Source organism: Trichoplusia ni, chromosome 20 (genome assembly GCF_003590095.1).
Source record: "Trichoplusia ni isolate ovarian cell line Hi5 chromosome 20, tn1, whole genome shotgun sequence".
Lineage (NCBI taxonomy): Eukaryota > Metazoa > Arthropoda > Insecta > Lepidoptera > Noctuidae > Trichoplusia > Trichoplusia ni.
Window position 1 is genome coordinate 2,585,859 of NC_039497.1, and position 144,179 is coordinate 2,730,037.

The following is a 144,179-nucleotide window of genomic DNA, read 5'->3' on the forward strand; positions in this document are numbered from 1 at the left end:
CTTCAAATGTTTTTTAGGGTTCCGTACCTCAAAAGTAAAAAACGGAACCCTTATAGGATCACTTTGTTGTCCGTCTGTCCGTCCGTCTGTCCGTCCGTCCGTCCGTCCGTCTGTCAAGACCCTTTTTCTCGGGAACGCGTGGAGGTATGAAGCTGAAATTTATATCAATTACTCAGGTCTACTGTCCCTTGAAGCTGTGAAAAAATCAAACTTCTAAGGCAACGCAATCAAAAGATACAGCCGTTTATGCCGCAAATTTTCGACACTTGCAAGGGAATCAAAACCTACAGGGTGCTTCCCGTGAACTCAGAATCTTGAAATTTGGTACGAAGCAACGTCTTATACCATAGATAAAGGAACAATTACAAAAACCATAAATTTTTAGTTACATCACATAATTTTTTTTTTTTTAATAATTTTAAACTTACTACCTATTTCCTCATAAACGCGTAGATGTATTAAATTGAAATTCATACCAAATACTCAGGTCTATAATACCTTTAAGCTGTAACAAAATCAAACTTCTATGTCAACGCAATCAAAAGAAACAGCAATTTAAGCTGCATATTTTGAAACTCGCAAGTACTCGCAAGGGAATCAAAACCTAAAGGGTACTTCCAGTCGACCTAGAATCTTGAAATTTGGCACGAAGCAACGTTTTATAGCACACATAAAGGAAAAATTCCGAAAACCTTAAATTTTTAGTTACATCACATAATATTTTTTTTTTTAATAATTTTAAACTTACTACCTATTTCCTCATAAACGCGTAGAGGTATTAAATTGAAATTCATACCAAATACTCAGGTCTATAATACCTTTAAGCTGTAACAAAATCAAACTTCTATGTCAACGCAATCAAAAGAAACAGCAATTTAAGCTGCATATTTTGAAACGCGCAAGTACTCGCAAGGGAATCAAAACCTAAAGGGTACTTCCAGTCGACCTAGAATCTTGAAATTTGGCATGAAGCAACGTTTTACAATCTTTATATCGAGTCATATAAATATATATGACTCGATTGTCGTAATGAACGAACTTTGTAAACCTTGCAGGTTTGTACGGAACCCTCGGTGCGCGAGTCCGACTCGCACTTGGCCGGTTTTTTTTTTTTACTTTGGCATAGTTCAAGGGATGGAGAATATCAAACAGGCTATTTTTATCTCTTCCTAACCCCCACTTCCCACAAATTTAGAGGTTTGTTTGCAGCCTTCCGAAATCTGTCGAAGAGAGAAAAGAGGGGGTGAAATGTTATAAGGGTTTTGCAGTTTCAAGGTAAGCTAAAAATCGAGATCTACACTCTAATGAAAAATTATTGCTAATTTTTTTGTTAAAAATCTTCCCGCAGCCTCTACATGATAGAAACTTGCGAAACAAATAATACAATAGTGTTAACGAAACCTCCTTTTCAAAGTGAAACCTCCTTCAAGATTCTTAGTGAAACCTCTTTCGAACCTGGGATTTGACAAGCAGTCCGCTATAAAAGACGGAGCGCTCTTAGCAACGCTCTCTCTCCGGTGTCAGCTGGCTTCGCTGGAACATCTCCGTGACCTTCGTTGTATTTATTCAGCATAGCAGCCATATTGTTATTTCGATAATTGCCATTCATACCTATTCCTTTGCAGTAATTAGAGTTTGATGTATTAACTTTAAGTTATCTTTGTAATGATTGGGTTTAATTGTTTGTGACGTAACCGTGCTTGCTTTTTAAAAACCTGTCCTCACTTCTGGTTTCTAAGATCAGAAGTGGGATAGACCACGTGCTTTGTGCTGTTTGTGCCATCTGTTTTCAGTTAAAGTAAAGGATTTGTTGAATTTCATCTAATTACTGCAAATTTTATTTTTGACTGTGCCACGAGTATCGGTGAGCTTTTTATTTTTATTCTGCTTTTCCCGAGACATGCCCGAACGTTTGAAAAAGTGTTAAAAACCAAAACGATTCGCGTAGATCGTGTCGTAATTGTTCTCGCATGTTGAGAAGTAGATCGCTTTATCATCGCATAAACACCGTGAGTCCCGTAGTCCATGAAGTGGTCATAGACGTTGTGATAACTCATATAGCTGCCGTGATTCCACGCGTGGTCGGGCCTTAGGTTGAATATTAGCTCGTTGAGGTTATGTGTAACATTTAAATAAGTTCATGACATATGCCGAAAGTTTCTTTTGCGTTTTAATACCAAAAAGGTTTGTCTGACGATCTGAAAGTTGCAATAATGGTCAGAGGTGTTACTGATACTCGAATAAGGGCTGCTGCGACGAATGCGAAACTTAAAATAACAGACTTAGTTGAATTTTTGTTAGTACCTATGTGTCAAGAAGGACTTTATTTGTTGTCAAGTTTTGAGTACTGTCACGAATGCTGGTTTTTATTCGGTTAATTTAAAAATATTTCTTTCGTAGATACTGAAATAGATTACTTTGGACGTTTTCTTGATAATGGTCAGGAGCGGCCGAGCTCAAGAAAATTGAGGCGCTGGAGACAGCGTGCCTCAGAATTGTTTACAGACAATCAGCGGCGTCAATACGACTTCACCAAAACCAAAACAACCACGAGAATACGCTGCTGGCGACTCTGTAGAAGGCTTCGTGGAGTGCAGCAAAGCTGGACTCTGGCATGCGGGAGCCCTGTAAGTTCCTACGTGTACATCATCGCTGCGAGCTGGAACTGCTGGCTGGTTCGGCTACGGCTGCCGGGCGTATGGTGCTCTGGCGCGGCGAGTCACGCTGGACGCATGCTGTGCTGTCTTCGAGAATTCAGAGCAACAGGAAGACTTCTGTTTGGCCTGGACCTCTGGTTCACAGCTTCTGTTTGGTCTGAGCCTTTGGCTTATGGCTTCTGTATGGCCTGGACCTCTGGTTCATGGCTTCTGTTTGGTCTGAGCCTCTGGTTCATGGCTTCTGTTTGGTCTGAGCCTCTGGCTTATGGCTTCTGTTTGGCCTGGACCTTATGGTTCATGGTTTCTGTATGGCCTGGACCTCTGGTTCATGGCTTCTGTTTGGTCTGAGCCTCTGGTTCATGGCTTCTGTTTGGTCTGAGCCTCTGGCTTATGGCTTCTGTTTGGTCTGAGCCTCTGGTTCATGGCTTCTGTTTGGTCTGAGCCTCTGGCTTATGGCTTCTGTTTGGCCTGGACCTTATGGTTCATGGTTTCTGTTTGGTCTGAACCTCTGGCTTATGGCTTCTGTTTGGCCTGGACCTTATGGTTCACGGCTTCTGTTTGGTCTGAACCTCTGGCTTATGGCTTCTGTTTGGCCTGGACCTACAGTTCATGCCTTCTGATCTGGTTAAGTATATCAGCTTCAATACCATCTGTTTATCTTGGCTAGCATTCTACACAATGAAAGTTGGGAATTTCATTGCTTGGAATGTTACTAAGCTCCATTTACATTTTAATTTTAAGAATCAGATTTTGCTGTGCAGTATTATTAAGTCTTAGCTTTTAAGTTTATTTACTTTTAAGAATCATTGATTTTGCTGTGCAATATTTTTAAGTCATAGCTTTTAAGTTTACCATTTCAATAACATTCCTGAAATCTTTCTGTTCGCTTGTTGGGTACTTGATGGTGGGAGTGCACGCTCACTATCGCGTACTTAACAAAATCACTTCAAATGGTTTCTGTTTTCCAGCTTCGACACAAGTGTCGCAAGAAAACAAATGTTTAGTATGTGTTGTTGTCATTTTGCAGATGATTATTTCTAGTCTGAGAGCGACAGTAGTCTGGTGATGCTTGAGATAGTGAAGACTCCAAGCAAGATGCGGTCGAGGACGCCTCGCTGTCAGGAACGGCCGTGTTAACGAAACCTCCTTTTCAAAGTGAAACCTCCTTCAAGATTCTTAGTGAAACCTCTTTCGAACCTGGGATTTGACAAGCAGTCCGCTATAAAAGACGGAGCGCTCTTAGCAACGCTCTCTCTCCGGTGTCAGCTGGCTTCGCTGGAACATCTCCGTGACCTTCGTTGTATTTATTCAGCATAGCAGCCATATTGTTATTTCGATAATTGCCATTCATACCTATTCCTTTGCAGTAATTAGAGTTTGATGTATTAACTTTAAGTTATCTTTGTAATGATTGGGTTTAATTGTTTGTGACGTAACCGTGCTTGCTTTTTAAAAACCTGTCCTCACTTCTGGTTTCTAAGAATAGTTTAATATTAAATAAACTGTTTCCAGTTCTATTTTGTGTTTTAATTTTAAATCAGAAAAGGGGAATCGTGTTACTCCAAATTCAAAGTCGCACCCAAACGCTATTATTAAATACATAAATGATTCGACTTTCATAAACATAATATTTGTAAAAATTATACTGTATACATTTACTTTTAAAAAGAGTAACTTATGGAGTTTCTTGCCGGTTCTTCTCCATAAGAGTGACACTTTGGAACCGCGCAACTAGAGCCATCACCTTAACGTTTTGAAAGTGCCTGGAAAACGGCCTACTTGAAATAAAAAACTTTTGATTCTTATTTTGACTTATTTTTGGTTTGGACCATATTTATTGTAAGTTTCAGTTTTAGTTTGAAACAAAGTTTTAAAAAGACACTCCAAGAGTTTTACATTTTGAAGCACCCAAGAATAAGAATAAGAAATTAAGAATAAGAAGAATAAGAAATTTTATTTGCTAGAAACATGGTATGTTGTTACAAAGATGGTACAGTAGGTAGTGTTTCACATGTCTCGCCGTTTAACCGGCATGCAAAAATTTTATATGACCATTATAATAAGGTATGTGGGGTTATAATTTTAATTATGTTTACTATGTTAACAAAGACTCAGAGCATATTTGACAAACTAAAAAAAAAAAAAAAACATTATATAATTAATTTCAATTTAACACCAATATGATTACAAATAACTATCTATATTTATTTTATTACATGACATGAATTCAGCTATGGAATAAAAACATTTGTCAATGAGCCATTTTTTTAATTTAATTTTAAATTTTGTTAGTGTCATTTCTCGGAAATGTCTGTGAATTTTATTATAAATCTGAATTGCCATGCAACTGCAATTTTTTTTGAATAGAGTTGTGGATTTACCTGGGACGACCAATCTGGTGGGATCCCTTGAAGAATATTTTTTATTTAGACTCGCTTTCTCAAAAAGATAGCAATGTTTTTTAACAAACACTGCGATTTCATAAATGTATAGACCAACAACAGTCTGGACTTTTAGTCTTTTAAATAATGGCCTGCAAGAGTCTAGTGGCCCCACCCCACATGTCACTGGAGCATAGATCTGTGGATGAGTTTTTGAAAAAGCTTGGAAAAAGAATTACGGTGTTAATTATAATTTTATTCATAACTTAGAAACGCACTTTTCTAAATTGGGCTTAAAATTTTGTCAAAAATTCGAGGGGTCGGCGCTTCACGCTGAGATACAGGACCTGTCTTAGTTCGGCTGCAGATGCTCCTACGTTGCATTGGCGGTAATATTTTAAGATATTTGTAATATAATTTGATTACTTGCTTAAATGAACTTATTACTTATTATTACTAATTCCATTAAACATCTCCTGTGAAGTCATCGTCCTCATATGAACATTCTAAGTGCTATATTTTCCAAGTACGCCCCAAGCACTTTTTAAAATAAAAATAGCTTACTATAAATCATTCACAAACGAGTAACGACTTCGTAAGTGTTTTTCATGTATATTTTATAGATATTAAACTGTGAATATTTGGTTTGCTAATTTCAGGACAGTCAAATACTTTTGAATTTTGTTTGAAGGATGGAATTAAGAAAAAAACGCCTCCCGCAATAGGTAGTTAAATTCTTGTGTTCCGGGGGGGAGGGGGGTTCCCAAACAGTTGAGTCACACAGACAAAGCATTTGTGTGATTCACACAAATGCTTGTCTTACGCGGGGATCAAACCCGCGACACTTTGCTCTCCGCGCAATTCTATTCTATTCGTGAGTTTGGCGTGGTGACCTCAGTCACTCGGCTATCCATGCAGTCAAAATGTTTCGTTGTTTATGAAGCCGTTGTTTACAGAGCTTGGTCTATCTTAAGGTCTGTACGTACGGGTAATACCTAAATAAAATAAACCTTTCGTATCGTATGGGTATTTTCACAATAGATAGGTATTTAGATAAGCGCCATATACTTGGGAGTTTATCGATTCAGTTATCATTGTACAAGTTATTAGAGTTTGATAAGATTATACGTTGCCATAGTAACGTTCTATATAACACTGGCGAGTACTTCTGATTTTTGAGTCGACGCAAAAACAATTAAAAAAGCTTTCAAATACTAGTCGTACCCGCGACCTTGATACTTACCAATAATGAAATCAACAAGAACAAATCACTTGGGAGACTAATTAATTCCCAAGTAACTGCCCCCAAATTATAAATATATATGCGAACAACATCGTTCAACATTGTTCTGAACCCAAAGTAAGTTGCTAGAGCACTTGTGTTATGTAATTCAGATACAACGAAGGTACTACATACACCCAGACCCGAGACAATGTAGAAATGTGAATTTTTACATTGACCCGACCGGAGATCGAACCCGGGACCTCAGAGCTGGCGACACCTTGCAACCGGTGCGAACGCCACTCGACCACAGAGGTCGTCACCAACAAGTTCACGACCGCAACAACCTAACGAGCTCTTTACTAATTTAAAACTTCTTCTGTCTAGCTATTGCTATTACCGAAACTGGTATCATTTGGTATCGTTAATTGATTTTTAATTCATCATTATTTGGTATTATTGTTTGACATAAGCACTTGTCAAATTAGTCTTCAATCAGTGCGTCCTGCTGTCAAGACCCGCGGCGCTGAAATGTGCATTGCGGTAGGTATACCTACTAACAGCAGATACCTCCTAACGTTAAGACATTAAGAATAGACTAAGACATAATCCTACGAACATAAGAGAGGCTTTCAGTTAAAGTGTCTCAGCGAGCTATGCTCAAAGTTTCTTGAAAGGATAAAATCCGAAATGAGATTACCCATTGAAGTACTTGCGTGCATGATATAGGTAACTTGTAGAGTTAGCAAGCTGACGCGGAAATGCGTTGGCAATATCTGTTCGAAGAGTCAATAGCAGCTGGAGCAGAGGATTCGTTGATTGGAGACCACTAATCGACAAACGCATTGTAGGAGGATCGACATCCCGGAGAAGCTGGCTTGGATTGGATGCGGAAGGCAGGCAGGCAGTAATGGACCATGACAAGCTAAGTTTTACTCACTATACACGGTGATTTTTTAATCGTGTTACAGAAGTAGCCCAGTTCATGTATCCGACGTAAAATACCCCTAGGCGCGATTTTTTTTATCATCAAGTCTAAGATAATCAGTACGAAGAAAAATTAAACAAGAGAAATCTGAAATATACTCTCTCTACTCTTAACTCTACTCTTAAAAATGATAAAAACGCCGCCGCCCGCACCCCTCACCATTGTTACAAGGCTCTCACCGCGCTCGCAACAGAGCTGTTTCTCTAAAAAACTACGAATTGCATCATAATATTGAATAAAACTTGCATTCTATATATTCAAATCTCATAGATACCTATTTTTTTATCATGAACGTGTTGGGCTGCTTTTTGAAGACGACTAAAAAATCACGGTGTATAGCCTGTTTTAGATCCCGCTGGCCAAAGTCCTCCCCCTTTCTCTTCCAAACCTCACCATCCTTTGCAATTTCACCTTCATCGCAGACGATCTCGTCGATTTAAAAAACTACATCAAAAATAAAAATAAACTACACCTATTTAGTACAGGTAATTTTTTATCAACATTGGCCTAGCCTTTTCCCAACTATGTTGGGGTCGGCTACCAGTCTAACCGGTTTCAGCTGAGTACCAGTGCTTTACAAGGAGCGACGGCCTATCTGACCTCCTCAACCCAGTTACCTGGACAACACGATACTCCTTGGTTAGACTGGCTGTCAGACTTTTCAAGCTTCTGACTACCTGTAACGACTGTCAAAGATGTAGGAATAACAGCCGGGACCCACAATTTAACGTGCCTTCCGAAACACGGAGGTACTCGTTATGACAAAGATGGTCACCCATCTACGGACCAACCGCGTCAAGCATAGCTTAACCTGTGATCGTTTCACTTATGCGGTTTTTATAAGTTACAAAAATGTATCTTTACAATACTGTTTGTATTGCAATATAATTTATAATATCTGAGTAATAAGTAGCAGTCGGTGTGCATCAACATGAAAAAATTCCACTTTATCGCAAACTCAGTTTCATAACGAGATGCGCTCGAAAAAGCACGAGTTCTTTGCACAATCATTTTCATCCGACGCGTCGCAAAGGGTTCACTCACAATTTCACATCCTAATAAGCAATTCGTTAAGGCCAGCGACACAGAGGAGAGGTAACAGTTGTTCACAAGTTTTGCGTTATTTTCAATGATACATTGAAGGCTCTGTACTAATTACTTAATGAGAAACTTATCTGCGAATGATAGATCTTCTTCTTCGTCTAATATATAAAATTCCCGTGTCACGATGTTAGTTACCGTACTCCTCCGAAACGGCTTGAGCGATTTTTATGAAATTTTGTATACATATTGGGTAGGTCTGAGAATGGAACAACATCTATTTTTATAGCCCTAAGTGATAAGGGTTGCTCACACTAAAAAAATATATTTTATTTTATGGATGAAATTGTTTGTTTTTATTTTTTTATAATGTGGCATTAAAAAATACATACAACTTGAAATAATTTATTAGGTAAAACAACGTTTGCTGGGTCAGCTAGTATTAATATTAGTAAATATCCTTTGGTTTACAAATAAAAATATTCTGATTCTGATTATGAAATGTTGATTTTTATCCATACTCTATACTAAACTAATAATAATAAGCTGAAGAGATTGTTTGATTGTCTCAGCAACTACTGGTCCAAATTGAAAAAATATTTTTGTGTAGAATAGACCATTCATCGAGGAAGGCTTTAATCTATAAACCATCACGCTGCGACTAATAGGAGCAAAGATACAATGGAAAATGTGAAAAAAACAGGGCAGGTATAAATCATAACTTATATCTTCTACCCACGGGGACGAAGTCGCGGGCAACAGCTAGTGTCTTGATATAATTTCAGACCGACTCAACTGACTGCACGGATAGCCGAGTGGTTGAGGTCTTCACGCCAAACACAATGTGTGCATCGTGTCGCGGGTTCGATCCCCGCGTAGGACAATTTGTGTGATCTACGAATGCTTGTTCTGTGTCTTTGTGTCCTTGTACATGATTACGATTAAATTTTGTGAAAGGATACATTGCTTACTGCGGGAGACGTTAAAAAAACTATTAAAAATAAACAGTAGCCAGGTAGCTACACAAGTAGGTATACATTCAGCGATCCCTTAATGAGAAGTTTCTATATATTGAAGTTCTCAAGAAGGCCTCTGCACGTTGGACCTGTGACCCCCTTTCACGCATTTAAAACGGACCGGGTCTCTTCTCATGAAGTTAGCCCGTGAATGAAAAGAGGTCCTATATTATAAACGAGTTTCAAACCATCCGCCATCTTTATCGAACCAAACATATTTGTTGAAACACGATTACACCTCACGCGGACCCCTGTTATGCAATTCGTAAAGATTTTTAATTCACTGAAACATAAAAACTGTATTCATAGTCCAGAGTGCCTGTGACACAAATACGCTACTATAGATACCTGATCGACGGCTCGGCAGTATGGCAAATCGGTCTCTATTTCGACGGGATAAGGTCTGTTTTATTTGAGTGAATGCTGAAGGCTGTCTACGGGATACTACATTAACCACGTAACTGAGCAACAGGATCTATTCAGCTGAACGAATGCAACGTGAACACGACGGCTTGAGAGGCTTGCACACTGTCCGGGCCTTCGGACGGGGGAAACCGTCCGTGGGCATATATCAGTGATTCCGTTATATATATTATTATTTTATTTGAGGATATAAATGATATCGTTTTCATTTTAATTGTTTTCCAGATTGAAATACGGTTTTTTTCGAAATATATCTTAACCGGCAAGATGTAGATAAAACATGTAAACTACTAATTTGGTAGAACTTAAAAAATAAAGTAGATTTATCTTGAAGTAGTTTCAGCTACTTCGCTGGAACTCAGACATACCTTCACGCCGCACGCCAGACTTGGGTTGAAATCATTAGCTTTTCACCACGCATTACAAAAAAACAGTTATACCGATAGCCACATAATAAGCTAAATGTAGTTTTGACAACACTCTTCGACTAATTAGGAACATAAGCTCTCATCCACAAGTACCTACAAATGTCATCATTGATCTGAGACGTACAAACCACAAAGTCAAAAAGTATTTATGCAATTGTTAAAGGGCGTATATGCCGTCCTCATTTCACAACAGGAATAATTTAACTGTAAGAGATCGTGTAGGGCAATATAAATAAATAAATAAATGCGGACAACATCACATACATTGTTCTGAACTCAAAGTAAGTTGCTAAAGCACTTGTGTTATGGAATTCAGATACAACGAAGGTACCACAAACACCCAGACCCGAGACAATGTAGAAATGTGAATACATTGACTCGACCGGGGATCGAACCCGGGACCTCAGAGCTAGCGACACCTTGAAACCGGTGCGTACGCCACTCGACCACGGAGGTCGTCAAATTACAAACTAAATAATAACTCGCATTTAACGCAATATAAATACAGTTGCTCGTTGCAAGCATTATCTCAGTCAGCCCCGATGTGAATGCATAAACGTATCGTACAACACGCGTATTCATTAAGCGTCGTATCGAGAACGCGTGGCGTATCGATTGGGCGTGTCCGAAAAACTTAATATGTATGGTAATGTAGTCGCTGCGTAACGCTCACAGTTTCACAATACGCTCGGCATTAACGCGGGCGTTAATGTTTTCAATGCTTGAATTAACAACAATGGCGTTACGCGCCCAACGAGAGTCCAGGACATGGAATTGCTTTTTTTATACTGAACGAAACTCCAATGTTTTAAATACTATAGAATAAAATCTGAAAGCTTTCCTTTAAACCACATCAAAGAGCGACAATTACGGAACATAGAAACTTGACGAGAAGTGTCACTACACCTACTTCTCTGTCTAATCATCGTCTAATGTGACAAATATTAATCTTGTTTTGGTTCGACAATTGCAAACATGACCCCAATTGACGGTTGGTAATAAAAGACACTCGTTCCAAATCCGTTAACTTTTTGTATAGTATGGTCGAATCATCATCCCCCAAGTTCCTCTTCCCTTTAGCTTTCAATGTTCCATGTTTGCTATACACAAACCGCCGGAAAGCCGTCTCCGCTATCCCCGTGCCGTGTGAAAGCGCGCTAGCTGTCTGTCTTCTGTGAGAGCGGTGCATTTGTGCCTGAAATACTTCGATGTGAGCCAGCGAGCAATGCTTGTGAATTTTAAATAATTCCTTTACGTTCTACTCCCTTTAAGGATACGCTTCAATTATTTTGTTATTGCATATAGTTTAGTGACGGGAAGTGTACTAAAATATTGACCGTGCATTATTCTCAGTTTTAAAACGGAGTATCCTTTTACAAGTCTTTTGTCCTTTTTAAGAGGCACGCTCTCAGGATATTGGATAACTAATTTTATAAATATGAGACTTTGTTAGTTATTACGCTTCCACGGAAGCAGTCTTCAAAGGATTTGATTTTATAAAAGTGTGCATTTTGCTTGAACTACTTGGGCTTCGTTTTACTCTAATGGCAGAAATCGTAGCGGAGTAGGAAGCTCAAGATAATTGTCAATATTTAGTAAAGAAGTCAAGTTTGCCTCACCTTTTCCTCGGCCGGTCAATTTGCATTCCTTTGGTGGGACGTCGAGACCTCTTCTACAAATTATATGTCCTTTGCGGGCAAAGAGAGCTCGGTTAAAAAAAATCAAAAGGCATTTTATTGAGAACTAGCTATCCCAGCCATTTCGTTCACATAGCAAAAAGTGACTTCGGGCAATAGTTTTTGCCATATACTGCAATAGCATAACTTGCGATTAAATCCTCATTCATTAACATGAAACAGACACTAAATATTAAGTAAAGCTTACTCGAAAACATCACATGAGACCTCAATCGAGTACTTTAAACCGTGTCTGAATTTATCGCGCACAAACCAACAACCAAACATTGTAAAACAAAAAATCACTTACAAAGAGTTCTCAAAAAAAATACGCCTTTTTTTTATTCCTCCACGATACATATCGGAGTCCAAATGCAAGTGAATTCCACGCCCTGACGGTTACGTGTGAGACTGACCAGGTGCTCTCTATAGAAGGATAAGGTTGTACCTCGCGCCCAGTATTATCCGGTTCCACAAAGGTGACAAAGACGTGAAATGGTCAACAGTATTACTGTCATGTCTTGCTCTGTATCAATACCGAGATTTCATACCTCGGTTTGGGATTTTCAAATCATATCTAACAGCTAGGAGAGATGTTTGCAGTTGTCTTTAAAATTCAAATGGTAAGTTCTTGTTGGTTAACTGAGTTTATAAGTGGGCAAACTTGAAGTTCTTTAGCGCCGGCTTAGAGTAAGTTTGTAGACGAAATAAATTATGTGTGGGTTTCGTGAAAATTAAACTCTATGGAAAAAGAAAATTGAAACTGATTTTTTTTTTGTAGATAGTCCTATGGATAGATATTATTAAAAAAAAATAGACATTTTACATCAAGTTGAAATCCCGTCAAGTGACATCACTTATCAGTACAGTATTTACTGACAAGTGACGTAACTAATCCGTAGTTCCATAAGTTTCACCACCTTTAATGTGATCCTTGTTTTAAATATTCTTTAGAAATAGATCTTTCTGCCATTTTTGTCAAATACTCTACGGATAAAAAGCCGACAAACCAACTAAGACCATTCCTAAAAGTAATAATTAGTAACAACACTGGCTCACTGCAACAATATGTTCGTTATAAAAGAATAAATATGTTAAAAAAACAGCATCGAATCTTTACCTATTACACTGAAGGACATATTCTCATCCTCGCCGCCAATCAGTCTACAAAATAACTTAATAGTAGGTACCAGCAAACCAGAGGTTCCACTGAACAATTATTGTAAATACACCACAACTTGTATCATTGTAATTTGAACCTTATGTTCATCACCAAAGGTTGATTTTAATTTGATGGTTACCCAACTCGTTTGGCAAATTGGCCGTGACAATACTCTGATGTAACCTCTCGCTTGCGTCGTCATATAATCTCTCGAATTTGCATATCGATTTAATTTTCTGAGGATTTTAAACTTCGTTATTTTATTTCGTAAAATCCTTTAAATTGTTGATTTTTTGTACTTGGTATTAATTACTTAGATTTCGCCACCGAAAACACGAATTGTCCCGGTTACGATTCCCTCAAAGGACAAGCACTCGCGTGATCAACGAATGCTCGTTCTGAGTCTGGGTTTCTTTGTGCATGGGACTTGAATGTTCTTAAAAACTCCGCGACACACTGATTTAATTCGCTATGATCCCTAGAATCCCCAGAAGACGAAAAAAACATGGTTTTACACAGAAAACCGTTACTCAATCTATAGTTTTAGTTGAAGTCAGTTTCAGCCAAACATCAGTTTCTAGAAGGCAATTTAGTAATCTGGGATTCTGTTTTCCCTTTAGCCTCCGGCATGGATCTGACATACGAAAATCGTTCACTACCTACGAATGAATATTTTTAACAAATTTAAAATTCTTTCTAGCTCAAACCATTCGTTTTGAGGTAAGGGTAGGTTAACTGACAGACAGAGATGGTCAGCCATCAAAAAGCTTACTCAGTTGCGGGAGGAAATTTGTAAATAAATATCTGTCAAACAACCTTTAGATCTGAAGTATAAAATTAAAAAAAAAAGTTCTTTTCTATTTATTCGATTTTTATTCTTCCACTCGTTAAAATCTGCTGTAGAAATAACTTCAGTAGCATCTACATGACGTCGTGTTATATTGAAATATAAAAAAAAAATCAGTTCAGAAAATTATTTCTTGAAAATTGAAATACTTATCCACTTCTATTGATGCTCTTTAAAAATTAGTTTAAAAACTTCTCCTAGTTCTCTCAACTAGTTTCGGAGTCATGTCGAGTCGAGTTCGAGTGGCGACCCCAGTGCCGCGTCAGCCCAAGATTAAGCCTCGAAACTTTGCTTAAGACCGAAACTGGTCGGACAATCCCGATAAAGACGCGCGAGTAAATCGTTGCGTCTTAAGTAAATGATATCCTTCAAAGGTTTCCTTTGTAACGTCTACAACAACAAGCAAACACTGCTTGGCTGCGTCTGTATTTTGATGTAAGAGCTAGCCTCAGATGCATCTACATGCATGAATTCAAGCATTGATCCGTGAACGCCTCGGCCGTCCTCCCTCGGACCCTCAAAGGATCCTTTATGAAACACCATACCTCTGTTTAGTCTAAAACCTATATAACTAATAGGTTTGCCACACAGCTGTGCCCGGGAGTCCCGTGGGTAGGCCCCGCAGTCCTCAGAAGCTGTGACACAATGTATGGTAGGCGGGGGACGCTGTATGGGCTGAACACACGGATCGCGTGCTCACTTGAAGTCTTCCAGATACTCTATGCTTGGATAGAATGTTCTGTTTTTTTACTTGTTTAAATCCGAGGTTGTAGCCATGTTTCTACAACAAAGGCTGAGAGCTGTGCGACATGAAAACTGGTCGAAAGCACTAGGATGACAGCTGTCACGTGAGGAAAACTGTGATGCTTGTCTACTAGTAAGATGAGTTAAGTTAAGGCATTTTAATCTTCGAAGCAAAATGGGGGTGTCTGTTTTATATTAAAGGTGAATTATATCCAAGTGTTTTTGAACAAGTTTGAAAAAGAAATTTGTTGAAATTTGAGGTAAAAAAATGTCGGGGTTTCTTAAATTAATAATTTTATCTTTTAACGTGTAGCGCGTGTAAAAGTGTAACAACACTAACACGTGACGGTCGGCAAAATATCCTTACAGTGATCTACAAAGGTCACATAATAGATAAGGCAGTAGTGTTTTATATGTAATATTGATATTTTAATTTGTTTATAATTGTATCAAGTGTTGAAATGTTGCTGTCACATCCAGCACCGTACAACCAGCTCTACGTCAACGAAAATCAAGATCCGCACACAAGGAGGTTATGTTTCAATAATCCAATCAGATTTCCGACACTCGGGAGACGAGGTGTGTTATTTGTTAATTACGCTGAGTCCGTGTTCCATGCAGTGGTGATGGCTCGCTCTTTGTGATATTCTGTAAGTCTGTAAGTCTGTGTTGTACGGCTCGACGTCATTGTGGGGGACGACGCGGACGCGAGGGATGCATAAAGCGATGTCCGATGAGGTTTGTGGATGCGTCACAATATAAGACCGCCCGGTGTGGCACCCTGTAACTCTTTTTCTTTGTCAAAGCGTGTGTGCAATAAAGAATCTTCTATTTTATTCTTTAAAATGTAGAATCATCCTAATGATGGAAAGTTTTTATGTATATTGTCAAGTTGATTTTAAACTTCACGTTCAGGATAATTATGATTGATTGACAAAATGAGGAAAGAAATAAGAGTAATTTTCGGTCATAAATATAGTTTTCAGCAAAGTATCGGTGAAATTAGTAAGATACTTGATTAGTTGATATATGGTAGATAATTTAAGTTATTTTGAAGCCAGTTAAATGTGTCAATTTTTTACCAGCAACCTTCCTTTTCATAAGCTTATCAGGCGTTCCACTTTGACAAGAAAAGTAAATATTCAACTAACAGTTTATTTTAAAACCTCATCCGTTTTACAAGTCAGTTGCAGCCACAGAATACATAAAACCTATCTCTGAATTTCATATCCGTTATTGAAACCTGTCCAAAGTCATTCGTATATCCGAATCTATATCTGAAATTTAACATCTCTCTCAGCCAGTCAACTGCAGTAATGAAACGTCTAAACGTGGATTCAGGAGATTCAGACTGTCGGTTACAAACTGTTACCGAATATGTTGTATGCAATCTAAACAAAAAATTATGATGTCAATTTTTTTTTAATAAAAATATATGATGCGGACACCATCACACACATTGTTCTGAACCCAAAGTAAATTGGTAAAGCACTTGTGTTATGGAATTTAATACAAAGAAGGTACCACAAACACCCAGACCCGAGACAATGTAGAAATGTGAATTTTTACATTGATCATCAGAGATCGCACATTCACATATTACATACTTGCAAATACGTTTAGGCAAGGGCAGATTATCTTAGAAGTCGGCTCAAACTTTTGTTAAAAATATTTTTACCAAAAAGTTTAAATCTAAAAATGTTTCCTAAAAAAACATTTATATGAACCCAATACATTTCCAGACAGTATATACAGAGTTATAGAAAACATTCGTCCTCACTTACCAAGCTCGGTAATAAACGATTTAGATTAACACAGAAACATGCATGGAACATAATATACGTAGGGGGAAGTGGTATACCGCCGAAGTACTGGAACCAATGTCGCAACAGATTTTCGTCGCTTTTTCTCCATGAATATTAAAAGAATTATATATTTTTTTTTTAGTTGTGCATGTATATTCAGCCTTGATTCATTAGTATGTACTTTATAGTATAGACCTCGTTGCTCATAGGGAAGGTTTCAGCATTGATCGCCACGCTAGCTCACTGCGAATTGGCGATTTCAGATTGAAATATTTTTATTGTGTCTTTCCTCACAATATTTTCCTTAAATGTTTGTCATTGGTGTGTTAAAAAATAGAACTAGCCAATTTGCCTAAATATCAATCGTTGGTAACATAAGTAAAATATTTTAAAAAGGTGTGTAACTTTTGGATTGAAGTTTTAAAACAAAACTCGTTTAAAATTAACACTTCCTCCTTTTCCTTTGTTCCACGCCTACACGGTCTTTATCAACATACAAATAACTCTGAAGAGCTATGTTTAGCTCACCGCGTTACCTACGTTCCTCTCCGTGTTTCAGGTGCGCCAGTACGGACGGAGGCACATCTATTTATACAATACTACATATCCGAATACTGAGGGGCTCGCAGCACTGAAAGTAATCTACTTTGACAGATAACAGAGGTTAAGCCGCGCATGCTGCGGTCGCTCTGTAGAACCAGTAAGTAATTATAGTGACATGTATACACAGCTTGGAAAAGATTAGGTATTTTTTGAAAGAACGAAGTCAATTATTACTTTATTAAGGTACAAAATAATTCTTTTAAGAATCGTCAATCCTTCACTGCTCTTAATTCTGACAAATCATTTTCAAGCCATTTTCAATGAATGCCTTTATAAGTGTGACACACTGTATAGTAAGATAAGTGTGACACACTGTATAGTAAGCTAGGTGTGAACAAAAGGGAAGCTCTATAGAAATGTATACACTACGCAGTCAAATTACTTGTAGGATTGAGACGGGCAGTCACTCTGTAAAATAAGGTAGAATCAGATCAATGAGCTGGCACGGATAGCCGAGTCGTAGAGGTCTCCACGCCAAACCCACTGAGCGCGAAGTGTCGCGTGTTCGATCCCCGCGGAGTACTAGCATTTTTGTGATCCATGAATGCTTGTTCTGAGTCTTGATGCTTTGTGAATGTGAGTTGAGTGATTGTGAAAACGCCTTCAATACAATGTACTATATTTCTTAGTAAAGAAGACAAAAAAAGAAGCTAATTAAAAAAAGTTTTTATTTAAAACTAGCTGTTGCCCGCGACTTCGACCCCGTGGGTAGAATATATATAAGTTATGATTTATACCTGCCCTGTTTTTTTCACATTTTCCATTGTATCTTCGCTCCTATTAGTCGCAGCGTGATGGTTTATAGCCTAAAGCCTTCCTCGATGAATGGTCTATTCAACACAAAAATAATGTTTCAATTTGGACCAGTAGGTCCTGAGATTAGCGCGTTCAAACAAACAAACAAACAAACTCTTCAGCTTTATATATTAGTATAGATTAGTATAGATATGTAGTTTATCCAATACGTTGTTACAATAATGTTTGTGCCTACTTACCATAGATAATTAATGCATGTTATTTTCCTCCTCTCTCCTACTCTTGTCTGACAGAGTCCAAAATTGTTACCCGTTCAAATTTAAAATCCTTCATACCTTTTAAGTGCAGATACAGTATCGACAACGTAGTTTGGGATATGGCTAGGTTTTGGAAGACATACTCAAATTAGAATGACACTTGATAACGCTGTGGTCTCCTTGCTAGCTACGAAAGGGGTCGTTGCGAACGCTCCAATCCATTTCCGACTTTATCCCGTTGAGATAGAGTTGACTTCCGTCGTATTCATATAGGAACGGTATAGCAATCTTATGTCTATGTAGAAATACTAGGGATACTAGTATAATGACCGTTGAATTTGGTTTCAGTAGCATCTCTAAACTCACAAAGAAATGAATTGAATGGTCTGTACTCTGTACACACAAGGTTTAGAAAGCATCACTTTAAAAGTAATTAAAAATTGAGCAATTATTTGGAAAATGCGAATTCAAGTTAAGTTTTAGCACTCGTTTTGTCACAAACCAACATTGTAACACCTACCTTTATCAATGCAAATACTGGGAATGAGAAAAAACACACTTATATCTAACTAATAAATCGATCATAAAATTCATACTTAAAAAACATTTCAGCACAAGTCGAATGCAGAAAAATATAGGACGATCCCCTATTCTAACGACATAATAATTCGTAGAGAAGAACGCAGTCGTGGAATAGCGTCTGAACTAGTCGAGGATATTCCATAGTTAAGGTATTGACTTGAATAGTTCAGTAATTACGTCGTGATGGTTTCTTGAGTATTCTCCCGCGCCGCGAGCGAGGCACGTCTGAGGACACCATTTTAATTATCAAATAACTAGCGCCGGCATTGCTCGGTACACGATTTTTTGCTCTTTAGTCGGAGTCGAATTAGGAATGATCATCGTTGCATAGGAGCACTATGTTTGAAAGAAACAAATTTAAAACGACTACTCCCATATTATTGTGTCGCGGGAGGTATCACACGCAATCAAGTCAGATGCATAAAGACGCCCAGACTCAAGACAAGCTTAGCCTACAAGGGGTCGAACCAGCGACACGTCACTCACTGTTGGTTTGGTGTGGTAGTCGCAAACCCATCGATCGTACCTTTAAATTAGGATATAATTAAAAAATATAATTAAACATTTACAATACGATATTTAAAATTCCCTTCTGATTTAACCGGGCATGGTAATAGTTATCTCCCATAAATAGGAAAATTCTTAGAAATCAGAACATCAGACCAAATTCACATCTGCTTTCTGGGGGCAATATTTTTACTTTTGTTGAAAATATATTACTGAAGGTATATCTACTAGTATTAAGGGGCTTTGTGAAGTCTCATAGTGCAATGATGCTTGACAATGTGATAACGCTACAATCAAGCTAAATCTGACCCAGCAAACGTTGTTTTGCCGATTTTTTAAAAAAACAAATAATTTCAAAATAATTTCGTATAAAGAATAAAATATTTTTTTTAGTGTGAGCATGCCTTATCGCTTAGGGGTTTGAAAAATAGATGTTGTTCTATTCTCAGACCTACCCAATATGTACACAAAATTTCATAAAAATTGGTCGAACCGTTTCGGAGAATTACGGTAACTAACATCGTGATACGGGAATTTTATATATTAGATAGTTATTTTAGCTCTTACTAAACACAAAGAATGAACGGTTATCTTAGAAGTTACTATATTGTATTGACGGTATAATCAATTCCATGCAACAAAAAAAATATATGTAAATTAAAATGATTATAATTGATTCATTGAATAAATGAATTTGGGGGTCGAAGTGTTTAGTAAAGATGGAGGTAGGGGTCAATGTCATTTCCTAAATTTAAGATTTATGGAGAAACCTTTGACCTCGGTTTCGCCTTCATCAGCAAACTAGCTGTGCTCGGTTTACCTGCTGATAAAGTGTTCAAATGCTATGCACGGCGTCGCCTACCGGCGCACCAAAATTTGTCTAAGTCGGTCTAATATTTTAGAGTACAGAATCAACAAACAACTTTTCTCTTCACATTAGTGTAATTAAACAATGTAACACCTACTTAATGACAGCAAGCAAAGCCATAGTTCAGCTAATTAGCTATCAGTAGTGTCGCAAAAATAATTCGTGATTTTTCGTGTTTGATGGAACCGTTCGAAGGTCTTTCAAATCACTTGAACGATCGAATATGCTTGAATCATTACATTAAATACCAGCCTATAAATTTCCATTGTAGTGTGTACCCAAATGCATGAAGGATTGCAACGCATTGCCATAAACCGACACAAAAACGCGGAGGACGTAGCACGGCGGTTCAGGTTTAGTTAGTAAAAATCTGACACTGCCCATTCCTCCCCCGAGGGAGTGGGTGTCCATGAGGATTCCCTCGCCTTACTAAAAAACAAAAGAGTGTACCCAAATGATTGTTTGAGCATTGATCAACAAGCTAGCTCACTGCAGGTTGACGATTTTATATTCCAATATTTGGAACCTATATTTTCCTCACTGTCCCTCACCGTCACCTTTTTTCAGTAGTGTCTTAAAGTAAAGAAACTACATATAAGTTTGAAAAAATCGCATTGGTACTTTGCCTGCGCTGGGATGGTAGTTACACCTCACCCAAGCATAGAACCGCAAGCCAATTCATGATATTCCTGCAGTGATTCAAAAACATCAGTCGCCATCTTTATTTCAAAACCCTAACATAATTACCTCGCCTTGATTTGTCGAAAATGCAGTTAGATGTAGTGAGTGCGGTATGGTTGAGGGAGGCAGAGTCGCAGCACATAATTATAATGCATTATGGTATCGTTGAAGTGTGCTCGTCGGGGCGCGCTCGCTACAACCTTTGTGCCACACGTGGCGCCGTGGAAATAGAGGCATGCATAGCTATAGCTACGCGGTAAACAGATCCAGGACATATTTTTAACTTTACAGACTGCATGGCACACTGATAACCAGTCAATTCTCAGATATTAGACCACTTTGTATCTAAGTTACAAGAAGTTAAAAAGACTTTATTGTTATTTCGACTGATAAGCAAGAACAAAACTATTTTGCATTTTGCAAACCAAAAAAGTCGTTACTTTTTTTTGGTAGTTTCAGACCGTTATTAGATAAATACATAATTATGAATCCACCTCACAAAAGTTATAAGAAAAAAATTAAAAACTGATAATCCTACAATATCAGTAATTAAATACCAGCTACTTTTGAAAAGTGACTTACGAAAATATACCCTAACCCTTTGTACTAAAGACTACATTGAAAACTTCGTGAATACAGCTGAACTCACATTCGCCTCACCAGATATGAGATACTTTACCTTTACTTGTTTTCTTTTACTTTTCCTTTACAAAGGGGTCCAAAGAGGATTCGCCGACAGCAAAAAGTTTCAAAAACTCAACCGATCTCACGTGCTCCCTTCAAAGTGACGACGTTTTGTTTCGTCATTACAAAAAAACAGAGTTACTATACTACCGCATGTAAAGGGATGGAATTCAGAAGTGAGTGGCTGTCTTACGATATAGGTTCACTAACGTGAATGATGTAGCTGTGTGGCTTTGGATGTAAGTAGGTACGATGTGTGTCTCAGGATTAGAACGATTGGCAATTACAATTATTGGCTACAGAACGAGGCAAGATGCAATCTATACTAATATATAAAGCTGAAGAGTTTGTTTGTTTGTTTGAACGTGCTAATCTCAGGAACTACTGGTCCAAATTGAAAAATTCTTTTTGTGTTGAATAGACCATTCATCGAGGAAGGCTTTAGGCTATAAACCATCACCCTGCGACTAATAGTAGCGAAGATACAATGGAAAATGTGAAAAAAAATAGGGCAGGTATAAATCATAACTTATATCTTCTACCCACGGGGACGAAGTCACGGGCAACAGCAAGTAATTAATAAGCTAACTAATTAATAACTAACTAGTTTTTTGAAATCTAAAACTTCCCCTCTAATATACTTTTTTTAAGAAAAGCGGAATTAAATCCGTGTGTCGCGAGAGTAATATACATATCACGTGCACAAAGACACCCAGACACAGAACGGGCATTCGTAGATTACACAAATGCTTGTCCTACGCGGGGATCGAACGCGAGACATGAGGCGCACCGTGGAGACCTCATCCACTCGGCTACCCGTGCAGTCACTTTTCCTTCCTATAGTCCCTTAGACTGTACACAAAACTTCCAAGTTAAGTTCGACCCACATTCCCGTTTGATAGAGAGCTGAAATTTTGTATGCTTCCATGAATATGGCGTTAGAAATGTTACAATGCAGTATGAAAGACATGGGGAGGATCTGCTGGATCTGGAAGGCCGGATTACGACAATACCATGAATCAATAATAGATAATAATAATAATATCATGGGACAACTCACACACGGTTATCTGATCCCAAGCTAAGCAGAGCTTGTGTTATGGTAACCAGACAACTGATAAACTTACTTATATATTTCTAAATACATACATATTATAGATAAATTACACCCAGACACCGGAACAAATGATCATGCTCATCACACAACATTTGTCCTGGGCGGGAATCGAACCCACGACCTCCGGTATAGCAGTCAGGGTCACTAACCACTAGACCAACAGGCCCGTCTATCAATCTATTAATGTTTGGTTTGTTACCACGAGAACCTCATTGAAGATTTATACTTAGGAACTTGTTAATTGTTTATTTAGAAATACCCTTTCCATACTTAATAACTTACTTTGTATTCAGGGTAACTGCAGCTGACCTGAAAGTTCATGTCTGAAATGTAGGTATCTTATTTTCTACACAGCGACACAAAAAGGACGTGGTTTTATAAGTTTAAAATGCCTTTCGGTGTGTTTCTTTGTGTTTACCTGTCACACAGCAGCTTTGGAACGCATGAACCGATTTTGAATTGGTTTAGTTTGTCTGAAAGCTATATTCGTTGGGGCTGTTCTTAGGTTTGCTGCCATAACTGCCCTTCCTTATATGAAATGAAAGGGCTCGACAAGTAAAATACAAGAAACAGTAGGACAAAATCAAATCCAAACTTTATTATCTATCTTGACTTGAATTTTACTTTCAGGAAACAAGATTCAGTACGAAATATAGATAGAAGAAAGGATCTGCAAAGATAAGATTTAAGTGTATGTATGCTTTCAGAATAAAAACTTTTCAGTTGTTAATTAATTTATTATTATAATATTCCACAACTTTCAGACAACGCCATCTAGTCTCAAACTTAGCAAAGCTTGTTTTATAAGCACAAGAAAACTGATAAATATACTTATATATTTCTAAATACACACATAATACAGATAAATTACATTCAAGCAAAGAACAAATGATATGAATGAAACTTTTGTCCTGGGTGGGAATCGAACCCGCGACCTCCAGTATAGTATTAACGGACTTACCACTAGACTAACAGGTAGGTCGAATCAACTAGTTAAGCCCTACAGCTCCATTTACGATATTCCAATAAAACATATCTTTTACAAGTGAATTCAATCCCTACTATCCCTACTAATATTCTAAATACGAAAGTAACTCTGTCTGTCTGTCTGTCTGTTACACTTTCACGTCTAAACCAATGAACTGATTTTAATGAAATTTGGTACAGAGATAAAGTTGACCTTGAGAAAGAACATAGGATAGTTTTATCCCGGACTTTTGATGAGTTCTCTTGGAAACGCGATATAACCGACCTCGACGCGGACGAAGCCGCGGGCGAAAAGTTAGAAGATTATAGCGATAAGCGATTTGGAAAAATGTATGTAGTTTTGTCAAATCGGTTTGTTCTATTCGTAAAAGCACCTTACTATATCTACAAGATTATACGTCGAACGGAAATGTGACAGACGAGCGAGCTTCAGTATTGCATGTTAGGTACGGTCAGTTACAGAAGTCGGTAGACTTTATAACAAGTTTTTATTTAGTTGCATCTGTCTCGTTGTATGTCTGTATGTTTGTTGATCCTCTTCCCGATTTGTGATTAAGGTGAAAGTTTTATAGAATATGAATATTGCGTGTTCTCTTTTAAGGACACCATACAGATTCTTTTGAACAGTCTTTTCGAGTAAGAACTTGCAGTCTTAAGCAAAAAAACAATGGAAAAGATTTTTAATTCCATTTTTTTACACATTACCCAGGATAGAGAATCGTGGAGGATATGGGGATGACCTAGCAGTGACATAGTGGGCTAGATTAAAAAAAAAACGACTCCCGCATTAAGGAACTTTATCCTTGAGTCGCGGAGGTTTCACAAACATTCAAGTAACATACACGAAGACACCCAGACTCAGGACAAGCAAACGTGGATTACACAAATGCTTATCCTACGCGGGGATCGAACCCGCGACACGTCGCGCTCAGTGGGTTTGGCGTGGTGACCTCAACCACTTGATTATCAGTGCAGTCAAAAGATAGATTACAAAAAATTGTTTGTTTAAATTAATAATTAAAAAGGTTTTTGCGTCTTAAATTAAAAACAAACGTAGGTACACACAAGTCAAGTCGGGGAGACTCGTCCTCCTGAGGAAGGATGGACGTCCGGCAGATTCGCCATCCGGCTATAGGCCGATTGTCCTGCTGGATGAGGCGGGCAAACTCTTCGAGCGCATCATAGCTGCCCGCATCGTCCGGCACTTGACCGGAACGGGTCCGAATCTGTCGGAGTCGCAATACGGTTTTAGGGCGGGGCGGTCCACAATGGACGCCTTAGACGTGGTCAAACGGTTCGCCACGGATGCGGCGGCACGAAAAGGGGTGGCGTTGGCGGTTTCGCTCGACATCGCCAATGCCTTCAACTCGTTGCCGCATCAGTGCATAGAGTCGGCACTTCGATATCATGGGGTGCCGCTCTACCTGCAGCACGTCGTGGCGGACTACCTCACCGGACGTGACATTTCGTTCGCGTCGCAGACAGGCCTGCAGAAGTACGAAACGGGGTGCGGTGTTCCGCAGGGGTCAGTCCTAGGACCCCTCCTGTGGAACATCGGGTACGATTGGGCCCTCAGAGGGGCCCTCCTCTCTGGTATGCGGGTCGTCTGCTACGCGGACGATACCCTAATTTTAGCCTCGGGTTCTGACCCCCGGGAATGCATCCGGCGTGCGACCTGCGGCGTCCAGGTGGTTGTAGGTCGCATCCGGATGCTCGGCTTGGACGTGGCTCTGGGGAAAACCGAAGCTCTGATGTTGCACGGCCCCCGGAGCCAACCCCAGATGGACACGTGCCTGACAGTGGAGGACGCAAGGATCCCACTGTCGGGCACGATGAAGTATCTCGGCCTGGTCCTCGACGGACGGATGAGCTTCCGGGAGCATTTTAAGCGGCTGGCACCAAGGCTCCAAGTCGCCGCAGCCGCTCTCGGAAGGCTCCTGCCGAACGTCGGGGGCCCAGACGTTGGGTGTCGCCGGCTTTACGCAGGGGTCATTAGGTCGATGGCCCTGTACGGCGCACCCATATGGTGCGGTAGTTTAACGCCTAGGAACAGGGCGGTTCTGCTTGGTGCACAGCGGGTGGTTACCAACAGGATCGTCCGGGCCTACCGCACCGTCGGACGTGAGGCATCGTGCGCCTTGGCGGGAATCCCGCCCTGGGATTTGGATGCGAGTGTGCTAGCGGACCTATACACCCGCTGCACTGCGCTCCGGTCTCGGGGCATCGAACCCTCGCCGGGGCAGCGTGAGACCTGGCGCAGACAAGCCCGCCTCGTCGTATTCCGAAATTGGGAACTAAGGCTCGCCAATCCGACGGCGGGGCGGGCTACGGTGGAGGCAATCCGCCCACATCTCCAACAGTGGGTGGAGAGGCGGTACGGTGTTTTGACGTACCGCCTCACGCAGATGCTGACCGGACACGGTGCCTTCGGGCACTACCTGTTTCGGGTGGCCCGAAGGGAGGTCACCACAGTGTGTCATCAGTGCGGTGACGCGGATGACACCGCACTTCACACACTGGCCGCATGTCCGGTCTTTGCGGAGCCTCGCGCCGAACTTGTGTCTGCGCTGGGTGGAGTGGACGTCGCCGAGTTGTCGGCTGTCATCGCTGCAGCGATCGGCAGCCGGGCGGCGTGGGATGCATTGGCCTCCTTCTGTGAAACAGTGATGTCACAGAAGGAGGCGGCGGAGCGCGTTCGGGAAACTGACCCCAGCGCGCCCGCCATACGCCGACGTCGAGTGGGGCGGCGCAGAGCCGCGCATGAGCGCGCTCTCCCGCCCTAACTAGGGTTCTGGGCGACGGCACGGGGGTGTCTGTCGTCCGAGTATATTACCCACGGCGGGGGGCCACATTCGGTGCTATGGATGCGGTCCCAATATGAGGCGAGGAGGCCGACGCTCTTTACACGTCGGCCTCCACACAACACAAGAAAGTGACCTACCGGCCCACATTACTGGCCGGTGGAAGCCCGCGGTCGGTGTATGAAGGATTGCAACGCATTGCCATACACCGACACAAAAACGCGGATGACGTAGCACGGCGGTTCAGGTTTAGTCAGTAAAAGTCTGACACTACCCATTTCCTCCCCCGAGGGAGTGGGTGTCCATGAGGATTCCCCCGCCTAAACAAAAAAAAAAAAAAAAAAAAAAAAAAGGTACACACACCTACTACTATTATAAAGGCGAAAGTTTGTAAGTATGGATGTATGGATGTGTGTTACTCTTTCACGTAAAAACTACTGAATGGATTTGAATGATGAAATTTTACCACAATATAGCTTATACATCAGAATAACACATAGGCTACAATTTTTGAGGTTTCTAATGTGAGGTCGTAAAAAAACACATTTTTTGCGCTTACATTGCGAACGCTGACTGAATCCTACAAGATAGATAGAAGGCAAGTATAAATTATAACTTATATCATCTAACCACGCGGACGAAGTCGCGGGCAACAGCTAGTTGTTTATATAGTAAACAAGACTTGACAGACAAAACAGTTGAAACACACTATAGAGTAAAGTTTAACCAAATTCCATCTAGTCACTGAAACACGCTGGCTCTTTGTAAACTGTTGGCGAATGTACAATCAGGTTCACCGCGACCGCAGACCTCCATTGGTCATTTCACGGCAGCTACCAGACAATCCCGCAGCGGTAACAGGTATCTCGCAGAGCAATAGCAATTAATAGCTAAAGTTAGATAGTAGTTGCTCGGTTTTCGCTTTGTTGTATTATTCTGAGTTTTTATGTATAAATACAAATTATATTGGGTATAATATAGTAGGTACCCGTCTGAAATCAACTTATAACTACCATGGAATTGGACCAACGTTACGCGCTTTCAGATGAATGATGAGACCCACGTGGAATATGGATAAACTGAGGGAAGTGCCTGACATTGATTTTGTAGGTGCTAGTTTAAGCCTAGTCACAGCCGGATCATAGCTTAACATAGTTATATTCTCTGTCTGAATGTCGTTTGATGCCTTATTTTTCGCCTTTGACGAAAAATAGAAAAAATGTATCTCAGGCCTTAAGCTGTCTAAATATCTACTATTAGGTTTGATCCCCATCTTTTAACAGTGCCATATGCTCAGACCGTAAGTGACGCTTCCTTTTACTTTTATAATCTTTGAGTGTCAAAAACAAAATCGTTTGACTTCACGGACAGAGGAATGGTTGAGGTCTCCATGCCAAGCCCACTGTGCGCGTCGTGTCGCGCGTTCAATCCGCGTAGGACAAGCATTTGTGTGATCAACGAATGCTTGTGAATCTGGGTGTTGTTGTGCACGTGATTTGTAAGTTTTTTTTTAATAAAAAAAACCCTATTTATTTCATACTAGCTTTTCGCCCGCGTCGATGTCGGTTATATCGCGTTTCCAAGAGAACTCATCAAAAGTCCGGGATAAAAACTATCCTGTTCTTTCTCAAGGTCAACTCTATCTCTGTACCAAATTTCATTAAAATCAGTTCAGTGGTTTAGACGTGAAAGCGTAACAGACGAACAGACAGAGTTACTTTCGCATTTATAATATTAGTAGGAATACTTACTAACTGCCGAATGAACTGAGCAGTAAAAGTATCTTCAAAGCTACCAAAAAGATTTTTTTCTCTTAACGAGCCTAGACCACAAGACATCGCGTGCGCGCGGAGTGTGCCAGAAAACAATCATCATTGAATCAACCGTTATATTTTATATTTCGCTGTTATTTTACACGTATGTCTACTGCATTCGGTAACTAAGTATGTATGTCAGGGGGCTTAATATCACTTTAAAAATCTCTGATTACCTCTTTAAACCTAATGACATTTCTACTATCGTTATCGTCAATGGAAAACACACGAACACTCGAATTTATAGAGATGACAGGTCAAAAAGACGAATCGAATCAAATAGATCTATACATTCGAGAATTATTAATTAGGTAACAGAAGATTGTAGAAAATGCGGTTTTCTAAAGGGGCTTTTGTTAAAGAGAGACGGCGCGGAAGATAAATAAATAAATGCGGAAAAAATCACATACATTGTTCTGAACCCAATGTAAGTTGCTAAAGCACTTGTGTTATGGAATTCAGATACAACGACGGTACCACAAACACCCAGACCCGAGACAATATAGAAATGTGAATTTATACATTGACCCGACCGGGGATCGAACCCGGAACCTCGGAGCTCGCGACACATTAAAACCGGAGCGTACGCCACTCGACCACGGAGGTCGTCAGATATAGTGACGTCTCTTTTTACAATTATTGTTTACTTTAAAAACTAGAAGGAACGAAATTAAGAAGTTAGTGCAAGCTAAGAGATTTACGTGACATCGTTCTGGTACTTAGAAGAGTAAAAGAATTTTAATAACACCTGGACCCCTTGCGTTACTCATACTATGACTCATTGCGAAGAAATGGGAAAGCCTGTACCTAAACGTCTCATAATATTTTACGTGTCTACCATTAATATTTTAGTTGCAATATGAGTGTTGGAAGAATGACTTCTTTTCGTACACCAAAGAGTTTAACTAATAGTCGTGTTTTTCTATTGTGTATCCCACACATTTACTGTAAAGGCAATGGACTTAATGAGGAACTTAAGTAGGTACCTACCTGTTGTCTAATGACTTCAAAATAGTATTTGTTCTCATGTATCAAGTTTTTTCGTACAGATGATATACCTACAACTTGGTGACTATAGTTTTAAGCAGTCTTTATGCTTCAGAGGTGTCTACAATCCGTTAAAAATTCTCAGGTTAACTGGTTTCCTCTCTATGGATAGGTATGGATCTAAGAAACACATTGGAGTCGGAAACTGAACCTAGGACATTTGTCTTGGCAAACAAACTTACCGTAAGTTGACCAGCCGATGTGGACACCTTGTATGAAATATCTGTAGAGAATAAGTTCCTTTCTGTAAGTGCCTGCTGCGCTAGCACTACTGACGAAATGCAGCTTCTATCATAACACGGGAAAAGCATTTGCCAGTCACTAAATACTTGATGCTAGTTTCTGTGTTTTTCTTTCACATCAGCTACTTGAACATATACTAGTTAACTTTTGAAGTGTTGAGGCATCGAAGCTTCTTTTTTCTCAAGAATTGATCATCTTTTGTCTTATCGGATGTTGCCTGGTGAGTTTCTTAGTGTAATTTCTAGTTAAGGCAAGAGATGACGAATAGATAAGGATTGTTCATTATTATTACCTAATAAGTAAATAATAAGTGTGTTAGTTAAGTAGGCACTATCAACCCACCTTGACAAATCGTCAGAAACCGTGGAAACAACCAAGTTTTCCCTTTTTAACACGAGTTCTATACAATTTCAAACTTTATGATCACTGTAGCAGATTATATTTTAGATGAACAGCAGTATTTATTTTTAATAATTCGTACTCAAATTTATTTGTCGTATCAGAATCATAATCAGGACTTTTTCGAATATGTTTTACGAGCTAATTTGGAATTTGGCAAATCTTAAACACGAATTTCCATGTGCTTCGCTGCAAGAGATAATTTCTAATTCTGTAATTGAATGGTAAGTAACTATGTAGGTATGTTTCTTAGGGCCGATTTTTCAATCGCCAGATAACTTTTATTCGACGAATATGTTCGACGTTTTGACAGCTTTTGTATAGAAAATATGTCAAACGGCCATATTTATTCTTCGGATAAAATTTATCTGATGATTGAAAAATCGGCCCTTACCGTACAAACTTATTGTATCTGAACGACTCTGAGAAACACACTAATGATGATCATAATCAGTTTTGTCGATAGTACTTAACCAAAGGAGGATATGTGTGTGTTACGTTAATTGTGGCAATTTAGTAAAATGTAATTGAAATACTGACCTTAATTTGAGAGTTAATAAATCAAGCTTTTCTGTCCAATTGTGTGTATATATTGTGACTTGTTGATGTGAACATTACAAACTAGGGGTATCAGGATGAACACTGGGATCAATAAATAACAACACATCGTAAATATCAATAGTTTATTACATAAATTATAGCCAAGCTTATACTTTCATTGTTTCTTTTACCTATACTGATTCTTAGTAAAGATTTAAAACCGCGCTAATTTATACTATCTCTGTAAAGGTTGCGGGCGCGCGGCCGTCAAAATATTCTCGAGCCGGGAGCGAACCACGGCACCCCGCGACCCGCGCGCCCGCACTATCTATATCAAAAAGAATACTTATAAATAAAAACTAACATCACTCTATGTTAACATTATATAGGCTATGATTGGTGTTACTACGGTTCCTATTCCAATTGCTTCAGATAAAAATTATTCCTAATTTGATCTGCGTAAGCATTAAAACTAATTAATTGTATAAGGTTATGGCTTAACAGCGTATCACATATCTGAGAACCATTCTTATGATTTGCGCGTTGATTACGATGTTAACTGCAGTAGTTAGACCGCGAGCGAGCGACCGCCGGTTCAATATTCTGTTCGATTGCGCAACTCAAATGTTCTGATAATGCAATTTACTTGTCGGGTATTTGTTCGAAAACCTCATTAACCTTCCTATTAATCCATTCGGTAGACATGAGAGACTTATTTGTCAATGTCGACAGGTGTAATCGGTTTCATTATAGAGAGCAATTATTGGTTCGTCGATAGCCGATGATGTCAGATCTCTATGTCATGATATGCAGAATTAATTAGCCACGATTTCAATTGCCGTTTTATTTTCGGTATCGGCGCTTTTCATTAGATCTGTCTAGGCCCAAAGATAGCCAAATCGATAACACTTCGATTAGTCTCTTCTGTTATTTGTCACTTCAGTTTCAGGAAAGGCAATGTAAAATCTTTTCGAGATCTAAAATTTCCGGCGAACCGATTTAAAATGGAAGCTCCGGCAGGTAGTGGTAACACACAAACCCACTATCGGTAATTCACGTTCAATTTAAAATCTGTCAGCCTCCGCGGCACCGAAGTGAATTCTGACGCGACAGACCGAGCCACTATTGCATTTGTGAGGATGCAAAATCTAATAATTTAAAATAAGACACGCCAAGAACGGACAATGCAATTTTACCTGAAACGCGCTTTTAAACCGGGTTCGCGACAGTTCGCGCGCGAGATTTAATCCGGAATACGACAGCCGTAACCGTATCTTGGTGATCGAATAAACGTAAATTCTCTTCGAGTACTTTGAAATTTTTATATAAACATACGCGACGGCAGTTTAATGAGGCTTCCGAGTAATCACAATGATTGAATACAAATCAAAGCGCAAACCAATAAGAGAACACATTTTGTGACAGAACACGATCCAAGATGGCGGCTTCAACCTGTCCGACATCACTGTCTAATCGAGGCATACTTATTGCTTTAACGAATACAGTTTATAGGGTACAATATACATCTTATTACGTAAACAATTAGGTTCATTTTGTATAATACATGTGGTGGAGAAAATTGTACCGAGTGTCGTTGGATCGCAGTTTTATCCATCATTTGTATTATTCGTTGTGATTAAAAAATGTTTGTTAGACTACTCAACTCTCAAATATTGGACTTAATTTGTTTTCGATTGGTTGTCCAAAGTATCAAAACACTTATTTTAGAGATCGCTGTGTCGGTGTCTGATGCTACGCAATTGAGGCCGTTAAACTATTGCATACAATTTTGTTAAATTATTTTAATAGTTAATTAAAATTTGCTTTAAGAAAAAAACGATTTACTCGACCTTAAATTTTCATGGTGCATATATTTACAAGATTTTTTAAGTTACAAGAATAAACAAAAATGGAAATTATTTCAAATAAAAAGCCCCTCTTTCGGTGTTTGCGTTTCGTGATGTATCAGGCACCGCAACAACGGCGTCTACTTATAATATTCTCATTTAAACTAGCTAATTCTTTAAGTATAGTAAATAAATGTTTATTTAATAGATTATAACTATTGAAAATGGGTTTGGTGTTATGAAGACGCGGCGAGGTCGTCGCCGCCGCCGGACAGGCCTACAGACAGCTACTTCCCACGTAAATACCTCACTTGCAAGTATAAAAACTAGGTGTCCTATGTGTGCCGGCGGCGGGGACGATCCCGACGCACTAAATTGTAAGTATTCATGAATTTTTGAAATTCTCGCTATTTTATATTAATTATTGCTAATTATTACTACGGTAGGCAAAGAATAACGCCAGCATCACTGTGTATATCAAAAATTGCCATGAAAAATATCGGAATATATGTTATGTATATGATTAAATAATTCCAAAAATTCATGAATGTAAATATATTTAGATATAAAATTTCTATATAATGGTATAATATTAGTATGTATTTATTATGAATTTGTGTGATCCGTGGCATAAAGGCGTCCCTAAGTACGTCTACGATAAATACGAAACATCACAGAAACGCGGGAATACAACGTGGTGGAAACCGAGACACCGGACTTATGTAACCTAGTGGCACTACGTCACTATCGGTACCATATCGTATAGACAATACTAAATCAAATATTACGAGTCGTTCAAACATGTTTTTGGTTTTATTCAAACTTGCGTGTTCGTTTACGCGGCTGTTTTGAAGGGGAGAAAAATTTATGAAACTTAATATTTTGTCTCATTTTGCAGACTCCACACGAAATGTTTGATACAAATAAGTTCGATCGCCTCGGTGGCTATTAACGTTCGGCAAGAGATTAGAGCACGAACACCGGGAGTGGGATGGCCACGTTATCTCCACTGCTGGGGTTAACATTACGTCTAAATGGCGGGTGAAGACCAATTATTTTTAGTAAAAGGTCGCGAGGTTATTATAATATTGCTTATAGTTTTGTTTCATGTCTTATCTAAGACTATCACCGGAATGAACATCTGTTTTTATATTGTAATGGCCGTATATTGAAACGAGAGTGAGTCTCGTCCTGTCCTTGTCTTTTCAAAGTGGGTAAATGAGAAAGATAGACATTAAAACATATCCTAATGCTAAATCACGTTTCAATATTCGGGAGTAAGTACATTGAGTGGACTAATTTATTTTGATCCATCGCAAATTACATCAAAATTATTTTCTCACGTAATTTACGATTGACAAACATTACATTCAGAGAGAACTAGACTATATACTAGACGAAATAAGACATCTATTACTGTATTTAAAAGTATGTCGATAGCTTTAAATAAACACGTGTATAAATTGTCAAAATCTGTCGAACATCGTCAAAATAAACATCTGGAAGACATACTACATACAATGGAAATCAATAATCCGACTTGTTTATCAATAATGTCGATATATATTATAAACGTCTCTACATAAGTACAACACTGAATAATACATTTATGCAATAAAAGAAACTGTATAATTGGGGTCTTCAAAAAGGTTTGGAAAATTGAAAACTTTTTAGATCGACATCGCAAATGACAATTGTTTGTAAAATACTATTGAACGTTTGCGACAATTTACAATATTAGTTTCATTTAGTGTATATATGTACTAAAAACAAAATTGATATTGGCATTAATGTCGTTTAGGTACATACAAGTGACATAGAGATAACGGCTTAATACAAAATTACCGAAACTGTTATTTCGATTTGAAAGATGCACATTATGTTATTAAAGCATTTTGAAATCGGGCAACACAGCTTGAACAATGGCGTCGCATCTCATAATCAATTGGTTGTACATAAATGACAACAGGAATTGCATATAGGCTGAATGCTTATTGTTTAAACAAAATAATTCATAATAATACAACATTTAAGAGCAGGGTTTTATATTGTACAGGTGTTCTAAGTCTAATCTAAGTATATTGTGGCTTAAACGTACCCGATTATATTTCAAAATAGGACGACATTGTAAAATATTGGAATGAAGTGTCCAAAATCCAAAAACCCAGTCAGGGTTCAAAAAAGTTATACAGATCCAAGACCAGAATAGATGTTAAAAAATACGAGCGGGAAATGGCAAGCGATTCAGCCAAGATACCGCGATAGAAAACCCGGCTATCATAAGCACACGTTGACAGCAATTATGTTACACAGGGTGCGGCATCGTTTGATTGGCAGCGTTGTTAACAGCGCGCGCTCGGGCGCCTGCACGTGAGAGCATAATACCGCGGATCTAGATTGGCAATCAACGCATCTACGGTCCATTGTCGCCGGAGACCTCGCATCCATTCAAACGATATTATATTCATATGAAAACTCAAAAAAGAGGATTTTAAAAAACGAGTTTGTGGCCGTGTTTCGTTTGCCGAACTATTTGTTTCGTTCTCTCGTAGTCTATTACGAAGCTGTCAAGTGTATATCACAAAACGGGAGAACCGTTTAAAAAGTACCGACGCGGGTGAAACTGAAAAAGTTTAGAGAATTGAATCGACACCCGTCCGGGGTGAATACAAAAATTTAATTAACACTAGGATTTAGCTGCACAGTGCACAACACTCGTAGCCTAAACTGGTTTGATAAAACATGCATTATCACTTAAAGAGCTGCCTTACTTAAAAATATCTAAAACAAAACGATAGCTGCTCCGAACATGAGCTGTTTGTAAACTGTCCCACTTCGCTCACAACCTAAGCCACATGAGAAATCGTCTATAAATGGCGATCAAACCTAACACCAGACTAGCGAGACAAACAGAAGTCTAAAACGAAATACAAGTAAACCCACGGATGCTGGCCGCGACTTGTGTGACAGCCGACTTAATAGAAAACGAGAAATCCTCTTTTGTCACGGTATCGAAGCTAAAACAAATGAAAATAGGAACAGAGTTTAAAAGGTCCTTGTACGTGACGTAAATTGGACAGGCCTGCAATATTGTCGGCAAAGAGGCTTGCGGGACAACTGTTGTTACAGGGACAAATGAAATTGAACAAGCAATCATATAGGATAAACTTAATGGAACAAGAGCTCACTGCAATATGGGATACACTCGAAACGATTTCAATATTGCAAGTTATTTGATTAAATATTTTCCAATAACTCATCGTCCACTATTAATTGGGAAACAAATTTTAATATACCTACTCGATGTTTTATCGATTTTTAATTTGGGACGTACTCGACGATAATTAAAACGTATCGATATGAAAAATGCAATATCGTTAAGCAAATTAGCCTGTCAGAAATTAAACAATTTTCGCTGGATATTATTTTCGCTTCGCTTTTTTAAATGCATCGAGCGTAGTTGCCGAGGTCGCGGGTTCAATCGGGACCATTCAAATAACCTCCCTTTGTGCTCTAAAAGAATACGCAATACATCTTGAAAGGATGTAATGAGCGATGAAGCGCCAGACAGACGGTGTTTTCGTTTCAAGATTTTTATAGTAAAGCGATCCCGAGTAGCTCTAATTAAATAAAAACCTTTAGACGTGAGTTCCAAGTGTTAGATTTCGAGATACCTGATGTATTTCACCTTGCAGTCGACGAGTGCTGTTCGTCGGGGAATTTAAGAAGGCTATTTATTAAAAATGTTTGTAAGGGGAGCTTGTTTTCCGAGACTAAGTGATTTAATTTGCGATTCCCATCAAGACTTACGGGCGTACAAAGGGGAGAAACTAACGTTATGGAAGTACAAAGAGGTTTTAGTTCATAATATATTACCATGAAATTCTTATCGCGTACGTCAATTCGATTTACGAAACCATATAACAAAAATCATTAGTGTAACAAAACTTGCAGCCGTCAATGGAATGATTAGAGTGTATTAAATGCGCGTAATCATTTAATCAATATAATTTCAAATGCAAAACAATTGATTATCGCAGTATCGCGGCATACGTCATCGAACTGTAAAACGTTGGCGAGTGGAACGAATTCGTTTGCGGTAATAGGTTTATGTTTCTTTTGTAATTATTATATTACAGTTATGTGTATAGGCAGTACGATTGGAACACAGTGCATTAGTGCCTCAATTACACAAACTTTACGTCTTCAAAATGAGCGAATATTATTTTGCCCATCGCCCTAATTATCTGTCAGCTAAAGTGCGATTTCCCGTTGAAAAGATTAAAAGAATACTCCGCCTTTTAAATGACTGTCAACAACTTATACAGTTGTGTGATAAAAAACAATTCGCGAAAACCGATTCGACGTTAAAAGGCAGCGAAAGCGTGACACGACTAACGATTGTAAAGATTAACCCGGTGCCAATTTCAAGTGATACCCAATTATCAGTGTCAATATTTGCATTTAAAACTATTTTGCTTCAACTCACTTACAATTTTATTGAGATCTCATCAAGTCTAGTATTTTGATATTGGATATTTGTTTTAGTTACGTCGTTTTTAGTCCATGAATACTTCTATCGGGTTGTAGTTGTATCAAAACAATAGATATTCAAGTTTTTCTGCCGTGACGTCGATGTTTTGTTGTTTTAAGTCAAAACAAACGAGGCAATAAAATGTACAGGTAAGCGCTGCGTCGGTCGTCAACTTCCAAATAAAGAACGTATTTTAAAAGAGCCCGATCAGATTTAAAATAAACTTTTGCAAGAAAAAATAACAGTCGTTACTTCAAAAACTCAATGCTTCTAAAATAGTGATTAGCTGTTTGTTTTAATGGAGTATATTCCTTGGAGAAAGTTATTTACGGATATACAAAAAAGTCATATTCGAAAATGGCCAAGATCTTTGCCAAAAAAGGTTGTATATTAATGTTACAAAGGTGTATTCGAGTCATTACCTAGACATTTCGGAATTCGCACGCTACGTCACGCATCGATCATCCGCGTCTCGGCGAGATCACGGCGAGTGACGTCACCGGACGCGTAACGGCATATCATTTAAATATTCACAACCATTGGTATTCAGGTTAAAGGGATTACGTCATCAAAACAAAGAAAGCAAGATAACGAAACTAGTATAAATAGATAGAGAGCAAAGTGAGAATACAAGACGAATGGTCCGAGTAAGAAACACACACACGCGACGCAAGAACAGGTCCTACCTGACATCATCCAAGCATTTTTGTTTTAAAAAAATATGTTATTAAAGTTAAGTCCGAAATCATTTGCATACGTAATGCGGCCGGCTCCCGAGCCCGGTGCGTTCTGAACTCATTATTGTAACAACAAAGAATCGCGAAACGAGATGGAATTTAACGACGATTACTTGTCGACGAAATTAATTGATAATTTAATGTTATTTATAGCAAGATGTGTTTCAATAGATGTGTCATATTTTAAATTAATTAACGATTAAGAAAAACAGTTAATATTCAAAATTTTACACTGGGTTTATAAGAACAGTATCTCTTTACTAGACTTTTGCTTGCTTTGAGAATAATCAATATAAATCAATGCACAGAAGCGATACTTAAAACATGAGCGAGCTTCGCTAAAACACGTCGTATCATAAACTTATAAATCGTAATTAACTTTTTTACAACATAAAAACCTGCTCGCAAATCGCTGTAGCAAAAACACAGGCATAAAAATAAAAATGCATTCAGCCAATGCGCAAAAATCACAAGTTATTGAAAGGTGTCTAATGCAAAACTGGTACACACTACTGCCTGTATGAGGACTTGTTGCGGGAGCGACACAGCGTAACACACTGTGTATTGGCATCTCACTTTTAAATCGGCAAGAATAATGCTCTCTACTTAGAAAGCGCGATATTATAATGTTATTATTACATGGAGAGCATACAAAATACCTAAGAAACTTTGTCTATATACCTCCAAATGTGGATGAAATGAATTATTGAGCAAATTTTGATGACCATATGAATGAGAATTGACCACAAATAAACTGCTATCACCATAATAACATTACGTTTGTATAAAAATATGAACTTAACATCTTAAATTACGAATAAACAATCATATAAAACTTAAATACGAAATCACTGTATTGTTCGTGGTAGAGAGTGGAGGGCGCGAACACCGCGTATACCGCGTACATCGCATGAGCGTCCGTCGCGTAGCTAACACGTAAGTATACATTCGCTTTAGGACATCACAAGCTGATAAGCGAAGCACTTAAGACTATATTGGCATTTTGAAAACGTACAATTACGTACAGATCGTTGATCGTTTAATAAACGAAAAATTAATACTAGCATTGTTTACATTTACAGGCAGAATCGGTTCGGGAGCACGACACCGACCTCTCACACAACACTTGACACCAGATGGCATCAAACTTCATGACTTCATCTACAATGACTGAATCTGAAGGCTGATCAAGCAATCACAAGTTGAATTTTAGTTTTTTAGTCAAACAAGTCATGATAAGTTGATAAGAAATTGATCAGCATTTCAAAGAGTGGGACTTAGTTACACAAATACGTTAGTGAATGTAAAGTATGTTATATTACAAATGGTAATGATATAAAGCTGCCTTAGTTTTGATAGCAATGATTTGTATAATCAGTCTTTCAAAAGTGTTAAAATGTTGTTACAAGAAATCGATGCACTACCCTCACCAAACTGAAAATCACAAAAATAATATAAAAATCATAAAATATATATAACAATTTCGAGTTACACATTAAAGCAATTTAACACTAAATTAATTATTCAGCCTTATATACACGCGATGTAAGAATGGGAGTAAATATTATCAACTTAAACGCAAGTTTGTGGCAATCTATAAATTATTTAAGTACTTCAGTTCCATCACAATATCTGAGGTTAAGCATATACAGTGACAAGCTAGGAGTTTTCCACGATAGGATCAACATTGATGAAAAATACCATTCACTCAAGTGAGGGTGCTGACAAAGAGAGATGAAGTTTCTTTTGGATAGTCATGTCAATCAGTGATAACTTTATTACCTGCAGGGATGAGACAACACCAATGGCAACCCTATCGTATTTGAGACAACCTTAAGCACATTTACATACAATTTTGAATTAAAATCTCAAGAACATACATATAAATATACTTCACAATGATTACAGAAAAATTGGCTAACTACAATTTAAATATACCATCTTTACAAAAACCATCATACTCTTTACCATTCATAATTGTGTACTCATTGCTATTATAATGTATTTGTATAAATGAAACTTATGGAATAAGCTTCAAAAGCGTAAAGAGAATGTATCAAAGTTTATAAGTACAAAAATATTAATAAAAATAATATAAACATATGTCAGTCTACATAATCAATGTTCTCATGTATGTTACACTGGCTAGAAATTAACTAAAAATAACATTATCACCATAATAATTTATAATATACCATTTAAATAAATTTCTCATCTCTATTATAATGAACCCAGGTGAGTGGGATAAATTTTGACTATCAAAATAAAATGAAAACTCTCTGTTATTCGTTGTACAGTAATTTGTTACTCGTTCGGTAATCATAAAGCTTTCACAAGAGGGTCTGAACTGTCTCGAAATTAGGCCGGCAAGTCTGTAGCTGTCACTCAAGCTTCACCACTAAACAAATACAACAGTACAATAAAACATACTCAAAATAAGAAAAATATAAACAGCACAATGTTATAGACCAACTTCCTTAATGTCACTATGAAAAAAGAAGTTCTCTTTTACCCCTATGTCTAAACTCTATGGCAGTTTTTTTAGAAAAATATACAAAATGCATTATTTTTGTTAAGATCACTGTCGCATGTCTGCACGAGATCAAGTCCACTGGCGGAGGTCACTTTACACAAGAAAGCCGTAGGGGCCACTGCCGCGGATCTGGGCGCGCATGCTCTGCACGCTGTTCATGATCTTCTTCTGGTGGCCGACGAGCGTGACGCCGAGCGAGGCCAGCTGGTGCACCGTCAGGTCCACCACGGCGTCCATATCGATGATGCCGGCCGCGCGGAACTTCTCGATGTAGCGCGACATCTTGATGCACTCCAGCCACTCCTCGACTGAGGAGAACTGGATCAGGTCGGGAGTGTCGCCGGCCAAGGGGTCGGCCGAGCGGTTCTGTGCTATCTTCCTCAGTGTGTCGGGACAGCGGATGAGTTTGTCTAGCGTTTTCACAATGCTTGCGAATGTGGGACGGTGCGTGCGCTCTTTTTGCCAACAGTCGAGCATCAACTGGTAGACTGCCTCAGGGCAGTCCATCGGGGCCGGTAGCCGGTATCCTTTCTCGATAGACTTGATAACGTCTTGGTTACTCCAGTTCCAGTACGGTCGCTCTCCAAAACTCATGACCTCCCAGCATACAATGCCCATGGACCAGACATCGCTGGCTGACGTGAACTTCCTGAAGGCAATAGCCTCAGGTGCGGTCCACCGCACGGGTATTTTGCCACCGCGCGTCGTATACGCACCATCTGCCGTTGATTCTATCTCTCGCGACAATCCGAAATCGGCAATCTTGCACACAAGTTGTGAATTAACAAGTACGTTGCGTGCGGCAAGGTCGCGGTGAATGTAATTCATTTCAGACAAGTACTGCATTCCGGTTGCGATGCCACGGAGCATCCCCACTAGTTGTACAACACGGAATTTGCCATCGTTGGCTCTTAAGAATGTGTCCAGCGACCCGTTCTCCATGAACTCAGTGATAATCATGATGGGGTTGCATTTAGTGACGACGCCTTGCAAGAAGATGACGTTTGGATGTTCGAATTGGCCCATTATTGAAGCTTCGGCTAGGAAATCGCGTCTAGCTCGCTCGGTTGAGCCAGGTTTGAGGGTTTTGATGGCCACATCGATCTCCTGACCACAACTCGCCGGTAATTTGAGTTTTCCTCGGCAAACATCTCCAAATTCACCGCCGCCTATGATCGCTTCTATTGTGATGCAAGACGCGTCAATTTCACGCGCAAACTCTCGTACGGCCTGATTGGGGTCCTCATAAGTGTGAGGGTCAATATAAGTCCTGGAGCCGGTGCCAGCGAACAGTGGCGTGGTCGCGTTGCTGCTTGTCTTGGCGGGGCGTTCGGGACCCGTGTATACTTCTCCATTTCGGTAGTTGAGCGCGTTGCAGTCGCTTGGCTGCTTCTTGTCACATTCATCGTCGGTTCGAGAACGCAAGAAGAGTACTGTTGCGATAATTGCGACAACAGACAAAACGACAACTGCGACCATTACTCCAGCGACGAGTCGTACCTGCGCACCCTCTTCTTCACCCACGAAAGAAGTCTCAAGCACGGAACCCGTGCGAGCATATACTATACCACTAAACTCTCCCCAACCTCGCTTCATCTTAGCTCTAACTCTTAAACCATATTCGGTATCTCTTCTCAAACCTGTTATGGTAACATGTGGCTCCTTTGAAATCTTTAGTGTGGCGTTAGCATTTTTCTCCAAGTTATCTTTGGGGAAGCATTTCACCTCATAGCTTTCTATGGTATCATCAGGGTCTGTCAAGTCTATGGGTGGCGGGTTCCATGCCAGTGATAGTTTGTCACTCTCGACACTGAGAACGCGTAGTTTCGACACCACACTCACTACAGACGCTTCAGTGACAGCAGTTATCTCTACTTTCTTAGGCTCCTCACCAGTTTGTTCAGTGATACCATTCTCTGCATACACTTGAAACTTGTATTCAGTTACTGGGTCCAAGCCCATAACGGTAACTCTAGTGTTATTTAAACCTGTTGCTGCCGGTCTATACTCAACACTGGGACCACAGTTCGAACAGAACACCCTGTATGTAATATCATTGCGACCCCCAGTCTTATGAGGGGGCTGCCAAGCAAGGGATATAGAAAACTGGTCAGCAAATGTAACAGTGAGGTTGACTGGTGCTGATGGAGGTTGTGTACAGGGTACATTCTTTGGGTCTTTCTTGGCTCTGAAGAAACCAGGCACACATTTACATTCCGCAGCAGCAAATGCAGTTGACTCTGAATAATCAGGACAGTTTATGCATGGATCATCACCAGTGTGGGATTTGAATTTACCTGGCGGGCATTCATTACATACTTGGTTGTTAAGATCTGACTCAAAGCCTGCACGGCACTTGCAGGACCCGCTGGGCAGTGTCCATTTGCCATCACCCTTGCACAGATAAACTGGAGGAGCCTCACCTGCTGCTATCTCTGCATTCTCAACACAGGTGCCATTGGCTTGCTCTATAACAGTTACCTCTCTGCCTGTTGGTGTCGCTGGGAACCTAGCAAAGTTGACTGTGACTTCTGGGCATGTTATGTAGTAAACTTTCACAGCCAAAATAGATATGCAAGCTCCTTGGTCTCTGAAGGCGAAGTAAACACCGCGCTTGGTAACTGCTATGCTCTTGACTTCTGTGTTAATGTCTACTTCAGAGTTAGTATTAAATCGACCCTCACCTGCAGCAATACGGCCCACAAGCTTGTAACTCTCGGGCTCCCAGGGCGGCTGCTCGCGCGTAGCAACGTCGAACTCATAGTACAGCAAACTGAATGTCTCCTTGCAGCTCAGTGCATTTCCAGGGAACAGTGAACAATCTCTGATTGTGAATTTGATCTCAATGTAAATACGATTCGCATTCCTTCGCTCGATGAACGGCGTCCAGAGCCAATTGTTGACGTTATGATGCGCGACGTCGCACACTACGTAAGATCGCCAGTTGATCTGTTTCTCGAAATTCGTGTAGGACTCTTCGAGCCAGCCAGGAGTGCTGGCCTGCGCTCCGTACGGGAAGCGCGTCCAGCCGAGCGTCGCCTCGGAGGTCGTGTCGAGCAGCAGCACCTGCTCGCCGCGCACGCACAGCGCCGTCACCACCGCCACCGCCGCCACCGCAAACGACCACATCATCTCGTCGACATAATAAACACGCGATCCCCCAAACAACTCCGATCACACGCTTTTAACAGCAGTCACAAATGTCTCACTACATAATGCGCCGCACAGTTTTTACTTTACATACAACACTTCACTTCAAAGATAAAGGATGGCTCGGTCATTTTCTCTTAGCTGCTATGTATTCAGAGAGCTCCGGAATTCGACAAGTCGTAACCGTGTTCGCGGACCCGAATGCACGCGACGACTATTTGGTGTGGAATGACGCGATGCACGAACACAAATAACACTATCCTGTGTGAGGATTCCGCATTTTTAACTTATATTGATCCCGTATTACACAGATGAGACTCACTTGACATGGACGCGCAGCAGTTTTGAGTGTTGCCAAACGCAAAATTTACCTCGAGAATGCAGTTTAGAAAGTACCAAAGACCACGGTGTTTACATTTTTCTAAGTTCGGTTTCTCATTTATTTTAGAAATAATATATTATAACAACATAAAAATAAGTAAAATATTAACCGAAATTAAAAGAAAAAATTCGAAATTTTTACTAAATATTAAAATACCATGAAATTTCTTCCCTGAATTATACAAAAAAAGAAACGGAATTTTAAATGGCTTTAATAAACTCTTAAAAGCTGTTAAAATTCATAAAACATTTAATATTTTACTTAAAAAAGGTTAAATTTCGATCATAGATTCAGATAAATAAAACTCTATGGTGGCTTGTCTATGCTAGGTTGGGCCAGGACTGTATTTAGAATCATGTCACTACTGTAAACAAAAACAAACTACACTCGCAAATTGGTAACAATATTTAGGTACTTAAAGGAAAACTTTGACTTTTTGTAGGCAACGTTAAAGGCGCATATCACAATTTAATCAAAACTATTTTCCAATGTATAAAGATTCATTCTTTCGAACGGACTCAGCTGTACCCATTACGCTATGATCAATAGGAGTTTATAGGAGCAACGAGACACGGTTCAAAAACGCAAAATCACTTTTTAAACTAAAATTGTCCGCGCTACGCTAGTTTTTGGTTCCGTAAAAATCAAAAGGTATAAAGGAATGTTTATTCTCAAAGGGTTTTTTTTATAATAATTATTAACTAGTATATTATTATAGTTAAGTCTAATCACAGTTATTACGCTTCAAGTATTCCCTTATGAACAAAGTGGCCCATTCTATACTATTGTCTGTTTCTCTTACCTACGCATAGCCTTCATTCAACAAGGTTTCCGTGCATTATATCATTTCAGCAAAAAATACATCCAACAACATTTTAGGTACATAATAAATGTCTTGGGCACACGACTGTAATGTTGCTGTATTTTTTTATATGACAAAAGCATAACATATCATTCGTTAAGAATAATGCTTAATATAAGATTGTTCAGTAGAGTTAATAATTACTTAGTGAAATAATTCATATTTATATTTTTTTAAATATTTTCAATGAAATGAACAAAAACTGTTCAAGAATCTTTCTGTTTGGCTCGTTACTGTTAGTTTTTAACTATTAACAACTTACAAAACATACTCTTTATGCATATCTGTGATACAAACAGTACTTTGTAATAGTTTATTTGTAGAAATGCAAAGCAAAAGAAAGATTTAATAAACGATTCATTGTTATAAGATAAATAGGCTGGTATTATGTTTGCTTAAATTTTGTACTGTAAAATACACTGGAGCCCGCCATGACAGGACCAAAGAGGAGCATCACTAAATCCGATCCTGACCGTTTACAGCTTGTCATAGAGATCATAGAGTGCATTCAATTTTATTACAGGTTGGAAGCATGTTTTTATTCGGTGTTTCGACAAATTCGACAATTGTCCCAAACCCGTACATATAATTATTTAATATTGAGCTGGCTTGCGGAAAGGAGAAAATAAAAGACTTCTATATACTGTAAGTAATTACATTTTAATCTAGCAGCATGATTATTGTATTATTTGAAACATAAATTGTGCGTGCCGACATTTTAAATGGACTCCTTTTCTCATACTCTCTTTCGCAAACTTATTAACGGATGTCAACGAGCAAGTTTCTTTCTTCTCATTTCGTCTGCCGCAGCGAGATCTATGTTCACTCTTGCAAGTTGCAACCGTCTGCAAGTTCATTTCATAATGGCCGGTCTTTACTGTAGTCTTCAATACTAATGTTCCTGCGTGCTTATTTTTAATGATTGAAAAGCCTCGCGAACTGTTTATTTTTGTTAAGATAATGCTGTAACTATTGGTAGTTAATTTTTCTTTGTGCTACGCCATTTCTGTGGTATGCTATACTCTATATTTTATGCTATATCATTTGCCTATGCCATTCATGTTATTATGCCTGAAGAAGACTTAGGTTTGATTACATTTAGTAGTAGGTATTACGTTTATTGAATCCATACGGATATGTTAAGAGAATGGATGGTCAGAATAAATGGAGATAAATTATGCTGATCTGGCGAACTTCATTCTGCCTGGCTACTTTGTGAATGTTAACCCTCCAGGGCCTCCTATACATAAAAATCATTCACATTGGACCAGCTGTACTGTTGTAATATTCAATAAAATTAATTTGACTGCATTGATTCCTGTGAAGGACAAGTTTTATGTATGGTCTAAAAATGCTTGTCCTGATTCTGGAAGTCTTTGTGCATGGGTCTTAAATTCCAGACAACATGGAACAAATTCCTTATGGCGAGAGACATTAAAAAAAGATCTGCCTGCTATTGCGAATGGTCTCTTAGTTTCCAGTCTATACATATTGTAGTTTCCTGAAAAGCTTAGCCAGTGTTTTTAAAAGACCTTATGATAGATTGATGACATTTCCATTTTTGTGTGCTTTTGGAGGTATTTTATATTAAAGTACTTTTCGCATTATTTTTCAGTATGGGTCCCCGCTGTGTTACTTCATGGGATCATTACGTGCATCATTGACTACAATGTCTGATGTCTATCATATACTAAGGCAAGGTGTCAATCAATTCCCCCACAGTCGGTGCGTTTTCAAATGCTATGCATGCCCGCACCTACTAAATACGGGGACGCTGTACGGCGGTTCAGGTTTAGTCAGTAAGAGTCTGACACTACCCACTACCTCCCCGGAGGAGGTGGGTGTCCATGAGGATTCCCATGCCAAAACAAAAAAAAAAGGTGACAATCAATTAATGATTATATTTTTATATTTTTATGTTTATTATTATTTGTTGCATATGACTCATCCACATGGTATTGAAAATATTTGTGCTTGCAGCCTCTCCCCATTTTTTTTAACATTTCATTACAGATCACTTCTAATAACCATTCTATAGCCTTTCTTAAATTGAAAACTGTCTTATTTCAAATATGTGTGCACAAGCAAACTAACAAACAATCCCTTCAGCTTTATAAAATTACTATAGATTAGGTTATAGCTAGCTAGAGTTGTAACCCAGTTTCCAACCAATTCGGTGGATTCTCTTATTTAATGTGAAATTGGTGTCATCTGCTTCCACCAAAAGTCATCAAGATTGGCTCAGTAGTTTTCAGTACAATGTCATGTGTCTTTTTACACTATGCTAAAAAACCACGAAGTTTGTTAAAGAGAAGTCATTATCTTATGCTAAGGATTCAATTGCTATTTTAATTGTACATAAATTATGGTAATGACTTTTTAATGTAATGTAAATGTATCATGTCATATTCTTTTGCAGCTTGCTGAGCGAGGGAGTCTGTTCAGCAAGTTCTTGACTGCTGATGACTTAGTAGCCTAATTTAAATGAATGATTTTGCTTTGAAGAGTGTCCTGTTGTCTGCTACGTCAAATTATTGGCAGTGTAAGTATCACAAATTTTGAGTTATCCACATGTTAGCATAGTTAATAGACATTTGAATTTAAATTAAAAGAAAAAACAGTTTCCATAACCAAGAGATAAAAATAGAACATTTAACATATAAACAGGTCTGTGTTATCTTTCATAGGGCTCTCACACTCTATCGCAGGAACTATTAGAGACAGACTGTTAAATCTTCAAAGAATGTTTACTTCTTTTGAAAAACATACTTGAAGTTATGCAACAACTGTTTATCTTGATAATGATTTACCAATTGTTTTAACCTTTCTTGTCTCTTTCTCTTAACACCATTTCTCTGTGTGGTTTTAGAAGCGGCACATTCATTCATAGAAGAGGGAGGTCCATATAGGCTGAGCTTGAGTCTTGTTGGACGTCTGGCACAGGGTTGTCGGCAAACAAGACTTGGGCAACAAGGAAACCTCTTTGTTGTACTTCAAAAGAAGACTTTCGGGTCTCTCTAGGAGAAATAAGAGATAAGAAAGAGAAATAGGTGAGAAAATGTTTTTCTTTTAACTTTTTTTTTATATTCTCTTTAGAAGTTCGTTTGTAAAAGGTAATTTGTCTGTTGGTGTTGATAGTCAATAATATTCATTTAGAAAATACTAAAAAAGAAACTTTAGTCATCAGAATTCCAAAAACAATTCCACAGAAATAAATTAATTATAGAATCATTGAAGTGAGCACAGAAGCAAAAACAATAATAACCTTGTTTAAAAATTGTCATTTGCAACATAAAACGTGCCAAAAAGACCAGCCTGCATAAAACAACTAAGAATTAGAAAATAAACTGAAAAAGTTAACGCAAAATTATGAAATAGACCAGCATAAAATGTAGGCCTTTGAATGTGGAATTGAATTTTAGATAAAATGTGTTAGTAAACTATTTCTTATCCTTATGTCCTCTTATCCTGTTATGTCAGTATTTAAATGATTTCTTCGAAAGATGACTGCAATGCACAAACTACACTGATCTGAACTGAAAAGTGGTGCATGTGTTACTTGTATCTTAAAGTACTTTGAAACAAGAAAATCATGCTAGATTTGACAAAAATATTATGACAAAGTTGACAGAAATCTAAAGACATTGCTCAGATGCTGCAGATACTTTGAGTTACTGAATTTTGGTTGAATAAATACTCTTATTATTGTCTACAGAGCACACGAACCTCCGTTAATAATTCTGGAGAATAGCACTGCCCCCTCATAAACTGCCATGTTTGTCACCCTCCACCTCATTTTCACAAATGCCAATGTGGGAGGGAATCTGTTGAAGTTCCACACAAACACCCACTTCCTGAAGTATGGTGATTAATTTAAAACTCCATAGGCTGTCGTAATACCTCGAGCCCCTGAGAGACACCGAAACAGATTTTAATGAGCACTGCTCGAATCTGTTAAAATAGCAATTTTCTGAATATCCAAAGACCTTGCTTATGAAAGCGCTTCAACAATTGCTATAAGTTCAGCTCTCATTACGCATATTGCTGAATTCAGATTAAATTTCTTATTGATGTTAGCTTGTGGATCAAGGAGTGCTGATTCAAACCCCTATTGGACTTTTGGAGCCATCAGTAAACAACTTATAATAGTTAAAAGTTTTGCATCGATTCTCACACATCACCCTCCGTAAGAGCTCTTGGGTATTGGCACATTTAGGCTATCCAGAGAAAAATGTATGACAGATTCTATATCAAGACTTGACATCCAGACCTCTAAAGAGAACATGTCTAATATTGAGCTTTTGTGAATTTGTTTATGTCTCAAAGGAGAGGCATATTTTATTGTTCCGATACCAGTCCAATGCCGTGAGATTATCTATTAATTCTAACTAAAGATATATAGAGCTTGCGAAGATGAGTGGGGCTAAAGAAATGATATTCTTATTCTATATAGTTTGCTTACTTATCTAAATGAATAACTAAAATAATATTTTTTAACATTTAATTAAATAGCATTTCAAGGCTCCCTAGCCATGACTAAGTTTATTAACATTTACCTGATTATGAATAGTGTTTTTTCGGTGCGATAATTAATATTAGATGCATACTAGATACTCGCTAAAAACATTAACATTATTTTGCAGGGGGAAAAAATAAACAAATTTGAGAAAAAGTTAAATTTTAAGCTTAATTTAGTTTAAATCTTCTTATATATAAAAATGAATTGCTGTTCGTTAGTCTCACTAAAACTCGAGAATGGCTGAACCGATTTGGCTTCTTTTAGTCTTGAAATATTCGTTCCAGTTCAGGGAAACGGTGAGAAAGTATGGAAAATTGTGACAAAGAAAATGAATATAACCACGAAATCAATTACTACGCGGGTGAAACCGCGGGAAACAGCTAAAAGAGATATTTAGGACAATTGCGTCAGACAAATACCCAAAATAATGATGTCACACTTTAACCCATTATCTGACTGGTATTTTTTACATGACAATTGAAATGTATGATAATTATTTTATATTTATAGGTATAGGTTCTGGCGTCTGGCTTTTCTTTAGTTGACACGAGTCAAAAAAGTCCTCTAGGGCGGCTATATCTATCTTACAAGGTTGCCTCACTATCACCATTTTTCTTTAATATTTTTTCCTCAACACCCTTATTTCGTAGTTAAATAAGTCTTTATTACGATGAGATGATTCCTTATCATATAAAACACATTAAAGATATCCTGTAGTGTATATTAGCATTGCACCCGTGTCAAGCCGGGGCGAGTCGCTAGTTACCAATAAAACAATGCTCATTAATCATTTTTATAATTACAGGTGCTGGGTGCTGATCATTTGAATGCATGTAGAAGTTCAGAAACTCTAGCATCAGAGTAGAGGTATCTGCTCGTGGAAAGAGGAAACATTATTAAGGTGTGTATTGTCAGATATAACTGCTCAGTCGCGGCTTATGATTTAAAGCAACATGCCACTAAGTTCAGTCAGGTAAAGGCTCACATGAATTTACAAGCTTTTGTTTAATTTTACCTGTCCTATTATCTGTCCATGTTGCTAAAGAAGATGACATGTTGCGCCGACCCCAAATAAAATAATTGGGATAAGGGCAGGGGAATGATGACCTGTCCTATTATCTGTTTGTCTTTCTGTGTGTCGGTACAAGTTGAAATCGATATATTTTTCGGATTGGCAAGCTGATTTTTTTTGGAACGAACTTTTTCGTTAGAAATTGTTTTCCCTACGTAAAACAAGTTTTTACTTATTGATTCACTTTTGCTTAGGACATATTATAGTGCACAAGCGTGTGCGACATTACATGCACACTCTCATAGCCACTCATAGCCCGATAAGACGACTATCCAACACAACCGGAGAGAGATCAATCGATCGCTCTTGAGACTTCAAACTTTGCAGACCTGCGGTCTTACCACTAGTCTTTCTAACTTCTTGATCATAACTTTCTTTTCACGATATACCCTTGTTGAAACTAGGAATAAGATTGTAACAACTTAACTGTTTGCCAGTTAAGTTTTCAGATATAACTAGTGGTCACACCGAGTTGTAGTTATGACTAACACTTTAGATTATTTTGTGATTGAAAACAAGAAATTGTCTTTAATATATTTATTGAAAAAACCTAAGAAACTCAAAACCAAATAATGATTAACACTAAAGAAACATTTAAGTAAATGAGCCCTCGTCAAATACCAAGTTTTTTCGTCTGTGTACCAAGTTCTGTCTAAATCCATTCTTTGGTTTTTGCGTGAAAGGGGAACAAACATCCATACATACAAACTTTCGCGTTTATAATATTAGTAGGGTATCTAAGATAAGTTGGTTTGGTTGTGATTGTGAAAATCTAATCAGTCAAACTTAAAGCTACTTGGATCTACGTGTTGCTTGAAAAAAATTCGTGACATTTTTAATTACAAAGATATTTATCTTGCCGGCACCTTTTTGACATAAGTCCTTTCTGGTATAAATCCTTGGCCTGTTCCTACGGCTGCCTGAATTTATATTCGGTACTTCTTTATTTACTTCATAAAGAAGAATTTGTTACCTCAGAACTGCACTCAGAACTCATAAACCAGTTTTGTTTTTAATTGAATGTATAATTATAATAGCTGTCCATTAATAAAGAAAATTGATCTAGATTGACTCAGTGGTTGGATTTGAAGTCGGTTGTATTGGTTTAAGCGCCCGTGGACGCCAAACCTACGTTATTCTATAAAAGCTGAAACTTTGTCAGCAGATGCTCCCAACATAGGTAAGAACAAGGCTAAGGCAATTTAAAAGTGACAAATTTAACTAGGCTTTGGCAGATAAACGGTACTGTCTAGAGTGTCTAGTCAATAACAATATAAGATACTTGCCATATTTTTTCCATATTTTTTATGATTAGGATGATTCATACGATATCTACTGGAATATTTATTTTATCTGCTGTCAGTGCTTTTGGTCTGATGTTTTTTTAAGTATTGATGTGCGTTCATGTGGTGGAATTAAAAGAGGCTTTGCGATCGAAAATGCTACATCTTCATTGCTATATTCACTTTGCTATTTTTTTTTTTACTGATGCAAAGGTTTAATCATGCGTATTTTTGGGGGATTCCTGTCCTGGAATCATGAGCTGACGCGGCAACGGGGTCGCGAGTCAAACAATAAAACAAATCTATTTGTATTGGATCATTGGAATTTTATATAGTCATCATCATAATTATGCTGTCCACTTCACTCAGATCTTGACTGCACCGATAGCCGAATGGTTGATGCCACAACACAAATATTTCATTTCAAGCCTCAGTAAACGTGACGTGTCGTCGGTTCGATCCCCGCTTTGGACAAGCGTTTGTGTGATTCACGATTGCGTGTCCGGAGCCTGGCTGTCTTTTTACACGTTGTTGATTGTTTTTGAAACTCCCCACGACACTAGGAATAAATTACTTAGTTTTTCGTTTTAATTGGAAGATTCTTCGTTATCTATATTATCCGTCGTATTTATTTTGTTCAGCGCATTTTCAAAGTTTTCTTTATCTCGCAAATCTTCAATAACATCGAAGTCAAAGTCATACCTCATACCTCCCTTGTGGTACTACACTAAACATTGCTTTGTATGGTGACTCTGATTGATTGATGATTATGTTTGATTCCGGAATGAAGTGCCCTGATTTGTCATGAACTCCATAAACCGTAACAGTACTATGTGAGCAATTTGTGGTGTCGTTATTTATTTGAGGCAAACAAACAGTTCCACAAGACATCTGAGTAAATGATATATCTAAAACTAAAGGTATGAAAATGTGTCATCTTGCATCTATAAGGAACATTTTCTCTACGTCTTAGTTCTAATTAATTCTTGGCTTTGGCTGTGTATTGGCTCTCCATGGAGCAGTTTACATTCGGGCGAAAACTAAAAAAAAACAAAAAAAAAACATTTATTCAACATAGGCTACAAAGTAGCAGTTATTGAATGTCAAAGTTACACAGACAGCTCCCCGTATCGCCCACCCTTCACCGCTTCCCAAGTGCTCTAGCTGTGAAGAAGAAACGGCGCAACAAACTCCACAACATAGCACGCTGTCGCTTTTTTTTACAAAAATATATTTACACCTAAATTGTTTATTATTGAACGCTGTAAAATAAGACAGTGTTTACAGAGTGGTGGGGTATGACTTATTTGCTATATGCAACCAAGACAGCAGTATGACCAGCTACCACAAGCAGCACCCGTTCACGAACATGACGCAAGGGTCAGCCATCACCTCCCTCGCCATATTAGAGGGAAGGAGGGGACCCTACCCAAGACGCCACCGCAGGCAGTGACACCTAAGGAAGCATGACGCATCTGCTGCCGGTATTAAAAATTACAAAAGAACTAATACCTCAAACGCTGACTTACTGCACCGTCTCATTAAATACATACATTTGTTATTCAATTTCATTAATAATATAATTATACATGTCAATATGTAGTGCCTTTCAGAGCGACCAACAATTTTTATCATTGAAATAATCATTTAAGGTGTAGTACGCCTTTTTACAGAGCTTAGTTTTTAATACGGACTTAAATAAATTGAAGGGCAAGTCTAGCATGTCTCGGGGTATTTTATTATATATACGAATACCAAGCCCTACAAACGAGTTGTGTATTTCTAGTATTGATATTATGTACATCACATTTTTTAGTATATAAAGTAATGTTTTGTCGAATATATAATATGTTGTATAAAATGAATTGCGAAGCGACAATCAAAATGGTAATTTCCTTAAAGTGTTCTCTAAGAGAAGTCCTAGAGCCCAACTGGTATATTGACCTCATAGCTCGTTTTTGCAGAACAAAGACAGTTTCAATTTCTGCAGCTTTACCCCACAACAGTATACCATACGACATGACGCTATGTAAGCTAAGTAGCTAAAATAAACTAGTCGAGCTGTATCCACGTCGGTCAATTTTCTAACCTTCCTAACCGCATAGGCAGCTGAACTAAGCTTGCATGTAAGACTATAAGTTTACAATCAATTGTAATGCCCAAAAACACTGTAGATTCTACCGTCTCCAATATCTCATTATTTACAACAATATTAGGGCCTAAATTTTTTTAAATTGGCATCGCGATATGTATGCATTTTGTTTTTTTAGCGTTAAGTACTAAATTATTAACGGCAAACCAATTGGTAACTAAAGAAAGTGAGTCATTAATATCATAAAAACTACTTCTATTTCTATTTACTTTTAATATAAGTGAAGTATCGTCAGCAAAAAGTACACTGTCACTGATGCCTTTTAAATAGAATTTCAGGTCATTTATATACACCAGGAATATGAAAGTTCCAAGTATTGATCCCTGGGGAACGCCTAATTTAACTGGAAGGGGTCCAGATTTAACGCCACTGACATCTACATATAGAACGCTTGGTTTCAAATACGATTTCAATAATTTTAATTCCATATCATGTATGCCATAGTTTATTTTATTTATTTATTTTTTTATTAGTTACACCAACAGCAATACATACAGAGAAGATATAAAAGATACATGACAAAATTACATTACTGGTATGTATGCCTATTACAGGTATACACATCATTTATAACAACGACAATATTAGTAATTAGAAGAACGTTATTAGTATTTTTGTGCAAGTGTGACTTAGGAACTAGAATAAACTATTTTGACTATTTTAATATTAATTGCATTCCCATATCTCCGAGATAGTTTTTCTAAATTTTTTAATAGTACGAACATGAATGTCGGTGTTTGTTAATTTCATTGCAAAGACTGTTAAATTCATTGCAAATCCTGATGAGAGGAGCGTTGAGGCCTAGGTTAGTTTTGACTTTAGGGATGAAAAACATTCTGGTATTAGGATGTCTGGGAGGCTTCGAAGAGACCGAGTAGAAGATGCGTTCTGTTAAGTCGCTGCATTTTGTGTGTCCATTCACAATCTTGTAAAGAAATAAGAGATCACGCAGACGACGTCGGTCACGCAGTGTCTTCATTTTGAAGGACTGCAAGCGCTGTATGTACGGACATTGATGGCTTATTTTATTGGAATTAAACGCCAGATGTTTGGTGAACGCTCTTTGTATTCCCTCGACTCTTTGCGAATGTATCACAAGAGTCACCTTTTTTGTGTACCGGTACTATGCGAGCTTTTTTCCATTCATCGGGAAATATTCCTGACTTCAATGAATAATTAAATAATAGACTTAACGGTTCTGCAAGGGCTTAACCGCAATTCCTTACGAAGACAGGTGGGATTGAATCTGGACCAGCACCTTTAGAAGGATCTAGCCTTTTAATTTTGGCAAGCACGTCGTGTGGTGTAAATTGCAAAGAACTAAGCACACCACAAGATTCGTGATTTGAGTCAGCAATTACACAAGGTATTGAGTCACAAAAAATTGAAGAAAAATGAGAAGCAAAAAGGTTGGCAATATCTGTTCCATTATCTGCAATAACTTCGTTTAATTGCATTCTAGCTGGGATCGTCGGTCTACTATTACGTTTATTTTTTATGTACGTCCAAAATGCCTTAGAATCCTTTATTATAGCTATCTCGATTTGGCGTTTGTAATCACTATAATTCTTATTAATCATCATATGACATCGACTCCTAAGTAAGTCATAGCTCAGCTTGTCACGCGGGTTATTATATTTACGAAATTTATTGCGGTACTTTTCTTTTTCTTTAAGCATTTTTATAAGCGCTTTACTGAACCAGGAAGGATATTTGGAGTTTTTGCAATCACTTTTAGGAATGTGAATGTCAATTAAATGTTTTAATTTTGCATAAAAAATAGAGACTAAATCATTAATATTATCATTATCTGCAAATTCTTGATGCCAGTCTATGGTTTCAAGTTCTGGTATAATCTTAGTGTAATCGCATTTAAAAAAGTTTAACCGAATATTATTTTTAGGACGTAGAACTTTTGAGGAAGGCACGTGTAACTGCCAAGTGAAATTCAAGTTCACTACTGTATTATAGCAGACTCCGATCCTCCACTAGACACATGTATGTTTGATGCTCGTAATGGTCTATTTTTCGAAGAGGTTGTCTTTGATGGAGACAATGTAGTTCTAACTGCACCAGACTTTCGTCACGTCACTTTCTTCTCGGAGTGCCTTCGTTCTTCTATTGACTGGCGTGTTGCGCTTGGCTTCTGAGCCACCAGAGGATATACCAGTAGGATAAATTAAGTCGTCCGTTGACCGCGTTCGCCCCAAACAGTGGTAGTACGAAAATAAAAATAAAAAGGCCGACATCAAAATCATCTTTGGAGAATCGTGAAGACTGAGATATAGTCATGGATAATCTTACTTGACAATAAGAGTTTTGTATTTCATTTACTTAGTACTAATTTTCTCATCAAACGTAGCTAACGGTCTGTCTGTGTCCGACTGATGTTATGGTTAAGACTAGAAACGGGCAATTTATTCTGAGTTGTCGATAAAATAGAAGCTTTGTGAATAGAATTCAAACCGAATTCTGTCAATCTATTTTATATAATTATCTATTCGACATGAAGAGTATTCAGAGCCATGCATAACAAGTGCGATATTGTGAGAAACGACTCTGACAGCACTTTAATATTGTAAATACGGAAGAATGTGTGTGTTTTCGTGTGTACATTTGTTACCTATTCACGGCCAAACAGTTGATTGATTTCGATTACATTTCGCATTAAGGTAGCTGATGATTTGTATTAACACATAAGCTACTTCAAGCTTTAATCAGACTTCGTTAAATAAGGGAAATGTTTTAGCAGCTATAACTGTCATTTTTTCGAGCGAAACCTCGTGCTACAGTTAGTCTATACTAATATTATAAAGAGGAAACCTTTGTATTTTTATATTGAATAGGCTCAAAAAGTACTGGACCGATTTCAAAATTTATTTTACCTTTACTTAGAGTGATTCTTCCGGAAAATAAGCTTAAAAAATAAATGTGCGAAGCCGGGGCAGGTCGCTAGTATAATATAATAGTGATTGAACAACACCGGTGTCATACGGTCCATCTCCACAGCTGTCCGCGACTCATCACGATGTGTGTGTCGCAGATTGTAAAAGTCAACTCATTGTATATTCCAATGAATTGATTGATTGTTTTACAATCTGCTGCGCGTGCATACTTGGCTTCTTGCTTCAGCTTCAAAAGGAAGAAGTTCACGATTGGACTGTTTGAAGGAGATATCCAACGAAGCGAAATTAACTCTAATTTTTTTTCTAACTTGCGTTGTTGCTGTGTATTTTCTAAGATTATATGCACGAAATTTTGTACACACATTTTATGTAAAGGTAATGGAGTTCCTTGCTGGTTTCTCTCCATTTTGGAAACGCGCAACTAGAGTAATTATTTTTAATGATTCAAACGTGATTGATAAATTCACACATATGAAACCTTTTGATTATGTAACTGATGTGCAGGGTGTTGTGGTTACACCCCATGTTTTGACCTTAGTCAGTAATCAATCGAAGACGGCCAAAGGCGTTTTATTTGGTAGCTGACAGTAGCACTGCGAGGAATATCGTGTGAGATAGATTCCTACATTAAAATAATATAATTTGTGTTTGTCTACTAAAACAAATTTTTGCATACCAATTCTGTAATGGTAGAATGTAAAAGGGCCATTTTATATTTAAGATCATACTCTGTAGGTATACCTACATTCTGGCAAATAAAGAACTTTGACTTTGACTTTACCCAAAATAAATGCTGTGTGTTGAACACGAGCATTTGTTCTGTGTTTGGGAGTAATTTGTCTATATTTTGTATTTATTTAGAAATGTAGATGTTTATCAGTTGTCTAGGTCTCATAATACAAGCCTTACATACTTTAAGACTAGATGGCGTTGTGTTAATACATTGTCGGCGATGATAATGTTTTAATATTATTGCACTATGTTCCTCGCGTTGTCTAACTTTTCTTTAGGAACTTTCTCTACTCGATGAAACTGCTTTTTAGTACAAACCAATCACAATATTTCTCGTCCCAAAAGCGCCCTTCTGGATCAAATAACTCATTAATATACAAAAATAAATAATTATATTTTCTTTTCCTTTTTAGGTGTCACACGCTGTGGGTGAACATCACAACTTGACCGATCTCTCAAGACATGTAAACGTTTCTTCGCTGCCTCAACCTTTTGGCTATATGAAGGTAAACTTATTGATATTAAATTTCATCCGCTAAAGTAAGAATTTCGCAAAGAATTAGATTTTAATTTAAATTTAAATACCTTTTCAGGAAAGCCACAAAGGAGAGAAATATACGAGCTTGACTACAAGAGTGATTGTAAGGCCATTTAGGTTTTGGAAGCCGACTTATTGGAACCAAGAGAGTGAAGACATGGATAAAACCATGTCGCGAGATAACTAGCGTTCTGCTGGCTACATATGCTCGTATTCCCATTACGCTGATATAGCAAGTGATTGGGGCCGGCTGCCAATGTACTCCAATATTTATGATACAACAAAATGTAAAAACTATTTACCTAACGGTACTGCTGGGGAGTTTGTCTCGCCGTTTCTGTGAGGGGTGGGCGAAACTGGGTGCTGCCCAGTGTAATCTGACCTTCAAAAAGTGCTACTTAGTAGCCTAATTTGAATAAATGAATTTTGATTTTGATTTTGGTAATTAAACATGGAGTGATATTTCGATCTTAAATAGACAGGGTAAATGGGCCTGATGAGTAGGTATTTATCGGATTGATAATAATGACCGACTTAGGCGTTAACCTTTGGGCTTGTAAAACCTAATAAAAGCTAACAGATTACTAAAGTTGTTTTATTTCACCTTAAACCTACACCAATGAGAAGACGTGAAATCTAAGAGATGAATCTAGTACACAATAATTCCAATTTGTTTGCAAAATAGTGTTTACACAAGATGAAACGATTAAGAAATTTAGGCTAAGAACCAATGTGGATTTTTCTATTTTCTTTTCTAACATAACTGGCACAGAAGTGTAATACCGTGTAATACCAGTGTAATACCGCAAACATAAATTGACCAAATTACAGTGAATGAAACTTACGCGTGACGTCACGATTGAGTATAAATTTTACTCTATCGTTACGTCACAAGCCCCCTCTCCTAAACTTTAACGCAGTTAATCTTTGTCAATTCTAGTTTTTCTGAGAAAGGAAAAAATACGTGTCTCATACTTTTCAATTATCTAACTGAGGGACTAATGAGATTTTTTCTTTTTGTACCCAGTCATCATCCCTATTACTTCAAGAAAAAAACCCTTCGTAAGTCTCTTTCGCCTCTGTGGTTATGTGACTCCTATGTAAGCTTGTGGTCGAATTTTACACCGAAATTCATAGTAGCTGTACTGGATATGCTGGTACCCTATTTACAGTGTAGATGAAGTTAATAGGGATGATGACTGGGTATAAAAAAAAATGTCATTAGTCCCTCAGTTAGATAAGAAAAACTAGAATTGACAAAGATTTGCTTTAAAGTTTAGGAGAGGGGGCTTGTGACGTAACGATAGAGTAAAATTTATACTCAATCGTGACGTCACGCGTAAGTTTAATCCACTGTAATTTAGTCAATTTATGTTTGCGGGACAAATTAAAAAATACGTATACATTATTTTACAAAAAAATACAAGAAGGAAACTGCAAAAAAAATATTTCATCATCCTTATTGGCTGTTGCATTCGACCAAAAATCATAAAGGATTTTGATGGGTTAAATTCTATTTTGTTCACGATACACCGCCAGTTCTTCAGAATTTAAATGGAACTTTGGTAAATATGGGAACGAATAGTAGGTAAATTCATCCATCTTAAATATAATCCTCCTTATCGTTTTCGATAACGGTAGCCCTTGGCAATTCAGTTCCTAGCGTAAGCCCTCATGTGACTGGCTAGACCGAGTTTAGGTCTAAATTCTCGGTCGCAAGCGCTGCAGTAAAGTTGACCCGCAGTATTGAGAGTATGGGCACAGGTATAGTTGTATTACGGCTTGGCTTTTCTTTTTGGCACTGGCGCTTTTCGTCTAGCATCATCCCAATATAATATAATAAACGAGGAAGCTTGTGTATGTTCCTCCTTCACGCAAAAACCACTGAACGGATTTAGACGAAACTTGGTACACAGTTCATAACCAGGATAGATAACATAGGATAGTTTTTTATCCCGATTTTATGATCCCGTGAGATCATTATCGATTTTTGCGGGTGGGTTCGAGTGCAATATCTAGTTGATCATAATCAGGAATAACAAAGGAGGGAGGCTCGAGCCTGGACCCAATCACTCATCTAAAATGCTAATGCTTCGTATAAAGCCGTCAAAAATGCCTGACAATTTAAAATTGTGCCCATACTAAACTTAAATTACATTTATTAATATAATAAATTAAATTCTATTACGGTATTACCAGGGAACCCGCTCCGGGTCTGTGACCCGTGATGGTGAAATCAGTGTCGCAGCTCTCTACACCCCTAGCCTATCTCACTGATGTTGCCTCTCGCTGCCTATCGTGGCGGCGTGATGGTGGGCCCATTTTTGAGCCGGCGAGTCACCACTTGCCAATTTAAATCCATTTTTATGTGTTGATAGGCAGGTGCTATAGTTTTCCATAGCTTGTGAAGGAAACTATTCCATTTAAAATTATTAATGCCTAGCCTATTAGTTATAAACATAAGATTTTGCAATATTTTTTTAGCTACCTTGGGCCGTCCATGTTTGTTCTTCAATAGAGCAGGGGTGGATGGCCACTGGTAGATACCCCATCACATTTTAGATTTAAGTTCTCAACAAGGTCTCTACATGTTGGACCTGTGTCCGCGTGCAAGCCTTTAAAAAGGACCGGGTCTCTTCACATTAAGTGATCCCGTGACTGTAAAGAAATAGAAATAATGTCGCAAGATACCAGTCAGCTGCTCGGGATCAGTTATAATGCATAAGGGTATGGCAATGCTTATGCTTAAATTTTATTAGCCGGCAGCAGATACTTCATATTCCCTTAGTTGTCACTGCCTGCGGTGGCGTCTTGGGTCGGATCACCTCCTTCCCTTTAATATGGTGAGGGAGGTGATGGCTGACCCTTGCGTCATACTCGTGACGTGATCGGTGTACTGACCTTGGCCGTTTAGTTGACAGTTTAAGTTCATAGTGGTATAGGTACCACGATCTCAAATATTTGTTTGTCTGGCACGGCACCTACACAATTATATTGTTATATTTTTTTATAATATTTTACCGGAAAGATAGCGTGCTGCTTAGGAGTCCAAAGGACTAGAGCCAGCCAGAGTCGCGCAGAACATGCGCGAGCGCCGTTTCTTCTCTCACAGCAAAAGCACTTAGGAAGCGGTGAAGGGTGGACGAAAGTGGGTGCCGTCCAGAGTAATCTGACTTTCAAAAAGTGCTACTTAGTAGCCTAATTTGAATAAAGACTTGATTTTAATTTTGCTTACTTTCATAGTCCGATGGGACTGCTATCAGACTCGACCGGAGACAGCCTCAGGTAGTATATGTACAAGCTAGACGGTGCGGCCAAAAACGGTTAGGGATAGCATAAACATCAAAATAAATTATAAAAATAATACACCTCGGTAGTGTCGGCGTTAGGGGGGGGGGGGCGTGATGGGGCGATGGCCCAGGGCGACAAATTCTGGGGGGCACCAAGGTCTGAAGTTGGAGTCTCTTGCCTCTCCTGGCGCAAACCCTCAGAACTGTGCTCTACGCTAGAGGTGGAATACTTCCACCGCCAAACGTAACGCTAAAGGAAAGATGAAATTCTTAATATAATTTTACATGGGATCAGCAAAAAACTAACACTTGATATTGCTTTCCTCAAGTGGGCGCCACAATATTTTCGCCCAGGGTGTCAGTGGCCCTTACGCCGGCACTGCACCTCGGGGTGAGTCAATATCTCATCGAGGGAATTACGCAAAGCCAGACGGCACAATAATGCCCGCATCCTTGGTTTTATGTATCCTTTTTAAACCAATAAATAAAATTATGTCTGAAGGTCTGTGTAAGAGCATACATCCGCAGGGCACCTTGTGGTGAGCTGTGTGTAAGAGGCGACATAATGGAACGTGAATGCTCAGTGATCTGAAAGAGAGTCACCCTTCTCTATCAGATCATGTTAGAATTGCGGCCATTACTGAAAATCAGCGTTATGACTCTGTTCCGCTAAGGGTCGCAGCAGTATGCTGAGCGAGGACAATTTTTCCACATTGTGTTTGTTTCCTAAGTACGCAATCAAAGGTATTTTCTTTCTTTCGACTGGGAATCTCCGGGGAGTTTTTCTTGAGTTACCTTCTTCAGTACCTACCTGTATGGACCTGTGTCCCCATGTATCTACACTGTTCAAAATTGATTCACCGAACCCTAAATTTTTGATGTCTTGTAGTTTATTTTTGTAACTAACTGACAAATCAGTCTGCAATTAATTTTAGAACATACCTCAAACTATTATTATTGCCTATCTTGCACAAGTTTTTTTTATTAATATTTATTTAAATATGTCAAAAAAAAATTAAAAGTAGTTCTGACTAACATGGTGTGTCCGTAACCCAGTTTATAGTAACAATAACATTGTTTCCTATGCAAAAATCTATGTGAATTATAATTATACGAAAGAAAAATGGTGCTAATTATTACGATGGTTTTTTATAAATAAAAAAATAGAATGGGTCCGGCACACAACTCTGATTCATATTCACGCGCCTCACTCGATCGTACCCAGCTAAATACGAAATATCAGGCAACTCCTACCCGCGCTGGGGGTAGTCCGGGGCTCGGCTGTCGTGGTCACCACGTGACGAGTGGCTTGTAACTGTCATCGCGGAGATATGAAGGTAAATATCTGATACACCTGGTACACCTGTGTTTCTGATTAGTATGTTCGGTTTTAATTTTTTATAATTAAGGTAAATGATTTTCAAACTTAAATCTGCGGGAAATATAATGCCATTGGGGAACAGAAACGTATGTAAAAATAAGAATGTCACACAGATTATTAATGTAATGTTACATTGGCGGCACGTTACGCCTGTAACAAGTCATTTCGTATGAAAGTAATGTTATTTACATTAGGTCTAAAATCAGTTTTATAACGTTATACAACATTGTGTAACACAATAACATTTATAATAGTGTGCAACAATACTCATCCAAATGTTAAAAAGAGTTATCCTACTACTATTATAAAGGCGAAAGTTTGTAAGTATGGATGTATGGATGTTTGTTACTCTTTCACGTAAAAACTACTGAATGGATTTGAATGAAACTTTACCACAATATAGCTTATACATCAGAATAACATATAGGCTACAATTTTTGAGGTTTCTAATGTCTAGACTAGACGGGACGAACCTGAAGTTCACGCGAACGAAGTCGCGGGCAAAAGCTAGTATGTTATAAACGCTCCCACATTGGTTGAACTTGTTGTATCTGGGTTTGTGTTTAGAGGAAGGGGAAGCTTTGATGTTATAAGAATAAGAATAATTTATTTGCCATAAACATGTGTATACATACATACACACGCAGGTGCATGCATGCAGGATGACATTACAACAAAAGTTATATTTTGTTAAATCATGTTTCAATCAGCTGTAAACAATTTTGTTAAATGAAGTTGTAGAACATCAATAACAATTTGTAACACAATCTATAAACTTTTGTTATAAATTGATTAAAGAAGTCAGTCTCTAACGTTATCTCACTGCTGTGTGAGAGCACCTTAACGTGATAAGTCGTGCGTTCGATTCTCGCTCAAGAACTTTCTTCTTAAAACCTTGTAAAAGGCATTTTTGGTATAATTATTAATTAGTTTGTAATCTTCGTTTTATATTATAGTAGACAAAAATGCTACTAGTCCTATCTAAGGGAGAAAAAAGAGAAGAAGAAAATTGCAGAACCTATTTTGAAGAGCCATATCATGCTTTGATTCACTAGATTTAGGTATTATGATAAGCATCGTGTGCAATTACTTACTGTGATTTTAATAAATAGAGTGATAATTAAAAGATGTAACGGTTTACTCACTAGTTTCGGACCCAACCGGAGTCCTTAATCATGAGCAGACGCGGCGGGATCGCGAGTCGAACTGACGCGAGTCGTAGCGTCGCGCTCGCGCCGTGAGCGGCGGTAAGGTCGGCGACGCCGGTGGCGCGGGAAGGGGGTCTGCTGTCGTCATTGGCATCGTCTGACGTCGCGGTCGCCGGATGGATATCAGTGGCGCAAGTGTAGACGTCTCCTGGGATCTGCGGGCGAAGCTCGCAAGCGTCCGGCGGAGGCTGAGCGGACTCCTGCGTACTTACCGTACGCGCAGGGTGTCACAGACAAGATAGGTCGCTTGTTACGCGAGAGATATAGCATCAAGACGATCTATCGGCCACCCGAACAACTGCGACAGATGATCCGCTGTCCGCGGTCTGATCCGCGTCATGGTGTTTCATGGCCCCCGAAATGCGCCAGCGCCGGGATCCCACATCGTGGTCAGTGGGGCCCGGATAGATGTCGAGTCAACCATGAAGTACCTGGGATTGGTGCTCGACCGCCGATAGGAATTCGGACCCCACTTCCGGTGGCTGGCGCCCAAGCTGATGGGTGCGTCGGGTGCGCCGTCAACGCTGTTCCCCAACATGGGGGGCCCGAGTACCCCCTGTAGTCAGTTGTACGTGGGAATCGTGCGGTCCTGTATGGGGACCCCGTGTGGGCGATGGACCTGACGGCCAGCACACTCGCCATTCTGCGAAAACCGTAGAGGGCGATGGCTATCAGAGCCGACCGCGGGTACCGCACGATTTCCTATGAGGCAGGCGGCTTAAGCACTGGCCGGATCCCCGCCCTGGCACCTAGAGGCGAAAGTACTCACGTCACTGTACCGATGGCGCGTCCCAGAGCGGGCACGGGGCTCGAAGCCGGTGCAGCGGCAGATCGCGTTGCGCCGAGCTTGCGCCGGCGGAATGGTAGCAAAGGCTTCTGAGCCCTACCGCCAGCCTCGCAACCGTCAAAGCGAAACAGCCTGTACTTGAAGACTGGCTCGGGAGGAGGCATGGCTCCCTGTCGTTCAAGGTGACGCAGGTACTGTCGGGGCACGGTTGCTTCGGCAAGTACCTGTGTCGCATAGATAGGCCGCTGGGCGCTCGTGCCACCACTGCGTGCATTGCGGGGAAGTCATGGGGCAACACACCCTCGCGGAGTGTGTAACGAGAAGGGTCCGTGCACGAGACGGGCCTGGACTGACTGGGCCAGCTCTAGTGCGGGGTGTGGTAGAATTTGGACTCCCGCGGCCCCGCGTGCTCACGTGCGAGGATATACACCGGAGTGGTTTTAACCGGTAAGACTTCCAGCAAGCCTCTCCGCTTCTCTCCAGGCTGAGGAACTCCATGAGAGTTCCCCCCGTTAAAAAAGGCCGCTAGGTTGGGCTACGCCAGTTCAAAACGCTATCCTTGATATAGACGAAGAAGCCACCAATTCACCTGTTGTTTGATAACAACATGGTGCATCAAGACGATCTATCGGCCGCCCGGACAACTGCGACAGATGATCCGCTCTCCCAAGGACAAGGATCCTTTAGACTTCCCGGGAGTATACAAAATACCGTGCGATTGCGGCCTGAGCTACATTGGGGAAACCCGGCGTAATGTAGCAACCAGACTGGGCGAACACATACGCAGCATGAAGAACATGGACACCGACAAGTCGGCAGTGGAAGAACATGTGTGTAATGCGGGGACGGCACACTTCATCCGTTTCGACAAAGCCTCCGTACTAGCGAAGGAGAAATACTTCGTGCCGCGAAAAGTACGGGAGGCTATAGAAATCAGCCGTCACCCGAATTTCAACAGAGGACCGTGGATGGACACTGCCGGCAGCGTGGAAACCAGCACTGAATGCTGCGTTATGTCATATGAAGCCAAGCCTGGAGAGCGACGCGGTCAGCATAGTATGCACTGACTCAGCCAGTACGGGAGCACGGACGATGCCAATGACGACAGCAGACCCCCCACCCGCGCCACCGGCGTCGCCGGCCCCACCGCCGCTCACGGCGCGGGCGCGGCGCTACGCAGCGAGATGCGCGGCCGCTGACGTCAGTTCGACTCGCGATCCCGCCGCGTCTGCTCATGATTAAGGACTCCGGTTGGGTCCGAAACTAGTCGGGCTACCCCGATAAATACGCGTGAGTAAACCGTTACATCATTTAATAATGAATCAGTCTCACGATAGTTATTATAAAAACAACATGGTGGTTTGAGGTTGGTTGGTTGGTTGGTGGTTGGAGATAGGGCGCTAGTACGTCACTGCGCATCTCTGGTACTAAAGATTACGTAGGTGACGTCGCTGCTCTGATGACGCACCTGTGCGTAAAACCGAATTGTATGCTTTGTATAGAACCGTGAAACGTTCGGTTTCGGTCTTCGGACCCGCTTCTCTCCTGCACCTCTATCAAATCGCACACTTGATGAAATGGCAGAATCGGCTGATAGTTGAAGACAACAAAGCAGTAGTTACAGATGGAAATTGATAGGCTTAGGGTTGGAAACAGGGCTCCCGGGGGCTGGGCTCTTTTGAGATTTGTTTAGTGCGTCTCCAGAGGGGCCAGTTTCCGAAGATCTGAAAATTGGGAAAGCTGGTAATCTTACGGAAAAAGAGCGCCCGGCTGAGTCACCGTCCGCTTCCCATTGCTTTGCTAGACGAAGTGGCTAAAATTTTCGAGAAGATCATATCAGATTGCCTCATCCACCATCTGATACACGTGGGCCCAGATGTAGCGGACAATCAGTTCGTTTTTGGCGTGGGCCCTCTACTATAGACACAGATTACCGACTGAAGAGCATGGCGCAGTAGGCAGTTGCACACGGTAGGTTGTGTTAGCGGTGTCCCTAGAGGTATCTGACGCGTTCAACTCCAATTCTTGGTGCTGCTTAGAGGAGGCACTCGTTCACCAAGGGGTGTCCTCGGCTGTTGGCGTCGCCAGCTTACTTCCGACTTATCGGAGAGGTCTATTATATTCCAGAGCTAGGAAGGCTGGAGGCAGTACAACATAACGCGCGGCATTCCTCAGGGACCGGTTCTGGGTCCGGTTTTGTGAAATATCGGGTATGACTAGGTTCTGCGCGACGCTCTCTTGCAGGGTGTCACATGTATTTTTACGCAGACGATATCCTCGTGTCGTCGGTGTCGCTTGCCCGGACAGCGCGGGCACTATCCCAACTGCTCCTCAACCTGGGCGGCCCCAACGCTACGTGCAGGTAATTATGTACCGGGATCGTGCGATCCATGACTTTATACGGCGCTCCAATATAGTGACGACCCTCACACAAACCTCAGCTCACATTGGCCGTCAGAGTTATAAGGGGGTATCGCACGACCTCAGGCCCTCAGGGGAAGCGTTGACACATCTCGCAGAGCTCTACGATCAACCCCAATTTATTATTATTTACAAGCAGCAGGTAGAACCAGAAGAGCAGGTAGAACATAAGAGTGTGTTATCGTACTATAATTAAAAAAAAATACTACAGTGGAAAACTCTCTTGTCTGAACCTACAAAATCAACAAAACACTTCGATTTAAAATTGAACGTAGTGTCTCATATTCTACTTCATGCTCTGCGATTACGCCAGTCCTGAAGCTATAACGCATGATGGCGTGCGCCTTCGAGTCTGATCCGACTTCCGGTATCTTGGTACATTCAAATCGATGGCGAAATAGATCGGGTGGTCAAGCACCGAATTAACACAGGACAGATGAAATAGCGGCAGGTAACGGGAATCATTTGTGACTCCCACATTCCCCTTAAATTTAAAGGAAAATCTATAAGACCTTGGTCATACCTGCTGTCCTGTATGGATCAGAGTTTTTGGCGACAGCAGAGATGAGAATGTTAAGAGCAATGTGTGGTGGTCCGATAGCGGATAGGGTGAGAAATGAGCATGTAAAGGGAAGTTTGGTATGGCCATTTGCCATGTCCATTTGGTGTGGTATGGGCATGTTATGCGGAGGAATGAGAATCATGTGGTGAGGAAGGCGTTGAGCATGGATGTGGATAGTTATTGGGGAAGAGGACGAAAAAGGAAACGATGGATGGATTGTGTAAAAGACCATATGGCTGCAAAGAGTGTTGCTTGTGAGATGAACTCGAAAGTATGGAAGAAGAAGACATGTTGCGCCGACGCCCAATAAAAAATTGGGATGAGGGCAGGGGGAATGATGATTTGTAATACCTAGTTGTAGTCGTGTCGGGGCTTAAAAAAACAATAAAACAGCCTGTAAATTGGACACTATTTATTTTTTCCAAAATGACGTTGCAATACATAACGGCTCATACCATCACTAATACCTACACAAGCAGCCTTATAATACCTAACACAACGATAGCATTTACAATCAAACGCATAAGAAACCACACAAAGCCCCTTTCAAAAAATCGTACAATTTTTACTAACAACAAGGATAAAACTTTACTATATTTGATCCTAATATTTCGATTAGTTTAAGACGAAAAGGAGACATTTCTCGAAGGGTCCAGTGCTTTGCCGATCTTGGTGAGTCTACCTGCAGAAGGTAGCCACACAGTCAGCTAGGAATATTAGTACTAGCAAGTATTAAAAACAGATCGGGACTTGAGACTAAAGAGTATTTACGACACTCGTCACAACCATTCAGAAAACGAACTCTTGTACCAAAATCCTGAAAAGTTAGAGACCAGACAACTGAACATTCTTAAAACACACACCGGCAAATAAAGATATTTGTTGAGAGTTCGAAAAAACCGTTTAATTATCGAAAGTGTCACAAATACTGATGCGTCTAAAGATACTTTTATTTTATTCGGAAATCCTTTAGAGTAAAACTATACAATCAAATTGAAAGGTAGCTCACTGGCGAGGCTTGCTTATGCGGTAACCCATCGCTCTTCTCTCGGTTACTTTAACTGGTATTCTCAACTTAAGTAAACCGAATTGATGTACTGGCTAAAATAGGTGAATAGATATTCCAGGGGTGAATATAGACGAAAATGTTAGAGAAGCTATCGGGATGGTCGTATATGATGGGTTTACATGAAAACATTCGTCTTGATCATTCGTAAAACATGTTTAGAAAAGCTGTTGGTATGAACACACCACATATAAATCTATTGACCTCGTTTAGCGGTACACAAATTTCCGTCCACTGGCTGCGTGTGGTCAGGGGTTATCAAAGAATGATTTACAGGCGCATTCTTGTAGGTCGTTGTCACCCTCGCCGTCGCCGGTGCTGGAGACGGTGCGGCGCAGGGTCTGGACCTGCGTCTGCAGCCCCAGGATGCGGAGCTGAGCCTGCTCGAAGTTCTCGTTCAGGCGCCGGATCTGGCACTGCATGCGGACTTGCAGCTGGTGGATACAAACACGTTTTAGTATTGCTTTCGACTAAATATGTACTTATTTCTCTGAAAGTTGGCTAAAATTGCTTTTTCTTATTAGATACTATTTATTTTTGGAAACAAAGAATGGAAATAATAAAATGAAATATCTTACTTCTTCGCGATCTTTTTCGGCTGTTCTAACTTGTGCTCTGGAGGTGGCCAATTGTTTCTCTAGTTCAGCTATAGTTGTCTGCATACATCTGGGGATAGCAGTTAAAAGGATAAATTAAATAATCTGTCAAGTAACTTAACATAGTGAAGTCATCTTAGACAGAGACATCATCATCACCATCATCTAGGTTAGGGTCAGCTTCCAGTCTTACTTAATACAGCTATGTACTAGTGTTGTTACAAGGAGCGACTGCCTATCTGACCTTAACCCAGAAAGACAACAAGACACGGGCAAGTGTAACACGTAACCCCTTAGTCAGACCGGTTGTCGGATTCTGACTACCCATAACGACTGTCAAAGATGTGTAAGTAATAGCGGGGATCCACGATCTAACGTTAAATGGCATTATGACAATTGGCCACCCATCCACGGATCGACCGTATCAAGTGTAGCTTAACCCACGAGCTGATAAGCTATTTAGTAGTGGTTAAGAGACGTGTCTGAAAAACTGTGCTAGGACTGTAAGGAAGACTGTAAGGGGTAGGTTAGGAGGTAGGTTAGCGTAGGAGCTAAAGATCACAACCCCGGTGAGGCCAAAGCGTGTTCATAATATTGCAATTAAACCTAAAACAAGCCTTTAGTGATACTCTTAGGCTCCCTTTTGAAGTCGTCACGACAAGACGGTCACACCTGTTTGAAATGCTAAACGCGTTTGCCATTATCTTTTGAAGCTCAAGCTCCCTAAGTAAAGTTTTAGTCCAGCTCGTTTATTGCTGGCGCATAAATACTTTTGTATCGTGGGGTTACACAAACATAGTCACATGCATGAGGACACCCATCTGTGCAGTCTTCAAAGCACACTAGACATTCGTTCTAGTGTGCAACATCACGCTAGGTATTAGTTGATACTAATACCTAGTGGACCTAGTGGATGATGATAATGATTCATCATCATCATCAGCCTTTAGTAGTCAGTAGTAAAGTGATACATATATGTTGTATTAATTCGTACAATAGTTCTACTTATTCCATAGACTGTTTTATCCTAATAATATAGTGAGGATGAATATTGCCCTAGTACATGGTCTCAACTATCGCATTTTAGTTTAACATGCTCAACGCGAACATGTGGACCTGTGTCACATTAATGATTAAAAAAAAGACCTAATTTCTTTTCTTCTTCGCCCCAACTCATTCGGAGTTGTCCTCGTCGTCGCTTTAGGGATGTATACCACAAAAAATGGATGAAAGAAGCAATAGATCGGACAGTGTGGAAAAATCAAAGAGACTTTTGCCCTGCAGTGGGATAGTAAAAGCTAAAACATCTTTTTTTCAAGCAGATGTTACGATATGATGACTTACTTGCGTATAGTCTCGGAGCGCTCGTTAGCCCGCTGCAGCGCGCGCGCCGCCTCGTCCCGCGCTCGGTCCAGCTCGCCGCCGATCTGCGCGCACTCGTGCATCTTCTCCTGCAGACGCTTCTCGTTGGCTAGCACCGCTTCTTCCATACGTATTACGTTCGACCTACGTGCGGTATGATGTAGGTTAATATCGTTAAAATCTACTATTTGCTTCTGTCTGTCCATCTAGGCTAGATGTCTAGATGTCTAGATGATCTACCTATACATATTTGTTCGTTAGTCTTTCTTTCTCTCTGTCTGAAGATTAAACAGGGGGACAAAAGACAGATGGTTAAAATTGCCTCCTTTCCGAGAATACTCAGTGATATCAGGATTGGAACAAAGAAGCATACATGACACAATTGCCGAGATCTCAAAGCTAATAGAAGAAAACTCCTCCAGTCCCCACATCATCAGTGGCCTCCAACATCGAGGACAGATCAGATGATTGAACCAGCAGCCATGTTAGTTTCTGATATTCGCACTAGCGCTGATGGCTAACAAGGCTTATACGGGAGTGACAACGTCGGTGGCAATGTCTGCAAACAAATTGTGTTCCATCTACTAATGTTCCCAATATAAAAGCAACGTGAAGCATACTTGAGCCGGTCGATCTCGGTCTTGAGCGTCATGTTGGTCTCCGTTAGCTGCGCGATCCTCTGTTGCAGCATCGCCATCTGCTTGTCGTCCGCGGTCTTCTCCTGCGGCTTCTCCGATGGCTTTAGGCTGTTGTGCAACAGTACGTGGACCTGGAACATGCATATGGTTCCTCGTCACGTGATTGTGAGCAAATCTAATAAGACTGACTACGGCGGACAATTTTCAGACAGCTTCCAAAAAAAGATTGCGATGATTCCATGGTAAATTAAGTGTGCAAGTTCTTTTAGAATCCCAAAAAGAAATTACTTTGGTCATGTTTACGGTTTTATTATTCAGAAGGCGTCAAATATAATCCCTACTAATATTATAAATGCGAAAGTAACTCTGTCTGTCTGTCTATTTGTCTGTCTGTCTGTTACGCTTTCACGTCTAAAATGATGAACTGATTTTAATGAAATTGGGTATAGAGGTAGAGTTGACCTTGAGAAAGAACATAGGATAGTTTTTATCCCGGATTTTTGAAGAGTTCTCTTGGAAACGCGATATAACCGACATCGACGCGGGCGAAGCCGCGGGTGAAAAGCTAGTTAAATATATGTCACACGTAGAGCACTACATGGTAACTTAAAAATAACATCGTGAAGAGGAAATTTTAGACGTAAATGAAATCTGCAAGTAGGATGTATTTTACTAAAGCATCATGTCTTTTTGAGACCGTTGAAATCGACATTCCCTATCTGAAAACATTGAGAGGAAAATCTCTTTTAAAGTGCAATCACTAAGGTAGAGGCCTATTGACGATGCAAGATACTTTGATCCCGAGTGGTGCGACACCACAATCCAATACACACCACACTCCCATATTTATCTCATACCAGCTCCTTGCTCTCACCTTTTCCCTCGCGCAGTTGAGCTCCCTCGCCAGCTGCTCAGCGTTGTGCTCGGCGATGGCCTGCGCTTGCTGGGCGTCCTTCAGGCGCATCTGCGTCGCCTTCAGCAGGTCCGGGATCGGAGACAACTCTTGCAACTTCTCTTGGAACTTTAGCTACGGGTAAATGGTAAATCAAGAATGACTTTTATTGTCAAAAATAATTTGTGGAGCACATTAAAATTTCCAACATTATGTTTATTGTGGAAAATGTTACTAATCAAGCAATTATCGAATGCGGTGCACGTAATTGAACTCCTCCGAAACAGCTTGAACGATTCTTATGAAATTTTCTGTGCATATTGGGTAGGTCTGAGAATCACAAACACATCTATTGTTTTCATACCCTTTTTGTTATAACAACACTTCCTGGGTCAGTAGTGGTATAGTGGTAGTAGGTCAGTAGTAGTGGTATTATACTTGCGATTCATTGTCCTGAAAGAGCCATTTACTACTGTAGAAAGAACATAGAGGATCAAATCTTTCTAGGAAATAGACGAAGAAACCAAAACAATAGAACGAAAATTCTAGTAAAGTGAAAATATTGTAAAATTTAATAATTTTTCCGCTTTCTTCCATTACCTTCAGGCCAAAGTAAAACGAAGTAATCTATAAAGATTTACGTAATGGTTTCCTTTTGCAAACATTATGTGGGTGACACATTTTTTCAAGTTCAAGTTCCTAATAATTTATTCGTATAATATAAAGGGGTACCACAAAAAAAACATGATTGAATAGGCAAGAGAATATACAAGGGGTGCGTTCGTAGGGGTTGCGTTTCGGCACTTGGACGCCTAGATGTCGCTACTATCTTCGCGAAGCGTGCAAATTCCATCCCAAAGAAAAGTACGATTTATATCCGAATAAATAACCAAAAGCTGTTTTTTATTCTCTGTAGGGAAACATAGATGTTACAAAAAACTAGTTACATTATTGATTGTATTAAATTGTATGTACAACAAAGGGGAAAAATGCTCAAACTAAGCAAAAAAGATGAAGCTTTTCTTTAATCATATCGTGTGTTGTTTAGTGTCAAACGATGCAAAAAAATCCAATAATTCAAAATATCGCAAATTTATTATCAATTTTCTCGAAACAATTGACTAAATTGGCAAAATACGTTAATTTTTCCGAGCTTCCCTTTTTCTAACTAGATGGCGTTGGGATCGAATTAGATCGCGTTATGGTTTGGTTACACCGCGCTGTATAAGTATCCTCCGGCCGGTCGCTACTTCATTCAATAGACGTTGCGAACTCGTATTGGGAAAGCGAAGTCGCCAAGCGAATCCGCTTGGATATTTTTTGTAATAGCTGTACTCACGCAAGTGATGTCAGCTATAGAATCCATGTACACTACTATGCCTTATGGGCATTAGAGACGAATGGCCATGTTTTAATAAAACATGGCATGTTCGTGTCTTGACGGCTATTTTGTGTAAGTTTTGTCACACGTTGATAACGTTCGACAGAACTTTCGAAACAGCTGAAAAATATTTCACATGTACATATGAGAAACTCCTGCGATGAAATTTATATTATTGGTTGTTATTTTGGATACGAAGCAGACATTATTAAGTCAAATGGTATTTAAAAAGCGAATTCCTTTGTTTAAATTTGTGTATTAATTTTTTTTATATCGTGGCGACTCTTTTCGTTATTTCCTGTAGCTTATGTAAGATTATAGCATCAAATACTTGCATAGTTTTAGGAAAGTTTAGGTTAGGAAAAGAGTTTGGCTTTTCGAGTTAAAGCAATCCATTTTTTTTGGGATCATTAAAATCATCGTTTTAAGTTATTTATGGTAATTTTTGCCGTAATTTAACCACGAAGCACCGTTGTTTGTAATAATTTCAACAAAACTGGATGATTTTTCGTTATTCCGAACATTTTTACATACATTAATAGCGTGCTGTCCTAATTATTTTTTATTTCTTTTTATTAAGTAATACAACTTCTGTGAACTTAATACTAACCGGGAGAGTTTTCAATTAAATTTAGAGCATTGCAACTAGTTTAAAGTACCGATAAAAAAACAAACGAGGATTTAATATTTATTATCTCCTTTCTATATATCCTTATTAAATATATCCGATATATATCCTTGAGTTAAAAAAGCCATGACTCTAGACATCCTCTGGAAATTAGAATACTTATAGCCATAGCCCAAGTGTATCCAAGCAAGATAATGGCAATTATTTAGAATTCCACCTGATGAAACCCTGCTAAATGAACACCCAAAGAGGTTAAAAAGAGCATTTCAGAATTTTAAGGAGGCTAATTCTCATGGACTTCCTCCGCCTGGGGAGAGGTGGTGGGGCGTGCTGGACTCTTACTGGCAAAAATCTTCGTAGTGTGGCTCGTCGCACGTAAGCATACGGGACCGCGGGTATCCAAACTATTCCGCAGCCCCGCACTAGTGCTGGCCCGGTCAGTCCAAGCCTCGTCTCGTACACGGGGTAGTACGGTGTATGCCTTCCCCATGCATCAACTCAGGTGCGCGCGCTGCAATCATGCCTCTGCCTCGGTTCCATGTACTAGCGGGCTGGGTACCCAGGTCCCTCGCCCCTGGACCTATTCATAGGGGCTGGAAAAGGGTGTTGTCCACCCTTCTCTTGCGCCCGGTGCGTGTACTGAGACTGCGGAAGGGACTCGAGATCTCCCTCTCCCGCTCCGCAATTTCCTTCTGAGTCGTTAAGTCCTCGCAGACAAACATCACCGTATCCCTCGACTCTGCGCTACCGACCATCTTCCGCACTACGGCCGGCAGCGACAGATCGCGTCCTGCTTCACTTGTGGACACCATGCTGCTCCTCACAAGCCACACACTCGGAAAGAGTGTGTTGCGCCGTGTCCTCCCCGCAAAGGACGCAGTGGTGGCACCGAGCGTCCGGCTCTCTGTTTATGCGATACAGGTACTTGCCGAAGCATCTGTGCCACGACAGCACCTGCGTCACCCTGAGTGACAGGGAGCCGTGCCTTTTTCCGAGCCAGTCGACGAATACCGGCTGGATCGCCTCGATAGTTGCGAGGCCGGCAGCAGGCCCAGGAGCCGGATACAGTTCACCACCAGTGACACACAGCAGCCGCTTCTCTGTACGAGCTTCTCCGGGCAGTGACCTCCGCATAACGGTCAGCGCCCGACAGGAATTCATCTCTCAACACAGCCGATGTTCCACAGGAGCGGCTCTAAGAACACCGCACGACATGAAGTGCCGACCGGCATCGTCACGTACCGGTACCCGATAGGTTTCGCATTTACCCTCCAGATTAGCCATTACTGTACGGCGGAGGTAGGGCGGCACACGATGGTGTTTCAGGGCATCCCGAATGCAACTCCAGGGCTGTTGGAAGGCTCTCAGGCGTAGCATGGCGTCTATTTTGGGGCGCCCCGATGAAAACCATATTGGTTGTTCCAATTTCGACCGGAAGGACCACTAATTAGTAGATCGGGTAGAACGGATTGGACAAAACCGAAACTCAGCGCAGAGCACGCAGGACATAGTGGAGCATACGGTGGACTACGCCCCCGCCAGGGCGACACATGGCTGTGTCTTCTTTCAGTGACTTATCGCGGTCGGCCCTGGTACAACATGATCTGGGACGAGAAGGAATGGGGAGTGTCTGTCCTATCTGAAGTGCTGTCATGCTGGGAAAGACGCGAGCTTCGGCGCCCAGTTGCTGCGGGAGTCGGAAACACATGACGACTCCCGGCCTCCAGTAGGTGTGGAGGAAAGTAAACAGCTCTCGAAATCATACCTTCCAATCAATTTTAATTTAATACGTTACTCATTCTCTAGCTGATTGAATCAGAGTTTGTTTTTGATTCCCTTAAAAATAATATCAAAAATACAAATTTACTAGCAAAGCCGTACCCACCAAATGAACAGAGTTTCTGACTACGCCCAACAGTGGACAATTCCCCAACATCTAAAACAACTTACTTTGACTTTCTGTATCTCAAGGTTGATCTGTTCACTGATCCTGGTATTGTCCATGTCCATCATGTCCATTTGTCGGCGCTGCTCCTCCACTAGTTGCTGTGCTTGCAGGTACTGCGACAGAACGAGATTGGCGTACTTTAGTATAGTTATTTCATTATGGAAGGCAGGTGAAAACCAAGTATAGCTATAACAATCTAAATCGTTGGTAGTATTTACTTTAATAACGAGTCAAAACCTCTTAAAAAGATTGCACCTTGTAGACACATTAAAATATTAAATATCTCCTATACGTACGCTTCATAAAAATTCTTTACTTCTACTTTAATCGTGCATCAACTCTTACACTAAACCAAATTTTTCAGTTTCACGTTTGATAAACAGTGTTAAATAGTTTCATCAAACTCGGGAGACCCACCTTCACCCTGTAGTCCTGCAGCTGATCGTTCTGCTCCTTCATGAGGACCCGGAGCTCGTCGATCTCCTCGCGCGCCTCCCGGTAGCACTGCTTCAACGACCTCACGTTCACCTCCTGCTCGAAGGCCTGCTCCTTCGAGCCCAGCAGCATGTTCGTGTGAGTCGCCAGCCCTTCAAACTTCATCTCCAGTTCCCTCAGCTTGTTCTGTACTTCTCGATGCTGGCATTTCTCCTTTTCTAGCTCTTCTTTCTTTTTCACGAGTTCAGATCTAAGCATTGCGCACTGTTGGTGGAATTTTGCCATTTAGTTTACGACAAAAAATATTTTTTAAACTGCTATAACGTGCTACTAAAATTGTCTAGCCAATACTTTCGTAATGATATTTCTCTTCATTCTAATGTTGATCTACTTTAGAAAAAAAAATATGTTTCAGAAACTATCACCGGGCCCAATACTTACTCCAAACAACCGTATTAGCGCATACGTACCTGGTTTGGTGTCTAGATCAGTTTAAAATGCAAGAGCTGTGCCCGATAAATGGCGATAGGTGTGGTTGATAGCAAAGTTACTAAAGTCAACTTTCATTGAATCACAATTCTGACTCTCTCGATGATTTTTGCTGAGAGCAGGAATAGTATTCTTTATACGAATGCTGATTACTGACAGCTAGTCTGGTGTTGGGTAGAAGTTGTTACCAGTACGAAACTGTCTCGGAACTTCGTCAGAACCAAAGGTATTGTCAGCCGCTAGCAGTGTCATTGTGTCACTGTGGTTAGTATACTGCTCCTTTCATAATTAGCCAAATCTAATTTCGTTTGTTTTTCAAAAGTTAAAAAAATCTGATCCAAATCCGAAATAAAATGTGGGCAACCCTTTCGTGTTCTTATAATTTGGTACTATCAATTGATATTTGTTTTGTCGGTAATGCTTTTCAAGTGCATGACGGTTGACAAGACTGGACGGTTCGAAATCTTGTATGCCAGCTCTGGTTTAGGAAAAAGCAAACAATCTAGCAACTCTAGGATTTCTAAGCAAGGGAGTAATTAACGAGCTCTTGTCGAACAGGAACGACCAAGGAGTCTGAATACTTTAGTGCGATGCGAATATTAGGGCTAGTTTTGTGTTGCCCTGATGGTGACCACGATCCTCAGATTTGAGGGACTGATATGAAGAGAGAGTACGATGCGAATCGCGTAGCCGGTAAAGACAAACGACGGTAACAGCTGATAGCAACTGACTCTTCCTTTGGTTCATACGCGGCCTTATCAATACTCTGAAGATGTCATCCCAATTCGAGTACCTCTGCAACTTTTGTTTTGAAGCATTCTTCTGTCTGTCGTAGCTGTATAGTTAGTTTCTGCACTTCTCGTTCGGCGGGTGTCTGGAAGTCCAAAGTCACATGAATAAGTATCGTTACGGTCCTGTGCTGCTATTACTGGCATAGTTTCAAAACGGTTTACTTTGTAATATGCTGACAGTGACAAAACCTGAAATCATAGCCACAATTGGGGTTGGCTTTCAGTACAGTTACCAGATTCAGCTAAGTACTAGTTTAAAAGAAGCGACTGCCTACCTGACCTCTTCAACCCAGTTACCTGGGCAGCACCACCACGTCAAGCGTATACAAAATAATAAGGCTTGAATGGCTCCGAGAAAACTATGAATTATATGATGTTGAAACCGTTTTGGCTGGCCATATATTAATAAACCCGATTGTACCTAGTCGATATCATGCAGTATCCTTACCGGTGGTGCACTGGGATTGCATGGTGCGGGGCAAGGTGGGCACACACCGCACTGAAATAGAAGTAAAAAGAGTGAGAAAATATTATTTTTTATTTATTTGTTACAAAATGTCCGTGACACATATTGTCCATGAAGAATAACGAAAATTTTGAGTGAATGATATGTACGGATAGAGTTTTCGTTTATTTATCCAAAACTTCAGAATGTATGCTATGATACTTTTAAAGATCCCTTTAATATAGTAAGAACTTACAGCTCTAGTCATCGGAGGTACGGGTGGTCCCCCCTGCAAATTATAAGCAAACACATCATTATTTAAAACATGTCAAAAATTGGAAGACGTTCTGAAAGAAAAAAAAACATTTGGCGTTCTATTCTTGATTTGGAGTATTAGTTACTGCAAAAACAACAAACGAAAAATAAATTCAATTAGGACATAGATAACAAAAGAAAAAATACAGTAGTTGATGAACGAGAAATCCCCAATCTTAAAATAGACAAAGCTATCGCCATTCATCGCTCACTAACTGGACGTCACGCTATTAAAACCAAGAACTTTGAATCGAACAATGATTATTTGGGGCCTGTAGACAAGTTTCATTACTGTCTATCGCTCAAATGTATTCAACTGACAAGTCGAATTCACTTCACTTATCGAAAAAGAATATCACTTTTACAAATTTGTATTCAAGTCTTCGTTCTCTGTTATAATGGGATCTGACATTGTCCAGGCCCTCAGAACATTGGTTGGAGCATCGTGATTGGTTGTTTCAGTTGCCGCTAGCTACCGGTTGGTCGAAGCAAGTGTTGGGCCCGGAGCTGTTGCCGCCGCGGCAGGCGCTGCCGGCAGCCCCCTTCACCTGCTCCATCTCTTGGCGAATATGGTGGACTTCGGATTCCAAACCACCTAACTGCTTCTCCTGCAAGAAAAATAACTAATATTTTTTATCTCTGAAAGTTATCGGGTGAAAGAAAATTTCAATAGACAAGCTTACATTACAAATTCAGAAAAGACTAATTTTCAGTCATTATATACCAAAGGTCTACATATAATTTGGTTTGTTCTTGTCCATTCTTTCCTATGGTAAGGATGGATGGATCCCCAAACACCCATTTTAGATGAAAGTTCTCAATGAGGCCTGTGCATGTCGGACCTGTGTTCCCATTGTAAAAAGGAGTAGGTCTCTTGTCAGGAAGTTACTCCGTGAATTCAAAGAGTCAAGTAATACCCATGGTATAGTGGAAGTATCGAAAAATTAGAAACTGACATTTCCTAATGAAACTCCTGGTCAGTCACATGACGACCCAAAAAGCAGGCAACTCCCGAAAGTGTTTCGGAATGAAATGAAATATTTGTTTATAGTACTGCTCTGCCGCAATACTGCAAATAGGATGCATTTTATAACTTAACCGTATTGGTTGATAAAATGAATTTGAATGACCGTACCAATTGTACTGTAGAACTCCTGTAAGTCTCTAGTTTGCTAAAAAGCTCATCAGCGTGTGTTGTATCGACAGATTTTTCTTTCTGAAAACAATCAATTACTTTATTCAACTCACATACTATATAACAATACTAGCATTTTCATCACCCACTGCTAAGCATACTCTCCTATCTCCTTCTTCCCATACAGTTCAGTTTTTAGCACAAATCACTTGGCGGTTCTAATATTTTGAATCCAGGTTATCTGTAAGTCTTTTTTTTTGAATATTCTCTTTGTCAGAATAATTAAGGTGGTACACAAAACCTTTGAAAAATAATATCCCAAAAGACCTTGCGTATGTTTGGATCGAACCATCTCCGTGCAAACAGGTCATAAATCGAAGACAGGACATTAGCCTAGATTACAATAAAATCACCTACTCATATAACATTACAATAAAATCTCAAGACTAGACAAAAAATCTCAACGATGAGAGAAATACGCGAGTTGTACCAAACCGCACTGGCATTGAAAGTGCTGCATCAACTCACACGATACCTCTCGCACCGTCTTATTGAAGCTTTAAAGTAAAAAAACAATCTCACCAGATCGGAATCTAGTTGACATGTGGAGTCTTGAATCAAGGTAGTAGCATCACCCTGGGAGATAGGAAATAGATAATCAGTTGCCTTTATAATTTTTATACGTGGTGGTATGCTTACAATAGGGTATTTGATAAAAAGTCCGTCACACAGATCTCCAAAAAATGAAGGAGTAACCATGATTGACTTGTAACGTCACTTACCAGTGCGCTTTTCACTATCAAGTGATGTTTTTAGCCCCCCTAACAAACTTAAGTGCCTTAATTATGTTTTTAGTCATCGTCATCAGCCCATATACGTCAACTGCTGGACATAGGCCTCCCAAATAACACGCCATCGAAATCTATCTTCGGCTGCTCGCATCCAGCTCCTGCCTTGCGCAGATTTTGACTCCACCGTGCCCGTGCCTGAGGACATCCTACACTACGTTTGCCGCGAGGCAGTCTCCTCTCGAGAACTCGTTTACTACAACCTATTAAATACCTTTTAAAAACCTGTCTGACTACAACAGATTTATATTGTTAGATTTGGTCAAATACCCTATCAACACACGGTATTTCTAATTGTCTGAATGCTGTAAAAGATCACTCAAACTCTCAAACCTTGCACGAAGAGATAACAAACATACACACTCACAAACTCTGTCCTTGTGGTAATAAACTTCATTCAGAACATATGACTGATACTGTCCCAGTATTAGCCTTGAACGAAATCTCTCGAATCTCAATCCGTTCAACGATTACTACGGTAAAAAGTTGTCTAGGTTCGCCAACTGAATGACGATCATCAGTGAAAGACTCTGCGGTGTCACCTTGGGATTATTCTTATCCAGCTTCTCGTGAAGCAGACAGTTCTCCCTGTTCATGAGTTTCAGTTCCCCCTGCAGCCTCTTGATCTGAGCCCGGCACGTCTCCAGATTCTGGTCCTTCGTCATCAACTCCTTATATAATATATACCTGTCAAAACGTACCTGTTTGTATCCATGGCTACGTTCAAGTTTTCTTTAATATAACATTGTATTTTTATTGATTTTGTTGTTATGATGTTTTGTTGTTGTTCATGGCGGTGATCGGATGATTTACTGAATGTGACGTTTGACGTCTCGATCAACGGTTCCAAGTTTGAATATTTTTTCTAGTGACAGTTTTCGGCCAGGTTTGTAGTGAAAACTTTTTTCTCAGCGAATCGGAAACATTTTAGGTCACGTCTATTATCATCATTAATATTTTTTGGATAGACAAATGCATCATGTATAATTTTTGCTACAACGTTTTTAGGAACCAAAACGTGAGTTGTAATACAGAAAACGTTAGGCCATGATCAGAAATTGCCATTTACAGACTTAAAACACCTAATCTATCAGGAGATACGAATGTTTCACTTCATCTAGGTAGGCCTTTGTTTCAGCCAATCCTTGGTTTAATGACAACCGTTATCAAAAGTCTTCTACAAATTTCTACCAGGGCTTGTAGACAAGTTACATTTGCCCAAACGCAAACCCTAAATTTAATTGCTTCAATTATACTGAACCAGAATCAGCTGGCAAAATCATGTACTTATGGAAAGAGAATTCGGCTCTAGGTATACATAGATTTGAAGTTTCTTCTTCGTTTTCTACTCTAATGCTCGATGTAACATTGTCTAGGCCCTGAGAACTACTCAAAATCAATATTCTAAATAACCTCTTGACTTCTAAATCAGCGTTATCGGCGGCAAGTTTCTCCTGCATGTCGTAGCTCTCACTTAGCTTGCGAGTCAGGTCAATTTCCTTAAAAGAAACACAAGATCGGTTACAATTGTATATTTTTGCTATTTTTTTATGGCTAACATGGATTTTGTGTTTAATGATATTTGCGTCTGGGACATGTTTGGGCACGTACGGATTTGCTTCTGGCTGGCGGCTCGCAGACCAGGAGGCCGCCGCCGCCGGAGCGCGCGCCCGCCAGCAGCACCGCCGGGTGACTCATCTTCATCTCGTGGTACAGGGCTTGCTCTACGGGAGAAACGAGAAAGTGATGATGGCGATGTGTCAACGTAACAGAAAAACGATATACAGATATATATATATACATAAACGATGAACAGCTTTTTTTACAACACTTGTGATATTAACAAATTACAATTGTTGGTTTTACGTTGTCTATTTCACAAGGAAGTTTTATGGTTTCTCTCTAACTTGATCAAATTATGAAGACTTGGATGTTCGAAAACATCAACTATCTTGGAAGAAAGGAATCAGAAGATGTATATGAGAGAGCAATATATAATGATAATACTTTATTGCTCAAAGGAACAAAAAAAGAAACAATACATATTACATAGATCTGTTTGCATATTTTGTGAATGATGTCCCCCAAGCTAGGAGAATCCTGTATTATAGGGGGCATCCATTCGTCTGTTATTACAGTTTTATCAAACTATGAACCAATCATATGACGTGAATATATCTCTGTATAACTCGTTCCCCTAAATGCCGTGTTACCGTATGTGCTGGCGGGCATGTAGTCGCGCGGGCGGCGCGCCGTCACCTCGCCGCCCACCAGCCGCTGGATACTCTTCGTCATGCGGTCGAAGCGCTCCATCTCACGCAGCAGCAGCTCGTTCCTCTCGCCCAGTTCCTTCACGTCCGCCTCGGTTATTGTCGTTTTCTGTTCAAATGTTTCCACCAATTGGGTAATTGTGAAATTGATGTTCTGTACCTCATAAATTGGGAATTTAGGCTTGGACATACAAATCAAAATGATTTTGCGATATGTTTTAACATAAACCAAATATAGTATATATATAAAGCTGAAGAGTTTGTTTGTTTGAACGCGCTAATCTCAGGAACGACTTATCCAAATTGTTCAACAACAACTATTCAACAAAAAAACTATTCAACACAAAAAAATCTTTTTGTGTTGAATAGACCATTCATCAAGGAAGGCTTTAGGCTATAAACCATCACGCTGCGACTAATAGGAGCGAAGATACAAAGGAAAATGTGAAAAAATAGGGCAGGTATAAATCATAACTTATATCTTCTACCCACGGGCACGAAGTCGCGGGCAACAGCTAGTATAGTATATTCGTAGCGAGGAAACTGCTATTTATGGATAAAGTATGTCTATTACTTTCTAAAATATTTAAACGATTACTACCAGGACGAAAAGCATGCGCCTGCACAAAAAAAGTGGAAATCGCGTACAACTACATTTGATATTCAATAAAATCAGGCAATTCGACACTCAAAAATGAATACAAAAACGGGCATCATTAAATGGCACAAACCTTCTGTATCTCCAGAAGTCTAGCCCTTGAGTCCCTGATGATCCTGGTGCTCTTCCTGGCGTCGTTGTGGATCTCTCGGATCTGACGCGACAGCGGTTCGTCAGGATCCGGCATTAAAGGCGAGCCTGGGAAATTGCTCGTGAATTATTATACCTAAACTATCTCAATTTAAGAAAATAAACGATTGTGCTTATGAACTCCCCAAGTCAAGCGAGGGGTGAATAAGTGACATTGTGGGTTTGACGTGGTGATCTCATCTACACAAATAAGCAACTCCAAATTCCGTTATTCCTCCAGGTCGTACGTTACAGTAACAACTTTAGGTGCACGGATCCAAAATACTCCTATGGAGAAGAACAACTCTCCATAAGTTACATTTTTTTAATATTAATATTAACAAAGACGTGGCCGATGAGTACGGTATTTTATTATGCACATACTAATGTAACACTAGCTGTTACAACTTCTGCAGCGTGGATACGAAGATACGTTTTAGGACTTATGGACTACAGCGCTCGCATCTTCTCTCAGATTTTGTGACATATTTCGTTACTCCTCCCCTCTGGTGATTGAATTTCTATTTGTAATGAATACTTACATGATCTTGATTTCTGAAACAAAGAATGAATTGCTCAGTAGTTAGTTTGAAAAGAAAATAAACTGTTAAAAAATGTAAATAAACAGATAAAAAATGTACGTAAAAATGTGTGTGACAAATTGTAGGTACCCCACCATACCCACCTTGAATGATAAAGTTGTAAGACCCTTTGCACGTAGAAATTGGCACGAGAAAGGGGAGGCCTATGTCCAGCAGTGGGAGGATAAAGGCTGTGGATGATGATGATGATGATGAAGACCCTTTGCTTAGTCTCGATATTTCGGGGGCAACAGACATATAAAATCTTGAAAGTTTTTACAGTAGGAGGTTTTTAAAGTTTATCTTGTTTCAAAGTTGTAATTGTAACCTCCTTTCGATCACTCTTGCTATTTGATAACAGCTTATAAGATCAAATTGAACTAAAATTTCAAGGCTAAACCACAGTATTGATTACTTACTGTCGCACGAAATCTAAAACCACTAGAGCATGTTCTAATTAGCGTGAGAACTAGAATCCTTACATATCAACAAACTGCTTACTTTCGGCAACGCCTGTCTGTTGCAACATTTGGTCCGTTCCTGGCGGTATCCGGCGCGGTGGCACTCCAGCAGGTCCGTCTTGGCGGACCCCTGCCGCGGCGGCAGCTCCCTCACGCGATGCATCCTGGTGCTCTTGCGAGTGGCGTCGACCGCGGCGACGCTTGCCCGGACTATGACGTCACCGCGCTCCGGGCTTGACACCTGGTCGCCCTGAGCCGTGTCCTGGTCTAACCGGCAAATGCCCGGCTCTGGATCATTGTCTCTGATGATCTAGTTGAAAAGATGATACATTTTCAGCTACTGCAAAAATACCTAATTGCATTTTTTGTGGTCTTTCCCCCGCATTTAGGAATTTAATCCTTGTGTCACTACTGGGGGCTCCTCAAATATTCCAGTCACATGCTAAAAGACACCCAGACTCAGGAGAAGCACTCATAGATCACACATATACTCGTAGTTGTCGTGCACGGGGATTGAAACCGCCAAACGTCGCGCTCAATTTTTTTGACATGATGACTTCAATCAGTCTGAAATTGTGGTATCCTTGTTTGTTTGTTACTTTGAAATATCATCCGCCATAGTAAACGAGGCAATGCTCTCTTTGTTGACCTAAGTCTTCAAATACTTTTTACCTGTACAAAACTCTGAGAGAGCTCAAACGTCACCCTCGCAGGCACAATGAAGTCTAACCTAAGGTTTAGAAGTATGTGCTAATCGACTCTCCAAGGAATTTTATGACTGAAAACCTTCGCTGATCCTTACCAGCTGTGACTCAGAAGCGGACTGCGCATCTAAAGTGGGCTTATCAAACTCGTCGGGCTTCTCGGCCCCCCTGAGGGCTCTCCTGTGGATGTCCGGAGACGAGACCGACTGGTCGACGCTGGACCGTGGGGACTGCTCGACGCGAGCCGCACGATGCTTGCTATAAAATTTCGTAGCCTGGAACAAGAACAATAATAATTAAAGATTTTTAACATTTTTAAATATAGGTTGTTTTTTTATATATATTTAAAAATGTAATTTATATGTTGTTTAGTTTGAATAAAGGAATTAAAGTTAATCTTTCGTTGGGTGTTGTGGTGGTCTTGCGATTCTATGAATGGTTTTGCATGCATCATGCCCAGGTTTGATCGGACGCAGGCAAAGTGACTTTTCATAATTATATGTACCTTCTTAATGATCCTAAGACACTGAATGATGGTGGAGGAAAATATGAGGAAACTTGGATTAAAAATAATGGAACGATCGACAAATGTATATCTTACTTGAAACTTATAGCAAACCGCTAGCTGGTCTAAACTGATGTAACAAAATTGTATTTGAAAAAAATAAATAAAATATGAAGTATTGTTGATATTACATGGTAAACATGACAAGTGCTATAGCCCACTAGATCATTTTAATGTTATACTTCAATAATCAAAAGAGGTTGTTGTTGTCCTAGCCGATTATTTTGAAGTGACTAAGCCCAATATACATGTCTTACGAGTAATCATTATTACGGTTGTTGAGGAGTTGCTTTGTTCCTATTAATTAATGCATGATAATATATACGCGATATTTACTTTTTTAATAAAAACGTGATTATACTGTCTGTCTGACCGTCTGTACTTGTACTGTCCAGGACGATTACTATAATGCTGCAAACGGCTGGACAGATTTCGATAAATTGGGTATGGTGTTAACTATACCTTGGATTAAGACATAGGCTACTATTATCCGACTTACCAAACCGAGAATAATGGTTTTGCAGCTATAACCGAGCAACATCCAGATGAAACCGCGAGTAAAAGCTAGCATAAATATAATTTAGGATACCTTTATGTGTATCAGGCTGCCTAAACTTCTTTTAATGCTTTTATATTTTCCCTAAGATACATATATGCGAAAGAACATTGGTTGACTAAAGAGGAAACCAAAGCGAGCAAGAAGTGAGGTCGAGAATGGCTCAATCAACAGAAATCTAGGAAAAGACTGCGGAAATTAAGAGATCTTTAAGAAGCTACTTATAACTCTCGTGGAAACGTAGCCTTTAGACGTAAAGTACTCTACCTAATCTAGGAGGCAAGTTCCATTCCAACCTGGATCAAAGGACGAATGAGTCTTGACTGCGACACAATGTTTATTAACAAAACCTAGTTAATTAGCACTAATACTATTAAAATACGTTTACCTTCATCACAAAACTCTCGCACTATAAAATATACACTTCCATCAAACAAGAAAATAATTTAAAGGGATAATGTCAAAAACACGCCAAAACCAATATGGCTGACTTTGACAGAGGGACTCGTTTTTCTACGCCTCGCCTTGCCAGCCAGCATTTTGGCGAGCAAATTTTTTCATTAAAAAGAGGTTTTATGCCGACTTAATAAATAGTCATTTTTTCATACTGGTAAGTCAGTTAAACCACGGAAATGTCTCGAACTTGCGACTCCTATTTCAACGCTCTACAGGGTGAGTGGTCGAGTATAAGTCGATGTCAAAGGACTATGTGTCGTGGGTTCAACAGCCGCGTTGGACAAGCATTTGTATGATCCACAAATACTTGGTCTTGACCTTGTGTTAGATTATAGATTTATTATTACACATATAATGATAACGGCGAATAACAATAGAATATCTTGATGCCATTTCTATACCACGGTCTTCTCAAGCTCTGCTTCTATTGATATCGTATCGCAGCGTGATGCTCTGCAGCCCATGTTATAGTTATAGAACCTAATCATAAAAAATCTTATCTAAGAATATTGATCGGTTCAATAAATGCCCTACATCGCTCTTCCGTGAGGTGCTGGCCAGATCACAAATAGCCCAAATGATTGATAAGAGTAGAAGAAACATTAAAACAAAAAATAAATCTATAATCTGCATGACAGTTGATCTGCCAAGTCAGATTGAGCTAAGTACCAGTGTTTCACAAGGAGCGACTGCCTATCTGACTTCCCCAACCCAGTTACCTGGGCAACACGATACCCTTAATAAGACTGATTGTCAGAATTCCTCTCTTCTCCGTAACGTTTGTCAAAGATATATCAATAGAAGTCAGGATCTAAAATTTAAGTTGCCTTCTAAATCACGGAGAAAATCATAGATAGTAGGCACATTAGCTCAAGTCACATGCACTAAGACACACAGATTCAGCACAAGTATTGGTAATTTAATTGTTGTAATTTATCTATATTATGTATGTATTTAGAAATATATAAGTATGTTTATCAGTTGTCTAGTACTCATAATACAAGCTCTGCTTAGTTTGAGACTAGATGGCGTTGTTTGAAAGTTGTGGAATCACACAATTCTTGTCCTACGGGGGCTGAACCAAAACGAATGGCTGCAGCTCATTATGTCACAAACAATATTACAATGATATGCTTAATTGATATTGTTAAATGTTGAATATTCTTAAGTCCGGTATTTAAATCTATCGATAGCAACCGGATTTGAAGGTCCATCGAATATTTGTAGCTGTTGAAGAGAGACGACGTTATTAGAAGTATTATGCGCTGTCACACTTTCAAAAGTGCTATGATCTAGATTTGAGACTTGATAGTAGGCACCCTGAATGCGAACCGACCATTCGTCTAGTTGTTGACAATGTTCAACAGCTGTTTATCATAAACTAGTGTTTTCCCGTGGGTATGTTTACGGCAGCCCTTAAAAGGCTTTCAAGAAGATTAAAAGATTCTTCAAAAGATTGAATTGATTTATTTTCTATTTCCATTTAGAGATTATTGAAAAATGTTCAAATCGATTTATAAAAGATCCTAATTGTAAATGTTAAACGGAGGAAAGCCCGTGTTAAGCACAGACTTCCCGAATATGGGAGGTTTGTGCATTGATCACCACGCTTGTTCACTGCTAGTTAGCGATTTCAGATTTCTATATTTTAAACCCGGGTCTTCACACGATGTCTTCCTTTACCGTTTGTCAGTTTTGCTTTAGTAACTCTATTTAGTCCGTCAGACAGATTTCCAAAAAATATTGAATTAGTTTTATTCATTTCATTACATTATTAAAAAGTAAGGACGATTAAAAGTACTTAAGATGATGGAATCAACTGGAATGGCGGCTACTACTTGTAAGTGACGTCACACAAGATTTTAAATCACTGTACCCCTTCATTATTATTTCAAATTTTTTGTGGGAAAATCTGTATAAGCAGACGTTTTTTTGTCAAATACCCTATTTTAGAAATATCGCTTCGTTTACAGGATATTTTTTACAAACTCACATACAAGTGGACATTTTCTATGTAGTTCGTTACAAAGCAAGCAGTTTATCATTCACGTTGTTTTTTATGTAACCACTCACGATGTGATAAATTATTGCAGTCGCTTGTGGTTCTAAGGTCGCGTTGTATATAGGTATTATATCTATTCGAAATGTATACAACATTCTTCGAAAACTTGTGGAGTTTCTTGTCGGTTCTTCTCCATAAGAATTACATTTTGAAAACGTGCGCCTATAGTCGCAATTGTAAAATTTAAACGTGAAAGTGCCTGTGGGGCATTATTCGAAATTGGATGCAGCAAGGATTGAATAAATGTTATTTATTATGAACAATTAACATTCAAATAAAAAAAAATGATCATTTTTTTTATCGGAATAAATGATAATTATTTTTCCTTAAATTGAAAAAGAATTAACGAAATCGGTTCATCCAGGATGAAGTACTGAGGTAACAAAGAAAAAAAAATGCTGAAGAATTGAGAACCTTCTCCGTTTTGAAGTCGATAAATAAGGTCTATCATGCTTATCGTTGACAGGGCATAAAAGTCTCACTTTCTGCCTGCCTCCGACTGCATGTTTCGTGTGATGTTGCATACATTTTGCAGTGTATTTTTATCTTGTTTCATGAGACAATCACTAATTGAAGGTTTACTTGAATATTTGCCAATTTGACTTGAACAGACCTTTGACCTAATACAGGACAGTACATACTGCTATTATTAAAACCAAATAGAATAATTAACTAACGTTTGTGTACCAATTAATATCCATCGATACTCACACACAAACACACACCGAAGACGTACGGACACAAATTGATAAAACACTCATGTAAAAATGTTAGTTACTGAAATTGCAACTTTGTTCGTTTAAGATTGAGTTGAATTTTCATTGGAGGCGAACTTTTTACGTTTCTGTGGTTGTGTAGATAATACGTTTAACACAATTAGGTGCATCGACAAGGCTTCCTTGGCTGAGAAGGCAGTCCATCATGATCAAGGGTACGGAGAAGTCAGTTCCAAGCAACATGGCCGCGGGTGAGAGATTTTTGAAACATATACAGCCTCTTTTGACCTGATTCATACTCCTTACTGAAACGTCAATTAGTTGAAATGACTGTTCCTTATCATTCCGTCTCTGACATTTAAATGTGTTAAAAAGAGATAAGTAAATAGATATTAAAACGTTTTCTCGTGTTAGTTTTCAGTATTTATAAATAGTCAGCAGAAAAAAATACATTTCATGTAAATTTGAATTTCTTAAGTCATAATTTAGATGGTTCTCAGTACAATTTAATTTTTCCATATGTTTTCATGATAATTTACAATTGTTACTGTGACTAGACAATTTTGACATTGAAATATCTGGTCTTTATGCTCATAATTATGCGTCGCATTGTCTAGTTGGTTCCGAGTTGTAAACGTGAAACATATGAGTATTATTTTATCTGTTAATATAATTGCGCATTCAATGAATAAAGTTCTTCTAGACTAATATCTTAATGCACTTAAATAATGTGTCAAGTTGTTTGTTCGCGATGGGCTCCTAAACTGCTGACCTGATTTCAATCAAAAATATTATTCCTCTTTAAATACTAGTAATTAGCTATATTCGGTTAGCTTGGAAGCCGACTCCAAAATAGTTGAAAAGGCTAAAAATGATTTTTTATTTAAAACTCGAGTAGCATCACCTAAACTTCGAGTGTAAAAGAATTATATCAAAAAGGGAGAATTATCTTACATTTGTCACCACCTACGTTCTTAACAACGAATTATATAACAAAGTCAACAAATTAATTCTTATCACTTTAATTCAAATTATAGCCGCCATACTTCTCTACAATTATCAGGCAATAAACTTTATGTCAGCAAATAGTTGTCATTGTATTTGCACCTAAGGTAAAGACCGCACGCGCGTACAAAACGCTCGAAACGCGGGGTGTTTCACATACATTCAAGTTACGTGCTCCACGCCAAACCCGAGTGTCACGGGTTCAATCTCCGCGTAAGACAAGCATTTGTCATTTGTGTACATGATTTGAATGCTTGTGGAACCCGCGACTTTTAAAATCTTACGGAGAGAGTCGTTTTGAAAAATAACGAAAGAACGACCGGTTGCGCTCCAGTAGTGCCAGCAGAAGTAGAAACTTGAATATTAACGGTGTATATTTTTTGATATTTTGGAATGGGAATAATTATTATTTGTGGTAGAATACAAAATTTATATATTGCGCCATCGATGCATCATGAATTCATGACTGAATTCATATTTACACAGATTGTGGAGTTATAAAATGCTTTATAATACTTTACAAGGACGCCCAAAAATTCTCTAAAAGAGAGCTAGTTGGTGTTTTTTCCTTACCCTAGCCATGGTCCTTTAATACTTGTGTATTAAAATATTTAGAAAAACAAAACAAAAGTACTTCGTTTATTGTTAATTGTTATTATTGTGAACTCCGCTTTATCACCGAGTAGGAATAAACAATATTTTTATTGAAGTATCTGCTTACAATGCAACAATACCGGTGAATGACTTCCCAGTTTAAACTCGTGCACAACAACAGTTAACAAAGTATTATAAACCAGATGTTTAGCTGTTATAGTTATACTAGCTGACCCAGCAAACGTTGTTTTGCCTAATAAATTATTTCTAGTTGTATGTATTTTTTAATGCCACATTATAAAAAATAAAGACAAAAAATATCGTTTTAGTGTGCGTAACCCTTATCACTTAGGGGTATGAAAAATAGATGTTGTTCTATTCTCAGACCTACCCAATATGTATACAAAATTTCATAAAAATCGCTCGAACGGTTTCGGAGGAGTACGGTAACTAATATCGTGACACGGGAATTTTATATATTAGAAAAAGAAGATAAATTTAAAAACATTCAGCTTTTTTAACTAGCCTATGCTAATCTAAGGTTTTTTGGTGTGAAGAATATCAAACATACACACACATACTTGCCCATTTATAATGTCATGATCATACACACACATAAATATGTGTATGGATATAAAAGATAGTTTAAAGGTTAAAGGAACAAACCCTATCCAAGGATTCGATGCATATCCGTCCTTCTGTCACGAGGCTGTATTTCACGAACTAACACGGTGAAAATTTTCACTGATTTTGTTTTCCGCTATAGCAGAAAATAATAATGTAAATGGTCAGTCAGTCATCAACGAATGACAATTTTATTTTCAAATAAGTTTTTCTTAGCCTTTAACTAACTTGACTCGTTAGGAAGATTTTCAAACTCAAAAGGTATCTATTTGAGATATTACCGGCCTCAACTGGAATATATTGCTTACTTTCTTTTAGACAACTCTTTTTTTTGTTACCGCATTAAGAAATTCAATCCTTGTGCCACGAACATACAAATCACATGCACAAAGACACCCAAACTCAGAACAAGCATTTGTGGATCACAAAAATCCTTGTCCCGGGATCGAAGCCGCCACACATAGCGCTCAGTAACCACTCAGCTATCCGTGCAGTCGAAAACTCTTCTACAGATTTTATAATTGTAAACTAAGCTTTATTTGCAGACTATCTCTGAATCTCGCGATAACGTTATATAGACCGAGGACACATCTCACAGCTGAGACACAGACACTACACAACAATGCTGTTATCTGTGCCCTTGCCCTAATGCCGCATCGCATTTACACAGCTCCTTGGCGACATACCGATGTACCGCATCCAATAATTATGGACTACCGATCCATGGTCTACGTGCATAATTTATTGAAAATAATCTACATGTTGCCATTGTCACTGAATACCTACATAAGTGAAGTATTTAATATCTATCTATACTATAAATGTGAAAGTATCTCTTTCTGGCTTCCACGCCGAAACAACTGAACCGATTTTAATGAAATTTGGTATACAGATAATTAATCTAGAATCAAGAAAATCGTTTCATCCAATCGGAAGTTCTAAGGTAACAAATTCCTAGTTGGATATAAAATAATACTCGTTTGCAAGTTAACAATGAAATCTTTTTAATTATTATTTATTTTGGCATTTGTTTCATCACGATGACATCTGTTTCAGTCCAGTGACAGTGACATCGCAACTTGGCATATCTAAGACATAGTATTGTTTTCCCGAAGACGTGGATCGTGCGAGGGAAAGTTTTATGATGCATTTAAAATGACGTCACAAATGCTCTAAAAGGAAACCAAAGTATTCTAGGTTTATCCATAGGTAACATCCCACTACTGGGCTTCCCATATACAAAGCTTAAACTGTCAGAGGATGCGTGTACTCCTAAACATGAAATTATTCTAATTTGTGAGTTAACACTACGCAGCTCCTAGACAATTTCGTTCACCTTAGTATACACAATTCGGAGTAAGATTGTAAGCCGCCAGTGGGACTCTTTAAAAAAATTGATTTAATCCCCGATGCAAAAATAAAGATGTAATACGATTGACGAGTCTCCCTGTCCTTGGGTATAGAAATGTGTTATAAGTTTTTGACGTGACGGTGTGTCAGTCTGTCTGTCTCGCAGTTTGTCAGTCTATGTGTTGTATCATAGGTCTCGAACGGATGTTGCGATTCAATTGAGTTTGTTTTGTATTAATGGTAAAATAGGTCCAAGTGTCCTTCGACAAGATTGACAAAAATCGGTCTAGCCATTTTGAAATGTGGGGCTGAAAGTTTTTAATTTGGGGAGTTTTAACTAAGTGCTAATTATGACAGTATTTCATCGTTAAGAATACTTCTAAATAACCATAATGAGTAGCAAATTAGCCAAGTCGTTACAATAAACTAGATTCCGAATCATTAGGTGACGGTATACTGAGAATCGATAATGTCCACTTGAGACCCTAGTTATCGTAATGTGTGTTATTATAGTGGCCTGTTGGTCTAGTGGTAAGTGGCCCTGACTGGTGTACCGGAGATCGTGGGTTCGATTTTCACTCAGGACAAATGTTAGTGTAATTTATTCGCTTCCAAGTCGGTTATAGAAGAAAAATATTTCTCCTTTAACAGAGTCGAATAAAAGTTAATGTGTTACTCCAAGATGGCAGCTACCTCCTCACCAAATTTAATCGAAATCGGATCAGAAGTTTTTGAGTGTAGAGTTAATATACATCTACACTACATACAAACACTCTCACATACTTTCGCATTTATAACATGCTGATAAGGAACTTGTATTAACTCAAATGTTCATTCTAATTCTATTTAAATATAGATAAAGACACGGCTTCTTACTTACTAAATACATTTCGACATCCTCATCATATCAAAACACCAACTATAGTATTGCATCAAACCCGTATGTCACACTTGCCCCTGCCGTCACGTAGCCACTAATTACCTAATTACATCATCTCATATAAAGTATTGTATTACCTCCAATAACTATGGACTTTTCCTGCGGGTCTCACCGGATTTTATTATCACATTTTCCAGTAGTTAATTTTCAAAATTTAAAAAAAACGTTCTTATTCTAAATATTCGTTTTCAAGTACTTACGAAACTTTATATTACTGACTCTAGTTGCGTGGTTTCAAACTGTCAATTCAATCTATACTAATATATAAAGCTGAAGAGTTTGTTTGTTTGTTTGTTTGAACGCGCTAATCTCAGGAACTACTGGTTCAGATTGAAAAAATCTTTTTGTGTTCAGTAGACCATTCATCGAGGAAGGATTTAGGCTATATAACATCACGCTGCACCTAATAGAAGCAAAAATACAATGGAAAATGTGGCAAAAACGGGGAGAAATATTAATCTTCGAGGGCTTTCGTTCAAAAATTCCTAACTTATAATATATCTTCTAACCACGCGGACGAAGTCGCGGGCAACAGCTAGTAATATAATATTCGACATCTGTTACCTACACAACGCCATCTAGTTTCAAACTAAGTAGAGCTTGTATGATAAAATATAATTTAGTATAGTTTAAATCGATAAATAATAGAGATAAATTTACACCCAAACTAACAACAAATGGTTGTCATCACACAAACATGTCCTTGTATGGGAAGCGAACCCACGACCTCCGGTATAGCAATCAGTGCCCAAGACTAACAGGCCAGTCATACCCTCCACACGAAACTCTTTTAATAATACTTTTTATTCATAATTTCCTGTATAACTATACAACAATAACAGGTCAGAAAACTAGTATAAAAAACTGATCTAACATATTTCTAGCCGAGTTTTAGATATTCTAGTATTTGGCAATCAAGTTTGTGTGTTTTTATATGGGTAGTTGACCGGCCATGATATTTTAGCATATTGAACAAATGCTACTGATGACGTAGTATTGAAATGTCAAAATAATATTCTCCATATCTTGATCTATTATAGGGATGATGACATTTTTTTTCAATGACTTTCATTTAGTTTAATAAATCCTTACTAATATTATAAATGCTTAATCATATACTTAATCACGCAAAAACGGCTGAACAGATTTGAATGACATTTGGCATGCATATAGCCATTGACATGAAAAAGAACATAAGCTACCGGTTATTTCGATTTTTACACGCTTTTTATTAGCTTCACCTGTATGTTTGTCTGTTTGTTTGTAACCGACTTCTTTGGGCGCGATTTTGACCCACTTTAAACGGCCAGATGTCGTTCAAACTTTGTAGATTTATTGAGGACCGATGACAATACACTAATTTGATAAAATTATTCCATTTTTTAATTAGCAAAATATGATTTTTACTTTATATAAAAAAAATCGATCGTAAAGCACTCTCTGATGCTTCGCATCAGATCGTCATGCAATAGTTTAAAATTAAAAAAAACAAGCTATTATAAATAATCCAAACTAAAAAGTAGAAAATAAATAATAGTTTAAAAAAACTAAAAAACTGAATTATAATTTAAATGAATTTAAATTAATAATACTGTGAATAAAAAAAATATTTTATTAAAAAAAAGCGTGGTGCGCTTTTTAAGATATTATCGAAATGATAATCACTCTACTCATATCTGTCAATAAAATATCTATAACCATTGACACCCCACGCTTTTTTTAAAATAAAATATTTTATTTTATTCACACTATTATTAATTTATATTCATTGAAATTTTTAACACTATTTTCTTAATTTAAATTCATTTTCTATTTTTTAGTTCGGTTTTCTATAAAAAGCGTGTTTTTTAGTTTTTTTAAACTATTATTGTAATAGTTCCCGAGGGAAATTTGAAAAGGTGTGTAAGGCTATTAGATCACTCACTAAAATGGAAATACATCCCATTTCCATTGAAACAGGGACCATCGGACGCTGTAAACTGAAGTTCACGCAGACGGAGCCGCGGGCAACAGCTAGTAATATATAGCTACTATGATTTGTTTCATTTGGCCGAACACTGTTTAATTCGGAACAGATTCGTCATTATTATAACAAGTCAGGCAATCAATAATAATTATATTGTTACTTCACTAACGCGTGATAGTTCCGCCTTATAGTTAATTTAATTTAATTCAAGAAGTCTTTCAGTATACATTATATGGGTTTATATAAATTATGCTGAATTATGAAACTTATTTCAAACGAATATATTATTTACTAGCTGTTGCCTGCGACTTCGTCCGCGTGGTTAGAAGATATACGTTAGGAATTTTTGAACGAAAGCCCTCGAAGATTAATATTTTCTCCCGTTTTTGCCACATTTTTCATTGTATCTTCGCTCCTATTAGTTGCAGCGTGATGTTATATAGCCTTAAACCTTCCTCGATTAATGATCTATTGAACACAAAACGCTTTTTTCGATTTGAACCAGTAGTTCCTGAGATTAGCGCGTTCAAACAAACAAACATACAAACTCTAGCTTTATATATTGGTATATAGATATCACATCAACATCTTAGTCTTCCAGCTTAGCGACGAGCTCCTCATAGTTTAGGAGGTACACAGAAAATTTAATCAAAATACAAGTCAATTTTTTTTAATACAATTCGCTGGCAGAATATTAGTATAACATATGTTTAAGGGTTTGAATATCGTTTCAATATGTCCCAAATTATTTTTAAGGTATAAAAGTCATAAATTTATTGTGTATAAAATGACATATTATAGTTATTTTAATGTCGTAAACAGGATAATAAGGTCTTCGCCAAAGTCACACGCGCTTGACTTGCCAAGAGTACCGATTCAATCAGGTTTATCGTTCAGAGCGACAACTTGTTTCAGGTCTATGTGTACATTCTACTTGCCATATGTAATAGACGTTGTAGGTCCTACCTCAAGTTAAAATTGGTTGTATAATCGTAGGTCAAGACCAATGTCACATTAACATTCACCAAGAAATAAATCGACTTTCGTGTTGTTAGAGTTCCGTAATTGAAAGGTAAAAACGGAAACCTACTACGGAGGTGGGTCGTTAGTTTGTTTCTCTATCCGTCCGTCTGTGACCAGACTATACACCGTGATTTTTTAGTCGTCTTACAAAAGCAGCCCAGTTCATGTATCCAATGACTAGAATACGTTCATGATAAAAATTGGTATTTATGAGATTTGAATAAATTTAAAATGCAATTTTTATTCAATATTATGATGCAATTCGTAGTTTTTTAGAAACACAGCTCTGTTGCGAGCGCGGTCCGAGCCTTGTAACAATGGCGAGGGGCGCGGGTGGCGGCGTTTTTATCATTTATAAGAGTATATTTCAGTTTAATTTTTCTTCGTACTTATTATTTTAGTTGATGATAAAAAATAATAATCGCGGCTAGGGGTATTTTACGTCGGATACATGAACTGGGCTACTTTTGTAAGACGACTAAAAATCACCGTGTATATCATAAACTAAGTGATAGATAGTTGCTTTTTTAACAACAAATACCGATATTAAGCAACGGTTGTTACGGTTATTAAATAATGTTACCCCACCGAGGGATCCCGCCGCGTCTGCTCATGATTAAGGACTCCGGTTGGGTTCGAAACTAGGGCTACCCCGATACATAAACCTTATGCAGGTATATTAGTTTATACACTTGAATTTGAAAATTGTCTGGACTTTAAAAGAGACTGCGACCCCTGAGTTGGTTTCGACATTTTTTAGGGTAGTCAGCTAGGAAATTTCGGCTCCATCGTTCTCAAAAAAGACATGTAAAAGAGATAAAATATCCTATTTGCAGAATAAATAATTTCATTTCATTTCAAATAAGCGTGAGTAAACCGTTACATCATTTAATAATTAATGATTCTCACGATGGTTGTTCCGGTCATTTTGTTGGTGACCGACTGATTTGTTAATCTTTAGGCTGTTTGTACGGAACCCCTCTGTGCCGCGACTCCCACTCGCACATGACTGGTTTTTTTATTTATTTATAATTCTAAGTTTCCCACATTAAGGCTAGATGTCAGAATATTAATGACACGACTGTCGAAGGTCACCGTGGGACGAACGGGATTGAAGACTTTAATATGGTGGTTGCCACAATCCCTATTTTTTGCGCTGATTTTCGATCGAGAGAAAGTCGAGATGTCGTGCTCATAAATTGAACTTGCAACGACTAGCCAGTATTATGCATAAATTGATCACCTGAAAATATTCTTTAAACCTAAAAAAAGTAGATGGGACATTTCACATTCCTCATCACATCTTAGGCATCTTGTCAAATCGCCTAGATTGTGTTTTCGTGGGGCAAATATGCACTGTACTTCAGTGATCTGCTGCTAATTATTTGTGTTTGTGTATTGTGATCTTAAATATAGTTTTTAAGTCTTACAAACCATTGAGTCTTATGTTACTTGAATAAAGAAAGTTCTATCCCATTCTATAGCTGCCAAAAAATATCTTGAGTCCTCTTTGAATCATTGAGAACCTCCGGTTATAGAACTAAATTGTCTCAAGTGACATACAATATTTTCGGTAGTAGTATTGCTCTATACTCATATTCGTTCCCACGCCAGCAGCCAATGTTATCGACACATTTTGACCGGCAAGGTAACTGAATTAACCTTCCGATCAATCACAGCAGAAAGCAATAGACCGCGTCTAGGAACTCCTAAAGCACTAAAGCCGATACCACTTTCACAAAAACGCGACCTTGACAACCAAAAATATCCACGACATATACAACAAACATCTCTTTAATTATATTACAAGTACGCCAAAAGCATACCCCAAGGCGGCTTATTAAATATCAATTAGAATTTAAATGAAAGCATTTTGTAGAGTCAGCGAAAAAGTTTGGTTAATCGAAGCAATTTTTTAGCTGTGATTTATTTTATAAGTAGCTGACCCATGCGAGGTATTTTTTAATCAATATATGAAGAGTGAACCCACAAATATTTTTTCTCTAAATATTATTGGTAAAAGGTGCTCGGAGATGAAAATACTCCTTCCAAAGTGACTAATTTCTAAACTAATAGTTATGTATAGATATGGATTTTTAAAGCTTTTTGACACAATTTTAGCTATTAAATACCTAGAAATTTTGGACAAGTCGCGGAAGAAATCATTGTCCAGTTCATACTAGTATTATAGAGAGACTAGTCGACCCAGCCATAGTGTGTTTTCCAAGTAGGGGTTTATAGCAGAGGGTTAAAATATGCAATGGGGCACTACTCCTTACCTAGCCTAATTGTTTTTGTAAAGGCGGGCAAGATATTTATCTTTCTAGAGAGATAAAATCAATGCTATCCTATTCGCAAACCTACCCAATATGCACACGGTTCGAAACAGTTTAACTACTCAACTACTTAGATATACATAGATATAGTTGTGACTCTTCTGAGTCAATCATGATACGAGGAATGATTTAGATTAATAGAAAGCAACATTATTTTTGAAGTTGTAATACAATATTATTCCAAAATATAGCGATTCACTAAGCTCATCGTAGATATTACTTTTTTTTTTATTACCGTTTCTCTCAACACGTCTGTCTCTATTATAAATCTGTTGCTCGCAGTAAGAACGTCGCTCTTGCCGAGTTGTTGACCGCCTGAGATTTGGCCTCACAGAATCTACTGTGACTACGATAAAAAAACAGGCATCAGGTTTTGAAGATTAATTAAATAATAAGAATTACGACGGCGGGACACAGACCCGATGTATATTTTACATACAAGCTTATAGCACAGACTTTCATTGAACAAGAAGTTTAATTATAACGATGAAAACTACAAACGTATTTTTTTTAAATAAAATAAAAAAATGTTTACGAAAATCTACTTTAATTACTATTTCAACATATTTGACAAAAAAAAAGGCATTGAAATTAAAAAAATACAGCTGAAGGTTTACCCTTACCGCTTTTTAAAGATTAGAAGACAACCTGTGATAACATTAACCTGGGCGAATTTGAAAACGACTAACCTTAACCTACTCTCTTACCTACCAGCATGAAGTGACAAAGACATATTTAAAAGAAAAGTATTTTCCGATCTTATACCTATGACGTAGTATGATAGGCATCAACATAGGCTTGAATATTATAAATCTATGTATTTAAAACAATTGAAATCTCGGCCGCCTTATCAGCCACAGGTGGCGACCATCGAATCGATTTAAACAAACGTACGACACTGGCAACATGTTACTGTGAAGATTAGGTATATTTTCCATCGGTTGTTATAAAGCGGAGTCTAATTGATGCCGCCTCAAATGTGTACGCGATTTGAATAGCAACGACGTGCCGGAGAAAAGTTTGAAAGAAAAAAGTTGATATTTTTTTTTGAGAAAAAGAAAATGATTTTGCTAAATACGTTTGCTGTGCTAACGGTACTTCTTGGTGAGTGATTTTTTTCTTTCAAGTGTTTGTTTTTAAGTTGAGATTAAGACTGATATTACGAGTGTTAAATAGTAAATTTTATTCTTTAATGGGACCAAGTCAATAGGGAAGTAGACCCGGGATTTTCCCAAGTAAACTGTAAAATCGCAAATGAAATTACATTGTGAAAGTTGTCGGTTTATATCTATTTAATAATGAAATTCAGTTGATTATTAACTGATTAAAAAAGACTATATTCTTAATGGCATTGTTTTGATTTCGTCTTCAATTTTTTTGCGATTTTCTTATTTGATATCTACTATGCAAAACTGATACCTATGTCTCCGTGGTTGTAAAAATATTAATGCTAGCTTTAGCATCCTTCTTTACTTTCATCAAAAATTTAATTATAGAATTAGATAGCCCACATTGTTATGGCGTTTAGACTTGATCTTTGGCATTCTGTTGAGAAGTTTATGAGAGATAGTGTGACAAAGATACATTCGCATTATTTATTTAATTATTTATTCAAAAAAATATTGCATAAAGGTAGACTTAAAAGCCTGCCGTACTAGACAACCATAGGATGATGCAGAGGTAACAAGAAGTAGATGCATTCGCCAGGGAAACGCTTCTGCTATTTACAATGGCCAATGAGTGAATGGCAATCGAATTAAATTTGAAATTATAACTATAATTCTCTTAAGGTTTTTGCCAAAACAATAATTGGAAATTTATTGTATTTACCGCGATTGTTCCGTCCCGTACTGAATATCCAGTGATTTTGTTGGAATAATAATTACAAATTTAATATAATTTCCATTCATTCATCGGCCATTGTAAATGCGGAATTTGGGGCCCTGTTGTGTTGTTGTTATACTTTTAATTTATATGTATACTATAGATCGAATAATATAGGTTTAATATAAGGATTATGGGAGCTGAGTTAGTTCCATTTAATATAGTTTCTCCAGAATTTAACTTAATATAATTGTGAATCACTCTATCTTTTTTTTTTTTATAAATGCACTACAATGAACAGTACATTGTTCTGAACCCAAAGTAAGTTGCTAAAGCACTTGTGTTATGGAATTCAGATACAACGAACGTACCACAAACACCCAGACCCGAGACAATGTATAAATGTGAATTTTTACATTGACCCGACCGGGGATCGAACCCGGGACCTCAGAGCTAGCGACACCTTGAAACCGGTGCGTACGCCACTCGACCACGAAGGTCGTCTTATCAATAAACTTCTTTTATTTACGAGCACTTGTTTCTATGGCTGTATAAACAATGGGATATTTGTTTAAGTTTTTAATGAGGTTATGTTTATTTTGGATTCATTTCTAAATAAGTAGTTGAGAAGATGGTAAATTGTATTTTTATTTTTCATTATAGAGTATTTGATGTGGTGAAAGAAGACTTGTTGAGTTTTCAACTATAATAATATTACATTTTTATACTGAAACTAGCTGACCCAGCAAACTTTGTTTTGCCTAATAAATTATTTCTAGTTGCATGTATTTTTAGTACCACATTATAAAAAAAAAAAAACAAAAAAATCGTCCCAGAAATTATATATAATTTTAGTGTGAGCAACCCTTATCACTTAGGGGTATGAAAAATAGATGTTGTTCTATTCTCAGACCTACCCAATATGTATACAAAATTTCATAAAAATCGGTCGGTGACACGGTGACACGGGATTTTATATATTAGAGTTATATATTAGATGGTATTTCCGCCGCTGCTATTTATTGTTATTAAATATCCCTACTTGAGGGGAAAAATCTTTTATTACATTATTAAAGAGCATTTAAAATGAATTCCGGCAATAGAATAAAATTATATTTACGTTACATAAAAACTAATATCGATACCATAACATTTTTAATGTTTTCCTACAATTAAAACTATATTAAAACTGGTTTCCACGTCGTTATAATGGACTAGGAAAAAAATATTGAAATTAGCCCACGGTGTATGTCTTGCGCATAGTGTGGGTACATTTTATATCTCGGTATTTGATTATCTCCGAAACATTTATTTAATATTTAGTTTAAACAACTTTGACAACACGCCATAATCTCTAAATAAGCAAATTTCTTATGGTACTAGACAATTAAAAATAAAATTCTTATCCCTATAATTAATATTAATGCGAAAGTAACTCTGTCTGTCTGTCACGCTTTCACGTCTACTGATTTTAATGATATTTGTTACAGAGATAGAGTTAACCTTGAGAAAGAACATAGGATAGTTTTTTCCCGGACTTTTGAAGAGTTCTTTTGGAAACGCGATATAACCGACTTCGATGCGAGCGAAGCCGAATACATAAATAATATAGATAAATTAAACCCAGACAAAGAAAAAATCGATTGTCTCAAGCCACAAACATTTGTACTGAGTGGGAATCAAACCCACGACCGATGGCACAGCAGTCAGGGCTACTAACCACTAGGCCAAATGTACCCCCCAGTCTTACATTTCGACATGGAAATAAATACCTTAGACTATACTTCTAAAGGTTTTAAATAAACTTCACAAATAAACACATGTTTTTTTTGTAACCGAACGTCGTTAATTGTAATCACAACGTCTATATACCACGTAAACAAGTCATTGAATATAATAATTAATTCTTTAACTAATTAGTTGGACAATTACGTCAAAACGACGAGACACGTGATAAACAAAGTCTTTTCCTGAGGCAAGACTATTTGGTTATAGTTAATGACGTTGGTTACATGTAAACCAATTTTCTACTCGCACATCGTACTTCGATCGTTTAGGCTGGTTTCAATGCTGGATTGGAGTGTAAGGAACGTCCATACTATGCTGTAAATATGGTAAACTGTGAGAAGACTGAGTGAAAAATCTATTGAAAATCTTTATATATTTTTCTTGGGCTACGTTTTGATATTTTCCCACGTTTTTGTACTTATATTCACGTTCTTGTTTGTTTGTCGTTCCGGTTGGTTTTTTGTAACTCAATTTTCAGTGTATTCAAATAAGACAATGCAATTTGCAACTATAAAAATTTGAATATAGCGACATTTAATTTAAACGTGGGTATTTAGATTCTTTAAATTTATTAACTATTTGATATTATGATGTTTTTACTCAATCAGTCGTATGTCTTTCTGATATAATTCAACCCGGAGTGGCTTGTTTCCGGAGTAAACCGCATTCTTGTGAGATAAAACACTCACTTCTTTTGTTGCTTTTCCTTCAAACGATTTTTTTTCTTGGGTACTCTAAATATTATTTAAATCATTTTGAATATGGACCTTATGTGCATGAGAAGAGAACGCTCTTTTTTCTGTCAACTTCATATGCATCGCGGCTGTGAAACCAGCCTTACTATAACCGTATTGTTAAACTTGATCTATGAGTACTATGACGCGTGACGTCATACTTTGTGTTTCAATATATTTTACACGTGTTCACAACTTTGTTATGAACGGCTCCTCATTAAAGAAGGAGCATGTTTATGTTATTACGTAAAATGTATTAGAGTCTCGTCACTAAGCTAAAACTACACAAGTTTACCGATCAGAAGTTAAGCTACGCTTGATACGGTCGGTCCGTGCAAGGGTGACCATATGTATATCTCATCAAAAATTCCACCGAGTATCGAAGCCACGTTAAATTGTGGACCTCGACTGCTTTTTATTGCATCTTTGTTAGTGGTTACTTGTAGTCAGAAGCGTGAAAGTCTGATAACCAATCTTAATAAGAGGTATCATGTGGTCAAAAAATTTGAAGTAAGGTTTGACTAAAGATCATCCTAGCTTTTTCTCAACTTTGTTGGGATCGGCTTTCAGTCTAACCTAATCAGCTAAGTACCAGTGTTTTACAAGGAGCGACTGCCTATCTGACCTCCTCAACCCAGTTACCTGGGCGACACTAAACCCCTTGGTTACCTGATTGTCAGACTTTATTCTCAGACAGCTTCTTACTATAATTAAACCGATTGGATTAAAAAATATTTTCTGGTAGATCTATTTTTCAATTTGTTTCTTTTTGTGGGCCTCATAAAATTTAGAAAGTTTCCGACCAGGTACGATCTGATGGTGGCCAATAAATAAAATTGGGCAACACCCGCATCGTATCATGTCGCTTTAGACAGAAGCCACATTAACTGTTAATTAATTACTCGTTCATTTAATTACCTAATTAGATAAAGTTTATGTTGTGACCTGATTTCTTTACTGTTAGAAATTTTAATGAACAGCTGATTCACGATTTGGTAGTAAAAGATGAATTGGGCCCGTTGATAAGCTACATTTCTCCGACAGCTAAAGCGCAGTGATCCAATGCTTTGGCAAGTAAATGTCACGTGAATTGTCGGAAACGAATCTTGGTCCCTTATATTCACAAAAGCGATAGCTAGTTTATATCTGGAAATTAAAAAAACAGCAGAATTTGTGAAAAAATATTTGACAAGTAAGAAAAATGAGGAGAAATAATAAAATGTTAACAAAATAAGTACTCAACGAATATAAATTGACTAGGTTCATATTAAAGCCTCCGTTTACAAATAATTTTCGCCAAGAAAGAAGAAAGATTTAAAAAGGAAATTGTCCATACACTCCATACTTACTGTATGAAAAATGAAATGAATCGCGAAAAGTGAGAGGCCTTTGTCAAAAGCTTTCAAAGAACGATGATCTACATCTCCGTACAAATCAGTAGTTTAAATATTACCTGAGAATTATAACCGTATTGTATCTCCACCCAACAATCACTTGATTCGAATAAACTAAAGAAAAATATACGAAGAACTGTAATTAATTCTAATGATTGTACAGAAATTAGTCTACGATTTATCATACAATGGAATTTGTAGCGAGGCCGGTTTCTTTCTCATTGTGAATCTTTCTATTTATAGAATTGATATCGTAGCTCGTGGTTTACCTGATGACAGTCAGTGGGGACAGACGTGATGATGATGATGAATGTAAGATCTGGCTAAGCCATAACTGCACAAATAGATCGAATACAAGCTAGGGTAGATACGGTCGACCAGTTAATTTTTCAAGCTTAAATGATATTAATCCTTTTGTGTCGGGAGGTTTCACAAACATTCAAGTTACATGCCCTAAGATATCCAGACTCAGGATAAGCATTCGTGAATTACACAACCGTCCTACGTGGGGTTTGAACCCGCGACAAGCGCAGTGAGTTTGGCGTGGTGACCTCAATCACTCGGCTATCCATGCATTCCAAATTGACGGAATTTCGACCAAAATTTCATCGAAACATTAAAAGCTGTTGTTGTCAATCTTTTAAAAAGTATTCAACTCCATAATTTCCTTCTTTTCTTACGCTTGTATTTCTTCAAGGCCTTGTTTACTGAAGGTAGATACAGGTTCGGTCTCACCTCAGTCAAAGTACCAAGCAGTTTGTCTCAGTTGGCCTGACAGTTGGAAATCATATTCAAGTCATTACCGCGCACCGCTCATGACATGTAACCTTGAACTTGGTTAGCAGTAGGTGTCATTATATATTTACCTGTTTTGTTTATACTACATGAAAAACAACTCAACAACAAGTTTGGGATGATATATCATGTGTAGAATGTTGCTATTTCTGAAGCAAGAGGAAGCAAGTCTATTTTAATAGTTGTGTTAGTTCTCTCTTTGAAATTTTATTCAAACGATGTTAATTGTAGCAATGTAAATCCTAAAACATCTTTACCAATTACGATATATAATTATAATAGGGATGATGTCACTTTTTTTTTGCAGTGTCCGTCTTGTATTTTTTTGTATAATAATGGATACGTATTTTTTAATTTGTCCCGTAAACATAAATTGACCAAATTACAGTGAATGAAACTTACGTGTGACGTCACGATGAGAGTATAAATTTTACTCTATCGTTACGTCACAAGTACCCTCTCCTAAACTTTAAAGCAGTTAATCTTTGTCAATTCTAGTTTTTCTAGAAAAGGAAAAAATACGTGTCTCATACTTTTCAATTATCTAACTGAGGGACTAATGAGATTATTTCTTTTTATACCCAGTCATCATCATTATTCTACCGTCAGACTGTACTCAATAAAATAACATTTTTATTCTGGTATTTTTTTGTTTTGCTTTCATTCCACTAGAGAATATTAATACACGAAGTAAAAGTATTAACGCAATATGAACAGGATATGATTCTTATTGAAAGAGGAAAATACGTAATTGAAAACGCGGGACTTTATTAAGTACTTAAATAACAGTGATGTTAACCTACATTCACAGTGAGTGCATTGTAGGTTGAACCTAATTCATGTATCACGTTTTGAAGGTAACCGACTCCGCAAGTAACTTGACCGGCAAAAGGGATGATGACTGTGTATGTAAAATGTCTCTCAGTTAGATCATTGAAAAGTATTAGACAAGTATGTTTCCACAAAAAAACTGAAATTGACAAAGATTAAAGTTTAGGAGAACGTAACGGAGGCTTGCAACGTAAAGATATCGTAAAATTTATACTCAATCGTGACGTCACTCGTAAGTTTCAATCACTGTAATTTGGTCAATTTATGTTTGCGGAACAAATGAAAAAATACGTATCCATTATTATACGATAAAGTACAAGACGGACATTGGTAAAATATTGTCATCACCCTTTTTATGGATGCGTGACAGCAAGCAAGTCGGTATCGATCGTCGTCTCTTTTCCTCAATTGTAATCATCTATATTAATATTAAATAGCTAAAGACTTTGGTAGTTTAAATCTCAGGAACTACTGGCCCAAGTTACGCTATAGGATATAGTATACCATCAAACTTGCTAGGATTAATAGGAACGCAGTACTTAATTAAATATGAAACTGTTAATCCAATTTAAAAAGGTCCTAGCCTATATCTTTATAACAAGGCGGACAAAGTCGAGGGCTACAGTTATTTTTTTTAAGACGACTCCCGCATTAAGGAATTTAATATTTGTGTCGTGGGAGATTTTACAAATATACAATCCACATGCACAGGACATCCAGACTCAGAACAAGCATTCGTGGATCACACAAACGCTTGTCCTATACGGGGATCGAACCCGCGACACTTCGCGCTTAGTGGGTTTGGCGTGATGTCCTCAACCACTCGGCTATCAAACACAAATTACTACAAGAGTTGGCTGTACCTCAGCTAGTTACCCTGTTCGAATCATTATCTTTTATAGACAATACTTACACTGGGACTCATGAGTCAGTTCATAACTACCAGATGTTTGCCCCCTAAGTACAAGTCACACTTATACATCAAAACCACTTTTATAACCAAGTGTTAGAGTTCATTTTTGGTATTTCAAAGTGGAGGTCGTTTACGTGAATGACATTAAATTGGGTGCATGACTTGGCAAATTTTATGTCCATCGGTGAGAAACAATTGACGGGTGAACAGTCTCTTCGGCCTAGGATTTTCCCTAGCTATGTTGAGGTCGGCTTTAAGAATTCAGATATAGCTAAATACTGCCTTTTAGAATACATAAATCACATGCCCACAAACTCGAATCCAGAATCGAACCCACGACTATAAGTTTTAGTAAAAACACTTATAGAAACTAAGATATTACAAAATAGCTTTAAACAGTTGTAATAATACCTCTTTTGTGATTGTAAACCGTTTTGCATACAACTCTACGTGACAAACGTACAACTGACAACTGAATAAGGTAATCATATCTCATAGTGCGCGGGAAACACAGAAAACTAACTCTGTTCCGTCTGTTAAAAATGTCATCTAAGAAAATATCAACTGTTCAAATATCACCGTTCATAATGCAAGCGGATTGAGTGCAGAGTTCTAGTGACAAATAATAATAATAATATTCCACAAATTTGACACAACGCCATCTAGTTTCAAAGTGAGCAAAGCTTGTATTATGAGTACTAGACAACTGATAATACATACCTACATAATATAGATAAATTACACACAATTACAATGATCGTGCTCATCACACAAACATTTTGTCCTGGCAATCGAACTGACGACCTCCGGTATAGCAGTGATGGTCACTAACCACTAGACTTACAGATTAGTATAATTCTTCTTAAGTCTTATTTTACTTTTAAAAATCATTTCATACCTTGTCACAATCTTCATAATTCGTAACATCAAAGTAACGAGCGAACATACATTAAAATAATTTATAGATTAAAAAAATCTTGAAGTGAAATCGGGAAGTGCCTCAAAATTGATTTGCAAAAATCCGACCGGAACGACAAACAAACAAACAAGAAATTGAGTTTATAAAGACGGGGGAAAAATAACACCGACTGTCAAAATCTATACTAATCTATATCTATATACTAATATATAAAGCTAAAGAGTTTGTTTGTCTCATCTCAGGAATCAATCTCAGGAACTACTGGTTCAAATTGAAAAAATCTTTTTGTATTGAATAGACCATTCATCGAGGAAGGTTTTACTCTATATACCATCACGCTGCGATTAATAGGAGCGAAGAAACAATGGAAATTGTGCAAAAAACAGGGCAGGTATAAATAAAAATAACTTATATCTTCTAACCACGCGGACAAAGTCGCGGGCAACAGCCAGTTCAGTATAAACGTATTACAAACAACTCCTAACCGATCAGCCGTAGTTTTACTCAATGTTACGTGTACCGTGACTCACGGCGTCCCACTAAAGAGGCTGATTATCATAATTTTGTTCACAATACAAGTGTGTGGGATCCGTAACAGAGTAATTTGCTTCGAGTAGCTATTATAACAAGCGTTTAAACGCGATGACTTGTGTTATAATGTTTTGCGATGGATATTTGTTAAAATGCTCTGTCTCGAGGGATGTGGATTGAACTTTTCTCCCTCAAAAGAGATAAAATTAGAATATTTACGGCTATATTTTCTACAGTTTTAAGAAGATACAGAATCTTAACTTATCGTAAGTTTTATTTAGTCCGAAAACAGAGGTCCATAAAAGATGCAACGGTTTACTCACGTGTATTTATCGGGAACCGGAAGTCTATACTATGAGCTTCATAAAAAACTAATTAGCCCAAATTATTGGCTTTTACAATAAGACACATGTATGTTGCCCGCCGAAATATTATGCGATAGCTGTCTTGCTGTATTGTCCGCATTTAGGACTAAGCCGCTAAAACATTTATAAAAGACGTGAAGGAGACAAACTAAATTTAAATCGTTCAGTTTCTTCTTAGTTATGAAACAAACAGACAGGCAGTCATGCAGATTACACTTATAACACCCCTCTTTTTGCGTCGACGGTTAAAAGATGAGTTTGAGGACAATGTGCCTTCACCACAAACTTGACCTTCACTACAAGACGATGATAACTGTTGTTTTAAACTAAAAATAAAACAACAATTAGTTACACTAATCGGTACGTGACAAGCCAAAGATAAGACTGACGTTCCTCTTGTGAATGACTTGGCTTCACGTCACATATACACTAATCATTATGAGTGCTGAAACTAAAGAAAATAAAATCTTTTATATAACTCGGAGACGCTCAGTTCAAATTGTAATTATTATAAAAAAAACAACCTGTGTCGTAGGAGGGTTTGCACATACATTCAAGTCATATGCAAAAAGACACACAGACTTTAAACAAGCATTCATGGATCACAGTAATGCTTGACCTAACTTGTAAAAAATGCCAAGTCACTTCCATTAGGTTGGTCTTGTTGACCAACAATCGAAAATTCATTCAGTTAAAATCAGTTGAATTATAATAACATCAGTAATTAATTAATTCATGCGAAACTACATAAATAAGTCAACTCCGTTCTTATACTCCCTTTTTTTTTTTTTTTTCCGGGGTGAAACGCTAATGTCTTCAACCCACGTCGAGGGCACGGCGTGGGGATATGTCGGACTTCCACCGACTAAAAACACCCCGGGCCCCTTCTACTGCTTTAGCCAGAGTCACGGGATCGCTCGCGCATACTCTGCGCGACTCTGGCTGGCTCTAGTCCTTTGGACTCCTTCTCAAGGGATACTTCTTACACTTATACTCCCTGCGTGTCCACTAATGGCAACCTTACCACTAGTGTACTTTAAAAGAGTGTAGTTTGTTAATGGGCTATTAACTCAAAAATATAAAAAAACACTAACATTAAAGGATGTTAGTCCTTTTCCCAATCCTAAAAGCTATGTTTATACAGAAGAAAATGTTGCATCTCTCCGTTTTTATTTTACTCTTTTAAGACCCATTATGCCCTGCTATACTGCTAAGCAAAACTCTTATTAACTCTCGATATTTCTCTATTCTATCCAGAGCCACATCAAAAAAATTCGCAAGTCACTATTTTTGCCTTGCATTTACCTGTCTCCGAAGACAAAAAAAGTGTTGTATTTTTTGGGTATGTTTGAGTATTACCTACTTAAATGCCTATATAGGCATAATCATAATATCCATCAGCTCGTAAATACTTCTAAATACTGCATCCATAATGTCTCACGAATGTAAGCTAATATGCGTATCGTGCGATCTATGATATAACTCGGCGGTGCTACAACCAGCGCTCGCGTCCTCGGCAGTGAGCGAGGCCAAGTGCGCGCGCGCCATTTATTCAAGTGTGTGTGGTGCAAGTGTAAGGAGGTCGTTGTTTTTTGGTTGTATGTGAGATGTATGAATGACTTTTTTTGTTTATTTAAAATGTTTAATTTATATGATCCAACTTCTTCCACTTTATAGGTCTTTAAAAAAAAATAGACATAGATGCTTAAACTTTCCATGTCAAAAAGAACATATACAACGGTTAATTATTATCACAAAAGGCCGAAAACTCGTCTCGCTAAATCCAAACCAAATTATTGTTTAATGTTTAATCCATTTGTACCTGTATCACAAAACAATAATAATTCAAGAATATCTAAAAACGTTGTACGCCATGCCGTTGCCATAGCAACCGTGACTGTTAGGTGCTGTGACCGTTTAAGTATCCAATATGCTCGTCACTTGCACCACACAAACGCAACTGATTGGACTATCGTTTTGACCACGTGACTCGGGTATCTACGACTGCACGCTTTTAAATAATAGACGAAGGTGCTCCCGAACAATACTTTGGAATTCGGTTCAAAATGAAGAATAACAAAAAACTGTAAAAGTTTAATCCCGAGAGATAATGTAGCTATGTCTGTAAAGGTCATTTATAAAATTAAAGGCTGTCTTTAAAATAGCGAATGTTAAACTTTGTACTACTTATTAATACATATATGAAGTTGGTATTAATATTTTGATTGTTTTAGACCATTTCAAACCAAATGGTGATTACTTGGCATCAATAATAAAAATCACCAAAGTGCACCTACGCAAAAAACCTGCAAGAAACATTTTCGAAAATAAAGTCGAATTGAGAATCTCCAACTTTTTTGTAGTCGGTACAAAATAAAATACATAATATGGTCTTTTAATGGGTTATATTAAGATGTGATAATCAACTCCGATCTTTAAACTTCGAATGTTCGTTGAACAATTTTATAGAGGTACGTAAACAATGAAACTTTTTTGAGTAAAAATAAAACCTCATTATTAAATCAAGCATACAACCCCCTCACATACTGTAAATGTTTATTAATTTTCTTGATTTAAATTGATTTTTGATAGAAAAAAAGAGGGAACGACGCGGGGAGTCAGATTGAGCGGGAAATTCAGATGTCAAGTTACGACTGACTGGAAAATAAAGAATTTCATAAAGTCACGTTGGTGTTATATTTTCTGAGTATCCTTATACTAATATAACAAACGTGAGTTTATAAGTAAGACATAGTTGTTTGTCACTCTTTCACGCAAAAACCACTTGACGCATTTTAATGAAACAAATAGCTTTTGTCCTGAATTCAGGTTCTCGTCAGATCATTTCATATTTTTCAGGGCAAGTGGAGCCACTGGCAACAGCTAGTTTATACATGTAACTGTTTATAATTCAAAGCGTTTTATGCTCCACTTGATAATATAATATTAATGACTACACATGTATTATTTCCCTCACGTAGAGAACTATGAACAAAACAAAGGACTGCGCATGGTTTGTCCTGGCATTCATTACTAATGTTTACTCAGCTCAAAGAGAGGTTCTTGTGTTAAATATTAGTCATTTTCATTATCTATTGGGCATTTTTCTGTGTAGTTTATATTCTGTATATGTAGCCCTATATTATGTATGTGTTTAGAAATATATAAGCATATTTATCATTCGTCTAGTACCAGGGCCGGATCTAGGGGCCCAGAGGCCACGGGGCAAGGAGTGGGGGCCACCGCAAATTAGTTTAATTCCTGAAAAATTAATGGAGCTTTTGTTTAGATGCATAAATGCCAATCATTTTTCTCTATTGTGGAGGCCCCGGTTGCACTTTTTTCCTTTTTTATCGGGAATGCTGGGCCCCTAGGCACTGGCACTGTCTAGTTACTCATAATACAAGCTTTGCTTAGTTTGAGACTAGATGGCGCTGTGTTGTGATTTATATTTCGCTTGCGTTTTGCGTGAAGATAATATTAGAAAAGTTTTTTAACCTCATCATTTTTGTAACACATTTCATTACTGTTGTGCTTTTATTAATAATAGCGTGATGCTTTGATAGTTATATCCTCAATAAATGGACAATCTAACACTGGATAAATTTTTGATATAAGACCGTTATGATCTGAGATTTTCCCGTTCAAACGAACAAGCAAACTCTTCAGCTTTATAATATTAGTAGTTATAGTATATTATCTTTCTCAAACCCTTTCTTTTACTTATATGTTTTTATATGCAGTGTATGTGTCCGTTTATGGAGTTTCTTGCCGGTTCTTCTCCACAAGAATGACACTTTGAACCGTGCAACTAGAGTCAGTAATGTAACGTTTTACAGGTGCCTGAGAAACGGGTATTTGATATTTAAAAAAAATGATTTTCATTTTACTTCTGTTTTTTCAGTTGATCTAAATACTTCCTTCTAGATCTTTCTCTTCGCCTTCTTCTATATATTTAATCTTATTTGTATATATTGGTGTCTATTGATGTTAAATTTGACCCTGTTAAAGCGGCTGGTTACGTAACAGTTTACGGAACGATTAATAATTTAACTAGATAGTAAATGTGCGTTCCGACTTCATTATGATATTGCACCATATTATAGAACCTCAAAATTAATCTGTTACTCTACAAATAATAATTTAATTAGTTTCAAAAACAGGATTTTGACAAATATACGTATTAATGATTCAGTTAAAAAAATTGATCTATTTTCATTCTAGACTTAATAATATTTGGACGCTGGAAACAGTAGAATATTATGGACTTTATTTTATGTAACACCTGTTGTAACAATATTCTTCCAAATAAATAAATTATTATTATTATTATTATTATTATTATTATTATTATTGAATTGCGCTCTTTACCCCCAGATCTTTAATCAAAGCCTAGAATTAATTAGAGTTATGTATATTATTGAGAATCCCTTGTAATATGATTGCTTGTTTGTCTGTGTATGTGACAAGAAGCGATCCTGTCTAATGTACTTCATGTAATATTTTGTTTGTCTGAATGTTTATCACTCTATCACGCTCAAACGGCTAAATCAATGTTGAGGAAGTTTAGAATTTAGTAAGCTAATAGCCTGGATCATCACATCATTCTCAAAGAGAATTGCGGAGCACAACTAGTAGAAAATACAAAAAAAAATAATGAAAAAGAAAACGCAATTTTTAAAGTATTCCAGAACAAGGAATAATATTTCAGTATTGGCCAGAACCCTCATTTCCCGAATCGAACTCGCACTTATCCATTTTTTTTACATTTCAAGAAACCAGTATGCCTATTATTGTACGTACTTTACATAAATATATGCGGCCTTGGACTTGTGTTTGTGAACACGCGAACATTTGCCTTACGCACTTCTATATTTACTTGATTTTTATTAAAATTGCCTAAACACCTTGACCTATTATTTTTTACGTGAATCTGGTTTGAAAAACCTGCCTGCTAGCTACTGCCATCTAGCGGTGCTAAAGTAAAATTGGAGTTAATTGTCTCGGTTTTAATTATTGCTTTTGAGGAGGCGCTGTGTGTGGGTGAATGTTGTTACTTTATGTAGAGACGCGTTCCCATAATGATGAGATATCTATGTGATGCATGAATGCTTGTTCAACCTATGTCTGTAATAAGAATTTAACTTCACAGTGCGGGAAACAAGTTTGTGTAAAGAACAGCTTTCATATTTTGTCACACACCAAGTATAAACTATAAAATAACTGTATACAATTTTTACTACAGACATTACTACATAAAATTTTCTGAAATCCAAATTCCGGTAAAATATGTATATTGTGGAAATCAAATAGTCAGTTTCGATTTTTGAAAAAGCAATCACCACCATTGTACATAGCCAACATAGCTAAAAAAAATGATTAATTATTCTTTTCAAACATTTCTTTATTATAACTCGCTTTGCTGTTTTAACCAACTTCAAAAGTAGGTTTTCAATATGATCGTGCTTATTTTGTACTAGGATCTAAAGTACAAGATCCGCTTAGATTAAAAGGTAATCGAATAATCGTTACAAGCGTAACGTGTACATCTCAAGGTCATGGTGATTTCTTTGGAAAACAATAGGATGAATGCATTTGGGTAATTCCTAAAAAAAACCATTATTACTATTACCGGTTTCGCTTCTAAGAAAGGGCCTATCTGTCAGATTAATATCCGATGCCGTTATACGTCACACAGTGGAAACGATGATTTTAGTCCAACTCGGAACCAATTCACTTTTTTTTACTTTTTTCTTTATGAGCATGGACAGACCTCATTGATCCTAATATTTAATACTTTGTGCAGAAAACTATGTTTTGTTATTTTTTGTATGGAGCGGATCAAATTAAATAAAATCATCGTTTTTACCCAATGTGCGCTGTGTTCAGCGTTGTCACACTTCGACAACTGCAATAATATTACTCTCAGAAGTATTGGTTAACCTCCAGGAATGTATGGGAAGTGTTATGAGCCAAGTTAACCTCTTTATTTGTGTAGCCTCTCACATACCTTCTCTTAAAGGAAGTGTAGATGAAAGGATTCCGTAACGAAGAGAAAAATTATATTCTGTTACGATGACTCTTCTTCCTGTCTGTACGTCTGTATGTCACCAAAGTTTATAATGTAAGAATCGTGATACAGAACCACAGATGGTAAAATTCGATCAAAATTATCTGTTAATACAGTCACAAAGATGATATTTTTTATTGAAGTTTATTTAGCTTGTTTATATGTACTCAGCCAAGTACAGGACAAAAATGTATAGTCGATATATAGCTAATTAGGTCTCACGGTAGTAGTCGATAGGGGCTTGCGATTTCCTAGATACCTTTTACAATAATGTAAGTAATTAAAACAAATCGTTTAAGATCCAGTAAGTAACCTGCTGTGAAAAGTTTCGCTTTATTAATAAGTATGTTATAAGTATAAAGTGAGCCGCCCATGACCCATTTCTCTCTCGGACTTGGCTGTCACCGCTGCCGTGTGCCCAGGCCTGCCCAGCAACAGTGCACGCTACAATGTTGCTTGCTAATTTAAATTTCTGCATTGTCAATGTCCGAGGTCAAATTACAATCGAACATTATGGATGCAGGAGTAAACGATTTAATTTTTTGATCTCATTTCATGTTTTATTAAGACCTAGAGATTCAATAGAGAGTTAACGCCATGGTTGTTTTTAATAGGGTATTTTTCTGGTTACAAAAACGACTCCCGCAGTAAGGATTTTAATCCCTCTGTCGTGGGTATTCACAAACATACAAATCACGTGCTGCACGCGGGGATCGAACCCGACTCCAATCTCTCAGTGGGTTTGGCGTGGTGACCTCAATCTCTCGGCTACTTCGTGCATTCAGAACAACAAAAACTGTTTGTCCATCGGACAGACTTCCAAAAAATATTAGACACGTATTTTATCTTTCATGTAGGTTTTATTCAAAACAGACGTTTACTTGGATGACATTTCCAGCCATTGAGATTTAAAACTACGTTTTTCTTACTTGTATACAATAATTTACAATTATTATTTTATTTATTTATTTTTAATTTAAACCAGTCGCCACTCTATCTACCTATATTTGAAACAAATACTAACCTAGCCCAACACGGAAATTCGTACGCGGAACTAATATTCTAGACATAGGAGTTACATTATTATAACCAACATTCAAATTGCAATTTTTGACTCACACTGCAACAAGAATTCAAACTTTCGCTTCCAGATATAAAGTTGAAAATCATTTGTCAAAGCTTACACGTTATATATTGACAGTATAATTGCTATGATTGATTCGCAATTGTTAATTATTCACATTCATTTCAATCTGAATATTTTTATCAACTGAAACACCGTTCTTTGCTCCTTGAAAAAGATATTTTATCTGTTTTTAAACACAACATAGCTTGAAGATACTAATAATGAAAACTCTTAAACGCCGTAGGTAATCGATTTTTATAATGATAAAAAAGCGACTCTCGCACTAAGGAATTTAATCCTCGTGTCGCGGGGAGTTTCACAAGCATTCAAGCCACAGTGTATTAAGACACCCTAACTCAATATTAGTATTTGCGAAACACACAAATGCTTGCCCTATGCGGGGATCGAACCTGCGCACAGTGGGTTTTTCGTGGCAACCTCAACCACTAGACCATCCATGCAGTCTTTTTTTCATTATTATTTTTCTTAACTATTTCCCTATGAGATCCTCTTTCTAGTGATTCTAGACTTAAAGTAATAACAAATAGGGTTTACTTTCGCAATCAAAATACGAAATTATAATTCCTTATATTTCAAGTAAATTCGTCAAAAAGTCCGAAAATCAGTACTGCGGCAAACCTTTGTTATTAAATAATCGAAGTTATGACATAAGATATAGCCTGCTCTAAATACCCGCGTAACTATTCAGCACTCTTACTAAAAGCCTACAAGAAACATTGATATCGTTGTTAGAGAGAAACAACGCTATACACGGCGTAGCACTTCATCCCGCTCACACACTGATACAGTTCTGTATTCAGAGTTTGTGGTACTGGCTTAGTATCAGACAATTCGTGCTTGATAATATCCTAGAATTCAGCGTGACCGAACTTGCATCTCATTAATATAATCTGTCTAGGAGTGAATACTAGACTGCACGATCAGTTGTAAAGGTCGCCATGGCAACCAATTTTGCGTGACGGTTTAATTGAATAATAACATCGCGAAGTATAAAAAGTCGCGAAATTAATTTCTGAGGAAAATCGCAGTTGTATTTTTTTTATTAGATCTTTACCAAATTCAGAGTTGAAAAGGGTGGAACTTGTTACATGGGGGATAATGACGTTACTTGTCGGTACAGGATGTACCGATACTGTCATCATCATCGGCCTAGCCTTTTCCCAACTATGTTGGGGTCGGCTACCAGTCCAACCGGTTTCAGCTAAGTACCACTGTTTTACAAGGAGCGACTGCCTATCTGACCTCCTTAACCCAGTTACCTGGGCAACACGATACCCCTTGGTTAGACTGGCTGTCAGAATTTTTCAAGCTTCTAACTACCTGTAACGACTGTCAAAGATGCAGGAATAACAGCCGGGACCCACAATTTAACGTGCCTTCCGAAACACGGAGGAACTCTTTATGACAAAGATGGTCACCCATCTACGGACCAACCGCGTCAAGCATAGCTTAACTTGTGATCGAATCACTTATGCGGTTATAGCTTAGCCACGAGCTCCTCATCTGATACTGTCACACGAGTTTTTAACTTACTGCATGATGAATAGTTTTTGTTAATGTATCTGAAGGACTCATTAGATTTTTTAGTCATACACCTTATTGTCGCATTAATGAGTAACGCAGTGAAGATTTTAAAAAATGGAAGTTATGCTAGTGCATCAAGGGTTTCTTTTCACCACAGAATACTTAAATAAAATGTGATTTGGTAGAAGAAAGTAACACTAAGGATTTTCGTTCGTTTAACACTTGTTCTAAAAATATTTGTTTTAGACCAAATATCAGGATTCTCAGTTATAAATTCAAAGAACTCAATTGGTTGTAATTCCATTTGAGATAGACAAGTATTTAGGTAGATATATAGGTTAGATATTTATAGATAGGTCATTATAAAAAAAAACTGTTAACTAAAATAACATTTTGATTTGTACGCAACGCATTGTCTACTAAATAACCACGCCTACTACCGTCAACGGCAACAACCAGTGTTAATACCACGAGCATTAAAACTAGGATCCATTACCTTTACGAACGAGACAGCGCACTATGCGACGTATAACGTCATCCCGCTCACACAAGACGAGAGTGTAGAGTAGGAGGCAGTGGTAGGAGGCAAGACAAATATACTTAATCTTATCTACGAAACGTATTTATGTTTTGCATTAAGACATTTTTGGTTGCAATCGTTCTATCTGAGTTGATAACTAGAAGGCTGCGTTTGGTCGTGTTGTATTCCAAATTCTGTGCACGATTTGAATACGTTTGTGTCTATGTTTACTTGCTTATTATAAAGGACTAGCTATTGCAAGTGGTTTTGCTCACCTGGATGTCGGTTGCGGCTGTAAAATCATTACCTATGAGGAAGTCGGATAAATTAGCTTGTGCGTTAATCAAAGGTGACAACTACCTCTATACTAAATTTTATCGAAATCGGTCGAAATGCTTAGCCGTGAAGAGGTGACAAAAATACATAATGACATTAGACGGTAGAACGAAGAGATACTTATAATACAACTAAGAACTGGCAATTCTTGTTAGAATAAGGCAAGACTTTTGGGAAAGCATTTTTGAAATAGGTATATAAAACAGGGAATGAATGAGTGGTGAGAAGTTCTTACACTGTTAACGGATACACCTGTCTATTGCATTTTTCACGGGCAACTTTCTGATCAATAACTATGATTTTTCTATAAGCATTCTTTTGATATATCACCCATCTACGGACTAACCGAGTCAAGCGTAGCTTAACCTGTATTCACTTATACAGTTACAGCTTTGCCACGAGCTCCACGGTGGTTCTAATCAAGCTTGTTAATTATATGCAAAAGCTAATGGATTTTACTAATACTACAAACAATATAATTATTATTGTCCAAGTAGGCCGTGTGGAATTTCGTAAAACAGATCTAGGATATGAATTGTAATTGGACTACATTCATATCTCATTATGTTTAGTATTAAAACGTAAACGAGCAAATGTAGAGAATACGGTTTTTAGCAGTACACCTGCATAAGTGTAATATATAAATTGGAATAAGGAAGATTTCTCAAAGTTGAACAGCTCTCTCATATTATAACCCACATGAAAAATCATCTATAACAAAATTGCTGAGAATGAAATGTATTAATTGGGATTCTTTTTCGACAATGGGATTTCCAGTTTCCATTTTCCCACCAATTTTGTTTTCAAACAAAGCTCAGAACTCTCTTGATTGTGTCATCTATATCCTATTTCCGAATTTCCTATTGAATCCATCCAACATTTTTTAGAGTATATTTGAAAACATTCGTTTATTCGTACGCACTTTCATTCCCGTTTTTCCTTTCATTTGCTCAAACGATTTTCAACACTAATTATTTATACAATTTAATGTTTAAATTAGAATTAAGCTAATCAGCATAATGCAATGTCAACCCAATTTTATACCACCAAACTATTGAATACGTTTTATTAAAACATTACATAGTTTTTTGGAACCATATTGTCACCAAAATCGCTCAACAAATAAAAACCATACATACATATCTCTCAATTAAAATAAAAACTTTAACTTTAACTAATTAATACGAGGTACAAATATATGGATTTAATCTACAAAGATTGTAAAACAGCCGCGTAATAACAAAACGCACACGTTTGAATAAATTACAAAAAAAATCAAACCTATTTGAACGTTTCAGCGCCCTTAAAGTACCTAAAGCATAGAAAGTATAGAAATAAATTATGGTAATCCGTCGGTTATCGTACGAGGTACAAGGCCCCGAACCCGCGACCTCGTACCCACTTCGGAAGTCAGCTGAACCTTCAGCGCCCGACGTATTCCGTCAAACGGTTATAATGCGTTATATTTTCTCACCACCATGAGTTCAGCAGAGATTAATGATTTCCTACAAGATTAGGAAATGACGTCAAATATTTTTATTAAGGTTACTTATAATAGTGGTTATTATAATTATTATAACTGACAGTTCTGTGTCAGTGTCAGCCATGGATTTAGTAAAAAAAAGTGACTCCCATAGTAAGGAATTTGATCCTTGTAACGCAGGGGGTTTCATAAACATTCAAGTCTCATGATTAAAGACACCCAGACTCAGGACATGCTTTTCTTGATCTTCAGTCCAGTGCGAGTTGCAACACATTGCTGTGCCAATTACTTTGGCTGAAGGGGCTGGCATCATCGCCAGGGATTCTCGCCTCATCTAGCTGCGATTTTGTTGTAAAAATTGTAACAATGCATGCAAGTGTCAAAGAAACCCTAACAGTATATTTTCATAATTAATATCAGTAGTAGCGATCTTTTTCTAATCCGTAGAAAACTGAATACAGGGAGGCGGTATTCGGATTAGACGCGTGTCACTATTAAGACATGGCGATCAATATTACCTTATTTGCACTTTTATTTATCGTCTCTCTTCCTTAGATTTCAATACAGTGGCACCTCGTTCTTAATGTCTGTGTTCCTTGTTTGAGACCTCTACGCTCCATGGCTATCGCCCGAAGGGTAGGCAGAGGCATAGGTAACACATAATTATAATAGCGTGATGCTATTTTAATAAGAATAATTTAGAAAATTATGGCGAAGGAAAAAATCGGACCAGTACGTGTTTGACACGCTATGGGCCTATACAAACTCAACTTAATAAAAATTGTACGAAAATCTTTGTGTGAAAGTTTTAAAAGTGCTTTTATAATTTGACCAGCTGTCATCCAGGGGCCTGTCCGCTAAAAATCGATATGTGTCAATTCAGGTCATAAACTATGTGTGTACCAAGTGTCGTTTAAAGCCTTTCAGTGGGTTTTGCGTGAAAGAGGAACAAAAGCCATACTTTCGCTTTTATATTATTAGATTGGATTAGATCAGACTCAGATATTGAATGAGAGAAAACAACTGTTTTCTTTTTGATTTTTAAATTTATGGTAACTCATGTTCCTGTAGCATACTTACTATGCAAATGTAGATTTTATTTTTGGTGTAGCTGTGTTCCCGATCTTCGCTACCTATACGAATGAAATTTTGGAATTGCATCTAGAGTTCCTGAAAAAGGCAAACTTGAAATAAAAACTCTTTTGGTTTGATTTTGTTTTAAATCAGCCACACAAAAACTTGTAGGTTATATTTATAAATTACACTTTTCTAATAGATAATGAATACAATTTTAGTTTGTCCTTAAAAATCACCGTAAACGCATAACCCCTGCAAATAAATTCTAATATACATATATTTTGACAGTCGTTTTTAACTTTCGTAAGAAGATTTTTTGACATTAATGGAGGCATTATTCAATACTCAATACTCAATACGTTTATTGCATTCCACAATGTGAACTTAGGTGGTAGGTACACAAGATACATTCGTTTTGGAACATTGTGGGCCCTGTTGGGCATTCTGTCGATCATTTCCCATATACCTCATCATCTAGTGTTTTTTTTTAAACCGACTACCGCATTCTTTGGGTTGCGGGGTAGTCCACAAACATTCAAGTCACATGCACAAAAACACCGAGACTCAGAACAAGCATTCGTGGATCACACAAATTCTTGTCCTACGCGGGCATCGGACTCGCGACACAGTGTGTTTGGCTTGGTGACCTCAACCACTTTGCTATCATCAGTCTAGACCGACGGCCATCCTTGGCTGCAGGCTTTATTAGACTGGGATCCTATGACAGAGATCAGTGTGTCTCGAGACGCGGACTGCGCGCGCGCCACCGAACGAGTCTCGATCGAATTAGAAACATATTTTTAAATTATTCACATCGGTCTCCGATTACGACAGCTGTGTTTGTTTTTATATTTCAAAGTTGATACTATTTGGAGTTTTATCAATATGAGGGAATTGAATGGTGAGTATGTGTGTTGTATCTATGCTTTTAAAACGGATTTTTTTTATCTGTCAAAGGGTTCTTGCATCTGGCAACATTTTTTTTCATTTTTGTATGTAGTAAGAATATAAAATTTTGATTATTTACGAAACATGTCACGTTATGTAATTGCATGAAATATAGGGATCGTCTTGAGGGTTACCGTACTAAGACTCAGCTCTCGGCTTGTCTATCAGAAGGCTGTGATAGTTAGACAGTTGAATTTTCACATTTCTACTATTATTAGAGACATGCGTGATTCTATTCGTAATCTTTTACACTATTCGTAATCTTTTAAGCATTTTGCCTACACTAATAAATTGGAAATATCAGTACAGGATAAAACGAAGTTTCAAATTAAACTAATTTGATTTAATTCATCGGCAATTGTAAATAGCAGAATTGAATCCCAGGGAGGCTGTTTTACTTATGGTTGTTTTTCAATTATAATCTTATTAATGAAAAGAATAAGGATTCTTATTAGTTGTAAAAGAAAATATTCATTTTCCTTTATCCATTTTTAATTACTTTTAACTATTTCTCATAAATGACTTATCCTGAGCGAGTTTTTAGAGTTACTTTCTTGAAGGGTAAAAATACAACCCTAACACTAAGGCTAGGATGTCTCATATTTTTTCTAACTGTACTCTATACAGACGCAGTCAGATTCTACTTCCAGTTTAGGGGATTGAGCTCGTTATCGGTTCATTTCTGACAAGTCCTTTTGGCACTTGAATAGGTACGGTCATCTTGCCAATGAGTAGTCCGCCCGTGAGTTTTCAGTGGGATGTATTCCAGATTAGAAAACCCAAAGAATTGTTACGTGTTTGTGTATGAATTATTGTAACGACAAAACAAATATAATGATATGATATTTTTAAGTTATTCTATAGCGAAAACCGGTGTTGTGCGAGTCGGACTTGCGAGTCTGAGGGTACTGTACATATAAGACGTAATAAAAACGGATCGGGTGACAAGTCAATTTGTGGTCACCCCCACAAATTTATGTGTCATCAGCCATATTAGAGCCTGTAGAAAGTGTGCTTTTCTTTGTTCTTTATTGTTAGTGTTTCTTGTTATAGAAGCATTAAACATTGAAATATCACCAGTGACGAACAGAAGGATAGATAGCGGTGTCTTAGTAAAGGGTTCCGTACTTTCGTTTTTGCTCTTTACCGACTCCTAATAACGGATTTCAAAATTTTCTTAAGCAACTTGAAAACCACACATGATCATTTTAAAATCGGTATCGGTATGGGTACCAATCTATAAAAATAACTTAACACCCAAAATTAATATTCTAGTAGATAAACTTCTCTTTTTTAAACTAATTCCTATTTTAACCTGCCCCTTTGTAGTAAAATCTTGTGTGATCAATCTGACCTAATTTCCAGAATTTACTAATGTGATTACTACGTAATGTGATTCTGGGTAGAAGACGGACTGATCTGATGGTCGAAGGTCGCCATAGGAGTTCTGGAGAGGGAGGAAAACCCCATGGGATCAGGAATCCGGGAATGTTTTTTCAAATACTTTCCTAAATATGGAAAGCAAGCTGAAAACCTTTTTTGTAATGCTTATTTATTTTGTTGTCACATGAAAATTTGAATGTTTATTAAGTGTTTTAGTGGCGCTCTGGAAGGTTAAAATAAGCCCGGTGTGAATAAATTTGGCAGATCAGCTGTATCTCTGTAAATCATCATCATCTTAGCCTTTTCCCAACAATGTTGTGGTCGGCTTTTAATCTATCTGGATTCAGCTGAATACCAGTGTTTTACAAGGTGCGACTGTCTATCTGACCTCCTCAACCCAGTTACCTGGGCAACACGATACCCCTTAGTTAGACTGGTTGTCAGACTTTCAAGCTTCTTACTACCTATATCTCTGTAAATAGATTACAATTATCGGTTTTCTGTAACATCCAATGCGATGGTCTTGGATATGATGCGCGCTTTTCTATATTCTACACATCGACATCAAAATTTGGTATGACGAGATCCTTTGTTTGACCACACTCTAAGTTATTTTCAATCAAGGTCGAAATTACGAAGAATATTATTAAATGTAAGAATATCCGTATCGCGGAAACGAGTGCGTGCATTACAGCGATTCCGTATTTTCACCGGCTCTCGAAAGGACATTGACAAATAACATTTACTCATTAAGTTTACTGCTCCCCGAAGGTTTTCTATTTATAACTGAATGTTTGTAACTTTTACTCTTTTAATAGAGTACCGGTTTGACCGGCTGTTAATTTTGTATGTGTGACCTCTACCACTGTACGCCTAAATCGCTACCGAGTTTTTTTTTGCTTTGAGATCGGCAAGTGCTTACTACTCTGGCTAAATCAATTATTTTTTCTCAGCAGTAGCATCCCACTTTCCCTTTTGTCTCCCGCTTGTTGTTCATTGAATTGGACATTTATTTTTACGCCTCTTCCTATTTACTACATATGATTAATTTTGATGCGACATGATTAATTCTCTAAGACAGTAAAAGTTTTCTCTTTAACACACCGAACACTTGGTGATTTTCGTTGGTTAACATTATCGGCCCTGCATTACAGGAGTTGCAATGATGGGCATGAGTGGCGGCTTGAAGCAAAAAAGCTACTCTGAGGATCAATGTAAATGGGACAATTTTATTTACAATTTTACAGAGTTAAATATTTACAAGTTAAAAAACAAAAAAATATTAAATTAAAGCATCAAAAAATTTATCGGCATCGCTGCCGGCTGGGAGTGTGCCCAAAAGACTGGCAGCATTGCCACGTTGAATGGCAATGCTAATCCTCTGAGCGAGGTAAAAGCCAGCCTTTGGGTCACGAGAAGTGTCAAAGAGACGCTTTGCTAAGTCTTTAAAAAGCGTTTTGGCACGTAGACAATTAGACAATGGGACAATTAGATTAAATACAAGATGAAACAAAAATGGATATGGAAAAAAAAGTTTAAAAGTAGTACCTACTGTATTTTCAATTTGGTAAACTAATAATTATCCACTAGAGCGTCTTATAATAGAGGCCAGTAATTTGTATAGAAAGGTAAATTTGGTAACTGTAATTTGGTAAATTAGACCTTATTATTAGAACAACACATTACTTATTTAAATGCAATGGATTGGTGGACAGGTTTGTGCATAGAATGAACGGTACATTAAAACCAGTTTTTTGATAAAACATTAAAACGCATCCGATTGAAATAAAAAATAGGAAATATCAAATGGCTTCGTAAGGTCATCGGACGGAGTTAATAGAAAAAGTAAACAGCAACATTTTAATAATGTTTCAAATTTAACTTGCAAGATTTGGTAACAGGCAAAAATACATGCGTAACTAAATAATAATAATGAAAACCTACAAAATGCAACTCTTTTTAATCCGTCAAAAATATTCGGTGATTTATATAAAGATATGAACGGACCAAAGGCGTAACATAAAGTTGATCACTTTCTCCTAATAGTGACACGCGTGATATAAGCCACTTCCTCCTGTTCCTTCATTGAAAATACAAAAAAGGTATGAAATCTTATAAGACTATGATTTATAAATAAAGGAGTAAAAAACGTCTATCCGTCACTACCTTACTCCTTCACTTGACAAGGTCAATATACAACTTAACGGTGGTATAAAATTGATTAATGCATAAAAATATATTAATTTAATAACGGTTTACTCACGCGTATTGATCGGGATTACCCAAAAAATATGCGTAATGAGACGGTCAACAGTGATATTATTTACTAATGAAGCATTTTCGCAATTGTATCTATACAAATTACACAGGGTGTCCGGAAAGAAGTGACGTAATGACTTTAAAACATCTTATACAAAAATAACATGCGAGAATCTTAAGTAGCCAAGACAGTATGAGCTGAAATCAAGAGAACTTCGACTTATTAACTTAAAAAACTCCTAAAAATCGTGAAATTGGGTGAATTGGGTATCTCTCTTGTATCGATAATACTTGCAAAAAAGGCGGTACAAAACCTTTTTGGTAGCTCCAAAATCCAGAATATGGCAAGCATTCTTACAGACAGTACGGACATAGCTTCTTCAACTTTCGCCTTTATAAAATTAGTAGGTACAGATTAACTGCTCTACATTAAATACTATTTTTCCTTACTCAGCCGTGATTGGATATTAATTTTTTTATAACAATGAAGTGTCTAAGCATTACTTTAACTGCCGATCATAAATAACAACAGTGACGCCGTAAAGTTTGGTCAAGATCAAGGTTCCAATAGTTATTAAGCCGGAGCGGTGATATAAAACGTGTAACAGATGTCAGATAGTTCAAGTCATTTGCGCGCGCGGCGCTATGTGTGCGTGCGACAGCAACTGACAGCCACTGTTTATTATGGAAGCTTTAATTTGTGTGACAGTGACACACAAATGAAAGCTGTGTTAGTACACAACGTCACTGTGTATTCACAAGGGCTACACACACATGACGCCGCGCGCAAATATGACTTGATTTGACTGTACGTAATATTGCAAACAAAAAATGCCGATCAAAAGTGAGCCGGACTCTGGCTCTAAAGGTTTCATATGTGCTAAAAAATGATCACCCATCAAGTTTAAAATTGTATTTCTTATGGTACCTACTAAAAATTAGCAATTTGATTGCAATTGTTGCTTTCTTGTTACAAGATCAACATTCTGTTTTACCAAATCGCTTTACGCATTTATAAGTAACTAGCTGTTGCCCGCGACTTCGTCTGCGTGGTTAGAAGATATAAGTTATGACTTTTTCTTCGCTCCTATTGGTCGCAGCGTGATGATATATAGCCTAAAACCTCCCTCGATTAATGGTATCTTCAACACAAAAATATTTTTTCAATTTGAACCAGTAGTTTCTGAGATTAGCGCTTTCAAACAAACAATCAAACAAACAATTAGTATATACATAATACATACATAGTATATACATAGTAATTAGTATATATATAGTACAATTAGTATATGGATGCCAACGATATCTTCGCTACGTTTCATCGATTTTTAATTTCTCGCGCGGAGATTTTAATATTACGATAACTCATTACCTATTAACATTTTTGGCGTAGTGTAAAAGGCAATTTTGTTCTATATTACATGCATAATATATCTAACTTATTTATTTGGATAAGGATTAATACTGTATTGTTAAAAAGAGGTTCGTAAGTAACCAATAATTTTACTGTATTAAGAAAACACATAAAAATGGTTATTGTGGGTTATCCTTGGAAGATAGACATATACCACCGCGGACTTTTTTGTAGATCTATTAAAGAGGTACAAACCCGCCATACATTGTTTTGTTGTAACTCAAAAGGTTTTGGCAGCGTTCTCGATGAAACCTCTCGAATGGCTTAATTTTATCCGACATGTTTAACTAATATCGCTGTAATATCGTCAGTTTACACAAAACCTAAACTTATTATACACTAAAACCTTCCTCAAGAATTGCTCTATCTATCGTTGAAAACCGCATAAAAATCCGTTCAGTACTTTTCTAGTTTATCGCGAACAGACAGACAGACAGACAGACAGACAGACGCGGCGGGGGACTTTGTTTTATAATATGTAAGGATAAGGATAGCTGTTGCCCGCGACTTCGTCTGCGTGGTTAGAAGATATAAGTTATGACTTTTTCTTCGCTCCTATTGGTCGCAGCGTGATGATATACATATAGCCTAAAACCTCCCTCGATTAATGGTATCTTCAACACAAAAATATTTTTTCAATTTGAACCAGTAGTTTCTGAGATTAGCGCTTTCAAACAAACAATCAAACAAACAATTAGTATATACATAATACATACATAGTATATACATAGTAATTAGTATATATATAGTACAATTAGTATATGGATGCCAACGATATCTTCGCTACGTTTCATCGATTTTTAATTTCTCGCGCGGAGATTTTAATATTACGATAACTCATTACCTATTAACATTTTTGGCGTAGTGTAAAAGGCAATTTTGTTCTATATTACATGCATAATATATCTAACTTATTTATTTGGATAAGGATTAATACTGTATTGTTAAAAAGAGGTTCGTAAGTAACCAATAATTTTACTGTATTAAGAAAACACATAAAAATGGTTATTGTGGGTTATCCTTGGAAGATAGACATATACCACCGCGGACTTTTTTGTAGATCTATTAAAGAGGTACAAACTTGCCATACATTGTTTTGTTGTAACTCAAAAGGTTTTGGCAGCGTTCTCGATGAAAGCTCTCGAATGGCTTAATTTTTTCCGACATGTTTAACTAATATCGCTGTATTATCGTCAGTTTACACAAAACCTAAACTTATTATACACTAAAACCTTCCTCAAGAATTGCTCTATCTATCGTTGAAAACCGCATAAAAATCCGTTCAGTACTTTTCTAGTTTATCGCGAACAGACAGACAGACAGACAGACAGACGCGGCGGGGGACTTTGTTTTATAATATGTAAGGATAAGGATAAGGATGGTCTACTTAACAAATACATAAACACACTTACACACGTTTGAGGATTCATTATATATGTTTATCTTTACACAGAATTAAATACATTCTGGAACATAACAAAAAACAACTAGTTTTCCATCTAAATATATCAACAAACGTACTCTGTCGAAGTTATTTCATGGTTATTGTCACGAGACCTTGACAGCACAAAAAAATGAACAAGTGCGAGAGACTCCCACATAATAAGTTCCTTACTGACGAAGAATTGGCAGAATATTGTAATTTCCTTGACATTTAAAAAGAAACACTGTTTTATGTGTTTCAATTACACTTGCCTGTATGGATAGTCGAGTGGTATACGTTACACGCTGAACCCACAGAGCAAGACGCGTAAGTTCGATTGCCGTACGACAAATATTGCGTTTCAAAAATACTCTGTTCTGAGTTTAAGTGTCTTGTGCTATGTTATAAAAAGAGTCGTAAGCTCATTAAAAGGATTAAAAAAAACCTTTGAGACCATACTACACAAATACCTCATTATTAAACGCAGACGATTTACAAACAAATAACTGTTAGTATAAAGGATTTTCCATTTGATCTGCGAACCCCTAAAAATGATTACAACTCATTCTAAGCGCAAAAAAATATAATTATCGCATTAGCGTGTTTTAATGTTATTATGTAGTTTTTTGCTTGTAATGGTATATAACTATTGTTTGTTTTGTCACTTCATTAGGTCAAATGGTTTCTTTACCGTTCTTCCTCGTCGTGTGAATGAATCTTACTATTTAGGATAACGTGCCCAAAAATGTCTTGTTTTTATAAATAGTTCTCGCTATGCTTCATCATCATCGGCTCATATTCGTCCATGGCTGGACAGACGCTTTAACAATTGCACGCCATATAGATCTATCTATCGCTCTGCTTTTTTAGAATCAAACTTAACACATTGTTTATTATTTCATCATCTACAGCCTTAGTCCTCCCACTGCTGGGCATAGGCCTCCGATTTCCAGTCCGAGTGCCAGGCTCATTCAGACTCGACCCGAGACCTTAACTATGTCGTCGACCCTTCTTACACATTGTTTATGCTATTGGCGAATTATTCGGAAACAAATCTGTATGCTTTGCTCTGTTTCCATAAAACTTGAATGCTTATGCGAGTATATAATATGGTATAGTTATGCTGTGCGTCGTCTAGTCTATTAGGAAACACAAACTTGAATCCCGCTTGCGAATGATGATTTTAAATGCGTATATTGTCTGGATAGAGAATAGAATAAGAAATTGGGGGAGGATTGGACCGCGGTAGTATACATTGAAAAAAATATTGTCTTGGTAATTTTAGTGTAGGCCATTTTTGTTTAGTGACGCAAAATAAGGTTTTATATATTATGTTGGGACTCCTTTTATGTTCATCCTTGTCATTTAGTTCAATTAATTTGAGCGATATGTGACGAGTAATTCTTGAGCTATCGTCAAAGTGCAAAGTGCCAGATGAATTGACCACAAGAGCTAACTTTTAATTAAGCTCGGTCTGTGTTAAATTTAAATTAATTATTTAACCATATTCAGGAAGAGAATTGAAGCTATTAACCCATATGTCACCTTCAAGTTAAACTAACTAGTTTTAACCATAGTGAGTAGATACTTAAAACTCATTTGTCAAGTAGGTATTATAAGATCATTGTTTTATTTTAAATTGCCGGAGGAGTTCATTTCCTGGTTATATATAGCCTACGACGGTTACAACAAATGTGACTGTATATGAATGAAAAACATCAAAATCGGCGCAGTAGTTACCAAGATTATTCAGTCAAACCACACAAACTTTAGGTAGTTCTTCGTAAGATTTATTTAGGTGTAACCTTAGGAAGGTGGGTTTTAAAAGTAGTTATTCTCAAGGCCTCTGAATCATAAGTTATTATCATATTATAGAATAATATACTTTAGTATAAATTGCATGATAGTTGCATTTTAATAACAAGATTGAGTGAAACAATTACTATCATTCTTACTGAAAAAAAAACAGCACGGTTAGCCGAGTAGTAGTTATCGCGTAAGACTAGCATTACATTATCTCATCGAAATCGATGTATTGGTTCAAGAGACATAATTGTAAGATTTTTTAACCGACTTAAGATTTTTTATCACACCGTACTATAATCTGTCGTTGTTTGAAAAAACTGTTTGACACCTTTTCTTTGGAAAGGTGTAGGAATCCGTGTCGACTCCTACCTCCCTGGACCAGTTAGGGTGGTGTCAGCCTCTTAATAACTAAGCCTGAACTACCATGCAACGGTTTTTGGCTTTTTAGCCGGTGCGTGGCAATGCATGCAATTCATCACACGTTTTTAACACCTAGTCAAAATATTGGGTCAACGGTTTTCTGTTGCTAAATGTACTTGTACCTCAATGTAATCGGTCAGTCAAATGTGTCTCTGAATAAAATAAACGTAATAATATTATTAGCATAAGTTGGTTTAGAAACATCAAAAAAACTCTTCGCATTGTGCTAATGGCGGCCTTGGTAACGACAGTCAAACGTTGGCATATGGTACAGATACTAAAAAAAAAGATTTGTGATTTGTGTTTCACTAAAAATTTGTAAAGAAAACTCTTTGGTTAAAAAATCTTCCCTAGCGCATTTCCAATAGCTAAGCATTAATATTTTTATATTATCATAAATAAGAATAATTCCAGCCTGTAATTGTCTCATTATTAGCTCGACCTTAATATTTTTCCTTTAATAGAGCAAAAACAAATATTGACGACGATAATATACTTGAATATTATTTTATTTTAAACTAAACATCTACAGTAAGGCAGAAAAAAAAGAAAAAAATAGAGCCATAGTGTTGTCTGAAACAGCTAACGACTGACTCGACTCATTGTTCGACCGTAGCAAAAATAAAATTAATATTTGTATAGTTAAATATATTTGCATGTGTGATTATTTCCTGAAACTTTAATAAAATGTTAACGTTTAGAAAAAAAAAATAACAATAAAACAAAGACTCTATGTGGCCATGATCGTGACACGAAACGACGTCGAAATCCGTTCAAGAATAGCTTTTTTTTGCATTAAAAGCTATTTATTATTCTGAGATATTATTGCAAAACGGTTAAGGATCGTATCTTTGAAAAACTGGAAAAGAAATCGCTAATACGCAGCGAGCAAGCGTAGTGATCCGTGCTTCAATCTTCTCTATTTTGAATCTCATCTTAGCAAGTGACAATTGCTTGATATTCAAAATATGCGAAACGTGATATTGGGAGATACGAAACTACGCCTTTTGACTTGGCAGTTCAATGTTCACAACTGCTCAATGCAGTTCAGGCAATAGTCTATTAATGACGACGACAATTAAATATCAGAATAAAAAAAGGTTTTATTTCAAGAAGTTTCGTTTTCCAAGCTCTTTTACTATCTACGTCACAATATTGATCCTATAATAGGTATTTTATAACTTATATTTCGATGTGGTTTATGAGCTGCTGAATTTAGACATTTAGTTGTGCTTAAACGAAGTCAGCTGTGCTGCTGTGGAGTTTGAATCATTTCTTCTCCAGACACTCTGGGCATTTAAAAAGGATGGTTTACATAAGCAAACTTTCACGCGCATAATGCTATCATTAAAAACCAATAAAGATAATCTCAGTCTAGATTTTATTGCGACTAGATATTACGAAATCGTCTACGAAAAACGGAAACACAAAAACAAGTTTAAAATAAAAACCTTTCGGTTTTTTTAAAAGTATTTTGAATTAGACAATCAAAATAGTAATTAGTGTGTTCTTCTAGATATGAATTAACCATACACGGATAGCTCGTAAAATGCGTAAATAGCTTTGATCATGAATAATGAAGTAGGTACTAATTATAAGTTTTCTAACCATATACTGCTAGCGCCATCAATTAAATACTTTGGGAATGTCGATTAATAAATTGATCTGTATTTATTAGAACAAGCTGACAAGTAATCACTGTACCGAATACCGTGCATTGATTTATGCATATCTATTCGCATTGAAATTGTCTGGACTTCAAAAGAGACTGAGACCCCTTGAGTTTGTTTCGACATTTCTTCTCAGGGTGGTCAGATAGGAAATGTCGACTTCAGCGTTCTCAAAAAATTAAGATGACATGTAAAAGTGATGACATATCTTATACTTACAGAATAAATGATTTCATTTCATTTCATTGATTTCATTTCATGTAGTTTATATTAAATATAAAAGTTAAATATATTGCCTATGGAAGTCACGAATGATGTGTTTTTTTTATCGTAAAATACCAAAAAATCGGAGTAGATCAAAAGATTATCTATTTTAAGTTAAACACACAAACTCTACATCTTCATTAAATTAATTAAGTATTTGAAAATTCTCATAACACTAAGGAAGTTTGTGCTTTCGATATTGGAGACAAAAATATATGGTAGCACATGTTTACCAGGCAGCCAAAGAAAACCAGAATTACAGAAAAAATTGTCATCCATCACATAGATATATGATCCCACTAAAAGCTGCTGGTCTTAATATTTATTTGCAATGGAAATATAATAATAATAATAATAACATGTCTCATTTATATAATAGCCTATTTAGTTTTACATACATATTGCAATAGTTTTGCATCTACTTTGGATTTTTCATCTCTGTTCTCCCATAGAGCGGAGGTGAATTATCCCTAGTAGATGCCCCATCACATTGTATATTAAAGTTCTCAAGAAGGCCTCTGTGCGTTGGACCTGTGTCCCCGTTCACGCCTTTAAAAAGGACCGGGTCTCTTCTCTTGAAGTTAACCCGTGAATGAAAAGAGATACAAATAATAATAATATCATGGGAAAACTCACACACGGTTATCTGATCCCACGCTAAGCAGAGCTTGTGTTATGGTAACCAGACAACTGATAAACTTACTTATATATTTCTAAATACATACATATTATAGATAAATTACACCTAGACACCAGAACAAATGATCATGCTCATCACACAACATTTGTCCTGGGCGGGAATCGAACCCACGACCTCCGGTATAGCAGTCAGGGTCACTAACCACTAGACCAACAGGCCCGTCAAATACAACTACTTGATGTAAATATGTTTTGATAAGAAAAAATCATCATCAGTGGAATTATGGTCTCTCTATCTAACACGGCATAGTTTATATAACTTTGTGACAGTCGGAGGCACCTTAGTACCGAATTGAAAATCTGAACTGCCAAGCTATTCAGTACACGTTTCATGAGACACGTACTAGTGATAGACGCACAGGCAGCGCGTCTAAGTAATTGAGCCAGTTGTTTCCCCTTTGGGTACAAAACCTAAAACGTATTAATTAATATTGTCATTTACGCTTGACGATTGGATTGTCAATTGATCTGAGTCAGAGTGACTTTGTGCATGTGACTTGAATGTTTGTAAAAGCTCCCGCGACACAAAGATCATATTCCTTAGTGCGGGACTCGTTTTTTTAAAAGAAAATTGTCAATTTTTATATTTTGAGACAAAAGAAAACTGAATTTGAAGAGTTATTATAGTGTATTGACCCGTCAGAGACGTCCTCAACCGTAACCTACAAATTATAGATGTATTCATTCACGGACAATCGACGGCCGATGTTTAAACATTTTTAATATTCATGTTTCACGAACGTCAGAGGAATTTGTGGCTTTAGAAAGATGTTATCAATTCATAGTTTATTGGCTCATTAGGCGAACGTTGTTTTGCAACGTATTTTGTGCTGGAAAAGCATTAGCTATATTCGAATATATTCGAAAATTACAAGCGTTGGACTACTATTAGTATACCACTAATCATTCAAGTTAGGCTACAAAGAATTATAGAAAAGACATATTGACAGCACCCCGTATCGCCCACTCTTAATCGCTTCCTATGCGCTCTGGCTGTGAAGAAGAAATCCCGCAAAAAAACTTCACACAATGCTGTCATTTTATTACAAACATTTTATTAAAAACAATATTTTAATAAAACAAATCAATGCCAATCACTTGTTAATTTAGAAAAAGACAAAGCATAAAAATTTCAAATTGCAGTTTTTAAAAAAACACGCCTAAACCTGTTTGATATTATAAAAAAATTCTCGCTCGGTGATCGTCCAGTTCAACTTGTTGCTTTAGATACATAGTTATGACATGTGTGAGGTTAGCGGAACGTTACGATTTTTCGAACATTCTACCCTACGTTGTCACGTCAAAAAGAAAATCGACTCCCGAACTACGGAATTTAATCCTTGTATAGCAGGGATTTTGGACATTCAAGTCACATGCACAAAGACACCCAGACTCAGGACAAGTATTCGTGGATCACACAAATGCTTGTGCTATTCGGGGACCCATGCAGTGAGCTTAGCATACCGACCTCACCCACTCGGCTAGAGCGACTAATCTGATGTTCATGTAACTTTGCATTTTCTCTAAATTGTGATTCTGTTTGTTTCAGGCGTATCATGCGAGAAGTCGATCGGCAGACGGCGAACTGTGCCAGTCATACACGTCCAGGGGACACACTATGAAGTCGGATTCGATGTCGTAAGTAGCCTTGAGACATAGAGTCCTTTCTGCCTTGTTTAAATGAGGCAGTTTTGTCGAAAGAAAAACGACGGGTTGCTTTACGAGATTGCCGGCTCAAGTGAAAACTTGAATATTAACGTTGTGCGTTTTGTATGATAGGGATTAACTTTGCATGAATTGTCTTAATTATCAGTATTAAAGTACTATTATTAATGTGGTAGAATACAATTTTATATTTATTGCTTTATCGATGCAGTATTGCGTTAAAGTAGTTTCGTCTAACGATTTTTCGATCAGGTCCTGACGCGGGTTTATTTTTTTTCCCATTACAACGTCAAAGAAGATTTCACTTTAAAGACAAATGGTTTTTTATTTCAACATAAGCCGTTTTAATTTTCAGGCACCTTTTCGTTTAGAGAATACGTCCCGAGGTGCAGGGTATAAAATGTCATTACTATGAGGAAGAACCTGCAGCAAAGTCTAAAAGTAACTAAATTGTAGAGTTTTTCTTTATGTCATTATTTTGTAAGAAAGCACAATTTAAAATAGCAAAATCAAGATTAGTATCTAGTCAAATTTGAAGAACTGACATGTTCTGTAAAAGTAGAAAATTGAAACGAAGCTATCTTGAATCAAACAGAAATCGCCCTATGCTCTGTCCATTTCAAGTCCTGTCAAAAAATAAGTCATAAATTTTGCCAAAAGTTATCGGAAAACCGATTTGATCAAAAGTGAAGAACGATTTAATACAAAAAGCATTTGGTTTAATTTAAAACAAGCATTCCAATAATTCGACTACATTTTCAAAAAATAACATTTGAATTTATAAATTAAAACCTTTTTAGTGGCTTTAACTAATAACTTTGTAAAAGCGTCGAAGGCTCCTACACAATGGCTATTGGGCATTTTACAAAAACCTTATTTGAAACAAAAACCCACTGTTCACCCACTTACAGTGGTTTATGGTACTTTTACTGAAATTACGCATATTTTTACTCAATAACTTGAAAAAAATAAAATTTCCATTGGTAACTTCTTTCTAGTGTTTCGTTTAAAAAAATATTTTTTATGTAAATAATTGAATGGAAAATATTATATTTTATAGATTATACAGAATTATCATTCTTGGAAAGAGGCCGAGACTGTTATCGGATTAAACTTCAGGATTTTTCTTATTTATATAACACTAGCTTTTCGCCCGCGGTTTCGCCCGCGTCGAGGTCGGTTATATCGCGTTTCCAAGAGAACTCTTCAACGGTCCGGGATAAAAATTATCCCATGTTCTTTCTCAAGGTCAACTCTACCTCTGCACCAAATTTCAATAAAATCAGTTCAGTGGTTTAGACGTGAAAGCGTAACAGACAGACAGACAGATAGACAGACAGACAGAGTTACTTTCGCATTTATAATATTAGTAAAGATGTACAATATTAAACTGAGATACACAAGTAAATTAAGAAACTAAAAAAATATTAAGTTCCCAGAGAATTAAGCTACAACATTCGGGAAAAGCTAGAAATTGACAAAATAAAATAAAAAACGGCAAAAGGCTACATATGATGTAGCCGGGTTGGGGGCGCCAGGTATCGATCCTAGACCCTCACGTTTAGCACCTCCGCTAAGCGTGCGCTCTCCCGTTTGAGCTACGCCCCCGGTGAATGTTCCAACGAAATTAGTCTTCCTATGATGCATGTCAGTGATAAAAACAGGCGTTTATTCTTACTGGGTGTTTTTTTAATATACTATGGTCCATGTTTTTAGTTGTTCGGTTACCATACTACATGTTTTGCACAGATTTGATCTTAATAACCGGCTGTAACAGTGGTAAATAGAAATATTGGACATAATCACTGACCTTTAAGTATTATAATATGCCTTTATAGCAATGGTTTTACTATTTACGAAAACGATGGACATTCCCAGTGGACGTCTTGCCTTTGCAATGTCTCGAGTTTGTTATCAAATATACAGGGTGTCCTAAAAGTCAACGATAATCTGAGACCGGATGAAAGGCTAAGTGATAACAGATCAGGGAAAAATATAAAAAAAAAACCATATCACTCAGTAACGATTCTATTATTCGAAACTATAAATTAATGAAATGAAAATTTTTTTTTTTTTTTCAAAAAATAGAAACAGATTTTTTTCCCCTGATCTGTTATCACTTGGCCTTTCATCCGGTCTAAGATTATCGTTGAGTTTTGGGACACCCTGTATAAATTAGAATAAAAAAGCGGCGCTTTCGTAGCCAGTTCAGAATATCATGATCGTCTAGAAGTATTTTATTAAACTTGTAATTATGTTGCAGGATGTCTTAAAAATAAATGTTAAGTTAAAATTATTATTTTATGAGAAAAAATATCATAACAAAACTTCCTTGTTACAAAACAACTTCTTTATAATTTTTATTTCCGACAGAAGATATATTAAAACTCCTTTTAACCCTTTTCTAGATAGCTTTTTTTTCACCTAGGCTGGCTACCAGATAAACTCAGCTCCGTACCTATGCATAACGTTGATTTGGATAGATACCGGTTAAGCAGGAAGAGACCTATATATGCGTGATTTTGAGCCAACGTAACAAACATTGGCATACCAATATTTAAACAAAGCCGAACTATAATTTAATCGTTAAATAACAGTTTCGCTTTACATGATCTTTCTGTAACATTATTCGTTTATCAGCGCATTAAAATTTGAGCTCACAAAAGCTATAACATATTTTACAAGTGTTGATATTTCGCAACAGTTAATTATGTTGAGTCTGTTTTAATTACATATTATTTGTCTTCAGTTTTAGGATTTATCAATTTTGTATGTGTTTTCTTGGATAAGACTCACGTAGTCTAGCATTGATAATATGCAACAGACCAATAATCCTACTACTATACCATTATAAAGGCGAAAGTTTGTAAGTATGGATGTATGGATGTTTGTTACTCTTTCACGTAAAAACTACTGAATGGATTTGAATGAAACTTTACCACAATATAGCCTATACATCAGAATAACACATAGGCTAAATTTTTTGAGGTTTCTAATGTGAGGTCGTAAAAAAACACATTTTTTGCGCTTACATTGCAAACGCTGACTGAATCCTACAAGATAGATAGAAGGGAGATAGATAGATAGAAGGCAGGTATCAATTATAACTTATGTCTTCTAACCACGCGGACGAAGTCGCGGGCAGCAGCTAGTATAATACTATAGCAACTCATAAATAAAATAAGAACAACAGACTTAAAACCTCATTGTTTCCAGGGCCGGACTTTTTCGAACATAATAAAAAGTTTCCTATCGTCGTACGAGAACCTTCGTGACTTCGAGAAGGAGTACAAGACTGATGCTGGCAGGAACGCGTACGACAAGACTCTTGCGAATATGAAGAAGAAATATCCGTACTATGTGAAAGAGATCCAGGGCGTCGCGGACGGCGCTAACGTTCCATTCTACCAGGTATGCGGATGGGACTGGGTGTCTTTGTGCATGTGATTTGAATGTTTGTGAAACGTCCGCGGTATAAGGGTTGAATTTACCTTAGTGCGGGAGTCGTTTAAAGAAGAAACAAGTACCTATGTAATTTTAAATTCGTCGTTATACCTACAACCTGATTTTTGAAACAACTGCACAGAAAATTATGAATTTCTGTTCCTACACGTAAAGTTTCGAAAGTAAATGACATTTATACAAAACACATTTTAAGTTATATCTATCTATAGCCCTTCAAGCCACTTGTGACGTCCAAGAGACCGTACTATCAAGAATAATTTAATTTTTTATTGAAAATTCATTCGTGCAGCCTGGCAACGAATCCTGCTTGTATTATTTACGCGAAAGTTTCTATGTATGGATGTTTGTTCCTCCTTCACGCAGAAACTACAAAAGGGATTTAGACCAAACTTGATTCACAGATAGTTTATAGATAGAATTAACAAAGAGGATAATTTTTATCCCAATTTTATGTTTCTGTGGGATCAAATTCGATTTGTAGTGAGAGTGCTACGCTCCTCTCACTTACTTGAAATAAATCAATTTGTCTTGTAGTTGTTCCTTCTGCAAATGGACGATCTGATCGGCACCGTCAACGACAACCACATCCCTCGCAACGACACGGGAGGTTGCAGCTCAATCGCCATCAAAAACCCTTCCAACGTAAGTTCTGGAACCTTCTACGTAATTTAAACAAGATCTATAGACTTAAAGCCTTGTAAATAGAGCTGTGTTTTGTGGAGCAACATTTACCTATTAGTCTGTTATTTTTTTATTTGACTTTATGATTAGACGCAAGATTGCGGACAACATCACATACATTGTTCTGAACCCAAAGTAAGAATCGCTTGTGTTACGGAATTCAGATACAACGAAGGTACCACAAACACCAAGACCCGAAACAATATAGAAATGTGAATTTTTACATTGACCCGATCGGGGATCGAATCCGGGACTTCAGAGCTAGCGACACCTTGAAACCGGTGCGTAAGCCACACGACCACGGAGGTCGTCAATAGGTGCAAAATCTGACAAAAGAAATTTGAGTAAGATAGAGGAATAAGAAAAAAAATCCACTTCCCTCCATAGCAAGCGAGAGACAATTGTTAGTTGTTGATGTCAATCGTTATACTTGCATTTCCATTTCAGACCTTACTTGGTCACACAGAAGATGCTTTCGGTGAAACCCTCAACCATTTCTACATCATGACGGCTCACATCATACCAGCGAAGGAAGACAGAGACCATGGTGTAAGTTATCATTTCAATTTGAGCCTTAACTTAAGGTACTTTCGTTTTGGATTAGCTTGACAGGATACCTTATACGACAAGGACGCACAGCAGGCGCATAGCAAAATGTTTTGGCTGTCATATTTCTATTCGCTTTTAAAATCGTGGTTGAATAATATTATAATAATACTAGTCTTACACTGTAGGTGGTAGGTGTTAATTTTGTTTACGAGATAACAGAATAAATACGTAGGCAATATTTTTTTGGAAATCTGTCTGACGGTCTAAACAGAGTTTATTTGCTATCTACCCTATTGCCTTCAAGAGATAGTACCTACGTCTTTTCTTGGATATTGCTTTTCTAAATTTAAATCATGTTTTTATATGACGTTTCCGATAAAAATCTAAGTCCTATTGTTATCTTTCTGCGAACCATTTCTTTGGACTAATTATTTTTCTTTGTCACGCGACTGACGGCAGGCTGTCCTATCATGGAACTTCTATCGATCATAAATTATTGTTATTTTTTTATTTAATAGTTTATTTATACTAAATCGAAAGAAAACAGGATAAAACTGAGCAGATGTACAAGTGTCAAGGGTGGTGCTAAGAATTGTAATATACCTACACACATTGGTATGTTAGGTTTCGCAGGAAGGTAGGTCCTCCATGCTTCTCCCACAGGCTTACACGTATAGCATTATCCGTTTTTGTTATTTTAATACAGCAGCTCTGAGGCCACAAACATAAAATAACACGAATAGAAAACCGCCTCCTATTTGAAGTCCCTTGAAAATTAAAAGGCAAAGGATTGCAAATTAAATTAAATTAGTTTCAATTATCATATTTCATTAGAAATGTCTACCAGCAGAAACGCGATAGCTAAACTAGTACCTACTTTTGTTTTTTATTATTTAAATTGTTTAGCATCTTAACGTATTTGAATGTGTCGCAGGCTGTTGAAGAGAGGTTCTCTTCGCTGTGCTACGCTGGCCACATGCCGGGCTACACCATGGGCTACAACGAGAACGGTCTCGTTTTCTCCATCAACACACTCAGTCCACTAGTTCTGAAGCCAGGGAATACCCGTGAGTATAAAACGTTGCAATAAAAATACCTTTAAAGTGCGAATTGGATTTACGAAATTAAGACTTACGTACAAAACAATTCGGTTGTTTTTTGGGAGAATTTCAACTGTCTTGTTATGACGGTTTCCGAGGCACAGTCTGTTGACGTACGGACGTATGAGACTCAGTAACAGGATTTCGCTTTTATGCTTTGGATGCGGATTTCTGAAAGTACTTAGTATATAATATCGGTAATCAGTACCGTGTATGTGTGTTTGTATCTATGTATGTAGGTCTTATTCGCTAAGTCACACTTGAGCGCAGCAGATAGGCAAATCCAGTTTCCAATATTTGTAATCCAGGTTTCTATAAGAAGGTTTCTTTCACCGTGAGTCAGGGTTGTTTTAAAATTAATAATTAATTAAGATATAAACTTTGAAAACTACGAATTAATACAAAACCCACTGAAGCTGGTAACTTGTGCATAGAAAACTATTTATGGAATTATAGCGAAGCGACCACGACCCTTGAGCTTTCTCCGTTGCTTATTTAAATTCATGATTATCTATCTTCGACTTATCCTATCCATTCTTTTTTTTCTACGAACGTGCAAAATATGATTATGCTAATTAACTTCGCATCCCGAAGGGCATTAACAAAGCCAAGATTGACGTCAAAAGAACAGAAACCATCAAAGAGGTTCCGATTTCCTTCGAAACTGACCTCAAATAAAATTCGGTGAAGGAGGTCTGTTACCTACGCACGAGACCCGCACGATTGCGTCTGCCATAGCTTCTGACGTCAAATGTCTTCGAATATCATAACATTACCTAATAATATACATAAATAAATACATTATTATAATTACATAATGCCGAGGTCCTCGCTTGCATGATTTATGTCCGCCTGCCTCAAATTGTTTTGACATTCATCTTTCTACGTGCCCTTGCAATACAACATTTCCTTTTCGCATTTATGCAAGAATTTCGTCCTTGTTGAAAGGAACTGCTCAGTTAAATTGCTTAACAATGTAACTGGACGCATAGCGGGTACTTTAGGTTATGATAGCGCGAGAAAGGGCTATCGCGATCTTTTACTGCTAGATCCAGCTCCTTCTGCACTAGATGCAACTAGCTGGCAAGTCCAATGCATACAATTGGGGAGGCCTATGTCCAACAGTGGACGAATATGGCCTGACGATGACGATGATCTTTTTCAGATTATGGACTACTTTTATCTTGATTTTCTAATTGACGACCTGAATTTCTATATTCCTGAACACCTCAGTAACCCAGCCCTCTTTCAGCCCGTACCTTCATAACTCGAGCGATGCTATCCGCCAAGAACTTCAGCGACGCGGAGAGGATTCTCCGCGATGAAGGTCTGGGCATCGGGAACGGGTTCTCGGTGAACATGATCTGGACGACGTCGTGGGGACATCGCGAGGTCTACAACGTGGAGGTCTCGCCAGACCTAAAGGCGGACCGGTCCCTGCTCAACATTCAAAAGTACGACAAGGAACCGCTGGTGCATTGCAACAGGTGATTAATCAGATTATACACTTGTAGATACTTATAAGCAATTGTTTAAGGATTTCTTACGTTCATGCAAGCGTCCTAATAAGCACAAACCACTTGAAGGCTATTTTTGTTAAAATTAGTAAATATAGTCGATCTATGTTGAAATAAATATATGTACATATCTATATTCGCTCGTGATATCTATTTTGGGAAGGTACAACAAATACTTTTTATAAGTTTTGTCATTTTTATCCTAATTCATATATCTTTCACAATCCTGGCTAAATTCAACAATATCGCATAGCTCTATGTACTAAGTATAAAGCCGTTTTATCTGAACGAATTACCTACCTTTCGACTTTCGAATGCAAATCGAGCTAAATCATTTCACAATTTGGAACTTTCCTCAAATTGTCTTCTCCTACCTGCCTAGATACCAGCGCACCAACATATCGGAGGTGATCGGTAGCATCATCGACAGTAGTGCGGCTCGCTTGCGCGTCATCCACTCGTACCCCACGCCGCGGACTCGCGCGGACATCGCCGAGATCCTCTCCGACACCAGCGACGCCGAGTTCAAGCTGTTCCAGGAACAACCCGATGACGTCATCAAGACCATCGCCGCCGGTAACATGTCTTTAGACTTTAAAGTTTTTTTTATGGGACTAGCCAAACATGAACGTCATTGCAACTCCTGTGAGCCAGGATCTACGATGAACTTAACGCATACCACTGAAACACTTAAGTTTCCTGTGTCCTGTGTCCTATGTTGGGATTATAATCCTTGTGTCGCTTGTGGTTTCACAAACAGTCAAGTTATATTCACAAAGACTGGGTTCTTGTATCACACAAACTCTTGTACAACGCGGGGATCGAAACCACGATTCGTCACGCTCAGTGGGTTTGGCTTGGTGACTTCAACCAGTCGGCAATCCGTGTAGACTAGAACTCTTTACTTTTATTGTAGAGATGTAATTCATGCATGTACTGAACTGATTTGAAAAGTGCTTACCAGTAGAAGAGTTCACAGTTTTTGAGCTTGGCATCTAGTTCTGTAATGTTTCTTTAGCTCCTGTTTTAGTGCTTCTAGAAATGAGATCATGAAAACATGCGCTCAACAAGGTAGCAACGTTACAATTAAGTAGTTAATTATAATTGTATATTCAATCTCGGTCCAAATAATGTTACATCGTATTAAAATACAAAACAACATTTGTAACTTTTATGTTTTAGTCTATGAAATTTGTATAAACAACCTGGACTTGAATCCATCGCGATGATTGCGGTTATAGCAGATTCAATAAGCAATCATACATCGCGCAAATCATCGTATGTAGGTAGCGTGCGGCACTTATTCGCATCGCCTGTCAATTGTGGCAATATTGCTATCGCTTTGCTTTTGAAAAATACGTAATACAATCGCAAGTATACACACAGCAGCATGATGAAATAGAATACACGCGTAGCAATATACAAAAACATTATACATCTAGTTCATTAATTACGATTCTACAATTTTTTAAGGTGTTTTCATTCCTACCCTTTGCTTCAGGGTCTCAATTCTGCTATTTACAATGAT

General features: G+C 37.8%; 3 protein-coding genes and 1 long non-coding RNA gene across 10 annotated transcripts in view; 2 read left to right on the forward strand and 2 right to left on the reverse strand.

Annotated features, from left to right (window-relative positions):
* Positions 1–30,405: 30,405 nt before the first annotated feature.
* On the reverse strand, positions 30,406–43,438 carry LOC113503661 (ephrin type-B receptor 1-B). Its single transcript, XM_026885698.1, has one exon. The coding sequence runs from the start codon at positions 43,057–43,059 to the stop codon at positions 40,021–40,023; it is 3,039 nt and encodes a 1,012-aa protein (XP_026741499.1). The 5' UTR covers positions 43,060–43,438; the 3' UTR covers positions 30,406–40,020.
* Positions 43,439–44,439: 1,001 nt separating this feature from the next.
* On the forward strand, positions 44,440–57,872 carry LOC113503771. Of its 2 annotated transcripts, none has more exons than XR_003401506.1 (6): positions 44,440–44,966; positions 46,741–46,863; positions 47,191–47,371; positions 49,646–49,741; positions 57,399–57,491; positions 57,579–57,872. It is a non-coding gene; the product is annotated as an uncharacterized LOC113503771 (long non-coding RNA). The 2 variants fall into 2 exon arrangements; XR_003401505.1 differs by lacking the exon at positions 44,440–44,966 and adding an exon at positions 46,161–46,201.
* Positions 57,873–67,569: 9,697 nt separating this feature from the next.
* On the reverse strand, positions 67,570–86,551 carry LOC113503774 (outer dense fiber protein 2-like). Of its 4 annotated transcripts, none has more exons than XM_026885857.1 (22): positions 86,454–86,551; positions 85,043–85,219; positions 84,281–84,550; positions 83,741–83,753; positions 83,143–83,267; positions 82,355–82,520; positions 81,753–81,865; positions 81,555–81,640; positions 80,684–80,828; positions 79,876–79,929; positions 79,294–79,374; positions 78,635–78,766; positions 78,100–78,132; positions 77,847–77,897; positions 77,401–77,481; positions 76,101–76,382; positions 75,686–75,796; positions 71,709–71,861; positions 70,817–70,965; positions 70,179–70,340; positions 68,817–68,904; positions 67,570–68,672 (listed from the first exon to the last, which is right to left on the reverse strand). In XM_026885857.1, exons 1-22 carry the CDS (start codon positions 86,457–86,459, stop codon positions 68,487–68,489), a joined length of 2,664 nt encoding a protein of 887 aa, XP_026741658.1. In that variant the 5' UTR covers positions 86,460–86,551; the 3' UTR covers positions 67,570–68,486. The 4 variants fall into 4 exon arrangements, with proteins under 4 accessions (XP_026741658.1, XP_026741660.1, XP_026741661.1 ...); XM_026885859.1 differs by lacking the exon at positions 86,454–86,551 and adding an exon at positions 85,546–85,657; XM_026885860.1 differs by lacking the exon at positions 86,454–86,551 and adding an exon at positions 85,450–85,528.
* A 2,862-nt stretch (positions 86,552–89,413) lies between these two features.
* Positions 89,414–144,179, forward strand: part of LOC113503716 — a 55,055-nt gene continuing 289 nt past the window's right edge. Inside the window, exons 1-8 of one of the 3 annotated variants that reach the window (XM_026885789.1) lie at positions 89,414–89,550; positions 135,224–135,312; positions 138,556–138,750; positions 139,339–139,446; positions 139,933–140,034; positions 140,969–141,101; positions 142,387–142,621; positions 143,034–143,227. In XM_026885789.1, coding sequence (XP_026741590.1) covers positions 89,505–89,550; positions 135,224–135,312; positions 138,556–138,750; positions 139,339–139,446; positions 139,933–140,034; positions 140,969–141,101; positions 142,387–142,621; positions 143,034–143,227 — 1,102 coding nt within the window. In that variant the 5' untranslated portion in view covers positions 89,414–89,504. Of the gene's footprint in view, positions 89,551–100,180; positions 100,242–122,033; positions 122,290–135,223; positions 135,313–138,555; positions 138,751–139,338; positions 139,447–139,932; positions 140,035–140,968; positions 141,102–142,386; positions 142,622–143,033; positions 143,228–144,179 lie in introns of those variants that run through there. The other 2 variants (XM_026885790.1, XM_026885791.1) reach the window with 2 other exon arrangements.

Excerpts from the sequence above, each read along its gene's own strand:
- LOC113503661 (XM_026885698.1), bottom strand. The coding sequence starts at position 43,059 with ATGATGTGGTCGTTTGCGGTGGCGGCGGTGGCGGTGGTGACGGCGCTG.
- LOC113503774 (XM_026885857.1), bottom strand. Across the intron at positions 79,375-79,875 it reads GTCAACTAGATTCCGATCTG|AAAGAAAAATCTGTCGATAC; the intron begins GTGAGATTGTTT and ends GATTGTTTTCAG. Across the intron at positions 75,797-76,100 it reads TGCAGGACTACAGGGTGAAG|TACCTGCAAGCACAGCAACT; the intron begins GTGGGTCTCCCG and ends GTTCTGTCGCAG.